The sequence below is a fragment of the Vigna umbellata genome, chromosome 3 (genome assembly GCF_029865625.1).
Source record: "Vigna umbellata cultivar VRB3 chromosome 3, Vumbellata_1.0, whole genome shotgun sequence".
Classification (NCBI taxonomy): Eukaryota; Viridiplantae; Streptophyta; class Magnoliopsida; order Fabales; family Fabaceae; genus Vigna; species Vigna umbellata.
In genome coordinates, this window is record NC_142167.1 from 53198100 (window position 1) to 53330660 (window position 132561).

General features: G+C 31.7%; 7 protein-coding genes across 12 annotated transcripts in view; 4 read left to right on the plus strand and 3 right to left on the minus strand.

Moving 5' to 3' along the window:
- The window catches only part of LOC148202934 (uncharacterized), a 1928-nt gene extending 1119 nt beyond the window's left edge, over positions 1-809 (plus strand). Inside the window, exon 4 of the mRNA XM_088108122.1 lies at positions 350-809. Within this exon, the coding sequence (XP_087964248.1) occupies positions 350-510 (161 nt within the window). The 3' untranslated portion in view covers positions 511-809. The remainder of the gene's footprint in view (positions 1-349) is intronic.
- A 9485-nt stretch (positions 810-10294) lies between these two features.
- On the plus strand, positions 10295-22767 carry LOC148202935 (uncharacterized). Its single transcript, XM_088111097.1, has 6 exons — positions 10295-10700; positions 10784-10887; positions 12930-13027; positions 21324-21538; positions 21832-21881; positions 22270-22767. The coding sequence occupies exons 1-6, from the start codon at positions 10316-10318 to the stop codon at positions 22315-22317; spliced, it is 900 nt and encodes a 299-aa protein (XP_087967223.1). The 5' UTR covers positions 10295-10315; the 3' UTR covers positions 22318-22767.
- A 6116-nt stretch (positions 22768-28883) lies between these two features.
- Positions 28884-34043, minus strand: LOC124848346 (uncharacterized). The gene is made up of 9 exons (XM_047326001.2): positions 33615-34043; positions 33342-33528; positions 32966-33099; positions 32764-32876; positions 32225-32468; positions 31214-31366; positions 30929-31008; positions 30174-30223; positions 28884-29214 (listed from the first exon to the last, which is right to left on the minus strand). Exons 1-9 carry the CDS (start codon positions 34005-34007, stop codon positions 29057-29059), a joined length of 1512 nt encoding a protein of 503 aa, XP_047181957.1. The 5' UTR covers positions 34008-34043; the 3' UTR covers positions 28884-29056.
- A 1575-nt stretch (positions 34044-35618) lies between these two features.
- On the plus strand, positions 35619-45048 carry LOC124848345 (Prolyl oligopeptidase family protein). 3 transcript variants are annotated; one of them, XM_088111099.1, is made up of 11 exons: positions 35619-36117; positions 37428-37594; positions 37974-38196; positions 38300-38442; positions 38527-38732; positions 38852-38920; positions 40309-40437; positions 42601-43013; positions 43213-43429; positions 44281-44474; positions 44609-45048. In XM_088111099.1, the coding sequence occupies exons 1-11, from the start codon at positions 35747-35749 to the stop codon at positions 44802-44804; spliced, it is 2328 nt and encodes a 775-aa protein (XP_087967225.1). In that variant the 5' UTR covers positions 35619-35746; the 3' UTR covers positions 44805-45048. The 3 variants fall into 3 exon arrangements, with proteins under 3 accessions (XP_087967225.1, XP_087967224.1, XP_087967226.1); XM_088111098.1 differs by having other exon boundaries at positions 35621-36117; positions 38836-38970; XM_088111100.1 differs by lacking the exon at positions 38852-38920 and having other exon boundaries at positions 35621-36117.
- Positions 45049-56725: 11677 nt separating this feature from the next.
- On the minus strand, positions 56726-62178 carry BIM2 (BES1-interacting Myc-like protein 2). Of its 4 annotated transcripts, none has more exons than XM_047325997.2 (8): positions 61954-62178; positions 61773-61879; positions 61355-61439; positions 60725-60794; positions 60534-60629; positions 59003-59418; positions 58014-58143; positions 56726-57115 (listed from the first exon to the last, which is right to left on the minus strand). In XM_047325997.2, the coding sequence occupies exons 2-8, from the start codon at positions 61873-61875 to the stop codon at positions 57008-57010; spliced, it is 1008 nt and encodes a 335-aa protein (XP_047181953.1). In that variant the 5' UTR covers positions 61876-61879; positions 61954-62178; the 3' UTR covers positions 56726-57007. The 4 variants fall into 4 exon arrangements, with proteins under 4 accessions (XP_047181953.1, XP_047181951.1, XP_047181950.1 ...); XM_047325995.2 differs by having other exon boundaries at positions 61355-61442; XM_047325994.2 differs by having other exon boundaries at positions 61355-61442; positions 61773-62178.
- Positions 62179-102227: 40049 nt separating this feature from the next.
- LOC124848347 (phosphatidylinositol 4-kinase gamma 5-like) lies at positions 102228-105221 on the plus strand. The gene is made up of 2 exons (XM_047326002.2): positions 102228-102590; positions 102799-105221. Exon 2 carries the CDS (start codon positions 102962-102964, stop codon positions 104888-104890), a length of 1929 nt encoding a protein of 642 aa, XP_047181958.1. The 5' UTR covers positions 102228-102590; positions 102799-102961; the 3' UTR covers positions 104891-105221.
- Positions 105222-117883: 12662 nt separating this feature from the next.
- LOC124842338 (transketolase, chloroplastic) lies at positions 117884-121675 on the minus strand. Its single transcript, XM_047318800.2, has 7 exons — positions 121163-121675; positions 120441-120531; positions 120240-120345; positions 119880-120162; positions 119491-119639; positions 119246-119399; positions 117884-119008 (listed from the first exon to the last, which is right to left on the minus strand). The coding sequence occupies exons 1-7, from the start codon at positions 121610-121612 to the stop codon at positions 118049-118051; spliced, it is 2193 nt and encodes a 730-aa protein (XP_047174756.2). The 5' UTR covers positions 121613-121675; the 3' UTR covers positions 117884-118048.
- Positions 121676-132561: the final 10886 nt, after the last annotated feature.

Sequence of the window (132561 nt, forward strand, 5' to 3'; positions counted from 1 at the left end):
AATTCTTTTTTCATAATCAATAATCCCTGTCAGTATCATGTTTACAAAATAAAAAATTCCACCTTCCTTAATTTTTCATTTTTTTTCTGTCTTGTTTTTAATAAATCAAAATATATTGGTGAAATATGGAGTATTCATGAGAATGAAGTGAAACCCACTTTTGTATATCTTCAAGCAATATTGCATATTTTATAATTGAGCATAAACAATATTCTAAAATCCAAAAAGGACTTGTACTATAATTTATGTTTGATTTGAATCCACTTTTATGCACTATTATATATTAATTTAATTGGAAATAAAAGATTCACCAGCTAAACATGTTTAAGAAAACATGCAACTTTTGCAGAGAAACAATACCATAGAAAGCAAAACATGGTGCTTGGCAACAAGGGGACAAGACAAGAATGGATGGAGGTTGATGACCCTTCACAATACTTTACCATGGATTATACCCGAGTGAGAAGACGACGTCCCATACACAACAAGAAAGTGCCGGTTGGTCCATGAACATGGTGTTGAGAAAATGCCATAATCATAAACAGTTTTCACTCTATAGTTGGTTTTGAAGCTTGTACTTATATTAGGTTACGGTTTTGTTCAATATGTGTGTTAAAAGTGTTAAAAACATAAGCGTGAGTTTAAGTTATTGAGTAAAAAGATGAGAAAAGTTCCAAGGATCCATAAATGTGTAATTAGGAACATGTGCAGTGTGTTTTGTGTCTTCACTTTTGCCTCCATGGCTAGCATTGGGACCAAAACCCTAAAACTTGTATGAAAACTAGGACTTCACCTATCTAATTAACAAGTACTAGTACTCTAAATTAATTATTATTCTCAATGAATTTGTTTTTTCTTTTCCTTGGTGTTAGTAGTCAAAGGGGATTGGCATTGCCAACATTTCGTAAAACATGGTCTTGGAAAGTCAAATTTTGATTTGTATATTAAGAGGAACCCAACATAACGTGCTTGATTATCGTAAACAAATGTTTTAACCTGTCATGGAAGAATGCTATTATCATGGTGATTTAGACACGGCATTGACATCCGGTGGAACCCACAGTTTGCTAATAACATGAAGACATACCATGATAAAGATTAGATTGTAATATTCATTTTTAAAATTCTTGATAGCTTTTTTAAATTTCATTTAATTGGAATATAAACTGCACATAGTTACTTATGATAAGTAGGATCTTTAGTGCTTAAAATAGTTCATAATAGGGATTATGCTTTTGTCTTACCATGTCCCATAAAAGGCAAAGCCGAAATGATGCTAACGTTGCATATATTTAAACATAATAAACATAATAAGCCTACATATGCGAATGAAGTGATAGAAAATGTATAATGCTTACTTGTTGGTAGTAGATGCCTACATTCACAAGCTTAGATTGAAGGCTCTCATGGACAATCAGATTCACACCTTGTCCAGAACGTTGGATGAGAATGGAGATTCGTTCATCGATTTGGGAATTTAGGGTTTTCAAGAATTATTTGAACAACGAAAATTTTGAGGTTTTTGAGAATCAAAGGTTTTCACAAGGGATTTGGAAACTGGAATACGATTGAAGTTGAGACGATGTGGGGAGATTTGGGAGGAAGATTAACAAATTATATATATTTTATTTAATCTTTTAATTTTACCCATGGATTAAATGGTCATACCCATTCATCTTGCTTTCCCATGCCCCTCCATCTTAGGTAAGTCTCATGATGAGTATGTTATTTTCTAATTTTTGTTTCCTCCTCAATAACAACATTATCCGTGTATATTTTCGTAGGTAAAAACAACTAACATTCGGACCTTATTTCATGGATAATTATCCATGGAAAATTGAGTTTTTTTTAGTAATAATTGACCAAAATAGAAAGCATATTTTACTAAAAGATATTTTTTCCCATAATAATCACTTAACAACTTAAGATAATCGATAAAAGATATTGAAATTCAAAATCTTATAAATTAAATATTTCTCCAATCTATTAACTAGAACTTGGTGAATATGAATTTCAAATACGTATTCATACATTCTGAAATACATTTTTGTACTAAGTCAAGTTTCAATAGTGTTCCAAGAAAAGGTTTCAACAAAGTTCCAAATCATTCTTGTTTTGCAAAGATATTTAAAGAAACCAAAGCTATGATTGTTAGGTGTATTGTATTTTGCACTTCTGGAGCTTTATAATGGATATATGGATTGTCGAATTTGTATTCATATTCTATTTTTTTATTATGATTTGTAGAAGTTGAGACATTGTTGTAAATGAACCCTGTATGTATGCTTTTAATGTTCTTCCAATATTTTACTACTGCATTTTCATCATTCTTTAATGGATAACTAAATCTTTAAGGATAAATTCATGAAATCAATATCAAACAACACAATTTAGTTTTGTATTGATCATTCGTTTTGAGTTTTGAGTTTTTGAATTTTGAGTTTGTTCCTTCTCTTTCCTAATTTTGGTTTGGACCATGATATGTGAACAATTTTTTGACAATAGACTATGTGTCATTATTTTATTGGTCTGTATATTTGAAATGGATTAATCACAAACTACCACATAGACGTTGTAAAAAAGTTGTCAAGAAAAAGTTGTTAAAAATACTTTTTCCTTTTGGTTTTGCTTTTTATGATATCTATTTGCATTTCTAAAATTAAAATTCAAATTAGGAATCAATTAAATCTTAATTTAATAATTAAATGCAAATTGAAATGAATGACATTAAGATTTAATTTGTACCAATCAATTTAGTGGATTGATTGAATCAGTAAGTTGTTCAAACTTGAATATAGTATTTAGAGAGCTATAATTTTCAAATTGTTTGATTGTTTTAGTATATGAATTTATCTGTGTTGATTATTATTTATTCAATTTTAAAATATTTAATTTTTCTTTCCAATATATCTTTATTGCTATTAAATTCTTAAACTCTCAATCTTATTTTTACAAGAAAAATAGTAAAGATTGAATACAATTTAGTATGTGTTCTTTAAGAATTGACGATGTGGTCTATATTACAAAATTTAGAGAACCCTTGTGTTTTTTTTACTTATGATAATGAAACATCAACTAACTTGGAAAGATATTTGTTTTGTGAACTAGAATAACCATAACATTTTTAATCAAGTAAATTAGTTAGTATCAAAGTTTCACCTATTGACTTCAAATCATTCATTGATTTCTGAACATATAAAATTATTGTCTAAACATTCTTTATGAAATGATATTTTCAAAAAGTGTCAAAAGCCTTTTAAAAAAAATCAACCCTCCCTTCTTATGTTATTTTTGTTTCCAAACATGGCATAATAACCACACTCAAAGTTATCAAGTTATTTGTACACTAATATTCGTTCTTATGCAGAATGCATTATTGACTCAAAAGCATGATGATGAGAAGATTGAGTTGTTATATGTAGAAGCAACATCTTCTAAGTTCAACTAAAATGATATTCCTCCACCATCTCCTCCAAAACGTCATCAGAAGTGGAATAAGGCTCACAAAAGGCTTAAAGGGGAGATGAATTTTAAGGAGACTTCATTAATTGTTGAGAAGAATGTAAGTGTATTTTAAGTCTCCTTTCAACACTAAATATACTCATGTATCAACATAAAGGTTGCAACATAAAACGTAGGATTCCATGGAAATATGTAGTGCAACCAAGGAATTTTTTTTCACATGTACATCATGATATATTAATGACTATCATAAGGCATTCAAACATTATGGACTTGAACATGTTGTTGGAATTGAAAGTCAATTTCGAGTGCACACGCAAAAATTTCCTATATACCTTGTGTGTGTTGAAACATTTAAAAGAAAAATGGACAATAATTCATAATTCATATTGTTGTTAGTTTACATTAGTATTTAAAGATGACATAAAATTCCACTCTTTTAGGATCTTAAATAAATGGTTTAATTATTCGGTAGATCCTATTTTTGGGCTAGAATATCAAATAAGTCCCTTACTTATTTGTTTTCTCAATTGGATCTTTAATTATGAAAAATTGAAACAAATAGATTATGTCGTATGTTGTTTAATAGGCGTGTACGTGGCATGCTTAATTGGATCCTTAATTGGACAAACGTCATTTAATAGGCGTGTACGTGACATGCTGATTGTCATTTTTTTAATGATATGATATAGATTATGTGGTAATAACCATAATGTGATGTGGAATTGTATAATTTTTGAATTAAAAAAATTGGGGGAACTTACCCCTTTCTTTGAATTGAGATTTACAAAAAAATATTGGGAAAAGTTTGAGGGTGCCTTCGTATTAGGGTTTGTTCGTGGGAAAAAAGAAAGTGAGCTTTTGTTGAATTTTGAAATTAGGGTTCGTGGACGAAATACAACAATTTCAAATTAGGGTTCATGCGCAACATTTGAAACAATTTAAGGTTGAAGCACGAGGTGAGGTGTGGGACCTTGTGTCGTTGAAAGCGCGAGGCTGAAGCACGTGGTGAGTGAAGGTGAATTTGAACCAAGGTCAATGTTTGTGCTTTATTTTCTTAGCTTTTATGGTTGAGAAACCACAATATTGGGTGGTGGTCCCCCATGGTTTAAATGCTTTGGTCTGCGTTGTTGATTGCAATATGGTGGTCCCCATGTATGTTTAAATTTATTTGATAGTTTGTGTTTCAGTGCGTTTTGTTATTGTTTTAATATATATATTTTTTGTCGTCATATGTTTGCATAACAGGTGTAGTGTTTTCCACCATGGCAGGAAGTTTGTTAATGATGGTACCCTTAAGTATGAAGGGGAGACAACAACTTTGTCCTTTTACCCTGATATGTGGAGTTATTTTGTGGTTGTTAATGTAGTGAAAGGTTTAGGATATGATGGTTTTAAAGATTTATGGTACTCTGTAGGAGGGGGTTTAGTGTTGGAAAATAGGTTGGAACCATTTATTGATGTCACTGGTACCATGCATATGGCTAACTTAGCTAGGCTTAATGGTGAGGTTCATTTATATGTTGTACATGTTATTTCTGAGCCCAAAGTTATATATATGCTTGAATATATTACTGATGATGAAGTACAATTGGCAGCAATGTTGCATGAGTCTAGTGAGTGTGTAGGTAAAGTTGGTGGTCAATGTGGAGGTCATAGTGCAACAGAAGAGATAGGTGATTGTGTTGTTGAATTGAAAGGTGACCCTCTGATACAGAAAAAGTTTCATGAGGGTGGTGTTGAAGTTGAAGGTCATGGTGACTTACAACAAAAGCTACATGAGGGTGAAGAAGATGGTAATGATGTTGAAGTTGAAGTTGAAGGTGATGGTGACGTACAAGAACAGGTGCATGAGGGTGAAGAAGGTCATGGTGATAGTAACGTAGAGCAAGAGTTGCATGTGTGTGAAGGAGTTGTGGAGGAGGAAGTTCATCTTCGTAGTTGGAGTTCATCTAGTGATGAAGGTGATGTACATAGAAATAGTCAGTGCTTTGAGGGGTTAGTTGATGTCAATGTTGAATGTGATATGGTGATATAGATGGAAAAAAGTCTGGTAATGTGGAAGTAGAAGTACAAAGTCTTTCACATGAATTTAGTGCAGAATGTTCTACTGACAATTCAGACAACAACTTTGATGATGATGACAGAGGTTTGTGAGATGAGGAGTTGAAATATGAGGAATTACTTAGTGCAACAGATAGCGATAAAGAGGTTAATGAAAATGAGGGTTATGGGATATTTTCTACCTTTTGTATGCCAAAAAGTATGGTAGACTTTACATGGGAAGTTGATATTTATTTTGCTGAAAAGTAAGATATTTTAGAAGTTATCAAAGGGTAATGCTTAGGAAAATGGGAGGAATATAAAATTTGTAAAAAATGATAAAACAAGATTGAGACTGAAGTGTGTGGGTGCAAAAGAAGAATACTCATGGAACATATATTGTGCTTATATGGAGGTTGTGAAATCATGGCAGCTGAGAACTATAAATGACAAGCATATTTGTAGCAGGGAGTGCAACATGAAGTTACTTGATGCCAAGTGGTTGAGCAAAAAGTTGGAGAAAACAGTAAGGGAAAATCCTAAAGTGAAGGGTGTAGATATTCGTGAAAAAGTTTAAAGAAAATGAAACATTGGTATATCTAGGTGTATGGCTTATAGAGCCAAAGATATTGCTTCTAATAAATTTGATGGGTCCTTTAAGGAATAATATAAGAGGATATATGATTATGCACGAGTTGTTGGGAAGAAATTCAGGATCTATAGTTAAGGTTCATGTTGAGGATAATGACGGTGATGTAATTTTCAAGAGATTTTACTCTTGTCTTAAGGCTTGCAAAGACAATTTTGTCTCTTGTAGGCCAATAATTGGATTAGATGGAGCCTTTTTGAAAGTTGGTGAGTTGTTAACAATTGTTGGGAGAGATACAAATGACCAAATGTTGCCTATTACATATGCGGTGGTTGAAGTGGAAAATAAGGATTCATGATCCTGGTTTCTAGAGCTATTGATTGATGACCTTGGTGGTGCAGAAGTATGTTCATCAATAACTTTTGTGTCAAACCAACAAAAGGTAATAGTGATCTTTAATTTGGTACTTTCCTACATTGATTCATTACTTATATATGCTATTAACTGCTCTTTATTATTTTAAAACCATAGGGTTTACTTCCAGCTATACAAGAATTATTTCCTGGTGTTGACCAGAGATTTTTGTGTCAGACATTTCTATGTGAACTTTAGGAAGAAATATCCCTGGTAAAAACCTGAAGCGTCTGATGTGGAGGCAGTTACTGCCACTCACCCAAAAAATCTGGAGACGGAAATGAGAAATATTAAAGATGTCAATGAAAAGACATTTAAGCATTTGATAATCATCCCTCCAAGGTTTATCTTTTAAACTTAACTTCATATTTTGTATTTATATATTGTTAACATTTGTTTACATCATATGTTGTAGATACTGGTCAAGGTTTAGATTCAGTCTAACACCAAAATGTGAGACCTTGGTCAACAACATGAGTGAGGCATTCAACAATGTTCTTGTACATACCAGGAGTAAACCAATCATAACCATGTTGGAGGAAATCAAGGTGTACATCATGCAAAGATCGACAATAAACAAGTCTAGATACAGTCCTTTAGAAAATCAATATGTCCTAAGATCAAAACCAAATTCCGAAAGGAATCACAATTAACCAAACATTGGATTCCTAGGCAAACCCCATTTATTACTTCGAATTGTGTTGAATTATTTAATTGGTTCCTAAATATTGTTGTTGTACTTTGTTGACAGCTGGTCAGCCAATAAACTGTTTAAAGTGAGACATGTCTCCCACAACGGAGAGAAGTTTGTCGTCAACATAGACGAGTTGTCATGCTCCTGCAAGAGATGGAGCATCACAGGAATTCCATGTTGTCACTCCCTTGCCACGATGAAGTTTCTAAATATGGATGGAGAGCAGTTCATTCCAACTTGCTTTATGAAGTCCACATATGAAGAAACATACGCATCAATTATATACCTCATCAACCGCAACATGTGGGAGATAACACCATATGCGGATGTCATGGCTCCTAGGAAAAAAAATATTACCAGGAAGACCTAAAAATAGAAAGAAGACTAGAACAATAGGAGATTAGAAAGGATGATTCTCGGTTCAGCAAAGGTAGTTTGTGCAAAATATGTGGGCTATGTAGGGACCTTGGCCACAACAGAAGTCGTTGCCCCAAAGCAACCCAACAAGACACCCAACAGGCCACCCAAGAAACTACCCAGGAAGCTACCCAAGAAGCTACCCATGAACTTAGTCCATCATCACAACCACTGATCCCATCATCACAAGTTTAGGAACTATGTCATGACCATGAAGGTCAACCATAGAAGGTTGTAGGAATGATTATAACAACTTTTGGTTATTATGTGTTATTTCAATGTACACTTTTAGTTATGTTTACAAAACAATGTTTTTTATGTTTTAATGTTGGTTATTGTGTGTTGTTTCAATGTTGCAATCTGTTGTTTGAAAACAATGGTCTTTGAATGTGGTGTATGACTTTGACAAAACAATGTTGTAATGTAATGGATATTACATAATAGTTAAATCAAATATTGTATTATATCACATATTGTTATTAAATTACATATTCATGTATGATAAAGAAGTGTCACTGGTCATAGTAGTATTACCAAGTAGTGTTAGTGAAGATGAGAAATTTTAAAATGGCCACATTGTGTTCTAGTTCAGACTATAGGTTTTGGTGTAGTTCACAAGTTTAGACTTTTGCTTACTAACTTTCCCCAAAAAAGTGCAGGTTCAGGTTATTTAATAATGTGACCAAATAAGATTGATAGTTTTATAATTGTTACATTTTTTAACTCTATCGCATAAAGCATGGTGTCCCAATAGTTGTTGAAAAGGGTATGATATCATATTTGGTAGTAATTATATTAGGGAAAAGAATAATTGGGTGGATGATTTGGTACAATTACTTCTGAAAACAATTATTACTGGAAGAATGAGTTTGGGTTTGTTGTTACACATGTACAAAACATACATGAATTACTTTATTTAGTAGTTTACCATAATATGGTTCTAATCGTAATACACTCATTGACCATGTCCCATGTTTACCAACAAAATCGCAGTCTAGACATAGATTAAATACAACCAAGGTCCATTCATTCATTCACAAAAATTGATTTCAACATTCATAAAATGCATCCTAATACAGTCATAGTTACTGCTACATTATTGATTTGTCATCCATATTGAAATTACAATTATATTAAGCACACAAATCAAACAAACCACTCATATCAACACCTTTATCCATTTTTCCACAACCTTAAGTAATTTCGGCAAATCAGTCATCATCTTCGTACGACCTCCCATTTCTTCTTTGTTCGACAAAGACTCATCCTTTGCTTCCCACTTCATCATATTACAATATCTTTTCTCAATACCATCATCACAGCACCATCTGAAGAAATTGCAACGCTTCTTCATTTCCATTATATAAAAATAAAAATTACATCAATTAAAAAGACTTACTACAAACAGAAACAACATACAATGGACGTTCTTCTACCTTGTACTTAGGGGAGCCCAAAAATTGTTTCCCTATATTCTTAGCAGTTCGAGCAATTCTTAGAAATGATTTCTCCACAAAAGCGAAGGAGTGAGACACCAACAATCCTAGATCCTCCACCACCACGAAAAATCACATTAGGGGTGTGCTTCCCCCACCCATTACACGTTGAAGAAGAACATGAATGGGACATCTACAATTGATTTTTCATTTTCGCCCTAGAACGAACCCTAATTCCAAGCACCTCTTCCCCACATTCTTTTCGCAAAAATAAAAGACAACAAAGGATTGACTGGTTTCAATTAAAGTTCTCCAATTTTTTAATTCAATTTTTTTAATTCAAAAATTATAAAATTTCACTTCACGGTTATTACCACATAATATATGTCACGTCATTAAAAAAATGACAATCAACATGTTACATACATGTCTCTTAAACGATGTTTATCCAATTTAACTATAGAATTCTATTTATTTTAATTTTTCATAATTAAATACCCAATTGAAAAATATCAAGTAAGAAAACTATTTGATATTCTGAGTAAAATAAAACCTACCAAGTCATTAAACCTAAATAAATTACGAAAAAAAGTTAGAATGAATGAGTACAGAGTTCTTTGAGCTCAAATCCATACCATAAAAGCAAAAGAACAAACTAAAACATTCTCAAAATTTGCCACTGGATTCAATTATATATATATATATATATATATATATATATATATATATATATATATATAACTTGAGTATATTTAAGTCACTAAATAAATTATAAGTAATAATAAAAATTTATATTATTATATTTTAGTTATAACTATAAATTTATTCAATTTTATTATAAGTATATTTAGGTATAGACGAAAATAAAATAATTTGTAACAATATTGATAGTGGTTTCGCAAGAAAATTATTGTTAACTTGAACAAGAACTAATTTTAGATAACATAGAAGTTTATTTTATTTTTATTTAGTATTTTTCGAAAGTGTGTATAGAAATATTTACACATTAGACTCCATAATCTTTGTATTAAAATACGTTTAGACGGTATATATAAATTTAAATTTCAAGATATTTGTGTTTAGAAAGTAAACGCATGAATAAATACCAAAAAAGTAAACAAATAAAAGATCCATGCAGTTCACTCCTCTCCTCTTACCATACGTTGTCGTATCCCCGTCAAACAGATCCTCCAATCTGTTTCTCCCACGGTCTCCGTTTTTCTTCTCCTTCAATTTCTTTCTCTCTTCACCGAGAGACCAATGGAGGACCTGTGGAAGCGCGCCAAGACCTTCGCCGAAGAAGCTGCGAAAAAGTCTCAAACTCTCACTCCTTCCTCTTCCAGGATCGCCGATCTCGTCTCCGAAACCGCCAAGAAATCCAAAGAACTCGCCGCCGAAGCCTCCAAGAAGGCCGACATCCTTAAATCTGCCGCCCTCCGCCAGGCCGACCAGATCAAGTCTTTCTCCGACACCATCGCTATCCCTCCGCAATTCGCCGCCATTGCCACCGCCGCTACCACCGCCTCCTCCTCACCGACCGCCCCGACGCCGGAGGACCTCGAGAAGTTCGGCGTTTCCGAAGACCTGAGATCCTTTGTCAGGGGCCTAACTTCCACCACCTTCCAGAACTTTCCTCTCAGTTCCGGTAATTTTAGAAACCAATTTGCGGATATCTGTCTTTTTTTTAATGTTTTTGAACGGCTTGAGTGAGTGAGATTGAAAATGTAGATGAACCTGAGGTCTCTGATGTGGCCACTGTGGGATCCAATGTTCGGAAGGATCTCAATGAGTTTCAGGAGAAGCATGCCACTCTCGTTTTAACTACTGTTAAGGTAAATTCACTTGTTTTTTTCAATTTTAAATACTTTTTTATATTGGATTCCTTATGTGGGGAAATTGCATTTTATGCTCTTTGTTTTAGTGCACGTTTAGCGACAACATAAGCAGTGTATCTATTGTCTTCATTCATGTTTGTTGGCTATTCCTTTTGAACTAAAAAGATGGACAGATGGGCAAGATAGAAGGCACCTCTTTTAATAATAGCGTGTTAATGTGATTGCTTTGTAGAGCTTCTAATTTCAGATGCTTGTTTGGGTAATGTAGCAAAGCCAAGCGAAAATGTACATTTTTTAAATAGTAGTTTGTCTTTGTGATTTCTTTATAATTCATCCCTCTGCACATGTTTACTTTAGAAAGGTGCTAAAGGCTGGTGTAAGTGTGAGTCTTGCAGTCTAAGCTTTGTTTTCCAGGAAAAAATAAGGATGCATGATTGAGAGGTGATTTTGGTGATTTCCCTGGTCATTTTGGTGATTACCTTTACATCATGTTTTTTTATTATTTATTTGTGGTTTAACAAACCATTTAATTTCTATACTTGTACAAACATTTTGTTCTGGTCCCCTACGTATAAAAGTGCCCCAAAAAAATTGGTGGTTGTTTCGTCAACAGAATTTTGAAAATGAAGTTGGTTCCTCTGTGAACCTCTGTCAAAGGCAACTTTCAGCAAGGAAGCCTTACCTCCTGTTTGTTGTTTTTATTTTCTCTTATGCTAATCTTCCACTTTCTTTCTCTTCCCTTATCTTCTTCCTCTCTTTATTACAGTAGCAATCAAAACATTGATAAAGTTAAACTCATTATATCCTGTTATATATAAATCTCATAAATTGTCCATAAAAGTTCAAAGCCTGTGAAAATCTGCCATTGTAAGCATATCTGACTACAATTGAATTTCAATATATCCAATATGTATGACAAAATATCGCCTTTCACAACAGTGCGCCAGAAACATCTTCGTTTTTAAATTTTTGGCTATTTAACAACCACAACCTTATTTGGCGATTTAACCAAACTGCCAAAACTTTTATAGCTGATTTACTTCATTTGTTTTAATTGTGCTAGTGGAAGGTAACACCAAAGTTAACAAAGTAATTTGACAATTGACAGAAAAGACTCAAGCATAAGAAGGAATCTTGTGTAAGGACTAAACTATTAAGTTTCTAGGTACAGGGACTGCAACACGGTTTTTTCAAGTGTAAGGACACCAAAATATATGCTTAAACAGGGACTAAAATGTAGAGCTTTTATGTGTGGGGTGGGGACTGAGACCAAAAATATGTGCAACTGTAGGAACTAAATGGTTAATTGAGTCTTTATTTATTGATCTTTTACTAGTGTTAGGGATGAAAATGAGGCAAGACAAACATGGTTTAGCACAACTTGATAAGAATTGACTAAACTCAGATATGAACCTCTTTTATAGTTCAAATATAATTCAAAATCACGATTGTCTTGATTCAAATCTTTAGCTTGGGTCATATTCATATTATAAAGTATTTTGACTTTTCTTAATATAAAGTTATGATTGTGATACATATTTCTTTTATTTATTCATACAGAAATATTATGAAATTAATTATAAAATTTTAATATATATGTGTGTGTGTGTGCATTTGCGTAGATTAAGTTCAACACATTTGGTTCACGAACCAAATTCAATGAATTATAGTCAAATTGTCTCTCAATCTAATTTTAAGGTAGTTTGGTTAATTGCTAGCTTTAGTAGTGGTGGTGGTGTTTTGCTGGCAAACATCTATACATTTGGTCCCTACTAGTACTAATATAGGAAAACTTCGATCGTGTCCTTTTCCATGTTTCCATTTGATGATTAATTGAGCTTTACTTCTGTGATATTTCATTGTGATCAAGCTAATTCATTAAAAGAATCACCTTCCTCTTTATTTCCAATGTATTATTAGTTACCATCAAGCAGTCATGCTATTATAATGCAAGGACTGAAGCATATGTGTTTAAACATGTTAGGTATCACAACTTGCTACTTTATTAATGTTTATGTATTTTAATTACAATATCGCAGGAAATTTCAAGATTGAGATATGAACTATGCCCACGCACCATGAAAGAAAGATACTTTTGGAGGATATATTTCACACTTGTCAATACTCATGTGGCTCCGTAAGTAACATTAATAATTCACACACTATGTTAGATTTCTCAATTGAGATGGGGAAAATGTTCTATTTTTTTTTAAGTAACTTTGTTTACCTTTGCCGAGAGTTTCATTTGTCCTGAAAGAATAAATATTTACAAAAGTAAAGGAGTTAACAAAAATAAAATTAGATAATACACTGGTGATCAAAGGAAAATATTTTCTGTTGGTTTGTGTCATTATGTACTTTATATTTTAAATTTATTGTTATAAAACAATGTTAAAGTACTATAAATAAAAGGAAAGCGAAATAATGTGGTGGAACAACTTGTCATTGTAATGATTCAGATGTTGTAATAACTCTTATTTTATATGTAAATGCATATTGTGATTACATGTATTCTTCTTTAAAATCAGGATTCTAGATACATAATATTATAAATGTTATAGGATGGTTTCAATAAGGCAAATGATAATTGTGGCTTGTACGGATTCCCTGTATGTTTAAATAGATGCACAAGTTTCAAATCCGGTTGCTCATGTGTGTTCCAAATGATAAATATCCTAATGTATATAGGCTAGAGCTAACTAGATCAAGGCTTCTTTTTTATGCTACTAAATTTTATTTAGTAAAGGTAGTATTATACTCAAGGAAAAAGTGTGGGAAAAATAAGAAGAGTGTATTTGGGGAATGAGTAAGTTAATAAAGATGATTACCATCCAACACTGTAATTTTGGATAGCACACAGAGCAGCCCACCATAAAATTTTTATTGTAGGATGGCTATCATGGAAGTTTATAGATACAAGTTGAATAATTTATATTGCACAGATACAAATGGTAATAAATTGTTAAGATATAATAAAGAGAATCTAGAGTAGTTAATAATTAGTGGGATACCATGGAGCAGGCCCATAATATCTTAAATAACAGGATATTGAGTTAAAGTGGATGCATTCAGTTAGTAAATATGTGAGAAACCCTTGGAATACAGAGTGATATCCTTTTTTATCCTTCTTTTTAATCTGAAGGTGAGAATGAAGTAGTTCCATGATTTGTTCAAGTTCCCTTTTTTTTAATATCCCTAGAAATCAATTAGTTCAAGGAATAGTGGCATGCCCGTGTTTTGGTCCTTTTTCATTCCCATAATGGGTTCTTTTCAAGACCGGGGAAATATCATGCAAACAATACAAAATAGCCATCTCTTTTGTTCACCATTAGCTTCACATGGTTCAGCAATTGCTGCAATATTCACCTACAGCTTCCACTGCATTCATTCATGAGATTCATATCTTTCATCTCTCCAGAGCCTTGAAGCGTAACATACTCATTTCAACTCTCTCTCTCTCTCTCTCTCTAATATTTCTTGTTCTGTTTATTTCTCCCATATTTTTCTCATATTCTCAAAAGCAGACTGAATTTGAAATAGTTTGGATATGAAAATCATCTAGCTCTTTTCTATATTTCTATCACTTTCATTTGATAAAAGAATAATGTTTTTCACAGGAAGGAAATTTCAAGAATTAAAATTTCAAGAATGATGTAATACTTAAGATTGAAAAGAAATAATTCTTGAGGGCTTAATTGATCCCTCTCACAATCTTCTATTTATAAGAATAAATTGATACACAAATACATGATAAATAGGGTAACCCTAGACACAATATAATCATGATAAATAGGGTAATCCTAGACACAATATAATCATGATAAATAGGGTAACCCTTGACACACTATAATGATGATAAAATAGGATAAATATCCTAACACTCCCCCTCAAGCTGGAGCATACAAATTGTATGTACCAAGCTTGGAACAAATAAACTCAATCCGAGGACCCCTTAATGACTTAGTCAATACATCTGAGAGTTGATCGTTTGACCCAATAAACTCAGTACATATTTCTTTGGTCAACAACTTTTCACGAACAAAATGACAATCAATTTCTATATGTTTAGTCCTCTCGTGAAACACTGGATTTGATGCAATGTGGAGAGCAGCTTGATTGTCGCAATACATCTTCATAGTATGGATGTCACAAAATTTAAGCTCTTGAAGGAATTGTTTCACCCATATAAGTTCACATGTTAATGATGCCATTGCCCTATACTCGGCTTCCGCGGTTGATCGAGCTACTACATTCTGTTTCTTACTTTTCCATGAAATAATGTTTCCTCCCAGAAAAACACAATATCCTGTTGTAGACCGCCTATCAATAGGTGAACCTGCCCAATCTGCATCACAATACCCAGATACATGAATGCTTCCTTTATCTTCATATAACAATCATTGCCCGGGAGCCTTCTTTACATACCTTAGAATGCGAATGAGAGCATTCCAATGGTCAACACATGGAGCCTGCATGAACTGACTAACCACTCCAACTGCAAAGGATAGATCTGGCCTTGTAATAGTGAGATAAATCAGTTTGCCAACCAGCCTCCTATACCTCTCTGGATCGGAGAATAATTCACCTTCTTCTGTCCTTAATTTCTGGTTTGGGTCCATGGGACTGTCTACCGGTCTACAATCAATCATGCCTGTTTCTTGTAATATATCAAGAGCATACTTCCTTTGGGAGATTACAACTCCATCTTTTGATTGCGCTACTTCAATGCCTAAGAAGTATTTGAGACTTCCAAGATCCTTGGTTTGAAAATGTCTACACAAGTACTCTTTTAGTTGAGATATTCCAACAGCATCATTTCCTGTAATGACAATATCATCAACATATACTATTAAGTAAACACATTTCCCGAGAGAAGAATGACAATAAAAAACTGAATGGTCTGCTTCACTGCGTTTTAGCCCAAATTTTTGAACAATGGAGCTAAACTTTCCAAACCAAGCACGTGGGGATTGCTTGAGGCCATATAGAGATCGATGCAATTTGCATACCATACCAGACTCCCCCTGAGCAACAAACCCAGGAGGTTGCTCCATATAAACTTCTTCCTCAAGATCACCATGTAGGAAGGCATTCTTGATATCCAATTGATGAAGTGGCCAGTGACAAATGGCTGCCATGGCAAAGAAGAGACGAATAGTAGTCATCTTGGCAACAGGAGAGAAAGTGTCACAATAATCAAGACCATAAACCTGAGTGTAACCTTTTGCAACAAGCCGAGCTTTGAGCCGATCAATTTCACCATCAGGGCCAACTTTAACTGCATACACCCATCGACAACCAACCGCCTTTTTTCCTGGGGGAAGGGGCACCAGCTCCCAAGTATTACTGTGGTCAAGAGCCTGCATTTCTGCAATCATAGCTTGTCGCCATCCAGGATGATCAAGTGCTTCTTTCACATTCTTGGGTATAACAACAGAGGACACTGAGGATAAAAGAGAAAAATAGGAGGGCGACAATCGATGATAGCTTAGAAAATTATAAATGGGATGAGGGTTCCGAGTGGAACGAGTACCTTTTCTGAGGGCAATAGGCCATGCTGAATCATTTGCACCAAGAGGCGTGGGAGGAGGTGACGAGGGAGAAGAATCTGAAGTAGGAGATTCACCATTGTCTTGGGGAGGTGGACTATCCATTGAGGCCCTGTGTGGGATGATCTCAGTATATGGAGAAACAGGTGTAGAAGGATTGTGATCAAGACTTGGAATGACAGAGACAGTGGAGCTATTCGACTCAGCCATTGGAATAGGAAGGACTTGCGGAGGATAGAAACATCCTGAACAGATGGAGAGAAGTAAGGAGTCTGTTCAAAGAATGTGACATTGGCAGACATGTAATACTTCTTAGTTTCAGGAGAGTAACACCGATATCCTTTTTGAAGTCGAGAATAGCCTAAGAAGACACATTTGAGAGCGCGAGCGGAGAGTTTGTCTAGACCTGGAGACATGTCATGAACAAAACATACACAGCCAAACACTCGGGGAGATGTATGAAAGAGAGGATCATTAGGAAACAAAATGGAGAAAGGGACTTTATTATCAAGAGAGGAGGAGGGCATCCTATTAATAAGATAACATGCAGTTAAGATGGCATCCCCCAGTGATGGACAGGAATATGGGCACCAAGCAAAAGGGTACGAGCAGTTTCAACCAAGTGTCTATTTTTTCGTTCTGCTATACCATTTTGTTGTGGTGTATGAGGACAAGTAGACTGATGTAAGATACCATGGGAACTCAAGATGGCAGAAAAGGAGGATGAGAAATACTCTTTTGCATTATCAGTTCTTAATATTTTGGTTACTTGACCAAATTGATTCTTGATTTCAATCAAAAAGGATGTAAAGATAGCTAACAATTCAGAACGATTTTTCATAAGATAAACCCAAGTACATCTTGAATATTCATCAATAAAGGTAACAAAATATCTAAAACCAAAGGAGGAGATACGACTAGGTCCCCATATATCAGAATGGATGATGGAAAAACTAGAATTACATATTGATTGAGACCTTTTAGGAAAGGAAGATCTAACATGTTTTCCTAATTGACATGACTCACATTCTAAGGTTTGGAGACCACTAAGTTCAGGACACATCTTTTTTAATTTGGACAAATGAGGATGACCAAGTCGATCATGTAGCACTTTAGGATTAGGAGCAGCAACACAAGACACCCTTGGACGTGATCCAAAATGGTATAATCCGCAGCTTCATATCCTTCTCCAATCTGTCTCCCCGAACCACGCTCCTGTATAACAAAAGATTTATGATCAAAGGTTATTGAACAATTTAACATTTTAGTCAACTGGCTTAAGGAAATTAAATTAAAAGGACAATTAGGGACAAAAAGGACTGAGTTGAGATTGAGGGAGGGAGACAAAGAAACATGACCGACTCCTTTGGAAGAAGTTTTAGATCCATTTGCAAGGGTTATGAAATGAGGTTTTTCTCGAAAGGAAATAGATGAGAACAAAGAGCTATTACCAAAAATGTGATCAGAAGCACCTGAGTCAATTACCCATGAATTTTGACATTCCATAGATTGAGAAACGCAGGTTGTTGATGTATTGGGAGATTGAGATGGTTGTGCCAAGCTGTTAGACTTTAACCTTAAATACTCTTGATATTCATCCTCAGAAAACATAGAAGTGGAGGTTTCAGTTTTCGAAGTGGAAGTTTCAGTCTTCGAAATATTGGCGGTTTTGGAAGGGAAACCATGTAAGGAGTAGCAATTCTCTTGAGTATGACCCATCCTTTTACAATATGTGCATTGAGTACGTCCCCGACCTCCTCCTCCTCCTCCTCTAGTGCCACGTCTTCCTCTTCCTCGTGTGGCAACCATGACAGATGGTTCCACTAGTTCATGCGCTTCTTGAGTTTGAGATACCGGGACACGCAGAAGGCGAGTGGTCAATGTTTCCATAGAGGGGACCTCATGACTAGTTAGAAGTTGATCTCTGAGATGATCAAAATCGGGATGTAGGGCACGAAGGATCAACACCATGTAAAATTTGTCTAGTTTCTTTTTGATATCCTCTAATGGATCTACTTCCAAAAACATCCTAAGTTCTTCGACAGCAGATTGGGCTTCAGCCATGAAGGACACCATATCATGGTCAGCCATTTTAAGAGATGCAAGCTTGTTCGTAGTGTCATAGAGACGTTGAATATCGTTGGCATAAATGTTTTGGGCTTTCTTCCAAAAGGAGTGACAAGTTTTGAAAGCCCTCAAAGATACAAGAAGTTTGGGTTCCACTGATTGCCATAACAGGGTACACAACTGGAAATCTGCTTGTTTCCACTGAGCAACTTTTTCAATAGGCACATGGCTTCCATCTCGCTCAAGGTGGTCATAATGCCCTTGGCCGAGGAACCACATTTCAACCGCAGCAGACCATGATAGATAATTTTTTCCATTTAGCTTCTCGGAGGTAATTGATGGACTTCCAGAGAAGGAAAGAGTACTGCCAGACGCCATCTCTGAAGAAGACAAATAGTACTAGCGAGGAACAAGAAAACCCTAAGGGTTTAGACGAAGGAAACTGTGACAGTGATGGACGACCGGTGGCCGGCAACGGCGGGCGGTGAACGGCGGCCGGCGACGGACGACGGTGGCCGGCGGTTGACGGTGGCCGACGGCGGGCAGCAGTGGGCAGCGGCGGGCGACGAAGAACTGTGGCGCCGGACAGATATATATTACGAGACAGAAACCAGAGCGGGTCCCGCTCTGATACCAACTTAAGATTGAAAAGAAATAATTCTTGAGGGCTTAATTGATCCCTCTCACAATCTTCTATTTATAAGAATAAATTGATACACAAATACATGATAAATAGGGTAACCCTAGACACAATATAATCATGATAAATAGGGTAATCCTAGACACAATATAATCATGATAAATAGGGTAACCCTTGACACACTATAATGATGATAAAATAGGATAAATATCCTAACAGTAATAAAACGAACAATATGCTAAGACATAAAAACGATTTAAGCTATTCCCAAGAATTTTAATATCAATTCCTGAGAATTTTAAATGCAATAATGCTGCTATAGTGGTCATCTTGCCTGTGTCAGAAAACACAATTTTGGCCCATTAAAGCCATCATTTTACTCTACTGGGGGGCAATCTTGAGGTTTTGCCCCCTTCCATCTTCATTTATCTGAACCCTGTTTCTCCACCCTCCCACCACTCTTTGGAACATTTGTAAATACAGACTACCCTTCTCTTCAATGAAGACCCACTTTCTCCATGACATTTCCTGCATCTTCAGTCGCATCCAGGCTCAACCTGCATATCTATGGCACATTGTTCGGTGGTTTCTACACTGTTCACTACCTCTGGGTTTTATTATGTTCTTGTCTGAGAGATCTTTGTTCTTTATTATTGTTTATTTTACAGCATCTCTTGTTTCTTTCCTATCTTTCATTATTGTGTTCAGATAGACAACCTTACCTATCTACTATAAATTTCTTTGTAGTGGTCATCCCACTATATGCTGTCTTGCTCTGGCAGTTTAGACATTATAGTCTTCTGAGATCCTAGATCTTAGAAGACTTTAGATATCCATAATCTGTTGGAGATTTTCTAGCTGAGAAACAGGATGGCAAGTAGTTTTGTTTTTTACTACTTAAACAAAAGCACTTGAAGCATGTGCTAAATTGTTGCTGGGAATCAAACAAACTACAACTGAGACCAATCTAGCTAAGTAATGCATATTATTTTACAAGAATGTGATCCAATTACACAATATACTAGCACTACAGGTAGTGAAGAGGCCTAAGTAACTAGAGAGTGAGGAGCACAACACTTTTATGTTTCACACTTGACCATAGGGATGGCAAAGCGGACTTGCCTGTCCAGTTTTAGCCGCCCTGCATTTAGCCAGCAAAAAGCTGGTCGGGCAGGCCCCTCCGCATAAGAAATGTTGGCTAATTTTTTTGCCCCCTTGCATAACATTTGACGTGGAGGGTTGTGAGTCAGCTCGCATAAGGAATTATTTATTTTTGTAATTTTCTCCCTCAATTATAACATGTAAAATATCAGAGTGCAGAATTTTAATAACCTTATTTTTATTTAATTAAATTAGTAAAAATAATACATTCTATAAGATTATTTTTTAAAATAAGTAATGTTCATAATTTTGTGATTTCTAATTTTTAAGTACAAATCTCTTAGAAATTTCATACCAGTATAACTAAAACAACAATGGAAACTAACTTTCAAATAATTAAAGTTGTCGAATAGAACTGAGACTGATGAAAGACACTTCAAAAGCAAACTTACGTAATGGAAAAATTCTACAGAATACTCATATCAATGGACACATCATAATCTAGAGGCAAATTCACACAATGTGGGCTATGTGGGTTGGCCCATGTTGACCTGCATGGGGTGCGGGCTATGCAGAGCAGGCTTAAGCAGGTTAGTGGACCAAAATATTCAGCCCCACATTGCCATTCCTACTTGGCCAAAGCGTCAATAGCACCATATAATTGTTTTTGGAACAATGTTGTCTTATCCTCCCCTTACATGTTCATTTAAATTCTAGCGTATTACTTGTTTTCATGGAATTTAGGTCGTAGTTTTGTAACTTTTGACTCTTGGCTGAAATTAATTGAAACTGAGCTTTTAGCTCCTTCTAATGTTGGAGTTGCAGTAAATATAGACTTCAATCTTTATTCATGTATGAGGAAGCTTGGCTCAGAATGCTTCTATTGTGTTCGTGGAAGCAGATAAATCACTGTTGTAGAGGATAAGATTAATTCTAAAGTAAAGCTTTTAAAAACCAGAAAGTGATGATATTCTAATATTTTCCCGAATTTTTACTGCTCTTGTTGCTTTTTATGTTGAGTTATGTGTTTAATACATGAAGTAAGCCCCATTCAATAATTGTAATGTTCCAATCAGGTATGAGAAGCAATATATGGAGGAGGTTCAGCTTAGAGCATTAGCAGAGAAGAATGACGATACTAAGGTGGAACAAGCTGCTGATACTGGAGGAACTGGAAAGGCAGAAGCATCAGGGAAGAATGTGAAGAGTAGGTCTTCTAAATCACCCTCCAATGAGCAAGACTTGGATACATTTCTTCTTGGAGATCTTGAAGACAGTGATGAAGGTCCAGGTATATTACTCAGTTTGTTCAGATTTTGCCACAGAAAGCATTCACTCGAGTGAAACATTTTAAAATTTTCATCCCGGATCAGGGTCTTAATTTTGCACATTTTGTCTGAGCATATTTGTGCTAATGTGCAAAAGCATGAACCATTCCACTGTCGATTATCATTTTCAAGATTCTTGAGAAATTGACTTCATTTTGAAATTTTTTGGTTGATTAATGAATAATTATGTCATGATCTTCTATGAACTTTTGCCATTCTGTCTACTTTCATAATGATTATCATTTCCATCTTTCAGATGATGGTGAGGGCAGTTTTGATGATGATTTTGACAAGATTGGCAATTCTGTAAGTGCTTTTACCTGGGTCGCCCTTGGTTTATGTTTTTCTTTTTCATTTAATTATACTCTAGCTGCCTTAATATTGTTTGGGAACACAAACTGAACATTCCCCATGTCTATGAAAATAAATTACAAAATAAATAAGAATAATTTGATTTGGAATATTTAGTTTGAAAATGATTTTGCTTATTAGTAAATAGAAGAGCCAATGAGATTAAGAAAACGCGGGAAACTAGGCACCAAGTGCACACACTCGTGTTGTAGTTTAAATAAAATAATAAAATTGTAAGATTATAATTGCATAATTGTCCTCTCTCGGCATTGCTGGAAATTTTTAAGTGCATGCGGCTTTTCTTGATAAGATGATTTTGATTTATTATGTTATAAACCTTCAGGATGTTGAAGATGAGAAGCATGCGAAGAAAACTGCTGAAACAATTTAAGATTTTAGAGACTGAAATAAAAGTGAACTTTGCTGCTGGCAACTACCCTGAGATATCAGCGAATCGTGAAGGCAAATGATTGTAGCAGCCTGGAATTAAGGAATGGAGGCTGTAGATGTAGGTTTGGTGAATGAACTGGTCGGGAAAAAAAGTGAAGTAATTCGTCATTATTTATTTATTTACCATAATACCCTTTACAGTGGCAGATTAATTCTGGACAAAGTTGAGACCTGTTGCCTTGTACAGTTAACCTTGTTCGTTACTGAAGTGTTTCTATTTGTTGTTACTTTTAGTATATAACGTGAGCATATTGATTTTAGGGCTTAGTACGTGGTTGGCATTGTGATTAGGGTAAAAGGGGTGTTCTATTTATAAAATGTTTCTGAACTATTCGAACATATTGTTGTTTCTTTTTCATTCACTGAAAGTATAATATCTCATTTTTGTTTACCTTTGGTTACCTCAACCCAACTCTTGCAATCAACACTCACTCTCATCACTGCACTCTGTCCACTGCCTGTGTAGTTAAAAATGTGCACAAGTTGTTTGATTTTTGATTAGGACAAAATATTATTTATATTATATCCTATTAGATTTTTTTAACGGTCAGATTGAATCAAACTAATTTAATTAAGATTTGTTGATCTGGTTATCAAGTTAAGTCAAGAAATATTATATTTTGAAAAAATCGTTACTGATTTAGGTTTAGGGCGATGTCCACCCACTAATGACAAGATTGGCTGGAGGGAGAGGTATTTTCGGCTAAAGATAAATTCTTCTTTATTGAGTTCCAGGCTTAAAGCTCAATTAGCAATTGGGATTGGTATTCAGACAACTGATAGAAATAGAATAAGGATAACCTTGAAATGAGTCCTAGCTTGAAAAAGGATTTCAAAGAGAGGTTGGATTATGCCTCTCTTTCGTATTTTCTCTTTTTCTACTGGTTCTCAGGTTATTGCAAATTTAAAAGTTTCTTTGTTTTCCAACAGTTTTGAATTTGATTTTCAGTTAGAGGCGTTTCAAACTCTAGTTTGGAGAACAAACTTACCTTTTGACACCAAATTTGAAGGGATACTCCAAGTTTTGACCAAGGTGCGTGTCTCTTACACCAGAGGGCAAAGATATAAGAGTGAATTTGCATCCCTAGACCTATGTTGAATATTGCGTGACCATTGCCGCTTTAGTAATTCATATGCTTTGCTTAGCTGTAGATTATATCATGAAATAAATCCGAATATTCAATGATTATGCCTACTAAGGATCTATATAACAATGTATTATGCACCTTCTTGATATGACAAGCAACTTCTGCTCAGCAAATTGACAAACAACTTCTGCTCATATTGTGCAAATGGTTTAGACATCATCTGCTTCATCTCACACTTATTCTCCTAATCATTTTTATCATAGTGGTTATGTTCATCGTGGCAAAGCCAATTATTGTTGTCAAGGTAGCCGTACTGGATGGGGTTCTATTCAATATCAAGTTTGCAAACAAGAATGGCCATACTCTGTCACACTACTATCACCACTCTGATCCAAATTATACTGGTCAATTTTATGTCAGTCATCCGACGCCAATCCTGCCCCATATTACAATCTACCTGTGATATCTGAATCACCGTCCCAGCCGCAACCTTCAAATCCACCGGGCCAACCACAATTTTATATGATAGCAACTTCAAATTCTTCACCTCCCATTCATGCCCATCTATCTGATCCTGCCCAACAATCTCAGAATTGGTTCATAGATTTAGGAGCTTCACATCATATTAATTATGATCCTAATATTCTTGTGGAAGTCGTTCCTACTCTAGGAGATGCTAATGTGTTTCTAGGGAATGGACAACATTTGCTTCTATAATTCTCTGGTTCTGCCACTTTTTCCTCTCATACTAATCCTCGTGTTACCCTTTATCTGAAAAATCTTTTACATGTTCCCTCCATAAATAAAAATCTTGTCAGCGTTAGCAAATTTGCAAATGATAACCATGTATATTTTTGAATTTCACTCCTCTATTTATTTTGTCAAGTCACAAATTGATCAGTCTGTTCTTATCATGGGATATTTTGCTCTAGATGGTTTATACCAGTTTGCTTCTCTTTCACTGCATCCTTCGCCCAGATTTTCTCACTGTTATCTGTCCCAATACTCCTCCACTGTTAATTCTAGCACTCACCAATCCTCATCATCCACTCCTACATCATCTCACCCCGTTACTTTATATTCTCCATGGCACCATAGACTAAGTCATCCTTCTACTGTTTTACACACTGTTCTAAATGCTGTAATCTCTCTCTAGTATATAAAACACCTGTTGACTTTTGTGTCGCATGCTGTATGGGAGAATCTCATCAACTTGGCTCTCATCCTTCTTTAACCCTTTATACTCATCCTCTTCAACTTATTTTTTATATCTTTGGTAGCCATCCCCCATTCAATCATCCCTGGGATATATTATATTTCCTTTGTTGATGCTTATAGTAAATATACCTGGATTTATTTTCTCAAGCACAAACCTGATACATTACAAATGTTCAAACAATTTAAAACACTTGTTGAACTCCAGGTAAACCATAAAATTAAAGAAGTTCAAATAGATTGGGAAGGTGAGTTTAGGGTTCTAACTTAGTTTCTCCAATCTATTGGGATTCATCATAGACTAATTTGTCCACACACTCATAATCAAAATGGTGTTGTTGAACTTAAGCATCGTCATATTGTTGAAATGGGTCTTACTCTTCTTTCTCGCGCTTCTCTTCCTCTAAAATTTTGGGACCATGCTTTTCACACTGTTGTTTATCTCATTAACAAACATCCCACTGCTGTTGTGCCTCACCCTGTGCCTTACTCCACAACTTTTCAAAAAGAACCTAACTATACCTTTTTGCGTGCGTTTGGTTGTGCATGTTACCCTCATACCCGTCCCAATAACCATCACAAACTTGAATATCATTCCATTGCCTGCCCCTTTTTGGGTTATTCTTCTTGTCATTAAGGTTACAAATGTTTGAATTCAAATGATGAGCTATTTATTTCAAAGATGTTTTATTTGATGAATATACTTTTTCCTTTACCACCATATCTAAATTTTCCCCATTACCCGCTTCACATTCTCGAACTCTTCCTCTTCGCATCCTTCCATCTTATGTTCAATCACCCATTCATCATGCTACTCATGAGTCCACATCTACTTTTCCATCTGTTGAATCACATCCTGTTTCTCCTCCACCTACACACTGTCTTGACTATACCTCCACTGAATTACCAATCAATGATCCAGGCACTGACTTACCTCTTCTTCCTTCCATAAGTGGACCTCTTGCTCCCATGGTTCCTTCCACTTCCCAATCCAGTCACCCAAAGTAAACTAGATCCAAGTCTCGCATTGTCAAACCGCGACTCTATCCCTTCCTTCTTCTCACTACTACTAAACCACAACTATTAAACAAGCCTGGTCATTCCCTCTTTGACGAAAGGCGATGCAACATGAAGTGCCACATCACATCTTTAAGTTTTGCACCAAATATACATCTTCTGAGCAAGCCATCGGTGCCTACTTTGAAGAGGTAGGGTCGTCCCAAATGAATTGTTTGGCAAGTTTGAACAACCTCTTCTTTTGATGCCAAGTGTGTTCTTCATCATCCCAGTGGCCTTGAGATTGGCAAAGTCAACAAAGCAAGGTTTGATTTGGACTGCAAATAATTTCTCATCTGGGAATTCTTCCATAATTTCATCCTCCTAATTGATGGGTTCTTCATTGGTTAGTCTAATCAGATGGTCAGCTACAAGATTTTCACTTCCCTTTTTGTCGTTGATGGTAAGATCAAATTCTTGTAGTAGCAGGATCAATACAGGGAAACACTAGAGGGGGGGAGGGGGTTGAATAATGTTTCAAAACTTTTCGCAAAAACAACTTTTAATAACTATTACAAGTGTTAAACTGTAATAGTTGTTAAACGCTTGTGTTTTCAACCAAGTGTTTAGGAAAACGTTTTAAATAGGAAAAACAATAACACAAGTATTTTATACTAGTTCACTCAATCTTGAGTCTCCCTTAAGAACTCTTAAGGGGGGTTTCACTAATCTTATCCAAGATTATAAACCACTCCTTGTATACACCAAGTATTCTCAACCACTCTTGGTTCCGAAGTATTATAAATCACTCTTGGTTTCCTTAGTCAATCTTGACTAGTCCAAGTTCAAACACTCATGGTATAAACCTTAGACAATTGTCTAGAACGTTTAACTCTCTTAAACTAAATGATACAAGTGTTTTAATTCTCTTCAAAATATCCAAACACAATCAGTTTTTTATTACAAGTACAGATTTTGATAAATTTCAATGAGAGGATAAATACAATACAATGAAATATGAGAACTTGTGAAGTTATTTCTTTTGTTCTATGAACAGACTTAGATGATATAAGCTTAATGAGAGAATAATAGCGGAACGATACAATGATAGCAAAAGTTCTTGTATTTTCTTGTGTGAGTCCTCCTTATATAACTTTCTTTGAGATCACCATTACTCAGAGAGAGTTGACATTCTTGAGAGTTGGTGGCTTCTTGTACGAAGATATGTACTTTTCTACACCTTGGGAACAATGGCACTGCTTTTGCACTAAGCTTGTATAACTATGGTAGGACATAAAGGTTTAGGAAACATTCCAAGAATGTCTTCCTATTTCACAATATCTTTCTAATCCATGTGCAGGGCTTTTGAGTAGATCTTGGTATTGTCAATATCCACATAGATAAAAAGAGGAAAATAAGAGAAGACAAAGTATAATATGTTCATGCATTTAATGATCTATACGTTGGTAGAGTGTTGAAACGTGATTCGTAAAATAAGTGTTTAGTGCAAGTTTGAGCTTTTTAAAAGTAATGACAATTGATAAGATATACATCATTTATTGTTTCTCTCTCTTGATGCGTTTTTGTCAAATATTGTTTAACCTTTTATAATTGACACGTCAAGGTTTGTTTGATAAGCATTTAATAGGAATGCATTTTGTCTAGACATTATATTCCACTAAACGATATTTCGTTAAATGTTATTTTTTAAATTTCAAAACTCAAAATTCTAGATAGTCTATTCTCTTGAGACAATCTTGTCTTAACAAATGCACAAACCAAATAGCATTCTTCTATAGAAAACACTCCAAAGGAACAAGTGAATATATCATCTTAAAATGTGAAAAGCACAAATAAAGAGGATATCTTGGCCTTGTAAGACATAACATATCTTATACTAGTATGTCACTTTATAAACCATAAACAAGTCTATGTAAGTAGGATATTAAAGTGTCACAAACTTTTTAAGTATTAGAAGTATTATGCCATTAAATGATCTTAAATTAGTTGAGTTAAAGTCTGATTATTATCACATCTTTATGCAACGACTTTTATATGTCAAGGTTATTGATCAGAAGTTATTGGATCATTTGGAAAATGAGAATGTAATCATATTATGCCAATTAGAGTTTTTTATTTTCTTTTTTAATCCTTCACTTTTTGATATTGTCCATCTAGTTAGAGAGATTAGGTTGTGTGGCCGTGTTTGAGATTAATATATATACCCGTTAAGTGATGCGTGAAGATTTTGAAAGGATTTTAAGTTGATTAGTAAAATTTTCTGGAAGAATTACTTTTAATGGCGTAGAGGTGTAAACCAAAACTTAGCTTTCTGATTTAGGTTGGGAGAAGGAAGGAAAGACAACAATGAGTGTGCAAACCAAGATGTTGGTAGGTCTGCAAAACAAGCCTTGTTATCTTTCGGAACGATTTTGTTTCTGGCTTAATGGACATGACTTTTACTCTATTTAGTTATTGTCTGTTGTTGAATATATTTATAATGTATTTTTTCCCTACAGTTGTAATTGTTTTTGGATGATTATCTAGTATTTATTTACATAGTAAAATACAATATAAATATCTTTTATATTATTTTCCTTTTCTATATGATTATATGGATTTGATATCTCTTGCATTACAATTTATGCATTTGCTCTTTTCTTTGTTTAAAAAACAATATTTTATTAAACTAAATTTTTCTTAATTTGGATGCAACTTTTTTAAGTATTTAATGTCTATTCATTATCATTATAAAAAAAACTGTACAGTCAGTAAATCAGAATGAATAAAACAATAGATCCTTAATATGCATGATTAAATAACAATACAAAATTTTAATATTTTAATCCACACATTATTTTCTCAACATACTAAAATTTAATTAAGAGTTAAATATATTTTTAGTTCTTTAACTTAAACATAAAATTAAAATTCATCCATCTCAATTTTTGTTATAATTTAATATTCAAATTTTAAAAATAAATAGATATTTTCAATAAAATTAAATTATTTAATTTTTTACTATAATAATTTTGTATTAACATTTGAATTCTTTACTACATTTAATATATTCAAATATCATACTAGAGCATTGTATAACATAAGAAAAATAATGTTATTAATTAAAAGAATTATATTTATTTATTTTTTAAGTTAAGAAATAAAATATATTTAAATTTAGATGTAGATAAACTTCAATAAATTTAAGAATTAAAAATAGTCTGTATTATATGTATGAGGTTATAAATTTTAACAATGGTAAAGAAAAATTTTCCAAACTAAACAACTAAAATGGATATGAAAGTAATCGTTGTTGCACAGTTTGAGATCATGTATAGCCTTTGAATTTATTTATTTTTTTCCAACTTGTGTTTTCCCCAATCATTTAGTATGGAATTTTGGGTTGTCCTTGAGTGCATGAAGATCAGCATAGTATTGGGCTATCCATCTTTTTATTATCTTCATCTCTTCCTTTCGTTGTTTTACCAACCATTCTGGATCACTTTGATTTGCCCGCAAAAGATCCAGACAATGAGATCCTAAACAAAGAATTAATGTTATCATTTGATATTTTTTCATAGAAAACAGTTAAAAATATTTGGTTGACCTTAAATATGTCATAAGAAATAATAGAATAGTTTTGGAACCATCATATGGATACTAAAGTTGTACTTACTAAAATTATTTGCATAAATATTATTTTATTTTCTTTAAATTAGTACTCTTAGGAAAAATGTACTTAAGAATATATATTAAATCGATGAGATGTATAAGTATACATCTCAAGAAAAATAAAAACTCGAGGATAAAAATTCAAAAACCTAATCTTAAACTAAATTTTAGAGAGACTACCTTTTTCAAGAAAGTCTTGACTAAGAAGGAATTAAAAAAAATGATAAAATATTATTAAGCAGAAGCGATTGAAAAATAATTATAATGACATTTACTAGAAGAAGACTGTGACACAAATTGATTTTACTTGAACAAATTCAACACAAATTGTAAGAGTTGTGGAAGTTTTTCTAGTTTGAACGCACGGTCATTTTGTAAAGTAAGAATTCATTTGTAAAACACACTTATAAAACAGGTACCTAATACAAAGTTCAACAACAAAATGAATCCCTTTCCAGACTTTTCAAGTCTGTTATCCCATCAAAAATTTATTTTCTAATTAAGTCATAATTCTAAGATAGATTAAATCACTTTGAAAACTAGTTTATAATTGAAAACTGTTCCTGGTTTATGTTGTCTTAGGTTTAATCGCATATGAAACATTCTTGTTAGCTAGCTAATGCTGGTGACATCCAAGAAAATGTTTTTGTACATTAGTGCATTATAATTGTTCTTAGTGGTATCACATTGAATGTGACATATAATTTAGAAAAAGTATACAATTAGCAAAATGTGGTTATAAAATAATCAGAAAACTACATATATTATAAAAAAAATGGACCATTTAGTAAAATATAGTTAGAAAGAGATTACCAAGGTAACATACCATTAACTGTATGAACGGCAACAATGCTGTCTGATATGTTTTCCAGAACCCTGAAATATTTAGATGATTCTAAAATATTCTCCAAAAGCATATTACGAAGATACAAGAAATTCTTTTGTTTTTTTTTTCTTCTTTTTTTACTTGAAACAAGAAATTCAAAAAAGAACATTCTATAGTTTATTTCTATTATTTCTCATTTCACTGATATTTTGGGACCAATTTGAAAAGCTTTTCAATATTCAATAATACTTATTATGCTTTCTATTACTTAATGATTTCTTAAGTACTTTTTGTTTTCTATTTTACAAGATTATGTTTTATCTTCTCATGGATAATATTCCATTCACTCCGTCATAGTATATTTTTTTAGACATTATTTAAGAAAAATGGTAATAGTTTAAGAAAAATGATAATAATTTAAGAAAAATAATTGATGGTTTATTTCGAGAAATGTCAAAACATTAAGAAATTTGAAGTTTATTTGTATTTCCATTTATTGACATTGGAATAGTAAAATGTTTAGAGTAAGTTAATTTTTTGAAAGAAGTTTGCTTAGTAAATTTTGTACATGGTTTAGTTTGACTTACATATATTTTTTTCCTTTTTGATAATATTTACATAATTTAGATGAGATGTCAAAATACATGTTTTAAAACAATTGTAAAACACTTTTTCCATTTTTTTTTCTGCTCTAAACAAATTGTACTATAAATTTTTAATTTTTATTAAGTTTTGTATTTTAGGTTATTACTTACCCTCCAATACTATATGGGTCCTTTAACCCATTGGAGAAAATAATGTTGCTTCCAAATCTTCCAAGTACCAATTTAATATTCTGCATTAGCAACAATAAATTAGAGTTCCAAATTTAAATACAATATAGATAGAGTATTGCGAACATAATTGAAGACAAATTTCTTATAAAAGATAGTGTATTTATAATTTGGTTGAATGAATTTGTTTAGAAGGAAGAACAATAACATATTGATAATTAATATTTTAAAATATAAAAAAATAAAAATAAAGGAAAGAGTAATTACATGGGCAGCATAGTATGTAGTGATCCAATGAGGACGAGGTGAAACACCAAAAGTTGTCTTGCAGCCTTCCACATACCTCTTTAGGTTGAAAGGATTAGGTTCAAACATTGTATCATTTCCTATGCCGATGGGTATTACCATTTCACTACATGTCTGAATTAAACAATGTACTCACCACATTAGTATTAAAACTCAAATTAAATAATTTAACAATTTTAAGTTCCAAGATAACTTATAATTAGTGTTTTTTTTAATTATGTTCGAAAAATACCTTTTCAATGAGAAAATTTAACTGATTGATTTTAATATGATATTTTCAACCAACAGTAAAATGTATATTAAAAAAGGTGAATCAAACAATGTGTTATTAAACATTTATCATTTTAAATGCTGACTACTTTAAAAAAATTCTTAAAAAGTAAACACATTATTTTTAGTTTTTTCAGTAAACAAATGAGTAAAAATAGATTCAAATTCGTGTATACCATTGTATCTTGTCTTAGTTTTCCTAACTTTTTTTCTTTCTGAAACAATTATTGAGCATGTGGTACCTTTCATTGGAAAATCAATGCAAAACCTAATTCATTAAATATCTACCCTACACCTTTATAATGATATGCCCAAATAACCTATAAAACAATACTTAACCATAGGAAGAACAAGTTTTCATACGCTGCTGGCTATTTTAAGAAAAAATTTATACAAATTATTTTTACCCAAAAATTATTAGAATGTCTCATCAGACATAATGAACAATGATTTAAAACAAAAAAAAAGTAAGGTAGCCAGTGGACAACTAAAATTAACAAACTTGAACCATATTTAATTTTTTCATTTTTCTTAGGGCATGGCATTTATAGTGTTTCTGTTGGAATGTCATGTCCATCACAATGAGATAACAAATTTCATTGAAAAATTTAAGGCTTTCACCAAACTGTGTCACCCAAGTATAAGCAAATTAAGGAAAATGCTAAAAGCTTAAACTTGTAAATGCAATTAATTCATAATTACCTGCCATCTCCATCCCACAGTTGTCTCAGATTCATTAGTTGGGCCATTAACAGTGCATGTGGTGTTTCCTTTGAGAGCCACAACACCTGCATATATCTTACTTAGGATATCACTCCCAAGAGAAGCTCCATCAATGCCACCACAAATCACATTAACTGGATATTTTGGAGGTTGATTATATTGAGCTCCATAACCATACATCAACCTTAAGAAGTTTATCAATTCATCAGGTTGCTTTAATAAACTGCAAAATGTGACACTCACTCAGTAATCACATATAAAGCTTAACACCGTACTATTGCATTACAATCAGTTTTAGATCGATTTCATCCCTTAATAAAGAATGTCAACATCTGATGATCTGTAACTTGCTACTTTTTAGAGATTTTGTTGAAAATAAAAACTCAGTGAAAAGTAGTATAATTTTTCATATGAATTAGACTCCGATCACAATTATCCAATCTCTATTTGAGGAATTCTTTCTAAAGATCCATCATATTTCTTAGAAATAAAAGGGAGAGAGAAGATGGTGTTCATACTGGCAAGTGTTGAATCTCTTGCTGAGAGTGACCAAACCATTTGGTTGAGAAGCTACTCTGTGAATTTCACTCCAAGATTGCAGTATAGTTTTGTAACATGTCTCACTAGCTTCCTGCATATAATTTCTTCATCAAAATAAGCATTTCATGAAAAGTAAGTAAAATAAATATATGACAAAAGTATCAAATGATGGTGAATTACTCGATAATCCCTGGTGACAACAGAGTAGTAACCATTTTGTGGCGTGATGTTATCAAAGTATAGGATTGGTGCTGATGAGGCCAAAGCACCAATGGCCAGGTGGGGATATTTCAGCCTAAACCATGAGGCAAGCACTGCATAAAACAAACCTATTTCCACATCAATAAATCATTTATAAAATCATTTTTATTATGATCTAATCAGATTCTGTTATGTACATTAAGTTTGCTGATTTTTATGATGATAACATCTTAAATGTTATATCAGTAATCATTTCTGATTAGTTGACTGTGTAAAACTCTTTACAGTGTATGAAAGTTGAACTCAACTAATGAGTACAAATTTGAAACACCATGAAGGAATGCTGATAACTAACTTCCACCATATGATCCTCCAATTACAATCACAGGGGAATTTTGGGCATGTAATGTGTTCTTGATATGTTTGAGCACTGCTGCATAATCTGCCAAGGCTTGAGCTGAGTTGAAATACCCAATAGTGCTTGCATTTTTCAATGCTTCTTCCCTGGATCCAAATGGCACTGATTTCCCATAGTAGCGGTGCTACAAGAATCCAATTGAAGAATTAATCATTAGAACCAGAAAATCAAGAAAAAGTGAAAAGAAAGAGTTATGTATATACAAATTACCTCTATGTATATCAAGAGGGCATTGCAGGAAGCAGCGTTATCAGTTAAAAATCCTATGCTGTTAGGGAAGTTATCTATGGGTGCTTCAGCACCAAGGTATGCAAATATGGGGGCACTAGAATTGGCACCACCCCAGTACTTGAAATTTATAAGGTATCTTTGTGGGAATGTTGTGTAGCTTTCTGGGTTATAGTTGAAGTGATCCAAAGTCTGTTTGAAGAAAAATGATTTGATTTCTTCTGCATCAACCGCAAGTGGGTGATCGTGTAGTGATGCTTCCCATTCAGGAATTGGACTCATCCTTGGAATTGTTGTCCAAGATTGTGTTGCATAGAAGGAAGGTGAGTGTGTGAGAAATATCAAAAGAAGAAACAACAAGGAGTGGTGTTTCATTGCAGCAAAGGAGAAAAACAAGAGTATGCCTTTGAGGTTAATTGGTTTCTTTCACAGAAAATATATGAATTCAAAACGTTCATATATATCATATAATCTTTAGCGCGTGATCCTCAGTGCTTAAACAAAATTAAGATAAATTATACATTATTAATTCCTATTTTATAATATGAGCCTCTTTTTTTGTTTTGTTTGGGATGTAATTTTTAATGCATTCCACTCAACACACTCTTTTGCATCTTGAAATATATTAAAAATCATGAAATTTGATGGTTTTCCCAAAACACGCCTCTTTTTGATTTAGTAGTATTAAAGAGTGTGTTATTGGAATTTTAATATTTTAAATAAAAAAAAATTGTTTGTTAAGTTTTGAATGTTTGATATTAATGGGGTAATATGTATGGATGGATAAGTATTGATAATTTTTTTAAGAACTCAATTAATTTTTTTAATGAATCTCTCTTTTTAACTACATAAAATATGACTAATAACATGAATAATGTCTTTCTAAGACAATATTAAACATTGTTTTTGTAGACTTATTCATTGTGTCATACAACTTTTTTCAAGGTATAATAAAAATATGTAATGTGATTTATCAAGACTACATAATTAGAAAGAATATACGAAGAAAATCAAAGATGAAATAAGAATAATTGAAGGAGCAAGGACAATCTTATTTATAGAAGCTCGAATATGATCAATATGGTCACAAAATCTTACTCACAAAAATGACAATAACTAGATTTTTTGACGTATCTAGAGTTATGATCTAAGGTTTCTATTGTTTCGAAAGACTTCACAAGATTTGATTAATATGATCGAATATTTCATATGACTTTTCCAACAATTTCAGCTTGTTTAAGATCGTTTGGAATCTACTTAACGTACTTTGAACATTTTCATTTTTAAGCATAGAAAACAGTTCATACTGTCTTGTCAGCAAGCTCAATTTATTCCTTTTGACTTCGTTTGATCATTCGTACGTGAAAATTAAGGTGTCCTACATTTATTTTGTTCCTATGTAAACATGAATCTTATTGTATTCTTCTTCAGAGATAATACACAAGAGTTGCGAGAGTTTAACAAGTAACATTATTTATGTTTATCAGTCCACTTGTTTTTTTGAGAGTGTTCTCTTTCTTCATCTATGCTGTTGAGGAAAACAAGGGAATGAAGTTGTTGATCATCAAAATGGATTATGTACGTGCTTTTGAAAATATATGTTATAATTTGAACTTTTTATGTGGAAAGAAGTGCTAAATGTCTCTTTGGATGACTAAGGACCGTTTGTAGAATCTCAACATTCCGAATTACCACGTATTATAAAGTTTCAATCAATAAGTTTTACAATGTTTTTAATAAAAAAAATTATGGAAGAGATTCACCTATAAACGAGAAGGAAATACGATTAAATTTGAGGAAGTAGAATGTTCATAGATAACAAAGTGTAATTATAATTATTTTTTAGTTGCATTGTAAAATCATTTTTAAATAAGTAGCTCGTTACTTAAAAAAATGTTGTATGCAGAACAAAGGAAGAGTAATAATATTTTCATAAGCAAAAATTATTTGCACTGATTCGATTCGATTCGACATTGTTATTTGTTCTTGCTTTTCCTTTACAAATTATTTTACCCTATAATGTGTGTGAAAGTATTATTAGTCAAATGAATCACCCTAATGTGATGGTTACCGTCAACTACACGTGACCGAGTTCGAATTTGAGAACTGCTTCCATGGCATTTCGCGCACTTGGCCACTCCAAAACCACACTCCCCAAGTCATGCTGCAATATCATATTCACACACTCTTCCTCCTTTTCTTCGACGTGCCGGCGGAGAAGCAGTTCTCCGCCCCCGCCGCAATCTCCGCCGTCTCCGAAGAAGGTGCCATTCACGGTGTCGGTTCACGGTAAGACGTGGCAGGACCCATATCACTGGATGTCCAACGTTGATGACCCGAATTTGATGGAGCATCTCCACCGCGAAAACGTCTACGCAGATGGCTTCATGGCTGACAGTCTCAAACTCCGTTCACTTCTGTCCTCTGAGATGAAAGCACGGTTACCGCCCACCGTTTCTACTCCCCCTGAACGTTGGGGACCCTGGTTAGTTCCACCTTTCTCCATTTTTTTCTTTTTGTTTTATTCATCTATGAAAAAAAGTGAAGTATAATGCACCTTGGTAGTCTTTGAAATTACCAATATAGGTTAACTTAGTCTGTGAAGTTATAATAAAGTCATTTTAATCCACAAATGCACTAAGGAATGCTCATTGAAAAAATAGTCCATCCATTATTGACTTTTTGACTGCGTTATCGAACCAATTATGATGTATAATTGCCATGTATGATGCGTTTGTTGAGTTCTACCCTCGTTAGCTTTAAACCTACCATTATCATGATTTCTGATTCGTCGATTTCATTAAAGTTTTGAGAAATGCTACACCCGCTTTTGAATACGCATTATCACTTGAAATTTATTGAAAATGGTGAATCTTTATGAGTCTAATTCTGCTTAAAGATTTCTTTCATGATTTTGTAGTTTTCAATAAATTTAGTAATTAATAAGAGTGTGTTAAAGAAGTCTTTGTTAGAAAACGGGTTGTTTAGCCTATAAAAAATTTACAATAACAACGCATATGAATTAAAGTCTATTTCTTTTTATAAATTTAGAGACTAAATTAGTGAATTATCCTGCAATAAAAGATGAAGTAGATTAGTGATGAGATGTCAGAGCTGAGAAGATATTTCTGGACGAATTTTTGCTTTTGACAGTTTTTATTTACGAAGTTGCTTTGGATGTAAGATAATTGATATCCTGATTTTGCTAGTGTTATATTAGCAAATGTTGTAACATTGTTCTCTTTTTTGGATGTGAGAGGAGAGAATAACTAATTTTGACCATACAACTATACATGGAAAATTGAAAATGATTTTACTTGGATCTAATCTTGACTGTTGATGTATTCTTTTATTCTCAAGATTGCCTTCTTTCACCTGATATGCTTCCACATGTGTTGCTTGAGGTGGAAGAATTGTGTGTCTCGTGCTGAATGTTGTGTACTATGTCAGTTGGTTAATAGAAGAACTAATATAATGCATATGTAGGACTGTTGATAGCGGTGTAAAAATATAAAACTAAGGAACCATTTGGTTTAAGAATTCCTTTTGTTTTCTTTTTCTGCTCTCACTTTAGACTACAAACATGCCATTGTTTTCACTTAATTTCCGGATTTCAAAAGTTTAATTAGAAACAAAGTATACATAAGGTAACACTTTTGTAATAAAACGTGAAAACAGAAAATGAATACAAAAACAATTTCTGGGACCTAATGTCCGCTAACTACAGAAATGTACCGTTCCTATTTACTTTGACTCCAAGTTTAATTGATTTCATATTCACCTCCTCTTTCTCAGGATGTATTACCAGTATATTCCAGAGGGAAAGGAATATCCTGTACTCTGTAGGAGGCTGGAAATTGAGAAAACTGGTTGGCTGAAGAATTTTTTTTTTCATTATGGAATGACAAGATCAGAAAGGGAGGAGATTTTACTTGACTGGAATGAACTTGCAAAGAAATATGGTATGTCTCTTCTATCCTCACCATTTATTTTGAGTTTTCATTCCTTTTCAAAATCAGCTATAATAGTTGTGGAAAGGAAGTTATCACTAATAAAGGATGGGTATCTGACAGAAACATGGCATCCTTACTCTGTCATATTTTAATGGAGCTAGTCAAGTAGCAGTTTACTGCTTCTATAATTGTTTGCAAACATCCAAACAGATACAAGCTTGGTATCTTTGATTAATAAACTTACTTCTCTTGAATATTGAAGATCTATAGCATGGTCCTTTGGCTAGCCTTCATGGGATCACTTGTACTCATTCTTCAAATTGTACTTTAAATTCTTGTTTTTTTCTCTCCTATTGATGATTGTTGACAATATAGTCAAAATTTGTAGGGTATGTCAATGTTGGAACATGCAGAGTTTCACCTGACCACAACTACCTTGCATACACACTTGATATTTCTGGTGGGGAACAATACACACTTCAGGTAAAAGACCTCAGAAGTGGATTAATAGACCCAAAATCAAAAGTTGATGGTGCTGTTAGTTTGGCATGGGCTCAAGATGCAAGCTCTCTGTTTTATACTCAATCGGATGAAAATCAGCGACCTTACAGGCAAAGTCTTATCATCAGATTTTCCTTGTTAGTTTTTCAGTCGTGGGAAAAGGAATGGATTTCAGTGTAAGGCTATCCTAACTGTCATATGTTATTATGGCAGAGTTCTCTGCAGAAAACTTGGATATGACCATCTGTATGAATTTCCAGTATTTACTGAAAATGATTCCAGTTTTTGTGTGGACATAACAAGCACGAAAGATGGGAAATTCATAACAGTGAATTCAAACTCAAGAACTTCATCCGAGGAAGGGATTTACTTGTCTTGTTTTATGAATACAGAATGAGATTATTCTTTTCTAGTGATTTGTTGATCTTGATTCTTATCTCAGGTTTATGTTATAGATTCCGTCAATCCATCAAACGGTTTACAGAAGTTATGTCGTCGTACTTCTGGTGTACAGTACTTTGTGGAACACCACTCTGGTTTATTTTATATTCTTACCAATGCTCCTCTTCCTGAATCCCAGTGGTCTGGTCAAGGTTATTACCTGGTTAGATGCCGGGTTGAAGATATAGAGTCAACTAAATTGCAGGTATTTTTTATTAGTTTTATACATCCCAATTTTGAGTTCTGTTACCTGTGAGTGGTGTGTGAATTGTCTCTAAATCCTCTTCATTATGCTTATTTAACTTCAGAATATCATCCTTCCAGACAATGACATGGGCATATATGATATGGACATTTTTGATGGATATTTGGTTCTTTTCTTCAATAAGAAAGGTTTTCCTATGCTATGCTCATTGAACTTTCCTTTGCAAATTGATTTGAAGGTATATGAATTTCAATTTATTAGGAATTTTTGTTTATAACTGTATTGAAAGGTTTATTATGCCTTCATATTTTGTTCTTGTTCACCTCTGTAGCATAGCATCTAAACCATTTGATCCTAATGAATATTCCATGTGTACCACAAAAGATACTCCAATATGATGACACCAACAAGTTTGTACTGTCTTCCCTTCCAGGGTGTATAATGCTTAACCAATGCTAATCGAATGTAGTACTTTAAGGAAGATGTAGAAATGTTTTGAAGGGTATAATTGAAATGGCCAGAAAACCAGAATCGGAATTGCTGTATTGGCGTGTCTATACTTGTATTTCCAGTTTAGCCATTAGATATTAAATTGTACTATGTTGCAATGACATGTATACTATGCACCATCTACATGTCTATAGTGAATTTCAGTGTCTCTCATCTTCTCATTTCCTAAACTAGCTATAGTATTATGTGAATACGAACATGGCCATCAAACCAACAGGTCAACTAGCAAACTTGTACGAGTTTATGAATTTTCTTAGAAGAACGAAAGTGAAGATAGAATTACAGATGATGAACTAAACATGAACTGAGAATTTTATTATCACTGAAAACATGAGTACAAAAATGTATTTATAGGCATTGCTTACTGACAGCTATATACACAAACTGACAACTGTACTAACTAGCTCATTAATAAAACCTACAACTGTACAAAATGACTTACATGTGATGTCTATATAAACTGTACAAACTAACTTGTTTCTACTAACATCCCCCTCAAACTCAAGGAGAAGATTTTTCAGAACAAAAGTTGTTCACATTGAGTTTGCACTGAAGAAACATAAAACAAACTGAAGGTAGAGACTAGGTCAGAACATCCGACCATTGATCAAGAGTTGGAATATAAATATAAATTTAATGATATGAAGAAAAAGTAAAACTTCTAAACCTTTTCCCGTTCAAAATTAACCATTTATTTGTGTAGTTGTTTCCAATTTAACATTATTGGTATTTTCATGGTTATGAATCTGTTTGAAAGATCATTAATGAGAGGTGGGATAATCATCTTTGTAGGCCTTTGCATATGAATGTTGAACTCCAAAGTGGTTCATGAATTTGAATATGGACGTTGAACTCCAAAGTGGCTGATGAACTTCATTGGATTGGATCTATTTCTGAGATTGTGAACTATTTAGACATTTTCTTTGGCTAGTAGTTTGCAATTGACCTTGGAATGTACCGGTGCTTATTTTCTGTACAAAGTTTCATTACGATGAAACATAAATGAACTTTTTTGTTCCAATTTAAAACCTACATACATTAACAATGACCCTGAATTTCTTTGTAGCATCAATCATATATTCAAGACCTGAAACCATGGTACTTTCCTCTGCCATCAAATACATGCAGTGTCAGTCCAGGTTCAAATCATGACTTCCTCCGTGTGGTTTACCGTGTGGTTCTTTCATCACCCGTGGTATGATTACTAATAATTAGGAATGCAATACACAATTTGTAAACTCAGATGATTTCATAATTTGTGTTTGTAAATATGTATGTAAAGATTTTACAATAATAGTGTACTAATATTGAACTTTGTGGGTGTTCTGTGGATGGTACTGAATACATGTGTAAGAATTCATGTCCTTGATTTTTCTAAAGTTTATCAATATGTATTTGGGTGTGTGTTTAATGCTTTGCTTTGCATGATTTCCCATGATCCATTTAAAAACATAATTTGAAGTTTTGATTATAAATTATATTCAAAGTTTCTTTTTAAACAAAGTTCTTAATTTAACCTGCTTTGTAATTTATAGATATATTTTGTGACTTTTCTTCCATCTGCTAATATTAAGCTGAACTACTTTGAAAATCGTTGCCCCTCAAAGTTTGCAGAAAAAAGTGAATGGCAGTCTTTAACTTTTTAATTTTGTTCATTTTTATGACAATTTTTTATATATATTTCCTGTTGAGATGCCCTTGATCTTGCTTAATAAAACAGACACCGCAATGTAGATTACTTGCTTAAAATGAAATTTAAACATCAAGCAAAAAGGATATTATATGATTTTAAGTTTCCTTGCAGTATTCTATCTGCAGATTACTTTCTATTTAGATTTTCCATTAAGCAAGCATATGTAGTCTATGTAATACTTTTTACAAGTGTTGTATCCACAAAGATTTGTTTTACAAAATTTATCGTAATTTGTATCCGACTTATAGTAAAAGTCACATGAAATAGCGTATCAACATGATTTCAATTTCAATTTCAATAGCAAATATTGCCAAATTAGGAATAAAACTATAATAAGTGTTGAGATTGAACTTCATCTATTCCGTTTTGCTGTACTCTGCTAATTATATATATATATATATATGTATATATATATATATATGTATATATATATATATATATATATGTATATATATATATATATGTGTGTATATATATATGTGTGTATATATATATATGTGTGTATATATATATGTATATATGTGTATATATATATGTATATATATATATATATATATATATATATATATATATATATATATATATATATTTATTCAGGTACTCAATGTTATTGAAAGTTCAAGAATCCTTCTAGATCAATTCCTAGAATCTAGAAAGTCTAAAGATTTAACTATAACATTTGATTCCAATAAAATCCTTAATTAGGGCTCAGAATATGATTCAACTTATAGGTTCAAATTTATTCCTAGCATTGAAAAATATTAAATGATTTGGTTCAACCCCATATTTAAGATTTGTTTTCCATTCCTAACCAAAATCAGTTAAAAAAGATGAGTGACTAGTTCATCTAAGCATTTAGGAACAAAATAAAATCATTAACATTGGATAAGGTATAGGTATATATATATATATATATATATATATATATATATATATATATATATATATATATATATATATTATATCTAAAACACTGCAGAGAGTTTGGAAAAATTACATTCAATCCCATCACAACAAGGATTTCTGCCCCTCCCTGCTTCAGTCTTTCAAGTTCAAAATTTTGACCTTTAGATTCAGAATTTTGATCCACGTCTATTCTCCCCTCTGTTAAGGAAAATCAAATATTTAAGCACCCAATAAAGATCATATTTTAACTGAATTTTGCCACTTACTTTCTCGGTAAAATGTTAATATATTAAAAATAGAAGACTTTTCTTGTTGTATTTGCAAGAACAGTAGGACCGTGGAGGCATTTATAGCAATTGCATTGTCAAATTCCGTCCTTCCAGATTTTTTAATAAAATTTTTCCTTTTCCCTTTATAATCTATATTGTGATGCCACTCTATAAATACTATTTATTTATAATTGTGTGAGCTGAGTATTTGATAGTGCTTCAACTTGTGAGTTGTGATAATTGTTGAGCTTCAGACTTCGTAATTTTTTTTTATTACTAATTGAATCAATTGTTGCAGATTGACTCATTTCAAATCTACTCAATGAGCATATGTAATTTTAATTAATTAAATGTGTATTACTGTCTTGAATGTTATCATTTAATTTTTATGATTTCGTTGAATTGCATATTTTTGAAGTATTATATCTATGATTTATCTGCTTTAGTTTGAAAGCTTCTTTCATTTTCTGGGGTTTGGGTGAGTGAACAGATGCCAGATTTAGTTGTTGACTATGACATGTCGAAACATACATACTCTATTGTGCATCAAGAGGAAGTGAACTGTGATTCTGTTGGTTGGTCGTCCATCCCAACTTTTGAGCTAAATAGGAGTACAATTCAAGAGGCATGTAGTGATAAGAAAGAATGTGCCACGAATTTTAGTTCACAGAGATGGAAGGACTTTTCTCAAATATACTGTTGTCAGAGGGAGGAAGTTATTTCCCATGATGGTGTAATGGTTCCACTAACCATTGTGTACTCTAGACAATCCTGGAAGAAGGGTCAATCCCCTGGACTCTTAGTAGGCTATGGAGCGTACGGAGAAGATCTGGATAAGAGCTGGTATTCAGATCGCCTGAGTTTACTGGACCGTGGTTGGTTAGTGGCATTTGCTGATGTAAGGTTGGTTGCCTGACATCTATTTCTACAGTTTAGTTTTCATGTCGGCCTTTTATATGAGTACTGGCTTGTTTCATATGATATGCTTACATGTTTTGCATTTATGGTTCTGTTGACCATGACAAATGGGATAACTTTATTATGTTCTTTGCAAGTTTTATGTTTTTGAATTTTAATTATGGGGCAATCTGTGTTGTAACAGAGGTGGTGGTGGTGGAGGTCCTTCATGGCATAAATCTGGGAGTGGATTAAACAAACAGAATTCAGTATTTGATTTTGTATCCTGTGGCAACTACTTAGTTAATAAGGGTTATGTTCAGAGTGATCTTCTTTGTGCTATTGGGTGGAGTGCAGGCGGCCTTCTGGTTGGTGCAGCTGTGAATATGTGTCCCCAACTCTTTCGTGCTGTTATATTAAAAGTAAGTTTAATATAATTGTGATTGTAACAAAAAATGAAGGATTGCTTATGAGCTATTCAGAGATGGTGAGCAGTGAGAAAATATCTAGCATATATCAAATTTAAGCCCTTCAATTAGCACCATGTGTCTACTGTTGGCTGAAATTCAATGTTTCTGTCTAAATTCAGAAGACTAAACACCTTTAGCGAAAGAGATATTATACAAGGTTACTTAGAGAGGAAGAACCTTGAGATTTGGAGAAGAATTAATTTCAAATGTTTTTTAATGAATAACATACTTTATAAAATAACCTCTGGAGGACCAAAATTAGCTTTTGATAATCTGAAATCATATCTCACTAGATGAGCCTCGAAATGTGTTACATACTATTATGATATCATTGGATATTATTTGTTACAATATTTTATTTTAGTTATAATATTATGTATATTTGGACTTAGTCCACAGTTTTCTGTATTATTCTTCACTATAAATATATTTTCCTATTTGTATTTTCAACACAAAGGAAATTAAATTAATCTTATACCTAGTTTTCACTATTTTCACAAAATGTATTATATAGCTCTTTCAATCTGTTTGCCTTTCCTTTTCTCTCCCTCTGAAATTTTTATTTAGATGTCCATGAACTAAAATGTTATTTGTCTTTAACTCAATCACATTTATCATGTAGATTTGAGTGTGCTTTGCATTTTATGCATCAATTAATAAAAGTGTTATATTTATTAAATTAAATAATTTCATTCATTTTTTATTTATTTATAGCTGATAGTTAACTTTATCAGTTCACATTATAAATAATTTCATATTTTTAAAAACCTCCCGATGATAATTGGATGGGTTGTACACACCAGGTACCATTTCTTGATATATGCAACACATTGTTGGATCCCAGTCTACCACTCACACTTTTGGACTATGAAGAATTCGGAAATCCTCAGCTACTATCAAATCTGGATTCTATTCTTAGTTATTCTCCTTATGACAACATTCCTCCAAACAGTTGTTTTCCTTCAGTTTTGGTTACGGCAGCAGTTAATGATTCAAGGTAATCTTATTCCTTCTAATCATCTATCACACTCACAATATTATTGAAATGCACACTTTACATCCTAATTATGCATCGAGCAACTTCTAATCGCTTCAATAATGTTGATGTTAGTATTTGACATTCATCCTCAGGGTTGGAGTTTGGGAAGGTGCTAAATGGGTTGCTAAAGTACGAGATGATACATGCCCTCGTTGTTCCCTTACTGTCATCATGAAAACAAGTATGGTAGGAGGGCATTTTGGCGAAGGTGGTCACTATGCTCAATGTGACGAAACAGCATATGAGTATGCTTTCCTCATGAAAGCTCTTGGAATATCAATAGAATGAGTATAATATTTCTTAGTTAATCGGTTTGGAGAATATCAGTGAAAGGCTTCCTTTGGGTCAACGAAAATTTTCTGTCCGTCTATTGCACTGTTTTATACCTTGGCTCCATAAACGCAGATAAGTTTGAGCATATATTATTATCAATGTAGAGGCATATCATTAAACTGTCTTGTATCTTTCTTTCAGAGTAGGTGTCTATCTCCACATCACAATGTTTTACATTGCATCATTGTTTCTTGATTTATGTTGTTTTCCGTGGCTTATCAACACAGAAGAAAGACAACTCAATGCATGCTTACTTTGCTAGCGTCTAATATGAACTGCGACATGTATCAAATTACATGGGAAATTTAACAACTGGGAAATGACAATATGATGATTCGGGATTTTAAATTTGTTGTATAGAAGCTTCCTATCGTTATGCTATCAGCAGAATCTTCCTCCCTGTGCTTGCTGGGGTTTATCTGGAGATTGACACTCTGTAGTTCACAAAATCCTATATTGAAAACGCAAGTAATGCCAGTCAGAGTTACCCGTTAATTAGCACTTTTCAACCTGCTGTTATGATTTTGGTAACCAGTGACGCTATTGGAGTCTTGGATTCATGGTGCAGAAGCCAAAAACGTAGCTTCTGTTATAAACTACCGAGGACTTAATTGGGTTTATGGATCTAAGTATTTTAAAATGAATGGGGTGACAAGAAATTAACGGGCTGTAAGAGGTTAAGCTCGCCAAGCACATTAAACATAATTTTTTCTTGGCAGTTAGCATTTTACATATGCCTTTTAGTGATCTCACAATCCAATTTTTCTTATTCTAGCTTAGACTTTTATAATTAAATTTATGGATTTAATTATAGACCACATTTAAGATTATCTTTACTTTATATAACAAAGAATATATATAACTTAAATATGTTCTAAACTTATTAACATAAACCACCATTAGTTTAGTTTTTTAACTTAAGAAATTGTTTATTTTTTCTCTCTTTTTTTTTTTAATTTTTCAATAATCTCTTCCACTTTTCTCATTTGTGTTCTTTTTTTCTTTATTCACGAAGAACTATTTTTTGATGATTAATTCACATAATTAAAATCAAATAACCGGAATTTAGCTTTGCACTTCTCATTTGAACACTTCGAGTTTATTGTTTTTTCTCTCTAATTTGTGATTTGTATTTTATATTTTTTTTTTTTGCAATTTTAGAAACCAAATTAGGATTCAATTTAATTTAATACACACACACACACTATATATATATATATATATATATATATATATATATATATATATATATATGAATTACTTAGAAGATTTTGATTTGATTTGTATTAGTTAATTAATTGAATTGATTAATTGTTTAAATTTTGATATGAATATTCTTAAAACTATGATAAGAGACATACATTTAGTTTTTAAATAAACCAAATATGTAGATTGTACACATTTTAATATCATAATACTACTAAATACAACTAAAGTAAGATATTTTATAAATATGAAAAAAAAAATAATGCAATGTATATCCATATTAGTATTTGTATTAGTTAATTAATTGAATTGATCATTGTTCAAAGTTTGATATGAATATTCTTAAAACTGTGATAGGAGAGAAACATTTTGTTTTTAAATACGTAAATTGTATTCATTTTAATATCATAATACAGATATTTTATAAATATGCAAAAAAAAAACAAATAATCCAATGTATATCCCATATTAGTAGTTATCCAAAAGATAAAGCTATATTAATATCACACATATACATTTTCAAGTTACTATACTATGATCTTTTCCAAAATTATACCTAAAATAATCTAATATCATTCCACGACTTAGACAATTAACTTCTTATCTACAAGAGGTGTCCATACACATGCATATTCATCTATTTACATTAATAAGATATCATTGCAAGAAAAAAAACAACAACATAGAAATCACAAAACACTAAGGTGAAATCGTACAGTTAAATTCAGTCACAATGGTATAATAATTATTTAATTATTTAACATTTGGATAGATTTATCAAATTAATCTATCTTATAGAATTTTATTCTAATATATATGAGTTGGAACTGAAAAAGTCTACAGATCCAAATATCTATAATGAGGATGGATTCATAGAGTTTATATTCACCTGTTGATCATTTTATTTTTAATATATTTTTAATAATATTTGAAAGTTTTCTAATTAAGTTAATTAATATATTAGTCTAATTGTAACTTAATAATATCTTTTTGTGTATAATTTTAAGTTTTCAAAATAATAAAATTATGTATCTAAAATAGGATTATAATTAAAAAATTATTTTTAAATAACATTTTATAAAATCAATATTTATGTATTTATAATTAAAGAAAAATTATATTAGTAAAATATAACTTGTAAACTATGGAGAGAAATTGCAAAGTAAATAAAAAAATAATTAAAAATGAACTAATTTAGTTTTTAAGAGTCAACCTATCCTAATCCATTCTACGTAAGACTTCGAGAACAGACATTTTTTTTAAATAAATTATTGAATGGATAAAAAAATAAAACTTGATTTTAGAAAAAATCATAATTAACTAAAAAGACTATAGACTATAGAAAATAAAACTTGATTTTGTGTTGTATCTTTATGTACGTAGTTTTCATATGAAATAATATCTTAATTACATTTATTCAATCTTTACCAGTATACCTTCAGCTTCTAAACTCATTCCATCGTCACGAGGGAAAGGTGTTCTTTATTTAAAGTTCTCCTTTTATATGAAAAATGCAAAAAGGGTTTTGGCTCTTTCTTTCCTAAGACTCTTTAAGACCTTCTTTAGTAGATTGTTATGAAAATGCCTCTAATTTTTGTTTATCTGTTTCTTAAAATAACCTATAGATGTCAAACTTTAGAAAAAGTATCATGTGAACAGCTTCTCTATCCATTATTTTCAATATGAAAAAAATAATCATTTTTAAATCTTTCTTGTTATAATATGATTTGCACCAATCCTTTCCTTTATTTTTAGTTTTGAATGTCGCATATATAGAGAAAGTTTGCGTTTTAAATGATATATCCTGGATTGATTGAATTAAATCAAATAATATGTTTTCACGAGTTATTAATTTTATATGCCGATATAATTGATGGTATTTGTTTATTATAATTCCTTTATTATCAACATGATTGAGAGACATTAGACGCATATATCTTGTTTCGATGCTTATAGCATAGACATACAAAGACAAGCATATGATCAATAGACGTGCTTGCATACAACCACGCACATGACTATCATATTCATATAATTATGAAACATGTGTGAATAACTTCACCTCTAAAACTATAGCTTATCACACGACTCCCATTATGGACCCGACACTATTTATATGGTCTAGCTCAGTCTAATGTCACTCTAACTCAAATTAGCTTAAGATAAATATGACTAAATTTTATCCAAATTGGACTTGATTAAACTCGACTTAAAGTGGATCTAACTTAATTAGGCTAAATATAGATTTGACTTGACTAAATCTAATGTAGGTTTGACTCCACCCTACCTGACATGAACCCAAATCTACTTTCCTTGATTTGGACTCAACTATACTTGACTAAGTGTGGGTTCAAAAATGACTTAATCCAATGTTAGTCTGACTTGATTAAGCCTGAAGTGGATAAGACTTGACTTACCCAACCCTACTTGACTCTAATTAATTCGATATAGGCTCAACTCAACTTAACCTGAGGTGGACCCAACATGACTCGACTTGAGAATGTGGATGTAAAATAACTCAACCTTATGTGAGTTTGACTTGGCTACGCCTAACATGTGTCCAACTTGAATTTGCCAAACATAGATTTGACTCGAGTCGGTTTAATGTGGATCCAACTTTACTCAATTTGACATTGACCTAACTCAACTAAGTTCAACTTGACTTAGTCCTACATAAATCATACTAAACTTACTTCTAGGTTCGCTATCTTGACTCAACCCAATGTGTGTTTAACTTAACTCAACCTGATATAGACCTATCTCTACTAGCTTGGTATTAGCTTCGCTTAACTTGATCCAAATTCGGCTCGACTTTACTCATACCAAATTTAAATTTAAGTTAACTAAATAATTTTCATATATAGAATGATATTTTTTAATTAATATTTTTAATTTTTTATTTTAATCAACTATTTTATCTTAAAATAATATAGTTCATGAATTGGTCGTTGTTTATGATATTTTTAGTTGATACTTTTGTTTTACGAACTTTTTTAATAGAAATGTTTATGTAAACATTTTCAACGTGACTCATGTGAATGTGATGTGAATGTAAATAAGTATTAGGAAGAAGGTCAAATTATTATATCTAACTAAAACACATCTACTTATTAACAACCTAACTTATATTATAAATTTTTAATTAATTATTCACTATTAAAAATATATAAGATAAACATAAAATACATGTAGAAGACTAAGCATATAACATATCAACAAATATACTATAGTAATTAAAGGCAAATATGGTCGTTCATAGTGTATGAGAAAAGTTATCACGGTATATCATAATAGAATACATGACATAAGATATTATATAAGTAGTGTTTAAAGTATATTTTATTATCTTTCAAAGAATAATTTATGTATTTTGTAAAAGCTTAATCATTTAGAGTACTTTCTAATAGTTGAGAATAACTTAATGTATACTTAAGAGATTATTTAATTTTAGTAGAGAAGAGAGTAATCTTTATGGATGAAATTGATAGTTTTAAATATTAATTTGGTCCATATATTCGTTCAGTTTTTCTGGTTCTAGTTTTTATTTTTGTTTAATTAATTTCTAATTTTTGTTAATTTTATTTAATTTAGTCTTTTCTAATAGGTTTAAATAGTTAAAACAAGTGAACGTATATGTCATGTGTTATTTCGTGATTTTTTTTTTAATTTTTTTCTTAATTTTAAAAAAGGGATTCACATATTAAATTGTGTCACATGTCATTGTCAAGTGTTAGGGTTCGGTTAAATATGTTTTTAGTCCCTAAACTATCAAACAATTTTGTTTTTAGTCCCTCTTCCAAATTAAAGTACTTTTTGGTCCTTCTCATTTAGGAAACCATAATTTTTCGTCCTCTAAAACCAACGACATTAAAAAAAAGCTGAGCTAGCTAACGGTGGAGTGTCATGTCATTTTTTTTAAAGAGTCAATATGTCTCTCACCGTACGGTAATGAGCAAACGGTATTCGTAATGGACGAATAGTTATGATGACTAAATGATGATGGTAACCGAACGGTATTGGTAATGGCCGAATGATTATGACGACTAAATGGTGATGGTGATTGAATGGTGATGGTGACTGAATGATGATGGTGACCGAACGGTGAGGGACAAATTGACTCAGTGTGAGAAAAAAAAATTACGTGACATTTCACCGTTAACCAACTCAGCTTCTTTTTAACGCCGTTAGTTTTGAAGGACAAAAAATAAAAATTTCCTGAAAGAGGAGGACTAAAATGTACCTTACTTTGAAAGAGAGACTAAAAGCAAATTCGCTTGATAGATTAGGGACTAAAAACATATTGAACCCTCTTAGGGTTAGTCTAAATAGAACAACTTTATTCATTTCCAAATTAAAACTAAATTTAATTTTAATATAAATGTTATACTGAAATATTTATTAAAATTCAAATTTTTTATTAAATATTTCTTTCATCATTTTAAAAAAAACTATAACTATTTATTAGAATACAATTATTAAATTTATTTTTTATTTTTGTTACATGTAAAAAATAGAGTTAAAGTTAGTTTAAAAATAGGTTTAAACCCTCATTTGGTCCTCATATTTGTGTGCCAATCTCAAGTGGGTCCTCGTTTTTTTTTTGGTCTCAATCGGGTCCATAAACTTGTAAAAATGAGCCAATTAAGCCCTCTTCGTTAAGTTATCACTGATGTCGTCTGCTTGTGATGACGTGGTGCACAGGAAATTAGCTCAGTTATAAGGATTTAAATATGTGGATATTAGTATTTAAAAAAACCTTTTGACGTGGCAGAGAATGAGGGAATTAGGGATTTTTATACTGAAACATAAATACTTAAAGGGAATTAGGGATTTCATGAGTTAGGGATTTTCATTTGGTGAGTGAGTGTCATAATTAGGGCTTGCAAGAATTTTCGAAGGCGAAGAATATCACGTGGTGGTGGACAAACCAAATTGAAAGTGGACGCGAGTTAAGGTTAGTTTGCTATGTTTTTGCGTTTACGAATATGTAGTGATTTTGTTATGTTTATGCATGGTGGTCCTGATTTTGTTGCGTTGTGGTCCTGATTTTGCTATCTTGTTGCGTTTAGGTCATAATGGGTTTGCTATGTTATTGCTTTGTTGTTTTGTGATGGGTCTCGATTTTCGTATGTTATTGTATGTTCAAATGTCTACACTGTTGTGGTTCCAAAATTGCATTTATCAATTGTTTAGAAGTAGTGGTCCCCTTTTCTGTCTGAGTGTTTCCTTAGTGGGGATGTTAGTTTGTTCCCCTGTCCCCTTGATGTGTGACTGTTTCCTTAGTAGGGAGTGAAATCATAATATTTCCCCCCTAATGTACAGGTGTTAAAAGCTTGTGCTTCAAACATAATATAACATGGATGAACGTATTAAAGTTGTGGTCCACCATTATGGCCATTTTATTAGTGATGATAATGGAAATTTAAAATTTGATGGAGAGATAACAGAATGGTCTTTTGATCCAGACCTGTGGTGCTATTTTGGAATATTAGCTTTAGTGAAAGACTTAGGTTATATAGACATAAAAGAACTTTGATACAGTTTAGGAGGTCAGTCAGTGGTGCCAGATAGGTTAGAATTATTGACTGATGATAGGGGTGCTATGCATATGCTGAATATTGCAAGGTTAAATAATGATTGATTGGGTTGATGGTGATGTTAATGATGAAGGTGATGTTGCAAGACAAGTGAAGGGTGAGGCCGAGGGTGAGGTTGAAGGTGAGGTTGAGGGTGAGGTTGAAGTTGGAACAGAAATGAAGGAGGATCACAGTGAGGATGAGGTTGAGGGTCAGGCTAAAGTTGGAATAGAAATGGAGCAGGTTGAGAGTGAAGTTGGTAAACAAGTTGAGAGTGAAGTACATGATGTAGAGGAGGTTGAAGTACATGATGTACATGATTTTGAGATAGAAGATGTAGAAGAGGATGAGGATGAGGATGTGGATGAACATGTAGATGAGGTTGAGGATGAGGGTGGAGATGATGCTCATGATGAGGATGAGGATGTAGATGATGGTGAGGACGAAAATGTACAAGATGATGAGGATGAAGATGTAGATGAGTCTGTCAGTGAAGAAAGTCTAGTTGATGTCACCATTGAGTGTGACTTTAGTACTTCTAAAGGAAATGTGAGGGAAGAACAACCTCGCACTACAGTAGGTGAGTGTTCAAGGACAACTGATAATGATTCCATGCATGATGTTCGTGGCTTGTCTGACATTGAGTGGGTGTTAGATGAGTCGGATAATGGTCAAGATAGTGATGAGGATGATTATTCCATTAGGAGAACTTTGTTTCCCACATTTAGCATGCCTAAAAGTTTGGGGGAATATAAATGGGAAGTAAGAACCTATTTCACTGAGAAAAAGAAATTCACAAAGGCCATTAGGACTTATGCACTAAGTAATGGTAGAAATTTAAAATTCATCAAGAATTACAAGAAAAGGGTTACTGTAAAATGTTTGGGGGCCAAGGGAAAATGCAAATGGTATGCTTATTGTGCCTATAGGTCTGGTGCCAAGTCATGGAAGCTAAGAAAAGTGATTGATGATCACAGTTGTAGTACATATTTCAATGTGAAGTTGATGACTTTTAAATGGTTGAATCAAAGGATGGAAAAATCTGTCAGAGAAAACCCTAATATGGAGGTCATGGACATTAGGACAAAGTAAGTAGGAAATGGAATGTAGGAATCTCTAGAAATATGGCTTTCAAGGCAAGAGTCATGGCAAAAGATAATATTGAGGGGTCATTCAAGGAACAATATTGAAGAATCTATGATTATGGTCATGAGCTTCTTAGAGCAAAACCAGTTTCAATAGTCAAAATAAAGGTTGAAAATAGTAATGATGAGTGTATATTCAATAGAATTTATGTATGCTTGAAAGCATGCAAAGATAGCTTCATTAGTTGTAGACCCATCATTGGGTTGGATGGATACTTTTTGAAAGGCAAGTATGAAGGGGAGTTACTAACAGCAGTTGGAAGAGATGGGAATGAACAAATTATGCCTATTGCATATGTTGTTGTTGAGGTAGAAAACAAAGACTCATGAACTTAGTTCTTGGAGCTTCTCATTGCGGACCTTGGTGGGGAAGCTGTTTGTGGAGCATGTACATTTATTTCAGACCAACAAAAGGTCAGTTAGTCAAAACAAATGTTAATTACAACCTGTTTCACATATAACTCAGCTGACTTGAGTATTTTAAATTGTATGGTCTTTTGTCACCTATTAAGATCTTCTACCTGGGGTAGAACAAAGATTTTGTCTTAGACATTTGTATTCAAACTTCAAAAAGAAATATCCTGGAAAAGACCTTAAACGTCTTATGTGGAGGGCAGTAACAGCCACATATCCACAACTATGGGAGGCTGAAACGAGAAAAATTAAAGAGATCAATGTAGAGACATTTAAATACTTGATTGAAATTCCACCTAGGTATGTATTCACTTTTCTCCATACCTTATTCTTCTTTTACTGTTATATTTACTTTGACAGTTATTTTTACTAACATTTAAATCTCATAGGTTTTGGTCAAGATCTAGATTCACCCCTACATAACAATCTGACACTCTTGTCAACAATATGTGTGAGGGCTTCAATAGTGTGCTAGTTCATAGTAGGTCTAATCCAATTATCACCATGTTAGAAGACATTAGGGTTTACATCATGAAGAGATGGGCTACAAACAGGACAAAGATGGCATTATATCAAGGTTTTGTCTGCCCTAAGGTTTTCAACAGATTTCAAAAGCAGTCATGGTTAACCAGATATTGGTTACCAAGGTAACTTTACTCGTACAATTAATTTGTGTTCACATTATGTTTACTTGTTGCTAATGTGTTGTCATTTTGTACTCATGACAGATGGTCATCACATCAATTATTTGAAGTCATACACATTTCACAATTTGGGGAGCAATTTGTTGTCAATCTTGACAACAAGGACTGCAGTTGTAGAAAATGGTTAATTACTGGCATTCCTTGCACTCACTCTATTACCGCAATGAAATTCTTGAATTTAAATGCAGAAGACTACATTGGGCATTGGTTTAGGAAGTCTACTTATGAAGAGACCTACAACATCATCATTTATCCTATTAATGGTCAACTTGTCTGTGACATAACTTCATATCCATATGTATTACCCCCAAAGAAGAGGACAATGCCAGGAAGGCCCAAGAAAAAACGAAGACTAGAGGCTTGGGAGTTGAAGAAGAATGACACTGAATTAAGAAAGGGTGGGACCAAAAAAACATGTGCTCTTTGCAAAGAACTTGGATACAACAAAAGATCTTGTCCACAACGACCTACAACACCAGATGTGCCTCCTCACCAACCTAGTGAACAAACATAAGTCACAATACCTCCTTCAACAGATGTGCCTATTACTCAAGAGTCTATTGTGCCTCCTTTTGATCAATGAAGTCATATTTAATTCCATTATGAACACAATCTTTTAAATGTCATGTAATCTGTACTGATGAAGGAACAATATAATATCAATTTTTTTTGTGTAATTTGTATTGATGAAGTCATATTTACTAATGAAGTAATATCAGTTTTTTTTTGTGTAATTTAATAATGTAAGACATATGTGCCTATCAGGTTTCTTTTGTTATGTTATCCACTGAGTAAGACAATGTTGCTATCAGGTTTTTTTGTTATATGACAATGAAAGACAATGTTTATTCATGTGGTGCTCATTCGTGTATGATGGTTATTGACCATTGCTTTATGATATTACTTTTGCACTTTCTTTAACTTATTCTGCCCATATCAAATTAAATAAATCAAATAAGACACTATTAAACATCATTAGAAGTCACTTTTATAAATAAAACAGACGATAACATTCCAAATATCAAATTACATTACAAAAACTTTCACTCAGAAATCAACCTAGTTTCATCAACATTGATATCACAATTACATTACAAACATATGTAACAAACAACATCCCCATTAACACCTTCATCCAGTTCTCCAAAATAACAACACTTTTCTCCAAACAAGCTATTTTAAGCTTTTCAACATCTCTTTCTTCCATCTTCATCAGACTTTGTTCCATCTTCATCAAACTTCCACCCACTTCATTTCTTGCACTTCCACTCGTGTCTTTTACATTCACCACATTTCGTTCATCAAATACTTCTTCACTGCACCACTAAAAGAAGTTGCATCCAACAAAATCTTCACTCCCACCCCGTGGAAGAAGACTCTCACCCTCTGGAAAAACAAAACCACAAAAAAAGTCGCATTTCTGCTTTCATTAAACTTACTTTGAAGTTAGGGCAACCCCAAAATCTTTTGCCCTTGTTTTTAGGGGTTTTGACAATGCGGAAGACTGCATTCTGACCACAAAAGCAAGTGGGTTTTACACCCAACCCGTGCATTTGCAAGAAGAAGATGAACCAGACATTTCGTGAGTTGAACAGTGCTTCCAGAACTCTTCTTCCCCAACACGAACATGTCTAACACTTTGGAAGTCAGGGTTGCTTTAAATGTTAAGTGTCAGGGCTAACAACATAACACGTGGTTGCCATGTGGAATGCTTCATTATACAACAGAACACTCATCTAATTTAATACACATTGCATCGTCAACTAAAACAAATTACAATTCAGCATCAGCAGACGGCGTCAGTGATAACTTAACGGAGATGGCTTAATTGGCTCATTTTTACAAGTTTTTGGACCCGATTGAGACTGAAAAAAAAACGAGGACCCACTTGAGATTGACACACAAATACGAAAACCAAATGAGGGTTTAAACCTTAAAAATAATGGAGAATTCAAAAATATATAATTATACTATATTTGTAAGAAGTGGGATTTATCTAAAGAGATGAATTTATATAAGGGTTAAATATGTTTTTGGTCCTTAACTATAATTTAAAATTGGAATTAGTCTATTTTCAAAACTTTAAACTAATTTAGTTCCTAATCTTTATAATTATGTTAATTTAGTTATTTTAACCAAATTTTGTTAAATTTATTTAAGGTTTGAAATGCATTTCTCAACTAACATTGAAAAAAATATATATCAACCCGTATAAACAACTCAAATGCTATTATGAAATACATTTAAAAGGTCAAATAAATTTAATAAATTTTGATTAAAAGAACTAAATTGACACATTTATGAAATTGAACGACTAAATTAGACAAAAATTTAAAAGATTGACTAATTTCAATTTTAACTTAAGAAAACAAAAACATATCTAACTTTTTATATAAAAGTTAAATTTGATCTCATAAAGCAAAATTATTTTATTTTGAAAAAAATTAAAACTAAATTAAACAAAATTAACAAAAATTTAAACTAAATTAAATCTAAGACATTTACACATTATACCACTACTTTCCCGTGTCACGACTTAATACTTGCACTACATTTTTAAAATTAAGAAAAAAATAAAATAAAAAACAAAAAAACCAATGACCTACGTGGTTCACTTTTATTAAAACGTGATACTAAATTGAACACAATTAATAAAAATGGAAACTTGATTGAAAATTAGAATCATACTGAAAAAAGTGAACGAATACAGGAAAAAAATATTTAAGCCAAAATAAAACTACAGCCTAAGGGAAAAATAGTCTCTGTTTGCACGAACTGGGCATAAAAAACATATCATAAAAGAACCTCTCTTTTTTCAAGCGCTCTCCAAATGCATTCAAAATAAACGTGTGTATATATATATCATAAAATTTCCAAACAAACGCTCAATAATAATTGCCATGATATAATATGTATCATACAGCTATAATATACGGCATGGCCTACTATAGTAGAAGCTTCAATATCTCCACAAATTGTCGTTTTCATGTTTTATATGGTTCTGAAATAACCATTAAAAAGTCAAACATATGGGGAAGGATGTACAGTAGCCACAGGGAATGTGTTATGCCAGGAACAAGCAAGAAATCTGGATGTCTCGTGAAAATGCTACATCACTTGTATGTTTTCATTCGTTTTTGCGTTTGATCCGAGTCTTCTCCACTTCCTGAATCTCTAAAATGTGCAATTGTTTGATTATTTGAAAGAGGGTTGTCATGATTCTGCATAACACAAATAAGAAAGGATCAGCCATACACATGACCAAGTCCTTGAAATTTTCCATATTTTGGGCTTTGGAGGATACCACTAATCAAACTTTCACCAAATAAATAATTGAGAAGCATATTATCAAAGAACCCACCTAGTTTTAGTTTCAAATATTAGTACTCATAACATTGAGTAGTTATTGAAATAAAATGTTTATCATAAATCGGCAGGCCATATTGATAAAACAATGTATCTTCATGGCTAAGTTAAAATTTGAGTTATATCTTCAATTCATATGATTACAATGGCCTCTAAGGATTATGGGTCCATTTGTTACAGATTAAAAAAGTGATGCTTACGTCAAATGAAAATAATCTAGTGTTTATGTTTGAGAGATTTTTATAAAAACAAAAAGTTTGTTTGTATCTTTACAGGTATAAACGGGAGAGGGCACTATATGTGACAATAATGATAGTCAAATATTAAAGTTCAGAAACAAATTTTATCACTACCTTAAGCCACAAGTAAGATTCACCTAATTTCTCCCTAAATCAATATAGTAGAAACAGCCTAAACACATGAGACATAAGTATTTTCCAATATGAGATCTTCAAACTTATAAAAGTCTCAAAACTAATTTTAGTTATGAATTGAAGATACTAAGATCATAATTGTAATTGTCGTAATGCTTGTAATTCTAGAATATAAAATTCAGACTTCATTAAAATATCTGTCAAATGAATCCCATAATTTCATAAAAAATAATAAGTATGCATGACATAATGTTTTCTCGATAAATAAAGACAACATGCCATGTTCCTTCCAACAACATTGATAGTGTAACAAAATCTTCTTAGACATCCTAAAACGAGAAGATACATCGATAAATAAAGACAACATGCCATTATATACCTTAGGAGAAGAGGTCCCACAGCTCAATCCTCTGTTTGCTCGTTTCCCAAGATTAATCTGAACTGAGATACTAGCTTGTGACAGATCTAAACCGGCACTTTGTAATGCCTGAGTTAGATTGTTCAACAACCTGCTTTTCAAATGGTTTGAAACTTGGGTGTTATTAAAAGATGACAAAAGACTTTAATTCTAAACGCTTGAAGAAGCATCTAGAGGGTTCAAAATAGTACTACTGAAACTTAATGATAATAGAAATTTAGAATGAATGACTTGAGCTGGTACTCATACTCAAGACCATTATAAATCTTTACAAAACTGCAAGAAACATTAACTTTTACAGATGCCATTTATTGGAGTTCTTAACCTGAATAACTGTTGTTTTCAGAATGTCACAAACGTCCATAATTTAAAGACATGCTAGGGGAAAAGGGAGTAATGTGAGCAATAGCAATCCAACCTTTTGACGATCCCTACAATGAACATATACAGAATACAGTACCAATCAACTAAATTTAGCACTCGTCAAAATGGGGGAAAAAACGCAAATTGACAAATTACTTTGGGGTCACCAGTGGTCATGGAACGTTCCCTTTTCCCTTTTCTTTCATAAAAGTAAAGAGCCATCTATTTGGCTAGTCCCCTCAATCATGATAAAGAAAGCCACAGCTCAGATTTTCTCCTCCATGATCATGCATAAGTAAAATAGAGAATAAAATCTAACAACTTGGGTACGTGAAATCAACATACATGTAGCCTTGCAATTGTCAAATATGATAACACTATCTAGGTCTTTGCAAAAATGTAATATGGACAAGACTTAGATCATAACTCAAACAATGAAGGACTTTTAAAACCATAACAAAAAGAAAGTTCTTCTAAAAATCTGTGTATCAAACATCTTTATCAACAAAACCATACAATTTTACAGAAATAATAATAATAATAATAAATACAATAACAACAGAAATAAATTTTAAGCAATTACCCACCCTTGGGAGTATACACTTGAGATGCTAATTGTCCCTCCTTCAACCGTGAGTTCATCCTGCTGATTCTGAGGTTCACTAGTTGTTGGGCATTCAGTTGATTGTGCATCAGAGACAGTTCCCTGAAGAGGATGTGCAAGTACACCATCACTTCTGACAGGAACGGACATGTTTGAATGCATAGGCAAGGGAAGAGGTATTCCCTTGCTCACTAAATCAGGTTGCCTCTCTGCTGTCTTGTTGACAATATCCCTGCTCTGATCAGGATCTATCGTGTTCTGTGTGCCACTAAGCATAGTTGGAGAGATACTAACACTGCTTTCATCAAACTTTCCAGGAAAAGGTGATACAGTACCCAAACCATTCTTTACAGCCGAAGGTTGACCAGCGAAGCTTTGGACACGCCAATGACTATTTCTCTGTATTATTACACTAAGTAAGCAAGCTTAAAACATACATAGGGCTTATTTGTGTAAATATCTCCATAAACACTTCTAAGAGAAGAAAATGCGAACAAAAAAGCTAAGCTTTTGCTGACTTATTTATAAGTTAAAAATCTAAATTTGAAGAGGCTAATACGAAAGAGCTTCCACCAATCAGTTTAGAGAAACATTAGTTCCTTCTTACACTTTTCTCCTAGAAGTACGTATAGAGAAGTTCAACTAAACAAGCCAACATTATTCTATATTATCAGTTATGTACCAAAGTTAATAAGTCATCCAAACAAACTTAATGATAATGGAGGAAGCTCCTAGGATAAAGAAAAATATTAGTAGCACATTTTCTAACTGTTATCTTGAACACATTACTATAGAATGGAATTTATTGGAAAATACAAATTTTCATAGGTATCTTCTTATTTAATGAGTCTTCCACCTATTTTTGTAGTTTTAAACAAATTTTAACCAATAATAGAATTGGTTCGAAGGAGTGTGTTAGAAATTGGTTTGCTAGAACTCCTCTATGATAAAGGACTACTCAAAGAATTTGGGCTTGAACCTAACCAAACCCAAAAACTTAGCTCACAATGTGAGGGTTGGCCCCTTCACCAATACACACTATTTCGGCTATTTTGGCTATATTAGTAGACTATACAAGATCTCAACCACACAGCTCTCACTTGAGCACATCTTGTGACTGAGGTTTTGCAGGTGTGTTAGCAAGTGGCTAATTTGATAACAGATGGCTTGAAAGGTTCAACAAAATCATCACATACGATCTTAAAAGTTTTGCTTTGGACTTAACTCATCTCCAAAAGCTAGCTCATAAGCTGAGAATTGTCCCTCACTTATTTACTCTACTTTGACTATATAACAAACCAAGTAATTGTTATCAATTTGTAAATAATGCACCAAAAGTAGAAATTTAAACCAAAGTTGAGATGAATATAATGAAAAAGTATGTAAAAAGGAAGAAAACGTTGATTTTCCATTTCACTATATTTCCCTATTCCTTACGTTTCATTGATAATTTTCTTTTCATCCTGGTACTCAATAGCAAAAGATCCTAAAACATTATGGTTTTTCTAATTTACCCATGGCATCAACTTCGAGGGCTCTTGACCCCAACCTGGATATGAACCTTCATACTTTTGTACCTTCTCCTGCAGGTACTGAACATACTCGATCACCTACAAAGGTACACGACAGATTGACAGGTTTTAGATATATTCTTAACCAATTTAAATTATAAAAACATAATCATTTCTCACTTTACAAACTTTACCTCTAACAAAAATGATGCCGTGTCCCTCTTCTGATCACTATGAGGTATGAGATCCCTCAATATCTGGAATCTGGAGGAAAAGGTTACCAATCATTAACATGAATGCTCTAAAATATAGATTTCAAGATGTTATTGCTCTTTACAACACAAACGAAGCCATTCACAATCATTAACATGGATTTCATTCCAAATATGAAGAAGCGCCTAAATCATAACATACTCCCAAAATGCTTACAACCACTTCTGCAGCAGGATAAAAAACTGAAAATAAACAAAAGCAATGAAATGACAAGATCTACAGCAATGTAAAACTTCTAATGAACATATCAACCTTTAGCTCACCGTCCATCAAATAAAATATTTCTCATATATCTCGGAAACTTTGGTCTTTAACCGAGTCAAGTGGCATCATGTGATTCATCTAACCGATCTCACCTAGTGGAATAAGGCTTTGTTATTTTCCTTTTGTTGTTGTTGTGCATCAGACAATCAACAATTATTCAATTTTAAACCATAAATTACCAATAATAAGCTATATTTTTGTTGTTGTTTGTTTTCTAGCAACTTACAGTAGAACACCCAATGCACTAGAGCACTGACTAATCAATAAGAGTTGCACACAAGACATACCTCTCGTTTATCTTGCTCCTTCTCCGCTGCTCGGTCACAGAATGTTTCGATCTTATCGCACTGGCCTTATCAATGGCTTTTCCATCTGCTATAACAACCACAACTCTAATTTCATTCAAACATGAACTTGAGATCGCAAATGAATCCAATTCTACATTTCAGAAGCTAAACAAAAGCTTCCCCCCACTAATTAAATTCACCAAATACAGAAAACCTCACAAAAAGACTGTTTTTTAGAAGCACGCACACATCAGTAGATTTAACACAATCAATATCATAAAAAAAATACTCGGGAAAACCAAGAACAGCCACAACCTCGAATGAAACAAAGAACCGCCCGACAATTGGATCTAACAAGAGCGTAGGAATGACATGTAATACTACAATCATGTTTGTCCACGAAAATTAAAAGGGGTACCTTTGTTGGTGTTGGGGGCAGAAGAAGTGCCTTGTTTCTTGGAAGAACCAAAGTCTTCTTCGTCGTACTCATCCTCTTCCTGATTCCCCTTCCCTGCTCTCATTGTTCTAAAAAAAGGGTATCACTGACCAGTTCTTCTGAATCAAGAGAAAAAAGAGAACTTTGGGGGAAACAGGGATACCCAGATGGGGAATTGAGAAAGGGAACGTCGTCGGCTGAGATTCTGCGAAGGGCGTTCGCCGGCGGCGTTAAGGTGGCAGCTGGTTTTTCCGGCGACGGACATGTGTGAGTCAGCAGCTGAGAGAGAAGGACGGATAGGATGTGGGTGAGCCCATGCGTGTCTCGTGAGCCTTCTTCATTTGACAATAAACCAAACCACCCTCTCCCGTTCTGTCTTCTCTTCGCATCAAAATTTTGGGAGTATTTACCTGAATCATCATAATTACAAAAAAATAAAAAATAAAAAATAAACTATAATTTGGTTGGTACTTAGAAGGAATGACATCTACATGTACTATAATAATTATTATTATTATTTTATTGTAATCTATAACTATACGTATAATAAACTTCTTTATTTTAAGTACACATTTTAATTCCTAGTAATTTCTTAATTTAGGTAAAATTATTTTATTTTATCACTTTTTAAATAACATTTAAAACGAATTATTTCTCCTTTTCTAGATCTCCATTTTATATATCTTCCAAAACCAATATTCTTTAATTCTAGTCCGTTTGTTATATCACTTTAAATTCCTTTAGTTTTAAATTTAAATTTCTTAAATAACATTTTGATTTAAACAAAATAACATCAAAATAGATAAAAATATATTAAAAAGTATAAATTCTAAAATTAATATGTAAAATCATTAAAACTATCATAGCAATTAAATTTTAATTCAATAAAATGAAATAACATAATAAAAACACAAACGTATTAGTCGTAAATTTAATTAGATTGTGCTAATGTTATTGAAATCATATTTCCATTTGATTACAAATTGCGATAGTAAATATGTTTGTATTTTGTATATAAATGTTACACTTATTATCAGTTAGAAAAGAAAATAATAATACAACATAAATAATAATTTAAATTTTAAAAGTTAAAATCCTATCATTTCATGACAAGTTAACTTTGTGATGTTACTCAATTTTTTATTGTAGCTTTTTACTTTGAAAATATTTAGTAGTGGACAGTTTCATGAAACATTAGACCATTTAGTGTTCATACTCTATTATTTTACTTGTTAGGTGTTATTTAGTTTTTTTTTATGCATATCCCTGTCCCTTATATAAGGTTTTTTTTTTCTTGGTGACTCTGGGTTGATGGCTGTATACTTTTATATTCATCTATTTCTTATTGAAATACGATATCTCATCTCCATGTTATTAGCATTTTTTTTACCCTTTTTTCGTTTTTTTCTGTGTTTATTCGACATTTGAGCGAAACAAATTAATATGTTACTGGAATTTGTGCTTTACATCTAATATTGAAAAGTGTAATGAAAATAACGATTTCAACTTACGAAGAATTAAGACGAGAGATTTGTTAAAGAAACAAAGCGTGTGAGTAGTAAGTATTATTAAGTTACATATAAAGAGACAAGTTCTAGATATACAAGAGAAAAGTACTAATTTTGAAATACAGAAATTATAACAAATATTTTAGGTCAGTTATGACGAAATCGATATATAAAAAAATATATGATGACATGATATAGTTTTACATAGGTTGTGCTTGAATGTAATATCCATATATTACATCCATTCTCTCATATGTAATAATGTTTTTCGTTTTGTCAAAATTAAAAAATAAAAAGAAATGAAAGATATTACCTTGGTTATTGGAGAATTGATGTACTATTCCAACCAGTAGGATTGGGCAAAAATAACTTATTTGTATTGTATTATAGTTAATTATATTATATTATACTTAAAAGAAACCGATCCACTTTTACTAAAAGTTCAGTATACTATTTTATGGTTTAGTTTTTAAAAACTGAACTTATAAGAATTTCGGTTCAGTTAACTGTGAAAACAGTATCTACTCTTTTCTCTTCTCTAGTTCCCGTTCAACGGTTTCGTTTTGCTAAGAAAACTTTATTTAATAATAAAATATTAATAAAAGAAACCCTTCACATAAAAAATTAATAATAAATTTTTTAAGACAAAATTTTTTATCACAAATTTTTATATTTTTTTATCAATAAACATATATTACTTTTTAAATAATATTATTTTAAGTAATAAAAGTAAAATATGTTTTTTTAAATTTAATTTTATTAAATGATTAAGTAATAGAAATCATAAAAGAAAAAAAGACTATATAAAAAATAATACTTTAAATATAATATATTCTTTAACATATTATTAAATATGTAAAAATATGTTAAAAAAAATTTTAATGATATTAAAATATATTTAATGATAAAAAAAATATATTCTCTTCTTTCTCATTCACTGCATACCTCCATTCCACAGTTCCCCATACCACCATAGCTTCTTCAACCGCTGCCTGTGTAGAAAAGGTATTTGATGTCACCGTTTAGACGACTTCCAAATATCAAACGTACAAAATGATCGATGACATTTTTGTAATTAAAAAGAATAAATAGATGTATGATATTCGGGGTTTGACGTTTATAGTCTATTTAGACGTCAAAACACTTCATTGGATGCCAAAAATATATGTAAAAGTAAAAAAAAAAATGAATTTTTTATTACTATTAGATGTTTGGGTTGGGGGTCTGACGTCTATAGTTTATTTTAGATGTTTGTTATGGGGGAATAAACTTCTAAATACTCAGCACAAAAATTTAAAAAGTCATTTTTTGACTCCATTTAGACGTCTGATCCCGCCACTCCGACTTCTAAAGTCATTTAGAAGTTTATTATGAGGGGAACAAACTTCTAAATACTCAGCCCAGAAATTTTAAAAGTCACTTTTTGACTCCATTTAGACTCTAATCCCGCCACTCCGACTTCTAAAGTCATTTAGATGTCTGTTATGGGGGAACAGACTTCTAAATACTCAGCCCAAAAATTTTAAAAGTCACTTTTTGACTCCATTTAGACTTCTGATCCTGCCACTCCGACTTCTAAAGTCATTTAGACGTCTGCTATGGGGAACAAACTTCTAAATACTCAGCCCAACAATTTAAAAAGTCACTTTTTGACTCCATTTTAAACATCTGATCTCGCCACTCCAACTTCTAAAGCCATTTAGACGTCTGTTATGGGGGGAATCGACTTCTAAATGTCTGCATTAAAACACTGCGAACACGAGGCAACTGTTACGCGCACTCACTGTTCATTATCTTCCTTGCGTTTTCTCTCTACGAGCTACATTTTTCAGGTTCGTTTTCTCACTTTTGCACCGTTTTAAATTAATTTTACTCCGATTACATTACTCTTTGATGAATTATCTATCATTTGAACCGATTAAAATGTGTTTTTGTTGGATTTTGGTGCAGTTTAGCTCGTGTCCTTGGGTGACGTTATTGGGCGGCGATTTCTTGCGTTTTGCACTCCTCCAATTCCCTCCACTACGTTTTTAAAACCATCCAATACAAAAAAAAAACGTACAATCCATTCTCTTCAACTTAAATATAAAGTTGTAAACTCGAATCACCATGAGCCAGAAGCAACCTGAGAGGCCTCAAACGGAGAAAGATCTAATCAAATACAGCGACGTTTTAGACGTCTGATTTGTTCAGGTCAGATGTTTATATAGATGTTCGATCTGTACAGGTCAGACGTTTATATAGACGTCTAACTGGGGTCCAACTTCCCATTAATGTCAACTGAATAGACGTCAGGTCGGGATCGGACGTAAAAAGCTCAAAATAACAAATGTCTAAAACATTTTCTACACTAGTGGTGATCCCAATCATCGTCACTTCTCGTAGACATTGGCACCCTTGTATCTTCCTTCAAGCATTGGTTTTTCGCAACCGTAGGTTTTTTATTCTCACATTCAAAGTTAGTCGTCGTTGCTTATGTCTCTGTTGTCCTGGGCTCCAAGAAATTTGAGACAATTCAAGACAAAGTTGACAATTATTTGTTTAGAGAGGTTTGATTTTTGTTGACATTAGAGTTTAATGAACTATAAAGTGGAATCCACCATTTATCTATATGTCTTTTTCAACAAGGAGAAAGAAAAATCAAGATATTCAACAACAAAAACAGAGGTTATTTTGTAGAGATTATAAAAACCCTCCAAAAATTAATATTATTTAAAATAATTAAAAGAATTGATTGAATGCTAATAATAATAATAGAGGTTTTCATCTTATTTTGAAGACGTTTATGTTTTTTACAAATTGAAAATACTTTTTAGATTCTAGCTTCCCTCTTACACTCAAAATTTATCAAATTTGTACTCTTTCTCACATTCCCCTTTTCCAAACCGAAACTTGTGTTTTTTTTCCTAAATTTTTCCAAACACTCACAGCTTTCCCTAAAATTTTTGCGTAAGGTTTTCGTTTTCCCCCCACAACTAAGCTTGTGCTCATGTCATCATCGTCTTCAGGTCTCGTCAGCTTGTTCATTATGTGTCGGTGATCTCGTTAGTTCAGCATCATCGTCACCGTGGTTGTCGTTGCGCTCGCAGCAATGATCGTCGTTTCACTTGCAATTGTGCTCGCCATGGAGTCCTCAGTTGCGGTCAGGTCTGGTCAACTTGTTCATTGTGTATCAGTGGTATCGCTAGTCGTCGTCGTTGTGGTTGTCGTTACGCTCGAGTTGTGCTCGCCGCTACGTTGTCCATTGTGCTCGCCATGGAATCCTCAGTTGTGGTCGTTGTCATCGCTCGTCATCGCATTACATCGTCTTCTGTCCTAATATTCTTCAAGGCCTTCAAGGTTAATTATAAAATCATAAAATATTTTGATTAGTCTTGAAAACATATTTATAAAACCAATAGAATTCAATTATAAACAATAAAGTTATCATAATTTTAATTTCTTGAAATGATATAAATCCTTATTTCTTAAATAAACAAAAATTAAATATATTTTTATTCGAAAACTATTTTAAACAATTGTATTTACGTACATATTATGTCCATACACTTTGTGATAATTATACAAAACATTTTTTCCATATGAAAAAAAGAAGAAGTGATATTTTACATCATAAAGTATAGAAATGAAATAGATACATCATTTAATTTAGATACTAACTTTAACTTTTTAAAATAGTTAAAAGATAGAAAAAAAAAACATATTTAATCCTATAAACAATAATAACAACAATACTAGTATAAAGAATAAATATTCTTTTGATCCCTATTTTCATTTAATTGGTTCAATGTGAGACTTCTTTTTTATGCGTAGTTTTTATTTTGGTAAATTATGTTTTATTTAATACTTTTTTATAACGTTGTATAAATTGTTAACGGAAGAAAAACACTATGTGTCATGTGTCAGTTCGTGATTCTTTTTTTATTTTTACAAAATTTTACTAATTTTTTCTTAATTTAAAAAATGTTGTCCACGTGTTAAATCAACATTGTACCATATGACAATGTTAGTGTCACGTGCCAAGTTGGTCTCAATATCACATATAAATGTAAGTATCAATGCCATGTGTTTGTATGTTATGTCACCTGTCAGTGTCCTATATTTAATTTTGTCCTAATTTTTGTTAATTTTATTCAATTTAGTCCCAATTTTGGTTAATTTTATTCAATTTAGTCCTAATTTGCCCCCTCTAAAGTTGGTTAAAAATTAATGAAGAATTTTTCTTCTAATTTTAAAAGTAATAAAGAGTTTTCCTTTTAATTTTAAAAATAAATTAGAATTTTCCTTCTACTTTTAGAAATAAAATATAACTTTCCTTCTAATTTTAAAAATAATGAATAATATTTCTTCTAATTTTAAAAATAATTAAGAATTTTCCTTCTAATTTTAAAAATAATGAATTTTCCTTCTAATTTTAAAAATAATAAAGAATTTTCCTTCAAATTTTGAAAATAATGAAGAATTTCCCTTCTAATTTTAAAAGTAATTAAAAAATTTTCCTTTTAATTTCAAAAAAAATGAAATTTTCATTAATTTTTAAATGTACTGAAGAATTTTCCTTCAAAAATTTAAAATTATGACTAAATTGAAAACAATTAACAAAATTTAAGTTTATATTAAATAAAATTGACGAAAATTAGGACTGAATTGGATATAAACAATTGACACATGATAGTGAGACTGACTTGAGAATTGGAACTGACATTATCACGTGACACAATGTTGATTTGACACGTGAACAATTTAATTTTTTTTTAAATTAATTAAAATTTTAAAAATTTTAAAAATATGTTTTAAAAAACATTAAAAAATCATGAACTAACACAAGACACATCTTGTTGATTTCGTTAACAATTTAGACGATATTATGAAAAATGACTAAATTGAACATAATTTATCAAAACAAAGACCATATTAAACATCTAGAAAAAAAAATCTCACGTTGAACAAAATTGATGAAAATAGATACTAAAAGAATATTTTAACCTAATATAAAAAAACTAAAATGAAAACAAACAACAATAACAATTGTGGTTAATATGAAAGCGAGGAGGAGTTGTTAGACCCAAGGATAGGAGCAAACTGCATACATAAGGAAACACAAAGTTAGTGTTATCAAAATGAGTTAGAACCTACGAGTCAACCCAACCCACCACGGGTTTGAGCCGGGTTGGATTTGAAAAAAAATGATTTTTTTTATACGGGCCAATTTTCAACTCGGTTGGCTCACTTAGAACCCGGCTCACCCGGGTTGAACCCGTGGTGAGCTAGGGTGGCTCACCAACCAACCTAGTTTAATTTAATTATTTATTATTTTGTATTTCAATATTATTAGTTAACATTTTTTTATTGTATTGTACATGGGAATTGTCAAACAATTAAGGTTTAATCATTTTCGAGGTCCCTAATTTTGCTGAAAAGTCTCAAATAGGTTCTTAGATATTTTTTTCTCAATTAGGTCCCTATTTTCAAAAAATTAAAGCAATTAGGTCATTGTCGTTAGTTTCGTACTAACACAGGTGTCACATGTTCGTGGTTTTTTTGAATTATTTCTATTTTTATTTTTTATTTATTTTTAATTTAAGAAAAATAAAATAAAAATGTCACGTGTCAAACTGATATTGTGCTACGTGGCAATGACAGTGTGACACTACACTGATAATGCCACGTGTCATTGTTAGGCACGTGTCATTGCATTAGTTTCAATTTGGTCATTGTATTTTTATCCTATCTCAATTTGGTCCCTCTATTTTTATTTTGTTTCAATTTAGTCCTAGTTTTAAAAATTAAACAATTTTTTTCCCTCTCCAAATTCAAAAAAATTTAATTTGTATATAAATTTTAACAAATATTTTTATTAAAACTGATAATTTTATTAAATATTTTTAACAAGATTAAGTTTGTTTATATTTTTATTTAATTAATTATATAAATGTTAATTATGTTATTTAAATATACCTACAAGAGTTAAAAGAAAACAGTGAAAATAATTTGTTCAATGAGCTAAATCATTTTCATGGAAGATCATGAAAGAGAAAACTACCTTTAATTATCGTTTTCACAAAAATTTTCTTTAATTTTTTATTTAAAAAAAGTGAAAATTCACATCAATAATTTGTTCAATGAATTAAATCATTTAAAAAATCACACCAATATATTATGTCATTCTTTTTTTAAACTCTTATAAAATTGAGCCGGATGACCCATTTTGACAGTACTACACAAAGTAACTATAATTAAATAACCCAAGTCATACCGGGAAAGTGAGTTGAGGATGGGAGATCAAAATTCAAATAAATTGGGCATATGATGAACTCTAAAGGACAATGGTGTAGTGAAATGACAACACCTTAGATCGTGATTCATATGGACAATTATTGCAACAGGACCCCTGAAAATGTAGCCAAGCAAGAGACACAAAAAGAAAATGCAGAGAGCACCGATTGAAAAATTAATAAAATTGTGATTATATTTGTAAAAATTGGAAAACCTATTAAGTGCCACGTGACCAGACATAACTGGGCCCAAAAAGGGCTATGAAGGGTTGTTCATGCATTCAAGTACACAACTACCAAGCATAAAAGAAGTTGATAAAAGGTTTTGGAGACCACAGAGAAATGAAGTTGGAGTACATTTCAAAAACCCACTTTGAGTTTGTGGTGAAGGATGACTAGGAACAAAAATGGGACTAGAGGATAATGTTGTCGACTCTGTTGTACAAGTAATTTGCATGGCTCGCATGAAAGCCACGGAGTTTGGATTTTTGGACAGAAACTCGTGATACCTAATTTTAATTTAAAATCTTAAGGCATTTTAGTTTTTTTTTCTTTATTTAAATTCTTTTATATATATATATATATATATATATATATATATATATATATTTAATATTGGACTTAGATATACCTTTATATTCTTAATAATTTTCACATTTAAAAGTCTTCATCCAATTATATTTGTTTAAGTTGGTTAATAAAATAAATTATCGACTCTAATACTATTGATAGATCTTTCGTGAAAACATTCACCACAAAGATACAAATTAATGAGATTTCAACAATTTACATAAGGGATTAATTCCACATCTAATCTAAAACTTCGAGACAACGAGTTTATAAATCTTTTGTAAGATGTTTAATTTTTTTATCGCTATCCAATATATAACTTAGGCTCAAACTTAAATTTCCAACAAATATACATATATGTAGTCCGTGAACCCTTTCTCTCTGTCTATTAGTAGGGATGGACAAAAGATCCAAATTGTGAAATCTAGTCTAGAACAATCCAAATCCATATTATTTCAAGTCTCTTTAAATGTATATTTTCCAAATCTAAATCCACAATTTTGGATTTTAAATCCATTCGACTTCAATTAGATTTATATCAAATTTAGATTTGGATTATTGTTTGGATTGTGAAAATAAAAAAATAAAGGTGTATATAAGTCAAGAAAATGTTGTTGAAAACAAGATCAAACCAAATTGGCCACAGTTTAAAGTTGAGTAGATTTGGCCCTAATCGAACATCGAGTTGAGTTTACTCGGATCGAAAGATCAAGCTAAGATGGTCGGAGTCAAAAAGTCAAATCAAGTCAGTTTGGGTCGAAGGTCGACAAAAGAAGGCCGAGCTTAGACAATCCAAAACAAAGCTAGAGATCAGTCGATCCCGACATCGACTAAAGGATGTGCCAAGTTGGCATTCACCCAAGGTTGTGACGAGTCGTTTGGGATGAAGATTAAGTCGAATAGGCTCGGGCCAAAGGTCGTGTTGAGATGACCTAGGTCTAGAGCTGTCAATTTGACCCATGACCCTGGAGCTAGTCCTAACCCACTCTTGAAAAAGCCTTCTCTTAAGAAGCCCTTGAAATGGGGGTAAAAAAAAAGCCCCAACCCACAAAGCCCCCTCTTAAGGGGGTTAGGGTGAGGGTTAAGGTGGGTTTAGCCCACTAAAATTTTTTTGGAAACTAAACTTCAACATTCTCATAACAACTATTAAAAGTACTAAATTTTATATTAATGTAATTGATTTTTTATTTCAAATTATTAAATAAAAATAATTAATTATAGTATAATAGAATATTTAATATTCAAAATAACCTCTTTTTTAAATAATTAAAAACAATTGCAAACCACACACTTAATTTAATACAACTAAATAGTATTACAAATTTATTTTACTAAAATATTATAAAAATGTTTTATTTTGTTGTCAATTTTAACGCAATTATGTATTTGCAGACACCAATTATTTGAAAATTATATATAATTAGTAATATCAAAATAACCCCAAAGAGAGATAATAAATATTAAATTGATTTAATATTTGCATTACTTTTACAGTTCTTAAAAAGAATCACGGTTTTGTTTCCTCAACTTCTAAAATACCACTCAATTTGTTTTTAATTATTTAAAATTAAAAATAATTCAAAAATTTATTATCTAAATTTTTTGGATCAAAAATAGTATTAATATTTTATATGTAAATTAAACTTATGTTTTATTTTGTTTTTTTCTCTGATAATATTTTCTCAAAATGACCATAAGATATATTATAAAAAGAAAGTTAATTTCTTAAAAATTTATAAAAAAAATGAAAATCTTAAATAGACCTAAAGTACTAAAGAATGACAAATGTTATAGTATTTCAATTATTTAACTAACACATTAAATAATTTATTTTTAACTGTATATTAGAACACATAACATAAATGTATGTTTATGTTTATGTTTATGACATTTAAAATGTAAACATTTTGAGTGATTAGTACGATGAGATTGAATCTTATGGGCGAATACAACTACAACCTCCACAATATTTATGAGTTTTTTTTTTTTACTTATTATTTATGTTATGAGCATTATTTGTTGAGTATAAAATGAAAAAGAAAATCATTTATATTTAATTTCTTTTTTAATAGCTTTCTAAGAAAATAAAGAAGCCTCATTTTTTTAAATTAAGAGCTTCAAAATCTTCTCTTAAATTTCAATTAGGATAATTTTGGATAGAAAGTTAATTTTTAACTTATAATCTAAAAAAAAGCGAAATTAAATATTTAAATTTTAAATTTATAAAATGATCATTTAATTATATACTTAGAGAATCTAACTCAATAAATATTGTCATTTTGCTTTTGCTTCTTGATTATAGAACTCTCCTCCTATAAAAATTTCAATCTATTTTCTATAGTAACTATTTTTGTAACAAATTAAGAGTTAATTATATTTTTTCTTGTATTCAAAATAAACATTTTTTCTAAAAAAAAGGTCCATGTGTTGGCCTTGGCCCACAGGGCTTTTGAAGATATTTTGGCCTCGTGGGCTTTTTTTACGAGGATCTTTTTGGCCCTATGGATTTTTCTGGCCCCAACCCACGTGGGTTAGGACCAAACCATGTAAGGGAGACCAAATTGACAGGTTTACCTAGGTCGAAGGTCCCAAGTTGGCCAAGGTCGAAGGTAGAACCTAGTCGACCGTCATACTAAGTCAACCAAAGGTTAAGTTGAGTTAGTCTCGACTGAAGGTTGAGCCGAGTGAACCAGATCCAAGTTGACATAAGTCAACCTAATACATCTAATAGTTAGAGATATTAAATCGGTCTCATTGGATTTAATCCAATTAACAAAGAAGACAAAATCTAGATTTAATCCAATTTAAATTGCAATGAAAAAAAATCTCAATTTAGTTGATTTTGTTAATATAGATATGGATTATAGATCCAATCCATTTTATTAAATCCAAAGGTCGTGTCGAGATGGCTAAGGTGGACTTCCACATCATGAGTTGACTAAGGGGTCAACATTTTTAGTTAACTTGGTGGACAAGAAAGTGGATGGCCTTGACAAGTGTCATCCTCCTATTGGAGTTTTTCCTCCTAGTTAGAGGCTACAAGTCACTCTAGGAATGAAGAGTATTCTCCATAGGTAATGACCACATGTCACCTTGTAATTTGAGAGGATTTTCGCCACTTATCTCCTTCCTATAAAGAGACTTAGGGGAGATATAAATCATAACTCATTCATTCAGTCAAACTCTTCCATGGGAAGCAATCATCCACCATCCCTTTCATTTTTATTTTACCATGTATTTCTATTCATGGAGAACTAAGTTTCCATGGATATTTTGTTGTAATTTCATAAGTTATAAGTTTAAGTTGAATGAATGTATTTGTTTATTTTAATTATTGATTTGAGTTATTCTTTTTGTATGTCTAATATAAAAGTAACTTCTAAAACATAATTTTGGGAGACTTAACAAGTTTTACCAAATTTCCTTAAGAAGATTTCTAAGATAGATATACCGAAGCAGAATTTTCAAAGTACATCAAATGTATTTTGGAATTAATTTTTCGAAATGAGGTTTTCCAAAATAAAATTTTCAAATTGCATATAAAACCTCTAAAAATAAAATTTTCAAAATATCCCTAAAAGATGTTCCCGAAGTTTCGATTAAACTTTGCAGAATACATGAAATTTGTTTTGGAAAAAACTTTTCAAAAGGAGTTTTTTTTTTTTTCCGCATTTTCCCTCGGCTTTTTTTTCCTCTGCAGGACACCTCTCTTCTTCTTCCTCTGCAACAGTGGTCACAATGACGGCACTAACAGTAATGGTTGCGACAGCGGTGCAACCGTTATCACAATGGAAGCGATGGCGGCGGCACTGACAACAGTGGCTGTGACGGCGGTGAAGGGTGTTTAAATCTTCATCTACTATTGTGGGGGTGTAATTAGTAATATGAGGTTGCAGGGCGCAGTTCACAAGTATTTTTCTTAAAACCGACAGTAATTTCTGCCAATAAAGAAACGATTCATTAGTATAGTTTGGACCAGACAAATAGACTTACGGTATCAGGGCCCATTAGTTTCACACCGCTATTTGCTATTTATCCCCCCAACTTTTTCTAATGTTTTTTCTGCCCCACTCCACACTTCCTTCCTGCACCCCCCTAGTCTCTTTAACCGCACTTCCTGGTCTTCTTTCATTGTCTTGTCATGGGAATTTTCACACTCTCCTTGCTTCTCTTAGCCAATGTTTTATATGGTTTTATTTTGTGGCACTAATATGATTAAAAATAGTTTCTGTTCGTCTAAAATACATAGTGGAAGATTAGTACTTTTACAACCTAATCATCAAGTCTTTCGGTCAAAGGTAACTTTTGTTTAAAAAATAAGAAATGGGTGGAAAAAAAAAGAGGCTGTAATCACATCCTTGATATGTCAAATCCTTTCGTTGATTACCTTTTGTTTGGCCCCAATCAATTGGTCCACAACAAAAATGTTTCTGATCCCCATCCACAAATAGAATACTAATAATAATATTAATAATACTTTGGTAATAGTAATATTTCGACCAATTTTGAAGAGACCATGGAACTACTCTTGACCAAAGAGTTATGAGGGCCATTTGGGTTTGCCCCACAATGTTAACTTTCCAAGGATAAGATCAATGAACTTATACTCTCATTCTAAGGGTTGAAATTACTTGCCACCTCGATGCACTAATTAATAATAATAATAACAATAATAATGATATTATTATTATTATTATTATTATTATTATTATTATTATTATTATTATTATTATTGTGAATCTTTTGGTTATGGAGTCTTTTAGTTGCTATTTTATTGGATCCATTTTCAATGAGTTGTGATGGTGGAGCTTATTTCTATTGTGGTCAATGATGTCCAGATTCATCTTTGCACGTTCATTAATTAATCTGTTTTGTAAGTATAAAATAAGGCATTCAAACTAAGATTACCGATATACAAACGAAAGAAGAAAAATAAAATAACGTATTTTCATTTTTCCATTACAATTTAAAAACAGAGAGTGATTAAAACAATGGATATTTGAGTGAGTATAGTCTAAAATTTTCCTTTTCTTTTCTCTAAATTGTTCAATATTAACGTAATTAAAGAGAAAAGAAAAAGAAAGAAAAGATTTTACACGATTCGTTTCTGCATTATAAAGACTAATATATAATAAGTTGATTTAAAATTGGAAAAGAAAGTAAATCTATTTTACTTCATTATTTTATCATTTAGAAAATACTTATTTAGAAATGTATCTCAAGAGAAACATATTAACTACTTTTATATACACACATAAAGGGATATCTCTTTTACCTTATTTTCATACAAACAAATTTAGTGAATAAAAATGAATATATACAAGTGGGTACCTAAGTAAACAAAGATAAGCCTATGCATCTTTCTATAAACTTTATATTTTATATCATCAATTAATCTATCCTGAAATATAGTACACTAGTGTGAAAAAATTTCCTTTTTTTTTTCATTTCAAATTTCTTATAAAATACTGTCTAATACTCAATATATATATTCCATACAAAATTTCAATTTCCATCACTATTGAACAAAGCTATAATCTCTATGATTATGTAGATAAAATGGCATGCATCATTGATGAGAACACCAGTGATGAAATTTAACCATAGCTGACAAGTCAACATGTGCATGTATTGTTCTGCAAATACCACCCAAAAGTCTTTCTCAAGTTTCGCATTGATCAAATCACCTTCAACTATCATTGTAAACTCACAATCATTTAACACCCTTTGTTATGAGTGCCACTTTAGATATTTTGTTGAATTAATTCATGTTTATTTAGGATTCTTTAAAACTGAAGAATGTCAAATGGGTAAAACCTAATTGTGTTATGACTGAACTGTGCATGTTCATGAGATACATACCTAAATTCTAGAGAAAATCATGTCTTAAAGTGACCATACATCCTTTATGTTTGTGACTTATAATACAAGTATTTAAGCACTTTTCATAATTAAGTTTATATAAATTATATTGTGATACACACACACACATATATATATATATATATATATATATACATATATATATATATATATATATATACATATATATATATATACATATATATATATATATATATATATTAAAAGGATACTGTGATGCTTTACATCTATAAGAAATTTGTTTCTGAAAAGTTAAATTAGGTATGACATGAAAGGTGACAGAAATAATGTCTAAACTGAGCTTCTTAAAAGACGTTTCTCTTATCACACTTGTAAAAGGAAAAAGAAAAAGAAAACACACTGACAAGAAGTTTTGCTTAATTTTCAAAGTTCGGAAATTTGACAATAAATTTAAGTTTTTGAATATTGTCTTACCTTTCAACCGACAGTAATTTCATTTTCTACATACGATATGTATATTTATATATATGCATTTATGGTTGCTAGCTATTTATATATTTAGAGGCACATGGGAAGCAGTTCAGTCAATGATTCTATTTGATAGAGGAGTAATTGGTATATCTAGAATAATCAATAACTTAAACAATAGGATGTTGGGCAATAATTAACAATGTTTCCCGAAACCAATGACATTTCCACATCTGCACAATCTTTGTTTATGTGACCATGTGGTTTCTGAGATAAACAATAGTTATCAGAACAAAAGATCATCAAAGTTAGCACCCAAGATTTGAAGACAAAGAAATAAACATGAAACCTAACACATGCAACGAATCCAATTCATCAGCAATTCCCATTCCTTATCAGTAGTGCGACAACTTAACAACCCTTTTACTGAAAAATGGATATGCGACTTGCAAGAGACAATAGAAAATATGGATGACTTGCATGCACGTGGAGCTCTGATAGCATCTTCTTGTAATTTGGAATCATAGTGTCCAAGTAATTATATTTAAGTACCATGCTGACTCACGTTTGTATTTATTTTCGTAATTAGTGTTTCTATTATGATTTTAAATGGTTAATGTTTACATTATTTTTATATTCATACACAATTATTAATATATAATATATTTCTACTTACTGAGTTTCTCGTGACATTATTTGAATATTTTGGAATAAATTAAATTAAATACGTAATACTGCTTCTTTTTTACCTGCTTGGTTATCTAGTTAGTGTGTGTATTTATATATATATATATATATATATATATATATATATATATATATATATATATATATATATATATATATATATATATATATATATAACGTATGTCTGTTTTACGGTTGGTACATTTTAGTAATGTGTACCGGATTTTAGTAGATAAAAATACCCTTATATACCATGGATTCTAAGTTTTAAGGTTAAGGGTATTTTAATAACTTTTATCTCTCTGACTCTAACCTTTCTCTCTCATCTCTCTCACTCCAACCTTTTCTCTGTCATCCCTATTGTAGCCCCAATTGAAAAAATCAGAAACACTTGCCTTCAAAAAATTTGCCTTTGTAAAGAGTTGAGTCATTGACATATTCCCTTCAAGTAAAGGTTCATTCAAGATCTCTTCAATTTCACCATCTTCACTAACTTTTCTAATTTCATCATCTGCATATGTTGAATCATCATCTCTAAAAAAAAACCCTTCAGGCCAATTACCAATTCTTTCAGATGTCATTATGCTTGTGAAAATTAGATAAAATTATATACGACAAAAATTATAAAATAAAAACTCATTATAAAGTCATTTTTTGTAAGAAATTGTTTAACAACGAATGTTTCTGATTTTTTTCAGGCCAATTATCAATTTTGATGTCATTATGCTTGTGAAAATTAGATAAAATTATATAAGACAAAAATTATAAAATAAAAACTCATTATAAAATCATTTTTTGTAAGAAATTGTTTAACAGCGAGTATTTTTTGATGTCAATTACCAATTCCTTTATACTTGTCAAAATTGGATAAAATTAGATAAGAAAAAAATTATAAAGAGGTACAATCAAGCTCATTAGTTCATATTGGATATGGCAATAATGTCTTATATTACGACAATCAAATCATTAATATTTAATAATATACATGTTAACTGCCCATAAATACCGTATATTTCTGACTGATATGGTCAACAAGTGTATTAATTGGTCATTAACGACATTTATCTTACCTGGCTCACAATCATTAAATTATCGGTCGGTGTAGATGGTCCTCTCCTAGGATGGCTACCCATATATATAATACAACAATATTAAAAATAGCATTGAGTTTAACATCGTCAAATTAAGGTGTATAATATTTTAGAATTTAAATGAAAAAATTAAAATTACCAAACAGAAACATTTTTTTTCATCTGAATGGTTTATAAATTTGAAATTTTAAAAAAAAAATAAAAAATTGAACTGTTTGTTATATTTAAACATAATGTAATAGATTTAAAATTGATTAGTACCAAGTGAGTATTTTGTGAAAGTTATTAGATAGGTTGATTCTATTGTATTTCGAAAACATTTACCTTTATCAAAATTTAAGAGAATATTTGTATATTAGTTTTTAAACTGCGAAATTATATAATTTATTCTTAAGTATGAGAAAAAAAAACTTGAAATTCAAATATGATAATAATTGTAAATAAAAAACTAGAACATATTATTTATTTAACATTTTTATTATTAAATATTTAAAAAAATTATAATAATAAAATTTGTAAAACACTAATTTGATTTTATTTAAATTTTATATTAAATTAAAAATTTAATTTATTTGATTCACCGTAATTTTTAACAATTTTATTTTAATGCATTTTATTTTATTCATTATCTATAAAATCTTTCAAAAATATTTAATAAAACATTTTTAAACTTTGGAGCTAATTTATTTTTTAAGAAGATACTTGAGTGAAAATAAGATAACATTGTTATTGAATTTTTACGGATCTAGCGTAGCTACTGAAGGAACATGATATTATCTTGATGATAACTAATAATCAACCAATCAACCTAAGGATTTCTATGGAAAAATTGGTTTAGATTTATATCGAAAAGACTATATTCATTATGTGTTTCTGACATTATATTTGATCAAAATCTTACTTTAGAATTTGTTGAAAACCTGTATCTATTATCATTATGAAAGTTGAGATATAAATATAATGTTATTTCTTGTAGAATTCATCAATAATAATATTTACATGATATTTATCATTTGATATTTGAAAATTTGCATGAAAAGAGTGGAAGAGTTTGGTATCACTATTAAAATTTATAAATTATTTTAATAGAGTGAAAGTTAATGTGATAAAGAGATAAAAGAAAATAAAGTAAGATAAGATAAAAACTTTAATAAATAGAAAAAGGAAAGGCCATATGATAATAGAGTTATTTAGCTTTGATAATATTGTTTTTTAAATATATAATAACAATTTTTAATCGATTGATATTATAAAAATATTATACGGACATAAAAAATTCTTTCATGAAAGAAATCTTTATTAGATTACTCAACCAATATTTAGAACAATATACTTAACTTTCAATATTTCTAATCATCTGTTACAATTATAACAATTTTATTTTTATAATTTTACAATTTTGAATAATTTATACAATTGCATTATTAGAAATTTACAAAATCATCTTTCTGGTAAAAGAAAATCCCATGTTAACTAAGTTGATAAAGAAAACGTATGATGAAATTATTTTCTGCTAATACTAAAAATAATAAAATAGAAAATATTCGTACCTTGAAATAAGACATTACTTGAAACTACAAATACTACAACTTTAATTCAAAATAGTGATGGAGACTACAAGGAAAATATGATGTTCTATTTCTATGGGCTATTTCTATGTGCATTGAAATGAAATACCGCAATCTTCGCCCATTGAAATGAAAGAAAAAAGAGGTTAAAATATGTTTTTAAGTAACCAAAGAACCTGCTCTATGAGAATGAATAAATAAATAAATAAATAAATATATATATATATATATATATATATATATATATATATATATATATATATATATATATATATATATATATATATATATATATATATACTATACTATGGAAATGTTCAAATATTCTGTTGACAAGTTAGAAGCATAGCCAGTCAACTGCACTAAAGTCAGTCAGAGCAGAGTTTTGATTGAGATTTTCTTAAGATGTTTTATTAAAGGGATAAATATTATGGAGTTGGTTGGTATAAGCCTTTCGGTGTAAACCTTGAATACATCATACATCATAGGATGATGTATTGTTGTTGTTATATGTATAATATATTTAGATTTTGTTCTCATGAGGAATACTTTCATTTTTTTATAATTGATGAAAGAAAAATACAACAAACAAAGTGATAAAAAGATAGTAATAACAGAAAATAAAAATAAAAAGTAAGAAATAGTTACTAGTAAACACACATACACTTTTTTTATGGAATAAAAAATAATAGTTATTATTATTATAAAATTAAATGTAAATAAATTTTATAATTTTATTGTAAATAGTTTTTATTTACTTTGTAAGTAGTTTTATAATTAAAAACGTCTAAATACTAATCTAGTTTATATTGTTTTATTTGTTTAATGTAGTCTTAATTTTTTCAATAACGTTCCAATTTTTATCATTTATTTTTTTTATAACGTTGTTTAAATAGTAAATAGGGTATGTTATATGTCATTATTCTTTTATTTTATAATTTAAAATATAATTATCTACATGTTAAGTTAGGAACATGTCACTTAGTAATACTAATATCATACGAGTGTCCATATATTATATTCCATTTAGTTTTTATATTTTTTATCTCTAATAATATAGTTAGAGTTAGTTTAAAAATAGTTTCAAAAATATTTAATAAGAATGTGAATTTTAATAAAAGCATTAGTATAATATTTATATAAAAATTAAAATTGGTCTCAATTTGGAGAGAAACAAAATTTCTTAGTTTTTAAAAAATTGAGAAAAAATTGAATCAAAATAATAAATATAGATTTGTAATTGAATATAAGACATTCACAAATGACATTTATACCGACACGTAACACTAACACATAACACATGACACTACTACCACCTGACATTATGTTAACTTGACACTAAACAACTTTGTTTTAAATTAAGAAATTTTTAAAAAAAAATTATGAATTGATACATTACATACGTTATTCATTGTATTGTTAATTATTTAAACAACGTTATGAAAAAAGATTAAATTTACGAAAATGAAATTTCATTGAAGAAAATACTATATTAAACAAAATCAACAAAAATATAGAGTAAATTAATATTTAAACCTTAAGAGAGTTTTTCTTATATCATTTCATTAAAGTACTTAATACGATCATTTTATGTTATTATACTACATACATCTTATCCAACTAAACATTACACAAAACATTTTTAATGTTTGAAAGTATTTTATTTTGAAAATTTTATTTTTAATGAGTTCTATTTTAACTTAAATTCCTTAATCTTTTATTTTTTTAATTCTTTTATTTGATAAACTATAGAAAAGCAAAGAGATAAAAATAATAATAATAAATGGTTATATAAATATAATATATTTGTTAACACATTTTGTTCTTTTTCCTACTTTATATCACATTTTAAATAAAAATAATAATTAAAATTTATTTTACAAAATTAATTGTGTATTAAATGGTTTTCTTAGAAAGACTACTCCATGCTATATATGTTGGATACAAAGAGTGAAATATTAGGAAAAATATTAAAAAGTAATATTTTTACAAAGTATAAAATAAAACTGAAACTTTGATTTTTTTAATACTTGTATCAAGATGGTAAACAATCAGATAAAATATAAATCTATTCCTATCAATCAAATAAAAAATTTTTTAATATGGATTGGTTGAATAATTAAGTGTAAGAATATGAAGTGGTGGTAGTATTATTTTTTGTTTTAGATGTTTGTATCTTGGGATTTGTGCAGAAAGAGTAAGGTGAGAAATAAAGTTCAGCCATTTAATCAGAGAAAGTAGGTTTTTGCATAATGGTACATAATCTGATTGGAGTACATCCTCTTCACACATTCATTGTATCTATCCATTCATACATGAATATTTCATACATCACACTAATTCTATCATGTTATTTTTTATTACACCCATACTATCTAATTTATACGGACATTTCTTTTTCTCTGAAATGATCTTATTGATATTATAATAACTATTTTCCATCATAACTACTATTTTTTCACATAAAATAATTCATTATTACATGACTTTACATCATTTCTAACTTTATTCTTTTGAAGTTTTATTTAAATAAATTATTTTTTACTTTATCTTTTAAATAAGAACTAAATTAAAAAATAGCGATCATGATACTTCGAACATCACAAAGAAAAATGAAAAAAAGAAAATCTAAAAAGTGACAAATTATTAACAAGTAATATCATATTATAATTTATTTAAATAAAATATCATAATTAAAATGTTTAGATAACACATTTTTTCATTAGTATGGAATAATCCGAATAAACTATGTTAAAAAAAGTAAGATTATGTTGACATGCACTGCAAAAATATTCATTTTCCTCTTTTTTTAGTTTATTCCATGAACCCTTGTGCGAGTATTCTGTACCCGTAGTTTTGGAATATTTTTAATGCACCATAAATATAAGTGGTTGTATTTTTTTTATATCTTCTAATACAATCTAATCCTGTTATAATTATTTTTTCTTTTTCCAACTGAAAATTAATAATTTTTAAAATTAAGAATTGAAAAGAAAAAGAAAAGGTGGATAGCAGTTCACGTGTCAAAAGTCACATAGATTCCTTGTTTCTTCTATTTTTTTACTCTAATTTTCAATTTAACAAATTTCATTTTGTTAGCAAAATGATGAAGATGAAGTTTTGACGATGTTCAAATCAAGTCAAGAAATATCAAGTTTCAAGAAGATTTTTTGAAGACTTGTATTGTTATAGAAAACTTTTGTAATAATTGTAATTAAGTGTTTAGGACTTAGATTTTAAGTGGTTTTGATTCCATGTACTTTCACATTTCAAATTTGATGTTTAGAGTAAAAAACATATCGTATTAATCGATTAAACCTAGTGATAATCGATTAACCCGGATAGAAGCTAAAAAACTCTAGCTGCCTCTGTCATAATCGATTAAAACTTGCTTTAATTGATTAGCTAATCGATTAATATGTGGATTAATCGATTAAAGGTGACCGTTGGAGTTTTCTAGCCGTTAAAAACTAGCCGTTGTACTTATTTTAACCGATTAACAAGAATTTTAATCGATTAAAAGCGTTAAATGGCTGAAAACGAAGAACGAAAGAGTATTTGCTTGAGTCTATAAATAGACTCTCATTTTCCTTCAACAACAACTCTTCCCTTGTGCTCTAGAACTCAGAAATTATTGAGAATTGTGTTATCTTGTTCAGCTAAAAAACCTTTGTCTGTGAAGCTGGTGAAGTGCTACTGCGGTGATAGAGGAATAACTAGTTCATTCTTGGTGCATCTAAGGAAGTGTTCGGAGGAGAAACTCATCCTTCGTGAAGTATTCGAAGGAGGTGTTTCATCCTTTGTGAAGACTCAAAGGAGGTGCAAGTTCATCTATTGTAGTATCAAGAGATGTGGTTTCTAAACTTTTACAAATTGTTTCTTTGTGATTGTAATTTGTAATTGTTTTGTGAGTAGTGAACTATTTATCTTGATTTGAGATAAGCGACTCGATGTAGGATTGGTAAGATCTAAACCAGGATAAAATTATATGTGCAAATTTCTCTCAACCTTACTCTTTTTATTTATCGTTATTATTTGCTCAGTAAGTTAAATTGAGAAGAAATTTTAAAAGGAACACATTATTATTAAAAATCAATTCACCCCCTATTGGTTTGTTATTCCACGCTAACCATTTCGCTGCCGCCTCTCTAACATATTTGACATTGATTATACCATATATATTTATCTATAAATCAATCTTTATTTCACTTAAATAGCATATATAATTTAATATTCATGGCATTTAATTTATTTAGAAAATTTAATTTATGAATAATTCTTATTTGATATAATTAAATTGTTTAGTTTTAAAAGTAATTCAATTAAGTCATTTTTATTATTTTGGTATTAATGTTGTGTTAGTACATATTTTCGTGTCGAAAAGTCACTTGAATTTCTTGTTTTTTCTAATTTTTACTCTAATATTTTCAATTTGACAAGGTGGATAGGTATTGAAGGAGATTCTATTTGACATTGATTATACCATATATATTTATCTATAAATCAATCTTTATTTCACTTAAATAGCATATATAATTTAATATTCATGGCATTTAATTTATTTAGAAAATTTAATTTATGAATAATTCTTATTTGATATAATTAAATTGTTTAGTTTTAAAAGTAATTCAATTAAGTCATTTTTATTATTTTGGTATTAATGTTGTGTTAGTACATATTTCCGTGTCGAAAAGTCACTTGAATTTCTTGTTTTTTCTAATTTTTACTCTAATATTTTCAATTTGACAAGGTGGATAGGTATTGAAGGAGATTCTATTTGACATTGATTATACCATATATACTTATCTAATAATTTTTAAATCGATTTTTATTTCACTAAAATAATGTATGTAAGATTAACTCCCTGGACATTTAATTTATTTAGAAAATTTAATTTATGCTTAATTCTTATTTGATATAACTAAATCATTTATTTTTTAAAAGTAATTCAATTAAATCATTTTTATTATATTAGTATAATGTTGTGTTAATACATGTATTAGTTGATAGTATTTTCAATTAATTTACTTATTTATTTAGTTTTTTTAAAATTTGTGCGTGCGTGTGTGTGCGTGTGCGTGTGCGTGTGCCTGCATGCGTGCATGTACATGTGTGTGTATGCATGAGTGCATGCGTGTGTGTCGTGCAGATGTGTGTGTGCGTGTGTGTGTGTGCGCTTGTGTGTCTCTATGTGTTTGTGTGTGTGTGTTTGTGTCTATGTGTGTGTGTGTGCGTTTGTGTGTGTGTGTGTGGGTGTGTGCGTGTGTGTAAGTGTATGTGTATGCGTGCATATGTGTGTATGTATTTGTTTGTGTGTGTCTGTACGTTTGTGTGTGCGTGTATGTGTCTTTGTGTCTGTACGTTTGTGTGTGCGTGTATGTGTCTTTGTGTCTGTGTGTGTCTGTACGTGTGTATGTGCTTGTGCTCGTGTGTATGCATGTGCATGTGCGTGTGCGTGTATGTGTGTGTGTGGGTCTGCATGTGTGTGTATGTGTATATGCATGTCTGTGTGTGTGGGTGCCTGTGCATGTGCGTGTGCATCCTCATGCGCGTGTGTGTGCATGAGCGTGTGGTTATGCATGTGCATGTGCCTCTCTGTGTGTGTGTGTGCATATGCGTGTCCATGTGTGTGTGTGTGTATGCCCGTGTGCTTGAGCGTGTGTGTGTTCTTGAGCGTGCGTGTGTGCTTGTTTGTGTGCGTGTGTGTGTGTCTATGTCTATGTCTGTGTATGTGTGTGTGTGTGTGTGTGCGAGCGTGTGTGTGTGCATGTGTGTACTGTGTGTGTGTGATTATGCGTGTGTGTGTGCATGTGTGTGTGCGTGTGCGTATGCGTGTCCTTGTCTGTTTGTGTGTGCGTGTGCATGCGCATGTCTATGTCTGTCTGTGCGCGTGTGCGAGTGCGGGTGTATGCATGTGTGTGTCAGTGTCTATGTATGTTCATGCGTGTGTCTGTGTGTGTGTGTTTGTTTGTGTGTGTGTGTGTGTTTATGTGTGTATTTGTGTGTGTTTTTGTTTGTCTCTATGTGTGTGTGTGTGTTTATGTGTGTATTTGTGTGTGTTTTTGTTTGTCTCTGTGTGTGCCTGTGTGTGTGTGTGTGTTTGTGTTTGTCTTTGTGTGTGTCCATGTGCGTGTGCGTATGTGTGTGCATGTACGTGAACGTTTGAGTGTGCATGTGCGTGTTAGTGTGTGTGTGTGTGTGCATGTCTGCGTGTTTCTGTATGAGCATGTGCTTGTGCGTGTGTGTGTCCATGTGCGGGTGTGTGTTTGCGTGTGTGTGTGTGGTTTGGTTTGTGTGTTTGTGTGTGTGTGTGTGTGTGTTTGTGTGTGTGTGTGTATGTGGGTGTGTGTGTCTGTGTATGTTTGTGTGTGGGTGTGGGTGTTTGTTTGTCTATGTGCGTGTGTGTATATGTGGGTCTGTGTGTGTGTCTATGTGCGTATGCGTTCGTGTGTGTGTGTGCAGGTGGGTGTGTGTGCGTGTATGTGTATGTGCATGTGCGTGTGCGTTTGCATGCGTGTTTATGCGTGTGTGTGCATGTGCATGTTTATATGCAGTGTGTGTGCGTGTGTGTACGTGTGCATTTGTGTACGGGCATGCGCATGTGTGTGCGTGCTTGCGTATGTGTGTGCGTGTGTGTGTGGTGTGTGTGCGTGTGCGTGTCATGTGTGTGCATGTGTCTGTGCGTGTACGTGTGCGTTTGCGTGTTCATGTGCTTGTGTGTGTGCGTGTGGGTTTGCGTGTGTGTGCGTGTGCATGTTCATGTGTCTGTGTGTGCGTGTGTACGTGTGTGTGTGTGTGTTTGTGTGCGTGCGTGTGCGTGTATGTGTGCGCGTGTATGCATGTGTGTACGTGTGTATGTGTGTATCTGTGCGTGTGTGTGCTTGTTTGAGTATGTTTGTGTGTGTGTGTGTGTGCATGTGTTTGTGCACGTGCGCATGCGTAGGTGTATACGTGCATGAGTGTGTGTGTGTGCATGGGTGTGTATGTTAAGCGTTAGCACAACAATATCAATCTCGATTGATGTGGGATTAATGGTTAGTCAAGAAAGGATCGATCAACTTTGCAATGAGTTTTAGCTCTATAAAAATAAAGACCATGATGAGAGTATTATGAATGGAAGAAGAAACGAGTTTCTTAAGTCATTCAATGTATGTTAAGTTTTTAGAATTTAATATCTATATCATATTCTAGATTTTTTAGATTTTAATATCTATATTATATTCTAGAGTTAATTTCGAGGTGTAAAGATGGAAAGAAAAAATATATAAATCTTTTAATGGTTCTAAAATAAAAAAATACTTCATGCTATTTGACCGTTAAAAAGTGTTGTTAGACGCCCAAATTGATTAGTAAATTAACAAGTTAATTTATTATTGCTTTAGTAATTAACCTATGAAGTCAAACACTATCGAGTTGTGTGATCTTTGTTAGACGAAAAAATATTTATGATTAAATTAAACTTTTTAATTTTATAGATTTTCTTTAAATCAAAATTATTATATTTTTTTCTACACTAGAAGTATAATTAACAAAAAAATTTGAAAATTTGTAATCAATTAAATTAGTAAGCAAGTAAATATTTTTTAAATATAGATTTAACGCAAATATGATTTGTTACTAAAACAACATACTTAAAAGATAAACGAAATGTAGTGAGTGGTTCTAATCAAATAACAAAATAAAATATTCCAAAATTATATACCCAGATTGATAATTTTTTTGTTGTGCTTGTTGAAAATGAGACTTTTAACGTTTAGTAGCATTATGTAAACACTAGAGTTGTAGAAGAAAACTTTGAATTAGAGGCTTTTATCAAAGTAAAGGAAACTAGTTTAATAACAGAGGTTAGTTTCTGTTTAAGGAATTGATGTTGATGATAAATTGAAACTATTGGTATATTGAAGTGGTTGTTTATTTGAATGGAAATCTTATATGTGGATCTAGTTTATTTATATTGGGATTATTCAATTTACTCTACTTAAGGTCTATTTTGAAGAAAAACATGTTATTTTAACAAAGGAAGCGATAGAATTGCCTAGATAGGCAAATTGGACAACTTATTGTATAAAAATCAAAGTCTAAATACTAGTATGGTGGTGGATGGTACCATAGAACAGATAAAGTGCCAGGTTTAAATATGAAATCAGTGAGATCTAATAGTCAGGAAGCCTAGGCGCCACCCTAGGACCTCTAGGCACTCACTTAACAGTGAATTCCAGTGGTCTAGGGCGTTGTTGAATATTCACTTGATAGTGAACTGGCGTTAGGTGTTGAGCCTTGCTCTAGGTGCCATCAGTCTTGCATTAGGTGTCATGATCCTTGCGTTACGCGTCACTTGTAATTAAATTCCAAGGATTGCATGGGGCTTAGGGCGCTAGGCACTAGGGAGTTTTCGTCAAGCACCACACTTTATATGAGATTAATTTTGTGTTTTAGGCTATTTTATTTTATGCACGTGTTGAATTATTGATAATAATGAATGAGTTAATATGAAATGTATGATGCTTGATTGTGTGGATAATGAAAGCGTAGTTATTTCCAAGGAGCAAGTGCTACACTGATCTTAAGTTTAGGGTATATTGAATATTAATTATGGAATGAGATTATCTTGAATCTACTGGTATCTTACTGATATAGAAAAACAAATCTAGTCGTTAGAGTCAATAGCGGTTGCTATACCAAAATTGGTGTGAAAGTGCACTACTATAATGAGCTATAGTAAATTAACTCTATCATGGTGATGATGCCAAAGGTCATTATTGTGTGAGTAGAGCTTGGGTAGGATTTCCAAAAGTCTACTATGTGTTCACATGACAAGTGTGTAATATTTGAGTTTACATAATACATGTGTCTTTAGGAAGTAGAGTCAAATGTTAAGTCTTAATAACTAGTAGGCTATAATTTCATATGTATGTTAGTGAAAGCAAGTTTTGTGTAAGCATTTGATTCTTGTTATATATGATTGGTTGATTATGATGATGAGAAATTTACCCCTATTATGAAAAAAATGTACATTCTATATAGTCTCTTATAATTACACTAACTTACTTTATTTTATATGTTGTGTTGTGGTTTGTCATCTACTATGATTGTATGTTATACTAAAATTAAAAATTGCTATAAGTGGAAGAGTTGTGAAACAACAAAACTATAAACGGCTTTCCTAAAGAGAATAATTATTACTTTAAGTATATAATTTTTGTATTGTATAGATCCTCTCTTAATTAATGAAGTATTCATTATTTTAAAAATTTTTATTTTCTCATAAAGATTGTAAATACATTATTTGTGCTTTTTTTCTATTAATTATGTATTGCTTTAAATTAGTAAAGTAATTTTACTAAATTGAAGGATGATACATTCCAGTATGTTATAATTGGTTTTGTTTGTATGTTTTCATTTTCCATGAAAGGTTAATCACCTCATGTAAAAGGTTGATCTGAGGAGGAGTTTAGAAGAGAACTTATCCATTGAAGGTGAATCACCTCCATGTAAAATGTTGATATGAGGAGCAGTTTAAAAGAGACTGATGGAATTTTAGACTTTTATTATTTAATTGTTTGTTTAGGTTAAAATTAAGATAAATTTATTGAAATCGGATAAGTCAACAAAAATTTGAGTAGATAAAACGAGCTTTAGTCTTTATACGGATTAAGGAATATCAAGCAAGAGAGTGACCAAAAAATGAAATAATACATAAAAGAATACTGTTTGAATGCAAAATGTAAAAAAATAGAGAAAAATTGAATAAATTGTCTATTCGAGTGGTTTGGTAGAGATAATAAAATAAATTTAATTTATAAATTACTATATTTAAAAAATAATTAAAATAAAAAAAATTATTTATTAATTTAATACTTTTAATTTAATTATTATTTTATTATACTAAAAATTTCAATATCATTAATATATATATATATATATATATATATATACACACACACACACACATAAATATAAATATGTCTCCTGAATTAAACTTAATTGTAAAGAAACTAATGTTAATCCAATTAATAACAATAAACTTTTATTTTATTAGATAATTAATTGTAAATATTAACCTAATATGGTATAAAAGTTGGGTCATAAAATGAAAAAAAGACGTGTGACTATGTAAGAAAATTAAAGTTTATATTTTAAAAGTAATGAGCCAACTTCATAATCTTGAATAAATAGAATAATCAAGAATTGCATAATGGTTTTGAAATTGATGTTGGTGGGAGAGATTAATGTAATTTATGTCATTGATGCAACCTTTACTAACATGCGTGCTCATGTTCAAAACTTTAATTTTGCAGAAGCATTTTTACCAACGTAACACACTTCATTAATAACTGCTTGTACCACAACCTGTTGCATATAAGATGAAGAAACCGTGAAATTAATAGTTAGTAGGAAGCATTTCATATGGTTTAGAAAAGAAGAATTATTCATAGACAGTGATATGGCACTGACTAAGCCTAATCGGCATGGCCAAAAATATGTGGCAATGGATATAGATATACACTTGCTTCTGTTGTATCAAAAGTACTGACAAATGCGCATACCTAACGCAGTTATCAACAAAAGAATCATGGTCATGCCAAGTTTTATCAATATTTAATAGCATTTTGGTCCCTCCACGTGTTATGCTTTTTCATGTGCAATCATGCATGCTTAAATAGTAGTGTTCATAGCTACACTTCTTCCATATTAGGGTTGGACAAGTGATGAAAAAGTAACTATAATATTATTAGTTTAGACTGTAGGTGTAGATTATCTCTCAAGTTAAGATGTTGTTTTCATTAGTGAGTTGTGTTCTTTATTTCCATCCAAAACTCTGAAGTGTGTATATGTAATATGAAACAAGGACTACTCAATTTAATTAAATGTGTATAAATAGTTACAGATATGCATGGCATCTTTGTAAACATTATATCACTTTTAGCTTCTATAATATTGTGAATGCATAATGGTAATCTTTATAAAATTTTAAAATGTAGATTTACTTTTTCAGTTTTCTAAAAATAATATTTGTTACTAATGAAACATCCCCAAAAAATTTTATAAGACATTATATCATGCTAGTAGAATATTATGATAATTTGCTCTGGCTTCCACTCTCATTTGAAAAAAAAAATTGTTTATGTATAATGATATACAAACTGTACCAGTAGGGACCGGACGCCAGATAGGCCGGACGTCCGCGCAATCACAATGGACCAAACACGCTACCCTTCTGCTTATCATCAAGGGTTGGGCGCGCCAAGCCAGACGCCCATACGTCTGCGATCACGCAACATGCCGCTAGTCATCCGGATAAACAGAAATGAGGCCGACCGGTCATACCGCCTGCTAACCATGCTGCCTATAGGGATTGGCTGGCCGAAAGGCCAAACTTTGGGAGACCGGCCGACCATGCTGCTAATTAACCAGGTTTAAGGTAAGTTGAGGTTAAAAGCTATTGGGCTGAATTTGGGTCGTGATTAACTTTTCACTAATCCCAAGCCCATAGCGAAAACTATAAATACATATTCAGTGTGAGTGGTAGATAGGTTGCATTTACTGCGCATTTATTATTGTTCGATAGAGAAAGTCATTGCTCTCAAACTGACTTTGGCATCGGAGAATCTTTCGTAGGTCTCCCACCCGCGCATTGAGAAGGAAATTGAGGAGCGAGGACGGAGAGTCAGACATACGGAGTACGAGCAGAGAAGGAAGTGGGGACATTGGACGACACAACCCTTCACATCCGAAACACAAACAAATATGAAAAAGTAAATTTGTTAAGGATAAATTCCTACACTAATGATAATGAATTGATTAAAAACAATTATATATAATATATGATTCTGTTTCGTTTATAAAATGATAGTTCTAATTTAATAACAAATCAAGTAACATGTAAGGGTTTTGTCCGTCAAACAATACAATATCATAAAAATCTTATTTTATGTTTAATAAAGAAGCATGTATATGCTCATATAATCCTATTGGCAAATTTTTAACTAAAAGTCCTATCACACAAGAATCATGACTAAACTTTTACAAAAAAAAGTCATCATAGAAGGTGAAACCAAGCTCTTTTTCACTTAGGTCATTATGGAACTTGAAGAATAATTTAGACCATATATTTTACTTAAGTAATCTAGGTTACTTTAGGCTTGTATTAAGGTTTAAGTATTGTAGGATTTTTCTTAAGCTAGGACGTCCAAACTGTAATGAGCTCTTCTCCCTTCACCACCTAATTTTCACCTTGCACCTCCAAAATACCAATACTAACCTTATGAAAATCTGCAACATAACAAAAAAAAACAAATAGAGAGTCTTTGACCAAGATTCTTTTTGAAAATTTAAAAGCAAAACCATACACCACCAGAGGAGGCACTCTCTCTCGCGCCTCTTGAAATCCAAACCCTCTTTCGCGGATTCCTCCCCAAACCCTCCTTACTCTGTCACTCACTCTCTCCTCCCTCCCAACACATCTCATCTCGCAACCGTCTCTTTGTCGTAGTGTTGTTCTTTCTTCTTCGTCAATCGCGGGCAGTCTTTCGTGCCGATGGTGTGGTAGTGTGGTGGTGTTCGTTGTTGTTGTATATCGTCTCCCCGCGCCTTTGATTTCTGCACTAAATATTGGTATGTTTTCTCTACTTATTGCATCTGCTTGGATGCACAATTTTTACGAATAAGAGTGACACTCTGATTCGAGTGTTGTACTTGCTTCTCTTGCGAGATTTGAATGCTTATGCGAGATATGTTTGGGGAGCAGCGACACTCGCATATACTTATGAGTAGCTGGAGGATGCTAGCTTGACTGATGTAAGGCAAATAGTTGGATATTTCACTCTTTTACAAGTACAACTTAATTTTAGAAATTTATTTTCATATATTTTGGGAATGTATAACAATTTAAGTAATATTTTTGTAGAGTTAGATATATGAGCACTTTCCTGGCAGTGGAAGGAGGCAAGTGTAGGGGAGGTACACATAGCCTGGTCCACGGGGCTTCACAATTCGTACCTCCTAGGAAGGGTTGAAGTCTAACTGAGGGGCGGATCTGGATGGACTCACTTATGAGGTGGTCGTCTGGTCTCCATACATTTCACCATCTTAAACCACACTAGGTATCCATCAATACAAGAGTTATAACTCCTTGATCATCTGTTTAAAAATTAGGAGGTACCTAGGAGATCACGACAGAGTAATCTTCACTTCTACCCGATCAGTTCTTTGTTTAAAGCAAGTAGGTTTCTACTCTTTTTCCTTTTTATTTTCGGTCTATGTTCATGTGGAGAAATATGTTTTTGCATGTATGAAAAGTGCTTCTTCCTTGATTCTTGGTTAATTTGAGGTTCTAAGGTTTGATTCTGATCACCAATTGGTGAGTTGTAGGCTTTTTTAGAGTTTCTTGCGGCAGAAACAACGGTTGGGAATTCTTAAAGCCGTAGGACTTCTTACTAAGGTAAGGAAAGCTAGACTTTGCTTTAGAATGTGTTTGCATTATAAATTTAATATCTCTATGAATGATAAGATGATTTAAGTGAAATTGCTATGTTCTTGCTAATCTTCTTTGTAATTAGATGATAATGAACGATTGTATAATGTTTGGATGCTTTATATGGTGTGATTTAAATTTTATTGATGTTATGATTATGAGTAAGGAATTTTATTTGAGATTTGAAATTTAATTAAAAGGGTTTGGAGTGAAGAATAGTCAATAACTTGGGTTTTCAAGTTTAAAAATGGAGGTTTTGATAGGTGAGTTTGAGATATAGGTGTTGGAGTGAGAAAGCTACTGCTTTAGGACTATTATGAGGTCATTTAAGATTTGTTAGAGTTATTAATTAACTGAAATTCTATATGGAATATAGAGGTAGTTCATTGTTGAAGTTTTGGGGTATTTTTAGTGTAAAATTGGGGCTTTGAGTAGTAAGATTTAGAGGTAAAGGGTATGAACTATTTTGAGAAGTTGGAAGTTTGTCATTAGACCTATTATGACTTGTAGAGACATTTAAATGAGAAAAATCTGGTCTGGAAGTGTTAGTTCTAGAATAAGGTGAGTTTTTAGATACTTTTAGTTCAATTTTGGAGGTTTTAACAATTGGAAAATGAAAGTAGTAAAGTTGGGAGAAAACTGAGGTGTTGGGTGTGTTATTTAGTGTATTATGACTTGTCCATGATGTTAGTTTGTTGATATAGGTGTTAGAAGAGGTAGAAAAGAGTTTAGGTAGCTTATAAAAGAAATTTTGGTTTCAAATGGTCAAATGGAGTTATAGATGTGTTTTCAAATATTTTAGGATGTTTAGAGGTCCTAGGAATCTTTCAAAGTTGTGGGGTAAGTGTGTGAATTAATCCAAAAAGAGTATAAATTTGTTTATAGCGCTTGAGCGCCACTATAGGGCTAAGCGCCCAATTCAAGTGGCCAAGTCGCTGAACGCTAGAACACAGAAGTTAAGGCACTGGGCGCCAGCTTCTAGGTGTTTGAGTGCCACCCTGTGTGTTTCTATACTTATGTTTTATATGTTTTCCAATGACTTGTTGGGTTGTTTATGGTTACTTGAAGTATGTTTAGTGTTTTATTATGTTGGTATGCAATGTAAAAGTAAAGTGATACATATATGGTTTCAAATGGTTTCAAGGTTGTGAAGGTGAGTTCTAAGGTGGAACTTCTTGGTATGGTTTCAAGTGTTATTAGAATGAATGCAGGGAGCTCAGTCTTGGGAGTTATCCTGATACTCTAATGGTCTTTCAAATTCAAGTAGAAAAGATTGATAAATGTGGTGAGAGTAGTAGGAGATCTTAGTCTAGGTACTTCTAGTATGACCTACGACTCAGTAGAGACTAACATTGTGAGGGTAGTAGGGTGAATCCCATTGGCAATGACTTTGTAAAATAGTAGAGGCTACCACAAGTGCACAATCCACCATAGCTCAAGATTCATTCTAAATTCGGATAGTCCAGTCTAAGTCTTGACATGTTTAGGATGTTTGATTTAATCGTTCTATGTGATTTAAGTATGATGTTTGCTAAATTAATGTATTATATGAATTGTCTTAATATCTAGCTTATCCTTTTGTTTGTGATTGTTTGTATGTTTCTTCGATTCTTTTTTTGGTTATGATTGTGCGATGAGTATGAGCAGAATATGATAAGGTTCTCTTGATTAGGCGTTAGATGGAGAAGTTACATATGTATAGTATCTTTAGTCATCAATTATGTACATAGTTTTGATTGTTTTATATATAAAGTATTATTTATGGTTATTTTGATGACTCTAATAATTTTTATATTTTCCTTTTGTCGACTTATATATTATATTAAATGTGTATAGTTGCATTTATAGTTTAAAACTATATTTTTTATGATATATATATATATATATATATATATATATATATATTAATTAATTACTGTATGCACGTAAATTATGAGTTAATACAGTTATTTATATAATGTTTTTTTTACTTTCAATTCATATATACTCTTTGAATTTGTTGGGACACGTAAATAATTGAGTAATGTGATGTGGCATCACTTAGAAAAATATATAATTTTTAATAAAAGTTTTGAAGGTAATTTATTTTGACAACTGATAAAACGGTCAAATATGGACTCTAAATTGAATATATATAAATTGTCCCTTTTAATTTAATCAAGAATTGCTTTTTCTTTTCTTTCTTTATAAACTTTAACATATCTAACTGATGGGGTCCTTCATCCTACCTGCATGAGTTAAAAAGGATAAAGACACTTCATGGTTACACAAAAGTGCAAAGTGATATTTGTTTGACCTAATCTTTTATTATGTTTTATCCTTTTCCCTTTCTTTTTACCTTCCAATTTGTAAGTAAAAAGAATGATCAATTATATCAATTTTTATTTTCAAGAAGAAAAAGAGAAAAATAGTTATTACTACTACCAACTTTTCAATCCCATGGGACTCGTAGTTATGGTAACATCATACACATTGTATGCATTCAATGTAACATAGGTCACACCAACTTCTATAAGAAAATTTCAACTTTTCTGTAATATAGGTGATACATTTTAAACATATAACATTATAGCGTTTAATTAAAAATTTAAAAAAACTAAATTAACATATTCAGATTCCATGTGTGCAGGCTTTTATATATTTAATTTGCTTGATTTAAGTTGTTAACTTTTTAATTAGTGGTGTAGTTTTACATTCTTAAGAGTTTAATTAACTGTCCAACAATAAAATTATTTCATTCAAATTTTGAACTATTATTATAAAAATAACAAATTTATCACGTACAAATTTGTAATAAAACGATAACACAAAAGTTATTTACAATATAAAAGCATCTAACATTATATTCTATTATAATTAAATTAAAACTTTTGTATAAAAAAGAAATAAAATGTAATATTTATTATTACACCATTGGCATTAAATAGAAAATATCCTTAAAAGGGAAATTTTAACCTTTGCCTATATTTATATAGATGGTTATATATGGACAATATGAGTTTTTTTATAGCATAAACAATATGATATTTAAACATTAGTTTCCTCATCAGTCAAATATACTAGTTGTGTTTATTTTCAAGTAACAAATATTGTATATTTTCAACTGCTTTTAATAATATGTATTGTAAATCATGTTCACATTTATATTAGTTTAAGAATATTTATTTTGAAATAATAATATTGCATATTTTTTGAATTAGTTAAATTTGATTATATTAAATTATTTTTTTATACTAAATGATTAAATGAATGTCTTATTCGATGTTGTTTTCTTTTCCTTCTTACTTTTTCTTTTAGTAATCCCTTTTGTTTGTTCTTTCTTTCTTTTTGTCATATAAAAATGAATTATATTATTATTTATTGCACAGTGAAAGCAAAAGTGAAGCTGAAAAACAATGCACAGTGTTGTCTTCTACTTATTATAGGTTGTCTCTGCACACATGGGTTCAATCAGCCCACAGTTCATAATATTGATTCCCACACCACTTTAATAGGGTGGGTGCCACCACCAAAATCTGCTTCTTCTTATTCCAGATTCTTCCCACTTTCAACATTTCTCTTAATTCTTTATAATTTAAATAGATATGCATTTATTTCCACCTTTATTTTTTTATACATTAATACTATTATGACATTATTTTTAAGAATAAATAAGATTTAAATTTTACTGTTTTAATACCATATTAGAATTATAGGTAAAGTCTATCTAATCAAATTTGTTATTTATTCAGATTTATTTTTTTATTTGCTATTAAATTATTTAAGGAGCTTTTAAGTGATTTCTATATCTTAAAATTAACAAATGTATTTTTTATAATGATTAAGCTGAATATTTTAATATTTTATAAGATAAAGATGTTATTCATAAAGAAATTGAGAAAATTTTAACATCATTCCACAATTGATCTAAAAATTAGACATAGTCGATAATATATTTGTTCTAATTAACTTATTTTTAAAGATAAATTTGTGTTTAAAGATATATATACATATATTAAAGTGTAGGACTAGAATAATATCTTTACAACAGTTATAAGATCAATGAATATGACAGATACCATGCAAAAAACTTTGTATATACAAAAGAGATCACATATTTATAAGTTTTTATAATTTTTTATTTATACTTCAATATCACTTAAAATGTTAATTTAATTATATACCACAATTTATATATTTATATGCTGTCGATAAAAAAAAATATATACCCCCAAATTAAAATTTAAGATTTTTACTATACCTTATTAATATCTTCTAATAAACATTTACAAAATCTAAATTGAGACTTTAAATACTAAAAAGATTAAATATTATAAAGCTTTAAAATTTGTCAAATTTTAATATATATTATAATGATATATATATATATATATATATATATATATATATATATATAAAATATCTTATTTAAATAGTTTAAAAATACCATTTAAGAAACACCATAAAATCAATAAAATAGGAATGGTTGACAAGAGAAGAATATAAAATATTTTCACAATCCAAAAATAACTATAAATCTATTTTTATATACAAAACTCTAAAGAAGAACTATTTATAGAAGATCTTTCAAAATAAACTAAATAAACTAACTGTTCTAAACCTAACTATACCTATGCACCATCTCTTCCTAGTGCTTGTTCCATTTTAATATAGCGTCTTTTTCTGGTCACACTAATAAGGTAATCATTGAAAAAGAAAAATAAACAAACACAAGCAAATGTATTACATTTCAAGCTATGAATTCTAATGTTCTATAGAGTCATTATCAATAGATTTCACTCTACCACACTCACAACGTTAATCCGCTCCGCATCTTAGGTCAAGGTAAAGCTCCTAGACTAAGACCTCTTGCTAATCTCACCACACGTACACCCTTTTTTTACTTAATAATGGGTGGCCATTAGAGTGTTAATATAACTCCCAAGACTAATCTCCTACATTAATACATATAATACTTGAAACAACCATTTAGAATTTCACCTTAGAAGCTCTTGTTAAACCATACTTTAATACATACATAACCATGCATAAACCTTCATATCATTCCATATATTATACCAAACAAACTTTAAAGTATAAATATATTCTTCATCCATAAGAAATAAAAGAAAAGAACACAAAAACTCAAATATAAACAAGGCCCGCAACGCTAGAATCCTGGCGCTAAGTGCCAAAACGCTGGAGCACCAGAACTATAGTAGGCAAGTGACACTCAATTCACAAATACACTACTCAACATAAGTCAGAGGGTTCACCAACTTTGTCGCGCTCAGAGTCCAAAGTGGCGCTCAACGTCTCAAAGCCCAGGGGCTCTCGGGTTTAACAGTGTTGAGCGTCACACAGGACCCCTTAGTGTCATACCAGACCGCTTAGTGTCATACCAAATGACAACAACCTATTTTTCTTATGTTGGTGCACCTTGAACCTATCCAAATGATCAATTTGGGTTCTTTAACACTATGATTGATATGAAAACATGTTTATAGATGAAAATAGAGTACCACATTGATCATTTGGTTAGAAACAAGATTCACTAGACCAACCTGACCACTCAAAAACCATTATAACCAATTCTACACTTTATAGATTAGAATTTAGAAACTAAGGATCTAAACAAGTCACAATTGACTCAAAAACAGACATCAAATCTTCAATTTTAAAATAAACGTATTCTTTTATATTTTAACTTGTTAAAACACCTAAAATGAACCAAAAACTCAACTTATTGACTACTTACCAACTCAATAATAGATTTTTGATTACCTAGAAGTTTAGACAAGTTTTAAATGACCCTAAAATATATCCAAGAACTCAATTTCTCCCATTTGATCATTACCTTAACTTCTTGCCTATCAAAACCCCCTTCTAGACCAAAAATCAACTTATAACTCAACCTATTCTCAGCTTCCCAATACCACATTAGTTTTATACAATTTACACTCCAAAATAACAACATTCAAAATATCATACAAGTACCAATTCACAATCATTCATGACATCATTCATCAATTAGCTAAACACATTCACCAAAACATAATTATCACTAAACAACCATTTCAAATTATAACAAAATCATTTGAACATCAACCTTACAACCTAGCAACCATAATTCATACTTCTTAATTTGAAAATAAAGAAAATCATTAGCTTCCCTACTTGGTGGAAAGCTCACACGACTCTAAGAAGCAAACAATCCCTATTTCCACTTAAAGAACACAATTGCACCTACATACTAGAAGATTTTTGACCAAGTAAATTATTAGGACCAATGATCGACAAGAAACAAGAAGAGAAAATCAAACGACATATGCGGCAGAATAAAGTTACATGTTCCTCAAAACAAAGTAATAAAGGAAAATGGAGTACAAAGTAACTTACTTGTTAAGGAAAATTGATAGATGAAGTGAAGAACTCACTACCATAACCACTTAAGTGCTTCCTAATCGTCAAATATATGACTCAAGAGTTAAAATTTTTAAGAGAAGGAAGAGAAAACCCAGAGAATGAGTTTTGAGAGATGATAAATGATTTAGATAATAACATGCGTTTATAAAATTCTATTTATATTATTAAATATTTTTAATATTAAAATAATTAATTGATAATTTTTAATTATATAATATTACCTTCTACTAAATTAAAATAATTTATTATTTCATAAAATATATAATTGTACAATCATTTTATTTAAAAATAATAGTATAATATTTCAACTAAAAACATAACTTTTAATCTAATTTTTTCAATATTATTTATCATTTAATTTTAAAATTACATTACTTTAACATAGTATAAATGCATATATAGAAACTAGACAAAGATTTTGAAGGCAAAAATCTCATCAATGGAAACATAACCGCTCACCCAAAATTAAATAAAGAAACTCAAGTGGGGCTAAAGTTAAATTTATTTATTAATTTAATTTTTAATTTTGTTTAGTGAGTATATTTTATCTTTTGAACATTATTATATAATTACAGTTATAAAAATTATTCTATGAGACATTTTTGGGTTTGACTCCATCGTCCACATCATGTTTCTTTCCATCAAGACAAAGTTTGTGCATACCAATTCAGAAGTGAGTCAATGCAGTGAAGCAATTCCCATCTTCTTCACAGAACAGTTAGATAGAAAGCGACGTCGTCCAGAGAAACCGTCTCTGATCTTCTGTTAGGGTTTGATAAGCTTTTCTAATTAAAATTTTGTTTCAATAATACTTATTTTAATTAATTATGTATAATTCAATTTATTAAAATTAAATTAAATTTTATTTAAAGAAATAGTATATTTTTCTTACCACAACAATAATATTATAACTTTATTTAACCAGAATTAATAGTGTCACCAAATTCCCTGTCAATCTGTAAATGAGATTCGATCAGTTAAAGTAAAGAGGAAAAAGTACATGATCTGGATACAATTCTTACACTCAATCTGAGCCGTACAATCTTTTCAAGAAACTTATGTTCTTATTTTAGGACCCACGATAACATGATATTCTTACTTTTACTCAAACTATTTTAATTTGACCCATATTTTTTTTTCCTTTTTAATTTGAATTTGGCAATCTTATCTTTTCAATTATTTGATCTGATTAAAAATTTTCCACTTTTAAGGTTCTATCAATATGGCCTCTTACTAATTTTGTGCTAGATATTCACTTAATCAAGTAGATTATCTCCAGTTCAAATTTTATTAATTGAATAATTAAATTTATTTAAAGAGTAAAATATATTTTGTATTAATTTTCAGTTTTCTAAAATATTAAAAAAGCTGAAGTTGTTCGTACATAGTAGGTTATAATATTTATTTAATCAAAAATTGTTTTTTTTTTAAATATCTAAATCAGTTCATTCTACTGTATTTATGTCGCACATGAACCAACACTATGTAACAATATTTATAAAGAGAAATAAAAAAAAAAAGTAGGTACAACTTGTATACTGTATATGTGTTATATGTTACTTATGCTTTTGAGTTATGGTAATTATTTCATCTTTTAAACATATTTAAGTTAATGTCAAATTATTAAATTTTAATTATAGATAAACTAAAGTCACGTAGATATTATACAAGGTTAACATTGTATACTATAATACTAAAAAAGTTATTCTAACAGAATTAAAAGAAATTATTAAGAGTGTGTAATTATAATAAATTGTTTTGAGTGTGAAAAAAAATCAGTTGTTCAATTTTGATGTATTATTTTAAGTTTAATGTTTTAATTTTGTGTTAATTTATTTTAAGATTAATCTAATTTGATTTTATTCATATGACCGAACATTATGTTATATTAGATGATTGTTGAAAATGAACGATTTGTTATTAAGATTATTTAATTAATTTTTTAGTCTAATTTTATGATCATTTTTTTAAGATTATTTAATTAATTATTTAGTCTAATTTTATGATCATTTAAATTTAATGACATTATTATGATAATTAACCGTTTAAATTATAGTTAACCCAACATGTACGGTACAAAACTAAAAAGTAATTAAGGAGTAAGTGAAAATAAGTGAGATGTTAAAAGAAAAGAATTAAGTGTGTTCTTATCCATAACAATAAATGAGTCTTAATTACGCGCGTTAATATTTGTGGGAAGGGTAGTTTTGACATTGAAGAAGCACACGTGCTAGAAACGCGTGAGCAAGGAGAATAGACTATGCAAAATCACCGCACAGCATTGCTGAATCCCTTCCCTAGTTCGCTAACTTCCTTCCTTGACGGTGACTCCTCAGTCGCACGTCACCCTCCAGTTCCTTATCTCCACGTCATACTACCCTCACACGTGTAGTTATCGCGCGGCATGATCCAACGGCTCTGATTCCTGATTCTAGACCCTTCCACTCTCCCATCACACAAAGACAGAGTAGTCAGCTTCTAACCATGGTTAGTTTCTTAACCGGCCTCCCCTCATCGGGTTAAAGCGAGAAGAACACTTACAGCGTGAGCGAGTGAGAGCGAGAAATACAAAGCACACGGAAAAAAAGAAAAATAAAAAAGAAAGACAAGAGAAATATAGAAAGGGAAAGTGAGAGAGAGGGAGGGTTCAAAGGTTCAACAAGCTTTTGCGTGTTGTTGAGAAGAAAACCCTCCGAGTCAACTCGGACGAGTTGCCTCATCGTACGGTTTCCTCTTGGGACTCTGTCTTCTTCCCCTTACTTAATCCTCATTTTTGCCTCCGAATCATCGTTTGCTGGGTTTTCCACTGTTTCGCTTCGTTTCGTGTTCAGATCTCGCATTGATTTCAGCGAGTACGAATTCTAGTTTCAGCCGAATCGACCCTGTTCAACTTCTTTCCCTTGATAAGGGGTACTTCCATTCCTTCTGTTCAATTTGTTATCCTCTTCTTATTTTCCCTCAATCCTAATTCATGATGCTCTTAACATTTATGTGTGTGTTTTTTTTTATTATTATCAATAACTTTCAAAGTAGATTGAAGCTGTTTTTTTATGATTTATGCGCACATGGGGTTTATTTATGAATTGTAATTTAGCCTTTATGTAATATATGTATGCAGATTTTAGGTGAACACTTGAAGTCATGGTTTGGTTGATGTGAGAAATTAATGATCGTTGCGAGACATTGGAATAAAGCTTTCACTGTAGTTGACAACTACTTGGGAGGGAAGAAAACGAATCTTTCTTCCGCTGTTGTCTTGTGCTGTGGTTGTTGTTCTGTTGATGTCTCGAAAACTCGACAGCCCTGTGCAGACTCAGATGGCCGTGGCAGTGATAAGGAGCAGTCCCCTTGGGAGAGAGTATCATGGGAAGCAACCCGCAGGGCGAAGGCGCGTGTTTGTGCAAACAGAGAAAGGGTGTGTGTTGGGTATGGAGTTGGATCGGGGTGACAATGCACACACTGTTAAAAGGAGGTTGCAGCTTGCTTTGAATGTCCCCATTGAAGAGAGTAGTTATCTGACTTTTGGGGATATTGTGTTGAAGAATGATCTCAGTGCCGTTCGGAATGATTCTCCCCTTTTGCTCACTAGGGGGAATCACATCCATAGGAGCTCTTCCACGCCGTGTCTTTCTCCAAAGGGGAGGGACATCCGGCAGAGGGATAAGAGTGGTCCTATTGAGATATTGGGACAGTCTAATCGCCTTGATAGGATCAAGCACATGATCAAGGACATTATGAAGGCGATTAAGATGGGGATTGATCCGATTCCAGTGCATAGTGGGCTTGGCGGTGCATACTATTTCAGGAACAGTAAGGGGGATAGTGTTGCAATCGTGAAACCCACTGATGAGGAGCCTTTTGCTCCAAATAACCCAAAAGGTTTTGTTGGGAAGGCACTTGGGCAGCCTGGGCTGAAGCGGTCGGTTCGGGTTGGGGAAACTGGGTTTAGGGAGGTTGCAGCATATCTTCTTGACTATGATCATTTTGCCAATGTGCCGCCGACTGCACTGGTGAAGATTACGCACTCGGTGTTCAATGTGAATGATGGTGTGAATGGGAACAATTTTTGGAGGAAGAGGCTGGTTAGCAAGATTGCGTCTTTCCAGCAGTTCATTCCTCATGATTTTGACGCCAGTGATCATGGGACATCGAGCTTCCCGGTTGCTTCTGTGCATCGTATAGGGATTTTGGACATTAGGATTCTTAACACGGATAGGCATGCTGGGAACCTGTTGGTTAGAAAGCTTGATGGCATTGGGAGTTTGGGTCAGATGGAGCTGATTCCCATTGATCATGGCCTCTGCCTTCCTGAAACTTTGGAGGATCCATATTTTGAGTGGATTCATTGGCCACAGGCTTCAATTCCGTTTACGGAGGATGAACTTGCCTACATTGAAGATCTTGACCCTTATCGTGATTGTGACATGCTGAGAATGGAGCTTCCTATGATCCGAGAGGCGTGTCTCAGAGTGTTGGTGCTGTGTACCATTTTCCTCAAGGAGGCTGCGGCTTATGGTCTTTGTCTTGCTGAAATTGGTGAGATGATGACTAGGGAGTTCCGCAGGGGAGAGGAGGAGCCCAGTGAACTCGAGGTTGTTTGTTTGGAGGCGAGGAAGATAGTGGCGGAGAGGGAGGAACCGTCTCCCAGGCCCTCTCCCAGGGCTGAGATGAAATATGATGAGTTTCAGTTTGATATAGATTATGAAGAAGTTGGACTAGATTTTACACCAAAGATGGCAATGGATGACCCTTTAACCAGAGCAACTTTTCAGCCTGCAGTTGGGAACGGGTATGGTCGCAACCCGCTTTCCAAATTGGATGAATGCATCGAGGAGGAGGTAGAAGGTGAGGGAGAATCTCCTCAGGAATTTGTTACCTATTCTGCCGAAGAAAAAATCCCAACTGTTTCAGAACTTTCTGCGACACTGAAAAATACTATTTTAGATGGGAAAAACCAGAATCAACAGAAATATTCTGGAGGAAAGGTGGATAGTGGCCATTTTTCAAATTCATCGTCTGGTCACAAGAGTGCCAACGAGCAGCTTCCTGCAAGCATAAGCTTTGTGGATGTAGCAGATATGGCTGAGGATGAATGGACATTGTTTCTGGAGAAGTTTCAGGAGCTGCTGTATCCCGCATTTGCTAAGAGGAAATCGATAACCTTTGGTCAGAGGCAGAGACAGAGGCTTGGTACTTCGTGCCAGTTTTGAAGTTGAGCAATACAATGGTATGATAGGGAGGACCATAGATGAAGAAGAATAAGGCTTTGTAGGTTTTAGGGAAATGCATGAAAGGTTGTTAAAGATAGTTCTGGTTTATGAGATTTGAATGAGTGCTTTGGTTGGGAGAGAGAGCCTAGGAAAACCTGCTGTAAATATGCTTGGCATCAGCTAAGTGGTGAGCCGATTAGTTTAGTTGTTTGTATTTTGATTTTATGATTTTATTTCTTCTTTACCCCTTCTTCTCTTTGTAGGATAAAATTGTGAAATGAAACTTGTGTATATAGTGAAATGGCATGTGCCCTTTTTTCCCCGTCGTCAATGTTTTATTTTGTGGATTCGTTATGTGCCTTTATACTGTAACAAGCTGTGACGTGATACATGCGGCCACAATGGTGGTCTCAAACATTTCAAAAACTTTGATGTTGCAGACGAACTTGCACTGTTGTTTTTTTAAACCTTGATTCCTTCATATATGCATGTTTTCTGAAAACCCCACTAGCTCACACTGGCTCCAATGGCAGTTCTGCTGATTGCATAACTATCTGCGCTCTGAATTACTGACTGATTTTGTGAAATGAGAAAGATTCTATATGGTTTAGTCTTCCAAAATAGACCAAGCTATATGGTTTAGTCTTCCTGTTAGTAAGTTTGGTTCGATTGGCTGTGTTTGATGAAATTAAGTTTAGATGTATTCACAGTGAAAGAATGACTTAACAAAAATTGAGATAAGAAATAGTTCATACTTCAGAGTGATACTTTAAAACTTTTGTAAGAGAATTGATTTCTTCTGGCTAGTAAAATAAAGTGTTTAGTGAATGTCATGTGCAATAAACTTTATTTATCCTGAAAGGTATGATATTTTAATAAATTAAACTTTAGAAGTGATTGTTTTTACTGTAAAACATAAATACGTTAGTTGATTTACTGCGAAAGCAATAATATTAACTACAGCAAAGTATGGGGAAAAAACAACCTACAGTAGGTCATTAATTCAATAGTCAGTTTTCTGAAAGCCAGATTTCTACTACAATATTAATATGTTTATAGACTAGTTTGCAAACAATTCAATAATATTGTACGGATTAATTAAATTTACTTACATACTTATCTATATGCTTAGTCTGTGGTTCAATATCAATAATTGATTAAAAGTAACATGTTTCTAACTTTATGATGAACTATTTGATACAGGTTAAGAAATCATGATATCTAGATAACTTGTGTCTTAAAATTCAAAAAGTTTGATGCATTTAGTCACTTCCTTATCTTTGAGATGTTGATGACACTCGGTTTCTTTGAAAAAGACACCTTGAGTGGTAGGCGTAGAGTAAAGGAATCCAGGTTTAATCAAAACCGTGGATCCTTTTGTTGCATTGTGCCATGATGCTTCCAAGTCCTGCTATAAACCATACACTTTTGTCATTGAGGCACGTGCGTACCCCATTGTAATGAATGGATAATTTTTGTATTTACATACTTAGAAATTCAATGTATTTTACAAAGCAAATGAGACATCTCACACTGTTCAAGTCGGCTTCTTTCTTTTCTTTTTTAAAATGGTTGTGATCAATTCTCTGAATTATTTTTCTGCCGTCCCAACTATTGGAATGTTTGAATAATCTATTATATGGTGCTAAGAAGAAAAAAAAATAAAAATTTTCCGAGGACAAAAGGAAGGAACCAAATATCCTTTGGTTAGTTTCTAGATATGTATGAAAGTGAGTGTAAATTTTATATAATGAAAAATCATTAATCCATTATTTTTGGTGTTGTATCTCTCAAGCGATCCTTCACATTGTTGAAAAAATATGTTGATGTTTTGCAACTGTAACACGTCTTTGATTAACCCAACTGTCAGAATCATTAAAAACGTACCCAAAATCTCTCTGAACGGACGCCAGGTGTCAAGTTGAGGGGAGTCAGAAATCAGATAGCGGAATGCAGGTGTCAGCAGAGGAGCGGACGTTCGTTTTAAACAAAATTGATTTTTCTGAAATTCGCGTCACACTCTTTGCATGCACCCTTGTTCTCCAAAACTCTGATCTTCCATTTCTCCTCATTCTCTCTAAAAAGCTCTCCCTTCTCTCTACTAAAACTCACCATTTATCTACTCCGATCTCCATTCAGGCACCGTAGAAGCACTCCCGGCGTCCAGAGCTTCAGTTTGAACCGAATAGTTTCAAGTTATGAACCGGTAAGTTCTTCTGCTCTTAGCCGTTCGTTTTCTGGTACATGCAAACCAAGTTTTGGTTGCGTGCTGTTATCTTGTCTGAACCATTATTGGTTTTTGGCTGTTTTGGTTAGTTTGAAGAGTTGTGGAACGTAAGGGTAGAAAGATCTGTAGTCAGACGAAGCGTATTCTGTCTCTAGGACGATCGTTCATGCTCAGAGGTAAGGGAAGCTTATATAATTTAATTGTATGTTCGTTTGCACGTTCGTTGATAATGAATGCATGTGCTGAGTGGTTGAATGTATACAAAGTATGGATGCTGATATGCTTGTTTATATGGAATATGATTAATTAGTATGATATGGATTGTACGAAGTATGAAATTGATTATGATATGAATTTATAAAGTTACGAAATTTTGTATTAAGAAATGAGTTGAAGATAAATGAATACTGGATATGAAATTTCCCTATGATAGTGTTCGTTCGTCATTGAACGGTCATTGACCGTTCGGTAATATTAATAACATTAGTTGAAATTGGATTCTTTCATTTGGAAAGAATCCTAGTTGAGGACGAACGTCTTCGTGTGGTAATACTATGCTTGAGCGTTCGACCAAGTGTAGTTGCATCTGAGTATTCGGTGATAAACTTAAATGTTGTAAATATATGTATTTGTATATTTTAGTTATTTTTAAACACAATTCCAATAGTATCTTATTATATTTATTAATCTTTCTATTATAAGTTTAGTAGTGCTCGGTCTCACACCAAGCTCTCGAAATGAGTAGTGCTCGGTCTTATACCAAGCGTTTGTACTCGTTTATGGTTTGATCTATCTTGATGAAATAGCGTTCGTCCAACTTTAGTAGAATTTCCCTTTACCGTGTTCGGTCATTAACTGACATTAGGTTTCTATATGTGAATTCTTCTAAAGTATGGTTCTTTAAACGTCTTGACGTTCTACATTCATTGGTTCCGGCCTAGAGCCTCAATACTTGATATGTTCTTTGAGTGTTGGTTTGAGCTCACGAGAGTCAGTTCATTTAACTGATTCATGTTGTAAGTAACGTTCGTTCATATATTATATAATTGTACTCGGTTTCTTTCTCAACCTGACAGTAACCCTCTCGGTCTTATTCTATTCTGGAACGGGAGACTTCTCTGTCTCGTTTCAAGTGTTCATCCTCGTTTTGAGTGAGGACTGAACGTTCTGTATTTGATGTCCTTAAAATCGGTGAACAAAGATGAAATTAAAATGATGGATAATGAAAGATGAAGAGAATATGAGATGGATGAAATGTTGTGGATTTTGAACGAGCGTTCCAGGGAGGAACGACTCATGGATGATTACTGAATTTGTAAAGTATGAATGTGGTTATGCTAAGCTGGCGGTTCATCCTGATGTTCCGTGAGTACTAGTCCTCACGTAGAGGAGGGTAGGTCATGTGTGGGAACGGCAGGAGGTCCTAGTCCTTAGGGGTACTTTGGACAGATAGGACTAACCTCGGGTGGCAGCTGATGAGAGTATTCCAGTTACTACATCATCCGGGTGCACGAACGTCGTAGCTACACATAATTCATACAGTCCGGACAGTCAGTCTAGTATTAGGCTTTGTATGAAAGTATGACTAAACTATTCTGTGTGTTGATGGTATGAATTGTATGTTTGTAACTGAATTAAATTACATAAGCTTACCCTGTGTTTTCCTGTGTTGTCTGGTTTTGCACGTTCGTCCTTGTCATTGCAATGATCATCCGTGTGGATGTGAGCAGAAGGAGACGAGCTGCTGGAAGAAGCGCTGGAAGAAGAAAATTTGGTAGAGATAGAAGTGAAGACCGAACAATAGGACGTTCGGTCAGTAGTCTAGTATAGTAAGGTGGTCGTTCGATCACCTTCCCTTTTTTATTTTATTTGACCGTTGGGTATAAGTTTTATAAACCGTTCGGTTAAACTTCCTTAAACTGTTTAGTTAATTTTGTAACTCTTTTATGTAAGGCCGTTCGGCCATAAGCGTTCGTTCCACTCTAGTGTAAGACTGATCTGAATTATTGGTAAATATAATTATTCTATTATATAGTTTATACTGTATTTTTTGGGATGTTACACCAACCATATATCCTAGTTATGGCATGTATTGAAATGGACACGAGTGTAACTTATATCTGGGTTTTTAGATTAATTGATAACCAGAAAAGCCTGAAGTGCTAGAAAACAAAGGTTGCGTATGGTGAAGCAGAATTTTAGCAAGTAGTAAGCAGCAACCAAACCAAACCGAACGAAGGAACATCACAAGAAATGGACCCACTAAACCATTGGACAAGAATGTCTGGCTTTTCATTATGTCGAGAGGTTCAATCCTCCTAATCGATTTCAAGTGGTTATTAATGCAACTTAATATCTCTTCAATTCTCCTGTCTACAAGAAAAGGAGGCAATAACAAAGCTCTTTTCTCTTATTTCCTTTTCACTCTGTAAAACTTAATTTCAAGAAAACAAAATAATAAAAAATAAAATAAGTTTCAGAAATGACATTTTTTTAGAGAAATTTATACAAATTAGATTTAAGAATTTATTTCTGATAAACTATTAGATTAAAAACTTTTATGTTTTCATAAAATACATAATTTTATTATATATAATTATTTCGATACACTTAATATCCTACATTGTTTAGGAGCAGAGATAAAATATAATGTAAATACATTTATATTTACAAAATCATAACATAGTTCTAAACTTAAAAGTAGTTCATATTTTATATGTGAGGATTAACTAATAAATCTTAATGAACTTGAAGTTAGAATAATCATAATTCATAATTAAAGACTGATATATTTTTTTGACTAAATAAATTCATTACGTTAAAACGAATATTTAAAAAAAATTTATTAAAACGAAATACGATATATTCTACAAATATAATAACAAATAGTTGTAACAATATTTTTTTTCTAATTTTTGTTGACATTAATTATTTAGTATGTTTCTCTAATTTTTTTGTCTTAAAGTAATTATCATTTTTATTAAAGAGTTAGGTTTAAATTAATGTTAACATCAATGATAATTAGTAATGTAAATGACGTGTAATTTTATAAAAGTTCAATCACCAGTGTTACATCATTATTTATATAATCAAATCATCTTTAAACAGTACTAATAGTAATTTAATAAAAAAATATCACATTGTTTTTTTTAATAAAAATGAAAACAAAGATTGAAATAAAAGAATTAGAAGCTGCATTGAATAATTCCAAAAATTGGAATAAAAGAGAGTAGTAAAGCTAATAAATAATAGTAATTGGAGGTTTAAAGGAAGATATATAATTCTTAAAATGGTGTTAAAAAAGGGATTAAAATTATGTCATTTTCAGTCAGTTAGATAAGCATAGAGAGATTTGGTGAAAGTGTTGATGAGTGACAATCTAAGTTGCAACAACTTTTGCTGTGGATCTGATAGGATTTTGTATCTTCCTAGATTAATAATAGTGGCCATTAAGGGACATAACTTAGTATTGAATTTGTGAGAGAAATATTTGTTAAGGTAGTCTTAAGAGATTTGTCTGATTGTCCAAAGTGGAAAATGACTTTTGATGAAGTGGCATCCTAATCTGTTGCTATTTTTTCTTTTAAGTTTTCATTGCCACTTGTACTGAGGCTGACCAATGCCAAGCATTTAAAGGTTTGCATTGCATTGCAAGATAGAATGATGCACCTAAGAAGAGAAAAAGACAAGAAGAAGAGTGCAACTCAGACATGTCCCATTGTCTCCTTAGTTACCATCCCAAAGCAAGCTCCATATTAAAGCTTTTCCTATATCTTTTTTTTTTTTTTTTGAATTTGAAGAAACTGATAATTCAGATTAAAAAGTAATGATTCAAAACTATTAATATTATTATTATTATTATTATTAAGATGAAACATGTTTTTTGTTTGACTATTAGTTCTTATAATATTTCATCTTTTTAGCCTTTTAGTATTTTATTTTAGTTTTTATAACATTTTGGTCATTTTTTTTCCTTTTAAAATACTGTTTTACAGAGACTAAACATAAACAATCTATAATTCTAGAGAGTAAAGGAAAAATGTATTAAAAAAATAATAATTTTCACAAAAACCAACTGTTTTTTGAAGATTCCAAAACAAAACGTGACTGTATTTTAGAGGAAACAAATATTTATTGGTATTAATGTTATTTTTATGATAAAATCCTATTACTTGAGTAATTAATAGTTAGGTGATATCCAACACTTCACATTTATGAACTTTTAATAGTGAGAACATATCGAAATCTTTTTTATCTTATCTTAGAATTTGATGTTTTTTTTTTCATATTGAACCTTTAAAAAAAATATTCAAATTAGTGTGAAGCGAAAATATTAATTGTGAATACTACCATCGGATTATATTCTTCTTCTTTTTTTCCATTTCTCAAAATAAATTGAAAAACCATGTCAGAATTAGACTCTTCAAGAATTGAATTATAGTCTATTTTCTAGATGAAATAATTATTTATGGGAATTAGACTATTTAGAGACCAAATTTTTAACGTTAACAATAAACAATTTAATTCAGAAATGGAAGTGAGGATTTGCTTATTTAAATAATTTTTTTTGGAATGGATGTTTTTCATAAACAAATTTAGCATTTGATAGCTGAAGGGCTTAGAGTAGATATATTTAAAATTCATCCATTATACCCACACACACACTTGTAACAACAAAGAGTGATTTATGTGAATTGTTTGAGAAGAAGGGAAAGTTAGAATACAGGTGTATGATCTACATGTAAGTTAGAGTGACGAGAATCACAGAAAAGAATAAAAAGAGAAAATGCTTGTGTTTCACTCAACTTTCATCATGAACTCATGTGGATCAAGCTTCACTGCAAATTTAATCCAATTTTTTAGGAAAATAATTCTTCTTTATTACTGACACACAAGAACATTATCACACAACGAATATCTACTTTTCTTAAACTCATAATTTTTAAATGAATTGAGTTCTGAAAGTTCACTAATATCACGACATTGATCTTAAGATTTAAAGTTTTTGCTTGCAAAATAGTTTAAATTCTTCACTATAATATTATCATTATATTAACAACATTAGTTATGTTTTTGTAAGAGATGTGCAAGTACACCGATGGTGACTGAAAATCTCTTCATGATGCACAGTAATAAAGCATGGTTTCTTATCATTATGTATGATCTTGGTTTACTAGCACACTTCATATATATGCTTTTCTTTCCGATGGGGAAAGACAATATTTTTCGAATTATAGGTTTTGTATCTTTTATATTTTAGATTGTGCCTTTTGGAGTATAAAAAATTGTATTTTGAATTATATATTTTGAAATGTATAAAATAAAAAATAATTTCAGATTATATATTTCAGAACACAAAATTTACATTGTAGACTACAAAATCTTAGAATACAAAAAAATGTATTAAAGTAGAGGTTGAAATAATGGAGGTGCAGGAAGAAATTGTCTAGACTACATAGAGCGGCCCAAGTAATTATTTGTTCCGGACCACATGATTTCTGAACTTTTTTTTTAATTTGTTCCAAAAGGCACAAGTATGGGTGTTGCTCCCTCCACCACCACACATTTCTCCCTCCACCTCCCCATTTACTATTTTGCCCTAAGTAAAATTTTATTTTTAGGGTTATTTTTTAATTTTACCCATTCACAACCTATTCCACTATAAGTAAAATATTTTTCTTTCATTTTAACATTATATTTCTTCCTCTCTTTCTTTTACAAGTTGCAAAGGTTGGTGGTGGTGGAAAAAATTATCAAGCAGTCTCCCTCTCGTGGTGCAGTATCGCTCTCGTAGTGCAGTGTGTGGAGTGGTGCAGTGTGTGTTGCTTCCTCAAGGTGTGTATTCAAATAAAACCCTAAAATAAAAAACGTAACCTTTAAGACATCCTTCAACGGATGTCAAAATCCTTCAACAAATGTCAAAATCCTTCAACGGATGTCAAAATGCTTCAACGGATTTTGACATTCGTTGAAGGATTTTGACATCCGTTGAAGGATGTCACCTCCGTTTAAAAGTTACGTTTTTTATTTTAGGGTTTCTTTTATTAGTTTATTCTTTATTTTGGAAATATTTTAATAATTTAATTTAAACGTTTTGATTTATTATTTTTGAATATATTTTTAATGTATTTTAATAATGTAAGGAAAATGAAGAAGAAAGAAATGGAGGAGGAGAAGTGAAACGGAGAAGACAGATTGGATTGCAGAGTAAAATGAAAGACAAATTATTAAACGAAAATGAGAGATGGAAAATTTGGTGCAGAAGTAAAGTAGGAGAACTAAGTTTGAAATAAATTAAAATAGTAAAAATAAAAAATTTTAATATAAGGATATAATTGGAATTAAAATAAATTGGGGAGGTGGAGGGAGAAAGGTGTTGTGGTGGAGGGAGCAACACCCCACAAGTATTGACATGATCAGGGAACCCCACCATCATATTACATCATGTTTATCTTCATGGCATAAATTTTGTCTTGAATTTCTTGTAGTTAAAGTGGGAGTGATATTTATTAGTTCACCACTGGAAAACAAATGTTTTTAAACCACGTTTGAAACAAGTTTATAACGATATTAATTCAATTGTGACTAGAAGAAATAATGAAGATTTTAATTTATACTCTTTTGTCGATGTGTGGTGATGTTTCTCTTTTTTTTCTTATGATTGTTGTAATTTTTTATTGTTTAATTAAGGTGCAAATAATCCTAATTTTTGTTAAATTTATTCAATTTAGTTATAATATTTTCTTTTTCAATTTAGTTCTAATATTTGTCAATTTTATTTAATTAAGTTGTTACAGGATAACACCGTTATAATTGTTAATAATAATTTATAGGTTGAAAAAATCATATTAAGTGGAACATTTTATCTTACATGGCTTGTATTAAACACTGATGTGTGTCTTCCTTATTTACCTCTTTAACTGAGAGGGACAAAAGTTAGTTTTAAGGTTTTATGAAGTGAAGGTTATCTTCGTCACATAGAAAAGGAGATTCATATTTATTGTCTAGTTAAAGATGTGTGAGTGGGTATATCTTGTGGTCAATCTTCTTCCTCTTGTTGTAACACTCATTTGCGAAGTTGTAATTCCCGTCATGGTGGTGGGTGTAAGGTTTGGCCTCAGCACCCATTTGCCATTGTGGTGAGGTTACACTTATGAGAACTACCAAGAATTACAAAGAATGTTGGTAAACAATTTTGGAGTTGTGCTAAGTACAAGGTTAGATTCATTGATTCATTTTTTCGGGTAATGTTTTATATAATAAAAAAATGTGGCACTGAAAATTAATGTTGGGTTTTGTTATTTTTGTGTTTGATAACTGAGTGAGAGTGAAGATGTTGTGTGATGTAATTTTTTCAAATGGTGTTATGAAGATGTTGATGAGAGAGATGGTATTATCCTCAAGCAAAGGAGGAAGATAAAATTAGGAGAATTCACGAAGGTTTCGAATAAAAAGGTCCAATTATTAGTAGGAGTAGTTTGTGTTCTTGGTTTAATAACATAGTTCTATTGTCCCTCATGTTGAAAAATGGATGGTTTGTAAGTAGTATGGTGTATAGTAACTGTGTTGATAGGTGTAGTATTTTTCGGGTTATATGATGAAGCAAATATCAATTATTTTATGTGAAGGATGTATGATATTGTTGTATAATGAATTAATGAAATAGTTGTCATGTTAAGACATGAATGAATATCATGTTCCTTATGTATTTTATTTTGTTAATTGTTGTCCCACTTATTAGAAAAATATATTCAATCTAGTCCTCTTTATAATGATATAAAAGAGAGTAAGAACACATCTTCTTCATTGTGTCAAGATAGTAGTAGAACTATCAACTTTGACATAATAACTTTATAGTATAATAGAAAAACTTGTGAATAATAACATTTGTATTACTGAATGTATTTTAGAACAAAATACATTGGATTTTTTTTACAAGAACATAAAGTTCTCCAAAATACATGATCCACATTCTTCCAAAACAATACATAATCCATATTATTCGAAATCAATACATAATCCAGTTAGTGGATCCAAATACATTATAAAGTTTATCCAACATCACAAAATAAATTTCAAAAGTCATACACACCCTCTCCGCAATTGCAGTTTCTGCCTCTTACGTGTGAAGTCATATATTGGTGTAGATGATTGAGATTGGTGAGTTGGCTATCGTGGTGGATCTGCTGGCTATGATGATCGAGTCCCTATTTTTGAAAAATTAAAGCAATCAAGTCCTTGTCGTTGGTATTAGCATCGTTATAGGGGTGTCACGTGTCAGTTCATGATTTTTTTAAAATACTTTTTGATTTTTTTTAACTCTTATTAGTACATTTAAATAACATAATTAATATTTATATAATTAGCTAAATATAAATATAAATACACTTAATCTTATTAAAAATATCAAGTTTAATAAAAATATTTGAATAAGATTTATATACAAATTAAATTTCATTTGCATTTGGGGAGAGAAAAAATTGTTTAATTTTTTAAAAAAATAGGACTAAATAGAGACAAAATAAAAATATAAGAACCACATTGAGACTAATGCAATGACATGTGGTATGACAGTGACACGTGACATTGCAAGTGCCACGTTCCACTGTTATTATCACGTGACACAATGTCAGTTTGACACATGACAAATTTTTATTTAAAAAATATATATATTTAAAAATAAAAAAACCACGAACTGACACGTGACACCCTTGTTAACGGTGTTAGTATGGTATTGACCTATTTGAGACGAGTGACAAAAAATAGAAATCTAATTGAGATAAAAAAAAATAAGTGACCTATTTGAGACGAGTGACAAAAAATAGAGACCTCGAGAATTATTTAACTTGTTTCTGATTGATGATACTTTTTTTACATGAGATTTAGCAAGTTTTTTAAAAGAAAGCAACATACAGATATGAAAATATAAGATGAAACTACTACTTCACCTGAAGAAAGCTTAATTTGTTTAGGACTTGTTCTTTTGAGTGGATTTGAGGGAGTGGATTTGAGGGGATTTGAAGATAATTTTTTTTGTTGTTTTTTTAAGCGAATTTGGAGGTAAATGAGAGTGAATTTGAAAATAATTTTTTTAAATTTGTCACGTCAATACAATTCTATACTAATTCTCACAAATTTTATTTTCAAATTCACTCTTATTTACCTCCAAATTCGCTCAAAAAAATGACAAAAAAAATTATCTTCAAATCCCCTCAAATCCACTCTCTCAAATCCACTCAAAAGAACAAGGCCTTATAGTCCTGCAGAGAAGGATGAGGTTGATAATATACTTCCTCAAGATGAGTTCTTTTCTTAAATTTAAGTGGATTGTTCTTCGAGTTTTAGATACTTTACATGATATTTGAAAGTTTGCATAGTTTATATTTTGTCAATGAATATGATGGTGAATTTTTAACGTTCTACTCATATGTTACATTTTGGTACATTATATTTGTAGACTAAGTCATAGTTATTGAATTACGTGTTTCTTTTCTACATTATATTTCTAGACTAAGTCATAGTTATTGAATTACGTGTTTCTTTTCTACGTTATATTTGTAGACTAAATCATAGTTATTGAATTACGTGTTTCTTTTCTACATTATATTTGTAAACTAAGTCATAATTATTGAATTACGTGTTTCTTTTCTACCTTGGTTGCAGTTTAAAAGACTTAAGAGCCACAAGGTTTTTCAAGTAAGTTTGTAAGACTTTATGTTTCATGTTAATTATTTTTAATAGCATAATGCTGGCCAAAACTTAGACTTTATACTTAAAACTGGCATAGTAGAAAACTTTTTCTTCTTCTCACATTTTCCCCACTCGCTCTTGCTCTAGCAACCACTCTTACTCTCGTTGGTCGCCATTCTCGCTGTCGTAGAAGACACTTTCACTAGTGGTTGCTCTTGTTATAGTAAACATTATGGTCGCTCTCGCAACTTACTCTCTCTCTCTCTCTCTTGCATACGCTATGTTTAGGTCTCATCAAATTTCTTCCTTCTATTTCCTTTCCTCCTTTTTTTCTCTCTATTTAGATTTATTCCCTCTTCCTTCTCTACCGTTCCAAACAAAAATGTTCATTCCTTCGTTATCGTCCAAAGGTATACACGTAATCCCACCAAGTTAGTCCTTTTATTTCTTACACAGACTAAAATTTTTTTTTATCAATTATTTATTATTCTCATTCTTGTTATCGTTGTCATAAATTTTGTTTACCAGTTATTTATTTTTCTCATTCTTGTTGTCGTTGTCATAAATACAGTTATCGAAAAATGAAAAGATATACTATTGTTATCGAAAAATGAAAGATATACTATAAAAACTAAATTAAAATAAAAACAATAATACTACCCGTAACATTATCTTGTCAAGTGACAAAACAATACCACGTCAGATTGATAATGCCATGTTATATCGAGAACCTAATATAGATAACAAAAAATTATCCAATTTCTTTAAATTTAAAATAAATTAAAAAACTACCAATTAACATGTGATATACCATTAAAGTCGTTAGTATTTTAAAAAATACTAATTAAGAAACCTTTTTAAGAGACTTTTTTAAGAGTTGGAATTGAAACAAAAAATTTAATGAAGATCAACTTAAAACTTTCCAACCAAAACAAAGATGAAACAAATAATTAAACCTACTTTTCAACACTACACATAGTAACATGAAGGTTCTAACTACGGTAAATCTTGATAACTATTGAATTATCAAAATTGATCACCAATTTAGGACAACAATGTCATGCTTAATACATGTATAAGTAGGAACCTCATTGCTTTTATAAATGGCAAATTTATCACGAGAAATCCAGTAAAAACAGTGAGTGAGTGGAACCGTCTCATGCCGAAACAACCTCTCGCAAATAAAACCAAATGAGGAGAAAAATGAAAAGTTTTACATGAAAAGAAAGAAACTAAAGTATTTAGATAAGCTCTTTTGCTGCAGCAATAACGGCTTCTTTTGTGATGCCGAATTCTTTGTATATTTTTCCGGCTGGAGCACTTGCTCCAAAACGATCAATACCTATGGCTTTTCCCTTGGCTCCAACGATTTTCTCCCACCCAAATGTTGATCCTGCCTCGATGCTAACTCTGGCTGACACAGCAACAGGCAAAACACTCTCCTTGTATGCTTCTGACTGCTCATCAAAAAGTTCCCAAGAAACAAGGGAAACAACTCTAACACTCTTCCCTTCCTTCCTTAGGTCCTCGGCAGCTTTGGCAGCAATTTCCAACTCAGAACCAGTTCCGATCAAAATGACATCAGGCTTGTTGCCTGTGGAGTTGTCTGAAATGGTGTAACCACCCTTTTCAACGCCTTCGATAGAAGATCCGGGAAGATTGGGTAGTTTCTGCCGGGAAAGGGCAAGGATGGATGGTCTCTTCCTGTTGAGCACTGCAACTTTGTATGCCCCAGCTGTTTCATTACCATCGGCAGGACGAAGCATCAAAATGTTTGGCATTGCCCGGAAGCTTGCCAGGTGCTCTATAGGTTGGTGGGTTGGACCATCCTCTCCAAGTCCTATTGAATCATGAGTCATGACATAAATAACCCCAGCCTCAGATAGCGCAGAAAGCCTTATGGCACCTCTCATGTAATCAGTGAAAACAAAGAAAGTAGCACAGTATGGTATCAGTCCAGGGCTGTGAAGAGCAATGCCGTTGCAGATTGCTCCCATTCCATGTTCTCTAACACCAAATCTAACGTTACGTTCTCCTGGAGTATCCTTTTGGAAGTCCCCAAACATTTTTAGCAAGGTCATGTTGGAAGAAGCAAGATCTGCACTACCCCCTAGCAGACCCGGAAGAACCTTGGCAAGGGCATTAAGGTTTTGCTGAGATAGATTCCTGGTGGCATCGGCTGGGCTCTCTGGAGTGTATGTCTGATATCAAATTGAAAAGAAAATTGATTTATAATTCCAGACACAACTCAGTGGAAATGAGTTTTTATTGCCACTTTTGGATGCAGATATGTGAAAAAGAAATTAAATAACAGGATATCAAACCGTGATACTCATTAACGTCAGAGTCATAATCAATCTTGCACATTTTATTATCTTAAAAGCTGTCTCCACATAGAGATGATGAACAAACAGTCTACAAGTTCAAAAATTACTAACCGGAAGTGCTTTCTCCCATCCAGCAGGCAATTCACCATTGATTATAGATTTTAGTTCTGCGGCTTCTTCCTTGTATTTCCTTTCATACTCAGCAAACTTAATATTCCACTCAGCTTCAAGTGCAGCACCCTCAGGGGTGTGGCGACTCCAATGCCTGTAGATAAACAAACAATTCATATTCAGTATCACTTGCATACTCAGGAATGTAGCAGGTAAAAATAAATCTCTAAACCCATCATTCATACTTTTTGACATCCTCAGGTACATGGAATGGCTCATATGGCCATCCAAGGTTCTTCCTTGTGGCATCAACTTCTTTGGCACCCAGTGCACTTCCGTGCACACTGTAGGAGTTAGCTTTGTTGGGAGAACCATAGCCAATGGTTGTTGTGACCTGTTAAATAGAACTAGTCAATAAACGACTAACCAGTAACGCTTGATAAACTGTCCGTAATTTACTGCATTAGTTTCATTCCTATGCTCCAGATTCTCAAATTAGGTACAGTACAATTGAGTCCTAAGTAACAGAAATCAAGTTTGTAACATTAGCTTAAAACATTCCCGTAAAATAATGGCAGATTATGATTGTTATAATAAAAACAAGTTAGACATTTATGTTGCCTATTACACTAACCTTGATCAGTGTGGGTTTGTCTTTGACAGATTTTGCTTCCTCAATGGCAGCTCGAATATCCTCATAGCCATTATTTCCATTCTTCACCCAAATAACATGCCACCCAAGTCCCTCAAAACGACTATCAACACTCTCGGTGAATGCAATCTCTGTGTTACCATCAATAGAAATGTGATTATCATCATAAAATGCTATCAGCTTCCCCAGTCCCCAGTGGCCAGCAAGTGAGCATGCCTCATTTGCAATACCCTCCATTTGACAACCATCACCCAGAATAGCATATCTGCATAAAACAGCCGCCATTAGCAAATCGTCACACAATTAAAGCCTTATAAGTTGCATAAGATTTAGCTATTTTACGTGTAATGATCAACAATCTCATTATCAGGTTTGTTGAATCTCGCAGCCAAGTGCTTCTCCGCAAGGGCCAAGCCAACAGCATTGGCAATCCCCTGTCCAAGAGGACCTACAAAAATTGGAAATAATACGTGGTTAACTAAGCAGAATCAAAAAGAAAAAAGAATCACTATTCTAGAGCACAAACTCAAACTCATATCAAACCTGTTGTAACTTCAACTCCAGGAGTTTCAAAATTCTCTGGGTGTCCCGGGGTTCTGCTCCCCCATTGTCGAAATTCCCTCAAATCCTCTTCCTAAAAAGTCAAAACACCGTCAAACGAAACAATTTCACTTCAGTAAGGATCACAGTACAAACAAAACTCATCCAGTCATCACACTTCCCACAAACAGATAAAAAGCCAACTCGGACTGAAAAACAAACACAACCCCGTTACAAAAAGGAAAGGAAAAACTTTCTTTACAAACTAGCTTTCCTAGATCTGCTTGTGCCCACTAAAACCCCAAAACAAAACCATCCTAAAACCTAAATCGCCCTACACAGTTATATCACAAATCTTTTAGATAAACCTCTAAAAATATTAGAATGACTGGTATACGACAATGTGTGATTTGATATAACATTTTATCGTAGAGATTACAAATGACAAACTGTCATTTCAGGTAATTGCCCAGAATCTGACAAGTCTCATTGGCTGAATATCATGAAGCTCGGAATTATGGACGGATTGAATACTAGCTAATAAAAAGGGAATTGGTCTAGGGTCAATTCAGTAACAAAAAAAAGATGAAATTCTAAATATCAATTTATAACTCTATCCACCTCGTGAAAGTAAAAATCAGTCTTTAGAATTAGCTTTCCCAAAAGCATAAAACTTTAACGGATCCGATCCACCCCATATGGATTCCCCATTTCCCCATTCCTACCTTGACACTATCGAAGCCAGCTAGGTGAAGCAAAGCGTACTGGAGCATGCACCCGTGACCCGCGGACAAAACAAAGCGATCCCTGTTGAACCACTTAGGATTTTTCGGGTTGTACTTCATGACCTCGTCGTAGAGCACGTGACCCATTGGGGCGCATCCCATGGGGAGACCCGGGTGGCCGGAATTCGCCTTCTCGACGGCGTCGATGGCGAGGAAGCGGATCGTGTTGACGGACTTTTCCACCAGCGTGACATCCGAGGTGGCCTTCTCGACGGTCTTAACAGGAACGGAGGCACGAACATGGGCGGCGCGGCGGCGGAGGGAGAGCGGGGCCGTGGAAGGGGAGGGGCGGAGTGACGGGGAGACGCGGAGAGAGGGCTGGTGGGAGGAGGGGAGAGGAGTGGGGCGGAGGAGGGCTTGGGAGAGCGAGAGAGAAGAAGAGGAAGCCATGGTTTTCAGAGAATGGCTGGTGGGAGGAGACAAGGGAGTTTTCTGATGTTTACGAATCTGTTTATAAAGTTGATTGGTTTCACCTACCACCTTTTTAACCTCCTATGTGTTTTAAACATATATTTAAATTAGTCAGCTTCAATTATCTACTCAAGTGGCGACAATTTCAAGTGGACTAATATAGGGGGGAGAGAAATAGTTATGGGTATATTTTTATATTATTTTATTTATTAATTATAAATATATTTATTTCTTTATCAACTTAATTGTCATCATATTCATTTCTTGATCAATTTAATAACTTTCATTGGGTAGACTATGGTTGCAATTATAAGTTGAGTATTATTTGGATATCAATTTCTTTTAGCAAAAATGGAGTGTTGTTTGGTTAATTTTTCTTAGAATGATGTTACACTCCTAATTCTTAGTGGATGATGATTTAAAATACAGTTATACTCATAGCTGAATCTTAATAGTGTTTGTGATGTAATTAAGGTATTAATCTTACAAGTAGGTTTGTAAGTTTAAAATTTTAACATTACAGAAGTTCATAGGATTGCCAATTCGTGTTAATTGTAAATGCTCTTCTTCAAAGGAATATTCTATATACAGAGATTTTTAAAATAATTGTTGCAGATCATTTTTAATCGTTGCAAGGTTTGGAGTTGTTCTCAATTATTCATAATATTATCCATGTAATATTGAATACATATTTCTACTTAAAGAGATGTTCGAATACTTAACATAGCTTATAAAATCTAGGTCAAATTATCCTTTTAACATAGTTGTGGGCATAAATGGTTTTGATACATTTAATTTTCAGATTCTTTGTAAGATCCTCTTAACACTTACATTTAAAATATATTAAAATAAAATTAAAATTCAGTAACATTCAATAAGTCAATACTTACATTAAAATCAATCCATAATTCAAAATATTTTTTTTAATTAAGAGTTACGTGTATTCCAAAACAATAAACTAAAAAAATAAAAAACCATCAATAATTTAGAATAAAGAAATATCACCAAAACAAATTAAAAGATAATTAATTTAAAAATAATAAATATTTATGAGTTGATTGAAACGCGTCTCATTATTATCTCTCTAGAACATTTTCTCTAAACTTTATCTCCCTTCTCTAAGTTGTTTAGTTCTTGAGTTATCTCTTTGACGATCATAAGGTGTTTAAACGATCACGACAGTGAGGTCTATAACTTCACTCGATCAGTTTCTCCAAAAGAATAAGTTAGTTTATACTTTTTTCTTTGGTCACTTTTGTTTTCCTTGCATGTTAACTCTCTCTATTTTGCATGTGAAGTCTGATTCTTCTATAAGACTCTCTGCTGATCATTGGTTCTAACAGTATACTCTAATCATGTTTTTGTGAGTTGTAGGTGTAGATAAAGTTCCTTGAGTTGATGGAGTTGTCTTAGCTCTTGTAGAATAGTTGGGTCGACTGTAAGGTAAGGGAAACTAATATGTGCTTTAATTTCATATTAAGAAGTATGTAATCATGTTTGATAGAGCGTGGGATGTATACTTAGTTGAATCTATTACAATGTGTATGAAGTTCATATCTTTATGAGTGAATGTTTTCCTATTGATGAATATTGTGGTGTATGTTGTGAAATGATGCTCGCTTGAACATGTGATGATGTTGTTTTAGAGTTTTATGAAGTATAAATCTGTTACTGAGTTGACAATAGTAAAAAGGAAGTGTTATTTGGTTGGCTTTCGGTCTAAATTGGGGTTTTGGTAGGTGAATTTTTATAAGAGTGATTTTGGAACTAAAACTAATGTTGGTGAGTTGTTTTTAGATCATTTTAAACTTGTCTAGAACTTCAAATAACCATAAATCTAATGTTAAATTGGAAGTAGCAAATATGTAGAGTTATAGGCTAGTTTTTATCTAAATTGAGGTTTTGATAGGTGAGATTTTGAGATAGGGATTGAATGGGAAAATTTGAAGTTTAAGGTCTATTTCTAGGCTTTTTAAAACTTGTTTGGACTCTTCATACACAAAAATAAGGTTGGTGAAGTGTCAAAATGTTAGCTTTTGGAGTGTTGGTATGAATTGATGCAACTAAATCCTGGCTAACGATCAAAATGGTATCCACTTTTGAGTATAAACATGTTTGTGAATCACTTCTATGATCAAGGATACTAATTTTGGTCATTTGCACAAGTCTTAGGTGTAACCAAATAAAAAAATCATGTTAATGTCAAAACTGACAAGAATAATCGGTTATCAGGTGTTATAATTGATTATTTCAGTTAAGAAATCGTCTTTGCATGATTTTTCTCTAGAATAATCGATTATCAAGTGTGATAATCGATTATCTTTTAAAAAAAACTTAGAATTTAAATTTTGTCTGGCATCCTGTATGTAGGTTTGGTTTCTTTAACTTTCTTCTTTTCTGTTTCTTTTGGATGGAAATGTAATGATAATGTTTAGTAATAACAATGAAATTTTTATGAGGTTTTACACATGAAGTTATGTATATTTCTAAGTATGGTTTGAAAAGAGTTTTTAAGGTGAAAGTTTTGATAGTTGTTTCAAGTAGTGTATATTGTAGGAGTTCAACTTAGAGGTTATTCTAACACTCTCTAATGGTCACCCATTCTCAAGTAGAGAGGGAGGTCATGTGGTGAGAGTTGTAGGAGGTCCTAGTCTGGGGGTCTTTACCTTATACAAAGGGTGTTTTAACAGACTAATCTTGTGTGGTAGCTTGGGGTAGGCCAATTATTCCACCACTACAAATGTACAAACCGCCATAACTCGACAATAACGCATGTATCCGGATGATCAAGTTTAGAATCTATCTGTATACTTAGGTTGTTTTGGTTTCAAAGTAAAATGTGTTGTATACTAAATTATAATTGCATGAATTGAATTTCTTTTATAATATTAGCTTACCATTGTTTTTTGTAGTTGTCTCTTTGTTTGTCATTTTCTTGTTTGCAATGATGACCTTAATGGTGGGAGCATGTAAAAATGGTTTTTTAACTAATCAACTTAGGGTGCGGATGAAACAATTACCTAGTTAGATTTTAATTCTATGTAAATATTTTCTTTTAGAAATCTTAAACTTTTTGTTAATTATTATATTTGTAACACTTATTTTATTAGTTTTATACTATTAAAATATAATGTTACGGAAAAAGCAAAAAATTTTGAGAGAAAAAGAGACATTATTATGAAATTTAATTTTTAATCAAATAAAAAAAATACTAAACTACAAACTATGTTTATGAAAAAATAAGAGATAATTTAAGAAAATAAACCAGTGAGAGAAAAAAGAGAGTCCAATTTCACAATACAAATTTACTAAAAAAAAGCACATTTAACTTTCAAAGTGATTCTTAATTAATTATTTTTAGTTATATACGGGGAGAGATGGCTAGAATTGGAAGAAAAAAACTTGGAAAAAGTTAAATATTGTTTATAAATAACATAATAGACTAAAAAGAAACATAAATTTAGAACATGTGCGTGTTTATATATGTTGTAATTAGTTTAAAAAAACTAAAACTATAGTAATTTTAAAAATAGGAGTATCTTTGTATTTAAGTAAAATGTACTGGAAATGGAAATATTATTACAATATACCTTAATTATAAATTACCATATTTAATTAGTTAAATAATAATATAGAATCTCTGTACATAAATGTTTGGGTATGGCTCCGCGCGTGATAACCTCCTAATCTATTTTGTTAGGTGAAGTTTGGTGAAAATAAAAGAAAACCAAATTCTTTTATTTTAACATTTATTATTTTATTATGCTAATATTTTGAAATTTTACCTATAAAGTTAATCTTAACATGTAATGTTAATCTAAAACACTTATTTGATTTGGTCTACCATTTAAATAAATTTTAAAAATATATTTGATTATATAAATATTTTGTAAACTTTTAATTGATTAATTATTTTTTAATTAGATAAGTTAAAAGATTTATTACATTTTATATCAAAAAATTTCTTATAACTAGTATTAAAACTTCATAGGATTAATAATTACATATTTACATCTTAAAAAAAAATATAACATAAAAAAAGTTAACCTTTTATATTTTTTCTTAAATTTTAATTTTAAAAAAAATCACAGGTCAGTCTATTTCGCTCTATTTTGATCCGTTAATTTAACAGATTAAGCGGATCAAGCCAAAATAGATTAAAGAGTTAAAATATGAATTTGTAGACTCTAATTCACTTCAATATAAATAAGTATACAATGGCGACAGTAACTTTGAATTCAAGAAAACAAAATTCTTCAATTTCTAAGATTATTAGATTACTAAGAACTCATTCTAAGTATTGCATTATTGATTTTAAAACTTTAAAATAATTTAGTGATTATCTTAGCAGCCAATTGACATATGTATCTATAACAACTAAAACTGATTTTCTAAGAAGCAAGTGATTTTATGAGCAACAATTGAAAATAAATTAATATTTTAATTATATTTTACAGATGTAGAAATATACGAAACTGGCTTGGTTTGAAAACTCAATAGCCAGTAGAATTTTATTTAAATAATATTCCTTGAAACTTTACAAAAATTCGTAAAAGTCTGTATAATCAACCCAATTATAAAATAGTTTTCATATTGAACCTTTTTTTTACTATTGATGAAATTCAAGATGTAGACTATGTATTTATTTTTCTTTTTTATTATTTATTTATTGCACTCAGCAGCCCTGGCCCATACGTGGCCCAGGGAGATCACAAGGGTCAGTGTAACTAACCCTTCGATTTAGCACTTTATGCCCTTGACCTTTTCCTTTCCCACTTTCACGTTCATTTATAGTGCGAACAAAACGATAAACCATGACATTATCACTACGTATTCCTTTTCGTTTTCACATAATTTATAATTTTCAATCATACACCATAGTATTGCGGTTTCATGGATAATTTAACTTCATATATTGTTAAAAGTCCAACTATAACAATTATTAAAAGAAAGAAAAAAAATCACACGTCAACCCATTACCATATAATGTAATAGTTTACGCAATATTGGAACTTTCAAACTCTCTCGAATATATTCTTTGATACGAAAGTATATATTATGCTTAATGTGTTTGAATTGAATAGAAAAAGATAGAACAGAACCATCACGATTGGCTTTGGATTAACCTACAATTCTTGACTCCTCCTACTCCTGAAGTTGATGTTTCTTGACCAATGAGACTACTCAAATTGATGTTCCCTATGCATTTATTTTCAGCAATTATATAACATTGATTCTGAAGCATTTCTTAGGATTAGGATTGGAAAGTTTTTTTTTACATCATATTGGAAAGTCACAGAAAATAAATATTTGGATTGAAAGTTAGGAAGTAAAGGGGAAAAGATCCAAGTAAAAAAAAAGGATTGTTTGGATTAAAAAACTATATAGAACAATTATGAAAAGGTTTAGGATGTGGAAAAATAAAAAATATATTAATTTTGATAAACTGAACTCTTGTCTTAAAAATCATACTTAATTAAACACATAATTATATAATTATATGTAATTTAATAAGAAACTTGATATAAATTGTAAGAATATATAGAATAGAATATTATAGGTGGTAAGTGTTTTAAAATACTGAAACTATTATAAAATTTAAAAATAAGTTGATTATATAAATAGAATTTCTTAAATTTGTCTTATTATCTTACATACTTACATTTGTTCTGAAACACTATTTTTTTAACTCTCTACCATCTTTCTAAGAGTTCCTCAATCATTTGTTTGACGATAAGGAGATGTCTAGATAATCACTATGACAAGGTTTATATATCCATCTGATCAATTTCTAGTTTAGAACAAGTAAGTTTCGACTCATTTTTCTCTTTTGTTTGTAGTTTGAGATCATGCGTTGTAATCCTTTGTCGCATGTGATTCATGATCTCTTTTCCTAATTCTTGGTCAATCTAAGGTCCTAAGGACTCTTTCTGTTTTCAATTTGGTGTTTCGTAGGTGTTTTAGAATTTTCTTGCGTTTCAAAAATTAGTGAGACGTTTTTAGAGTTGGACAATTTCTTGTGAGATAATGGAAGCTAGACTTTTCTTCAAGATTATGTTTATAGGGTAGATTTAGTTTCTATATGCATGATGGAGTTTATCTATAAGAAATTGGGATAACTGTTCTAATAATTGTTGTGTTTATATGATGATTTTTAGTAATTTTGATGCTTGAATATTTGGTATGATATGATTGCATCTCATTGTTGTAATGTTTGTATGAAATGAAGTTGTAATGTTGTTTTGGAGATGGTTGCAAGGGTAAAGAGTAGAGAATTAAAAATTACATGGTGTGTTTAGTCTAAAATGGAGGTTTGAGAGGTAATTTAAGGAAATATTGATCTAAAGTGAGAATCTGTGATGTATAACTATTTTTAGGGTCTGTAGTGACTTGTTCATGACAAAGGTTTGTTGATATGTGGTGAAGAATGGATTAATAGTTATTATAGTATGGTTATCATGTATAGATTTGATCAAAACTTTGTAAGATTAATAATCTTACTTAGCTTTGATCAATAATCTTGAAGATGTCATGAAACTTTTATTAATTTATTTGCACACCTATCATGAGCTTGACTTAGTTATAACTATATCAGCACACCTCAAAATATCCATAAAACATTTATGCAACTAAAAAGTTGTTTTTAACATATTTTTATATCATATGCTCAATAAACCTAATTATAACAAGTCCTAAATAAAACAATATTTTAAGCACAAGAACCAATAAAGAAGTCAAGGTTAATAATTAAATGAGGACATAAATTTGCACTCATCATTAAGTGAATTCAAATTGGACCCATGTCAAGCTCAATTGAGTTAGGTCCATATCAAGCCAAGTAGAAACAGACCTACGTTGAATCAAGTCAAGTTAAGCTCATATTGAGTCCACGTCAAGTCAAGTTGTGGCCACCTCGAGCTTTGTTGAGCCAAACCCATCTCTTGGTTAATCGATTCAGGCATAGCTAGGGCATAATTAAGTCGAGCCCACCCTTGACTCAATTAAACTAGCACACCTCAAGCTAAGTCAAGTCAGACCCACCTGGATTGAGGCAATTTGCGTCTACGGCAGGCTGAGTTGAGTCCAATCAAGTCAGACCCACATATGGTCATATTGTAATAGGCCTACATCGAGTTATGTAGAGTCAAACCCACCTTTGGCTCAGTTATGTCAAACCCACCTTAGGCCAAGTTAAGTTGAGCCCACCTTGGGCCAAGTTAGGTCAGATCTACCTCGATTCAATTTAGTCTAGTCCCACCTTAGAGTTAGTAAGGTTGGACCTGTCTTAGATTGAGTCAATTTAGGCCCTCAAACTAAGTTAGTTCAGGCCCACTTGAGCTGAATCAGGTTGGACCAACCTTTAGCTGGGTAGAGTCAACCTCACCTCAAGCCGAGTTATATCGGGCCCAACTCAAGTAGAATCAAGTTTAGTCCACCACATGATGAGTTGAGTAAGACTTAAATTTCATCGAGACGGTTTAGGCCAAACCATGGTCGAGTTAGGTAGACCCAACTCTGACCAGGATGGTTCAGGCCAACTCTAGCCAAGTCAAGTCAAGTTAGGGTCACCTAGGGCCTAGTCGAGTCAGCCCATGTTGGATTGAGTAAGGTTGTGTCCCATCAAGAGTAATTAGTTCAAGTCGACATTAGGCCGAGTTGAGTTGCACTAATGTTGAGTGAGTGTGAATCCAAGTTCGGTCATGCCACGCTAATTCAAGTTGAGACGAGGTTGATTAATTTTGAAATTACATTAGATAATGTTATGGACCAAGTTTGGTTGGTTTAACCTAGTTTAACAAGTTGGGTTGGACCCTAACTTTCCTATTGACTTACAAATGTTTAAAATTAAGTAACCAATTACATAATTAATGTAAAGTATTTTAGGATCAATTTTAATGTAGAATGTTATAAGAATCGTGCTATTATGAAAACTATTTAAGAGTTAATTAAAATCATATAGTAGAGTTAAACCCACTTTAGTCCTTATCTTAACCGAGGGGACTTTGAGGAGGAGAACTTTGTTAGTCCACTCATTTAATAGACCAATAAAAAAGGGACTTATTAAGAGTGAATTGAGGGAAACCCATAAATCTAGAGATAAATTAACATCTTCATTCATTCAAACTCTCTATTATATCTTCTTTCTATAATAATGTTGAGTTGGGATTATTCTTAGTTAAATCTTCCATGTTTATGTAATTCTTCGATTTGACGTTCCTAAAATTACTTGGATTGCATCACATAAACTTCAATATATTTTAAAAACAAATTAAGGTTAAGTGAAAAAGAGGAATTCTTTTTAACATAAAAGCATACCCAATTGATAAAAGAAAGAATGGATAGGAATTCAAATTGAAAGGAAAACCTAGAGTAAGGTGGGAGACAAAGGGATGAACTAAGAGTTTTCCTCTCTTTGAAGCTAAGATTGGATGCAAACCATTTTGTTCTTTTTTTTGACAAATTCTCACTCATTGAGTATAGAAACATCAAAATTCAATCAAAATTAATAGTTCATGGTATAGAAACACTTCAAATAACTAAAGTGTTTTGAATACAAATTTGAAAATTGAACACATTATTAGTAGAAAACACTAAACAAAATATATGTACTAAATGAACAATTTTTAACATAAGGCCACCCATCTCGACCTTTGATTCGGAATTGGCCCATCAAAATTAATAGTTCATGGTGTAGAAACACTTCAAATAACTAAAGTTATTTGAATACAAATTTGAAAATTGAAAACATTATTAGTAGAAAACACTAAATAAAATATATGTACTAAATGAACAATTTTTAACTTAAGTCCATCCATCTCGACCTTTGATTTGGAATTGGCCCATCTCTAGCCCATCGAAACCTTTTGTCCATTTTGGCTCGTCTCGATCTTCTATTCATATCAATCATTCTCGACCTTCAACCGTAGTTAGTATATCTCAATCTTTTGCCTATGTTGACCTGTCTTGACTCCTAGCCCGAGTTGAACCATCTTAACCATCGATCTGGGGTAATCCCTCTATCCTCGATATAGGCTAACCCACCTTAATCTTTGCTTTAGGATGATCGTCCTGTGGTTTGGTTCAGGCTAGCTTTTCGTGACCTTCGGCCTAGCAGTTTCTTCATGACCTTTGGTTGACCAACTCGGCTTGATTTTTGTCTCAGTTCGACCCAACTATAACCTTGGTTAAGGCTAACTCAATTTGACTTTCTATTTGGGTTGATACTGCTCAAACTTCGATCATGACACATCGGATTAACCTTCAAGCCAAGATAACTCGACTCGATCTTTAATCCAAACTTATATTAAAATTTAATTTGAGGTGGAATAAGCCTATTTAATCCAAATCCTAACTCACTTTACAAGGAGACTAAACTTTTTTTTTTCTACTCATTTAGGGTTTGTTCACTTCGAAAGAAATTACTGTTCACGTGAATTTGCGAAGATGGATTGTAATAAAAATCGTGTTCGTTTCTATTGATTGTCGAGGAAATGAAAGCGAGTAAAAGCGAGATTGTTGCTTTCTTCCATCCTCTCATAAGAGGTGTGATTTGTAGGAGATTATGAGAAATTCTCATATATACCCATACCACAATTCATAATTTCATGTTGCCACAATTCATAATTTCCTGTGAAACAAAGCTTCCATTTGGTGTTTTTCATCTTTTATAATAATAATAATAATAATAATAATAATAATAATAATAATAATAACAATAATGATAATAATAATAATAATAATAACTAGGGACATTTTGGTAATCTTCAATTTTTACCAATTAAACAACATTTTTTTATCTCTCACATCAATCAAATCCTACACTAATTCTTACAAACTTTACTTTCAAATCCACTCTCAATTACCTCAAAATCCACTTAAATAGACAACAAACAATTTATCCTCAAATTCTCTCAAATCCATTCAATCACTCTCCATCAAATCATCTCCTCCCAATCATTTTAAGTGAACAAAGTATTAGTGGTCCCAAAACTTAAGTGGGTTAAGATTAAACATGAGTTATGAATCAAATTGACACATATCACACCTAATTGATAAAAGAAAAAAAAAAGGGTAAGATTTGAAGTTAAAAGAAAAACCCGGAGCATGGTTGGAGGCGGAGGCACGAACCAAGAGTTTTTCTCTCTTTCATGGTGCAGAAACCGTTCAAATTACACAAGTCATTTGAATAGAAATTTGAAAATTAAACAGATTATTACCAGAAAACACTGAATTTTTTTTTTACTTTCTGACTTTTTGTTCTTATGCTTAAAACTAAATAAGACTGTACTGTATACTAAATTTATAATTAATTTGTATTCTATTCTTGAACAGGTCTTAACTCCAGTCGGACTGCACTATATATGAAACATGAGTCACTGAAGGACTTGCCCAGTTTAAGAAAATCATTTCTGTTTTCTAAAAAATATTTTCAAAATTTAGAAAAGAAAGTTATGTCATTTTCGAAAAATCTAGGGTTAGTGAAGGAAAAGAGTCAATGCAACTAAAGGTGAAGCTGTAAAATAAAAGCATTGAACCTTGAAGTGAGAAAGAAAAGGGGAAAGGAAAGATATTATAGAATATTTCTAACACAATTTTTTCTATATCTTTATAATTTCTATTAGAAGTTGTAAAATTATGAACAAGATTTACAAAATATGTAAGATACGTTAGTTTCTGACTTTAACGTATTTCAATCAATTAAAAAATATATTAGAAAAACTGTAAAGGTGTGATTCTAATATTTCTGAAGATATGATAAAAGAAAGGGAACTAAACACCACAGCATAAAAGGAACATTGATATAAAATTTAATATTCTCAGAAATTTTTTAAACAGAATAAGTATTTAAATTTAAGTAAAATTAAAAAGTTGTTGTATCAAGATTATTAATTTTTTTATCACTGTACTGAAAACAAAATATATCAATA

What these genes read in the sequence shown, in the direction of transcription:
- LOC124842338 (XM_047318800.2), bottom strand. Translation starts at nt 121,612, where the DNA reads ATGGCTTCCTCTTCTTCTCTCTCGCTCTCCCAAGCCCTCCTCCGCCCC. An exon ending in TGGAGTTGAAGTTACAACAG is followed by an intron (nt 120,346 to 120,440) that starts GTTTGATATGAG and finishes CAATTTTTGTAG; the next exon opens with GTCCTCTTGGACAGGGGATT. An exon ending in GTACCTGAGGATGTCAAAAA is followed by an intron (nt 119,400 to 119,490) that starts GTATGAATGATG and finishes GTTTATCTACAG; the next exon opens with GCATTGGAGTCGCCACACCC.
- LOC148202935 (XM_088111097.1), top strand. Translation starts at nt 10,316, where the DNA reads ATGGAGGACCTGTGGAAGCGCGCCAAGACCTTCGCCGAAGAAGCTGCG. An exon ending in GAACTTTCCTCTCAGTTCCG is followed by an intron (nt 10,701 to 10,783) that starts GTAATTTTAGAA and finishes TTGAAAATGTAG; the next exon opens with ATGAACCTGAGGTCTCTGAT. An exon ending in AGACAGTGATGAAGGTCCAG is followed by an intron (nt 21,539 to 21,831) that starts GTATATTACTCA and finishes TCCATCTTTCAG; the next exon opens with ATGATGGTGAGGGCAGTTTT.
- LOC124848347 (XM_047326002.2), top strand. Translation starts at nt 102,962, where the DNA reads ATGTCTCGAAAACTCGACAGCCCTGTGCAGACTCAGATGGCCGTGGCA.
- LOC124848346 (XM_047326001.2), bottom strand. Translation starts at nt 34,007, where the DNA reads ATGAAACACCACTCCTTGTTGTTTCTTCTTTTGATATTTCTCACACAC. An exon ending in TTGTCACCAGGGATTATCGA is followed by an intron (nt 32,877 to 32,965) that starts GTAATTCACCAT and finishes AATTATATGCAG; the next exon opens with GAAGCTAGTGAGACATGTTA. An exon ending in CTACATACTATGCTGCCCAT is followed by an intron (nt 31,009 to 31,213) that starts GTAATTACTCTT and finishes TTGCTAATGCAG; the next exon opens with AATATTAAATTGGTACTTGG.
- LOC124848345 (XM_088111098.1), top strand. Translation starts at nt 35,747, where the DNA reads ATGGCATTTCGCGCACTTGGCCACTCCAAAACCACACTCCCCAAGTCA. An exon ending in TTCGTGCTGTTATATTAAAA is followed by an intron (nt 43,430 to 44,280) that starts GTAAGTTTAATA and finishes TGTACACACCAG; the next exon opens with GTACCATTTCTTGATATATG. An exon ending in GCAGCAGTTAATGATTCAAG is followed by an intron (nt 44,475 to 44,608) that starts GTAATCTTATTC and finishes ATTCATCCTCAG; the next exon opens with GGTTGGAGTTTGGGAAGGTG.
- BIM2 (XM_047325995.2), bottom strand. Translation starts at nt 61,875, where the DNA reads ATGAGAGCAGGGAAGGGGAATCAGGAAGAGGATGAGTACGACGAAGAA. An exon ending in AGGAGCAAGATAAACGAGAG is followed by an intron (nt 60,795 to 61,354) that starts GTATGTCTTGTG and finishes CTTTTCCTCCAG; the next exon opens with ATTCCAGATATTGAGGGATC. An exon ending in GTGGGACCTCTTCTCCTAAG is followed by an intron (nt 57,116 to 58,013) that starts GTATATAATGGC and finishes TGTGTTATGCAG; the next exon opens with AATCATGACAACCCTCTTTC.